The 113,740-nt window shown below is 38.8% G+C and overlaps 4 protein-coding genes and 1 long non-coding RNA gene across 7 annotated transcripts in view; 4 read left to right on the top strand and 1 right to left on the bottom strand.

The window, feature by feature from the left end:
• The first annotated feature begins 3,018 nt into the window (after nt 1–3,018).
• On the top strand, nt 3,019–13,601 carry LOC138305948 (BLOC-1-related complex subunit 5-like). Of its 2 annotated transcripts, XM_069246258.1 has the most exons (4): nt 3,019–3,168; nt 11,132–11,256; nt 11,823–12,166; nt 12,473–13,601. In XM_069246258.1, exons 2-4 carry the CDS (start codon nt 11,139–11,141, stop codon nt 12,716–12,718), a joined length of 708 nt encoding a protein of 235 aa, XP_069102359.1. In that variant the 5' UTR covers nt 3,019–3,168; nt 11,132–11,138; the 3' UTR covers nt 12,719–13,601. The 2 variants fall into 2 exon arrangements, with proteins under 2 accessions (XP_069102359.1, XP_069102365.1); XM_069246264.1 differs by lacking the exon at nt 11,132–11,256 and having other exon boundaries at nt 3,041–3,168.
• An 11,216-nt stretch (nt 13,602–24,817) lies between these two features.
• Nucleotides 24,818–46,168, top strand: LOC138305970 (uncharacterized). 2 transcript variants are annotated; one of them, XM_069246281.1, is made up of 10 exons: nt 24,818–24,974; nt 31,733–32,531; nt 38,525–38,694; nt 38,898–39,066; nt 41,107–41,312; nt 41,685–41,790; nt 43,478–43,584; nt 43,951–44,110; nt 44,234–44,355; nt 45,423–46,168. In XM_069246281.1, exons 1-10 carry the CDS (start codon nt 24,882–24,884, stop codon nt 45,540–45,542), a joined length of 2,052 nt encoding a protein of 683 aa, XP_069102382.1. In that variant the 5' UTR covers nt 24,818–24,881; the 3' UTR covers nt 45,543–46,168. The 2 variants fall into 2 exon arrangements, with proteins under 2 accessions (XP_069102382.1, XP_069102388.1); XM_069246287.1 differs by lacking the exon at nt 44,234–44,355.
• On the top strand, nt 32,930–36,944 carry LOC138305964 (uncharacterized). Its single transcript, XR_011205745.1, has 4 exons — nt 32,930–34,695; nt 35,446–35,507; nt 35,791–35,877; nt 36,534–36,944. It is a non-coding gene; the product is annotated as an uncharacterized lncRNA (long non-coding RNA).
• A 21,339-nt stretch (nt 46,169–67,507) lies between the features above and the next one.
• Nucleotides 67,508–87,632, top strand: LOC138305986 (uncharacterized). The gene is made up of 6 exons (XM_069246299.1): nt 67,508–68,115; nt 69,470–69,586; nt 76,458–76,501; nt 82,269–82,782; nt 84,064–84,168; nt 84,447–87,632. The coding sequence occupies exons 1-6, from the start codon at nt 67,741–67,743 to the stop codon at nt 84,546–84,548; spliced, it is 1,257 nt and encodes a 418-aa protein (XP_069102400.1). The 5' UTR covers nt 67,508–67,740; the 3' UTR covers nt 84,549–87,632.
• An 8,456-nt stretch (nt 87,633–96,088) lies between these two features.
• LOC138308978 (synaptotagmin-9-like) overlaps nt 96,089–113,740 on the bottom strand; it is a 21,927-nt gene continuing 4,275 nt past the window's right edge. The window contains exons 3-5 of the mRNA XM_069250094.1: nt 107,204–107,324; nt 104,315–104,486; nt 96,089–102,861 (exon numbers count right to left, since the gene is read on the bottom strand). Coding sequence (XP_069106195.1) covers nt 102,630–102,861; nt 104,315–104,486; nt 107,204–107,324 — 525 coding nt within the window. The 3' untranslated portion in view covers nt 96,089–102,629. The remainder of the gene's footprint in view (nt 102,862–104,314; nt 104,487–107,203; nt 107,325–113,740) is intronic.

A 113,740-nucleotide genomic window follows, 5' to 3' on the forward strand; every position in this document is an offset into this window, starting at 1 on the left:
TAAATAAAATTATTGCGCGGGAACGAAATATCATTGCGTGGGAACGAAATATTATTGCGTGGGAACGAAATATTATTGCGTTCGAACGAAATAGTATATCGTTCGAACGCAATAATATTTCGTTCCCACGCAATAATATTTCGTTCCCACGCAATAATTTTATTTATTTCATGCCCGCTCCCAGCCACCGTAGTAACGTTCCCACGCAATAATTTTATTTATTTCATGTCCGCTCCCAGCCACCGTACTCCGCGCATTATCTCACTGTTGCTTCGCGTATTGTCTTGTGATGTGTAATTAAATTCCAAGCTGTAATGCTAGAACATTATCTCATATTATATGTATGTAATTCTACAATATGAATTACAATGCACCATACATTACATCAAATGTGCATTACAACAGGAACGCGCGGAGCGATTTTGTGAACGACAATGCGACATGGCAGATATAGGCCACCATATATATTTTCTATTTCATTAGAAGCTTCAACAAAAGAGATTAATGTAGTATGATGCAATTTCTTATATTTTTTCTTTTGGAATAAAACAGCATACACGTGTATCATGCACGATGAAGAAAAATGAGAATGGAGGGGTTGTTCATTTTCCAAAAGGCGAAACAACGACATGACATTATCCAGTCACGGTATCCTATTGATTTTAAACTCTAGTGATTTATGAATTTCTTAAAGTTCTTGGCCCGAAATTGAAAATGAAAAATACGAATATATTCGAAAGCTATTTTTTTATTGGCAATATCGTTTTTTTTCCAAATACACATTCTATTATTAACTCTACCATTACCATATGAAAAACAATCACTCATTTATTATGAAACAGAGACAACCACGCACATGTGTCGACCTTTTAATCGCTTTTGATTTGTCTAATGTAAACGTACAAGTAGAAATATTTTTCTTACTCGTGCTAACGGTAATTTTTGCGTAATAAATGTTTACCATAACATAATATTAACCAAATTAGAATACCATGCTATCTATTTGATCAACTTGAATTCAGTCTTTGATTATGTTTGACGCAAAAATCAAAATGTTACTAAAGCTTTGAAGAAATGTTCGTCATGATGTAATACGCCGGTTATGCTTGTTTTGCCAGATCGCCCGGTCGTCGCCCGGTCACGTGACCGGCGTACGCCGGTAGCCGCTTTTCAGAACGAATCGAGCAGGGGTTATATCTCGTTTACGGCTGGACAAATTTCTTCTTTTTTTTTTTTTTTTTTTTTAGATATGTTATGTAGAATGAAAAATGGAAAAAATAACTAATGTAACACTTGTCTTCCGGTTGTGAATAATGGTTAAAGTTCAAAAGTGCAATTTTTCGAAAAAAGTAATTAAAAATCTTCTCAAGTTCTAGAAGGCCCAGAGATCTAATATTAGGACTGTATAGCATGCTGATATAAATGGCTACTAAGTTTATTATTTAGTTTCTTGTGAAGTTCTAGAAGGCATAGAGGCTTAATGTCATGCCTGTAGCATGCTCACATCAATGCCTGTTAATATGATTGACCTTGACCTATATTTAAGGTCATAGGGACCAAGAATTCTAAAATATTTGACCTACTTCGTGTCAAGTTTCTGAAAGGCCTACAGACAAGAAAGAAATTCGATATGCTACATGTTTAGAAAAGTTTTAATGAAGGTTAGACGTTGGCATGAGCCTAATCCAATTCCAGTCTATTTAATAATTGTTTTAAGATTAATATTTTTTTTTTCCAATTTACATGAAATTTGGAACAAAACTTTTAAAAGGAAATTTTGGCTAGCAAAGATGTTCGGCAGTTCTATTCTACATGCCTCATAAAAGATAAATCTATTAATAGCTCTATATTTAGCAAAAGGTGTGTTATTCGTTTGATAACTAAGGTATATAGCAGTATTTTATAACTGTACTTAGTCTGTATATTGTTGAGGTCACACTTGAAAACAGGAAGAGCCTGTATATTGTGGAGGTCACACTTGAAAACGGGCGGAGTCTGTATATTGTGAGGGTGACATTTCAAAAAAGGGGTAGTCTGTATATTGTGGAGGTCACATTTAAAAACGGGTGGAGTCTGTATATTGTGAAGGACACACTTGAAAACGGGAGGAGTCTGTATATTGTGAGGGTCACATTTGAAAACGGGAGGAGCCTATATATTACTAGGGTCACATTTGAAAACGGGAGGAGTCTGTATATGTTGGAGGTCACATTTGAACACGGGTGGAGTCTGTGTATTGTGGAGGTCACACTTGAAAACGGGAGGATTCTGTATATTGTGAGGGTCACATTTGAAAACGGGAGGAGCCTATATATTACTAGGGTCACATTTGAAAACGGGAGGAGTCTGTATATTACTTGGGTCACATTTGAAAACGGGAGTAGTCTATAATGTGGGGGTCACAATTGAAAACGGGGGTAGTCTGTGAAAACGGGGGTAGTCTGTATATTGTTGAGGTCACACTTGAAAACGGGTGGAGTCTGTATATTGTGAGGGTCACATTTCAAAAAGGGGGTAGTCTGTATATTGTGGAGGTCACATTTGAAAACGGGTGGAGTCTGTATATTGTAGAGGACACACTTGAAAATGAGAGGGTCACATATCTTAATATTTCTTCTAGGTAGTTTAATCAATGATCCTAAAATTTGTATCATAAACGGCACTCCGATGTGGTATCGTTATCACATTCTATTATACTGCACGAGTGTAGGCCTATACGCCTAGTATTAAAGTTTTATATGTTATTCCTTATATTGTTTTTAGGAAATATAAGTGTTACATCATTTAAACACCATGTGTTTTTACATATATTGACTAGAATGTCAACATTTCCCTTTTGACGTTGTGGTAATACCCAATTTCGTCTGCTAGAGCTTTGCCAGTCCATGTATTAAACTATGCCATTATTTTTGCCTCGCGCATGCGCAATACGTCACAGGTCACACTTGAAAAAATGCCACAGCGGCACGAAATTGATTGGGGCGAAATGTCGTGATGATGTCAGAAAGTGGGCCGAAATATCGCAGTGGAAACCTAACTGGGACGAAACGTCGTTACGAACTGCTTAATCGATGTAAATAAAACTAACGGCTCAAGAAGTAGGCGTTCATTATTTGATACGTGTGTAATCTAAGGATTCCAAATGCAGTGGACGTGATTCATGCAAAGGTAAATATCATTGAGAAAGGAGGAAAATATACAGTAAAGGGTAGGCTACTGGAGTAGCTTGTGTACTGTACCCTCAGCCATCAGTTGGAGGGCCAGTGACAGAGTATTGGTGCTGCTGTCACACCTTCAACCGTTACCTGGAGTGTGAAGGCTAATGGTAAGATACGTAGAATGTTGGACATTTCTGTTACTCATGGGTTGGACTAAATGGTGTGTAGAATATTCTGCTACCCAATAACAATGGCTTGGAGGCAGAGGGCTAGTGGTAGAATGTTCTATTATATAATAACAGAGGTACATCTGTAGAGGATCAGTGGTAGATAGAGGTTCCTCAACAAGTGACTGTTGGTTATCATGTTTATCAAACTCGAATTGGTTAATTTTCAAATTTTGAAAAGACACGAGCTTTAACAGTTAGATGCTAGCTCTTTAATTTGAAAATTTACGACCGAGAGTTTAGATAAACATGATAAATGTAACAGGAGAGGAGAAAATGTAGCGGCCAGACCGGGATTCGAACCCGGGACCCTCAGAATACTAGCCGAGTGCTCTACCGACTGAGCTACCTGGTCACCGATGATCGACCCAGTCCAATCCCGCTGCACTCCTCCTTCCTTTTTCAAAGTCTTTGCCCTGGAAGACATACGATACCCTTCCAAACACCACCACCGTGGGTTATTTAGTTGGGCGCCAATTCTGTAACAGGAGAGGAGAAAATGTAGCGGCCAGACCGGGATTCGAACCCGGGACCCTCAGAATACTAGCCGAGTGCTCTACCGACTGAGCTACGTAGCGGCCAGACCGGGATTCGAACCCGGGACCCTCAGAATACTAGCCGAGTGCTCTACCGACTGAGCTACCTGGTCACCGATGATCGACCCAGTCCAATCCCGCTACATAAACAACAGTCACGCGTTGGGGAACTTATTTGTCCCATAACTTTTACTTTATATTTAAACCGTGGTGACCATTTTCTCGTCTTCATTCAGGGAAACTTATCCCCATACAATGTATATAGTGATAACTTCCTGCAAGGACGTATATGAGAAGGATAAGTCACACTGGGTTTTGGGGGAAGTCCAAGGCAGGCGCTTTTGTGCTTGTGCACTGACCGTGACATTGGGCGACGACTGATTTTCCTTCGATATCCGTCGTTGCAGCCTTTGATGTAGCTTGCGGATGCGAGGGTTACCATCTTACTTTCTGAAGCGGAGCCGTCATTTCATGAGCTGTCGATTTTTTTTAACGAAAATTTAAGACATATCCTGTAAATATTCCGTCTTTAAAGCAAGTAATATACGTCATGAAATTTAATAAACTTTACAATGGTGTTTCGTTTGACTCGATAAGACAAGTATTTGTTGAGAAAAACGGTTTTTATTCCCGGTTCATAGGCGTCTCGGTGGTGTTTAGTAATGTAAAGAGACAGTCACGAATCCGTCTCGCTTATAAATCCTTGCTTCCCGCCATAAAATATAGTGCATAAATAGAGAGCCAATATTCTATTGTTTAATACTTTGAATAAGCAACTACCTGTTAAACAGTAAATACTATGATATTTAAAAGAAAATGCGCTGTGAAAATTAGCCTGAAATTGAGAGCCAATCGGAATCAAGAGATCTTGGAGTTGACCAATCAGAGGTGCCGTAGGTGTTTACAGTACACTGGAGTGTGTAAACATAAACGATAACCAACTGCTATGGAATTTATCACATTGGTTTTCCATTGTGAAACATGCATAGTTATGGGTAAAATGTTTTACATCTCTACTACACAATAACCATGGCCTGGAGGTAGAGGACCAGTGGTAGAATGTTTTACACCTCTACTACACAATAACCATGGCCTGGAGGCAGTGGCCTAGTGGTAGAATGTTTTACACCTCTACTACACAATAACCATGGCCTGGAGGTAGAGGACCAGTGGTAGAATGTTTTACACCTCTACTACCAAATAACCATGGCCTGGAGGTAAAGGACCAGTGGTAGAATGTTTTACACCTCTACTACACAATAACCATGGCCTGTAGGTAGAGGACCAGTGGTAGAATGTTTTACACCTCTACTACACAATAACCATGGCCTGGAGGTAGAGGACCAGTGGTAGAATGTTTTACACCTCTACTACACAATAACCATGGCCTGGAGGTAGAGGACCAGTGGTAGAATGTTTTACACCTCTACTACACAATAACCATGGCCTGGAGGTAGAGGACCAGTGGTAGAATGTTTTACACCTCTACTACACAATAACCATGGTCTGGAGGTAGAGGGCCAGTGGTAGAATGTTTTACACCTCTACTACACAATAACCATGGCCTGGAGGTAGAGGACCAGTGGTAGAATGTTTTACACCTCTACTACACAATAACCATGGCCTGGAGGTAGAGGACCAGTGGTAGAATGTTTTACACCTCTACTACACAATAACCATGGCCTGGAGGTAGAGGACCAGTGGTAGAATGTTTTACACCTCTACTACACAATAACCATGGCCTGGAGGTAGAGGACCAGTGGTAGAATGTTTTACACCTCTACTACACAATAACCATGGCCTGGAGGTAGAGGACCAGTGGTAGAATGTTTTACACCTCTACTACACAATAACCATGGCCTGGAGGTAGAGGCAGTGGTAGAATGTTTTACACCTCTACTACACAATAACCATGGCCTGGAGGTAGAGGACCAGTGGTAGAATGTTTTACACCTCTACTACACAATAACCATAGCCTGGAGGTAGAGGACCAGTGGTAGAATGTTTTACACCTCTACTACACAATAACCATGGCCTGGAGGTAGAGGACCAGTGGTAGAATGTTTTACATCTCTCCTACACAATAACCATGGCCTGGAGGTAGAGGGCTAGTGGTAGAATGTTTTACACCTCTACTACACAATAACTATGGCCTGGAGGTAGAGGGCTAATGGTAGAATGTTTTACACCTCTACTACACAATAACCATGGCCTGGAGGTAGAGGACCAGTGGTAGAATGTTTTACACCTCTACTACCCAATAACTATGGCCTGGAGGTAGAGGACCAGTGGTAGAATGTTTCACACCTCTACTACACAATAACCATGGCCTGGAAGTAGAGGGCTAGTGGTTGAGTGTTTTACACCTCTACTACACAATAACCATGGCCTGGAGGTAGAGGACCAGTGGTAGAATGTTTTACACCTCTACTACACAATAACCATGGCCTGGAGGTAGAGGACCAGTGGTAGAATGTTTTACACCTCTACTACCCAATAACCATGGCCTGGAGGTAGAGGACCAGTGGTAGAATGTTTCACACCTCTACTACACAATAACCATGGCCTGGAGGTAGAGGGCTAGTGGTAGAATGTTTTACACCTCTACTACACAATAACCATGGCCTGGAGGTAGAGGACCAGTGTTAGAATGTTTTACACCTCTACTACCAAATAACCATGGCCTGGGGGCAGAGGACCAGTGGTAGAATGTTTCACACATCTACTACACAATAACCATGGCCTGGAGGTAGAGGACCGTGGTAGAATGTTTTACACCTCTACTACACAATAACCATGGCCTGGAGGTAGAGGACCAGTGATAGAATGTTTTACACCTCTACTACAAAATAACCATGGCCTGGAGGCAGTGGGCTAGTGGTAGAATGTTTTACACCTCTACTACACAATAACCATGGCCTGGAGGTAGAGGACCAGTGGTAGAATGTTTTACACCTCTACTACACAATAACCATGGCCTGGAGGCAGTGGGCTAGTGGTAGAATGTTTAACTGCCCAATGTTTTACACCTCTACTACACAATAACCACATGGCCAGTGGTAGAATGTTTTACACTCTACTACAAATAGACCATGGGACCAGTGGTAGGTAGAATGTTTACACCTTACTACACAATAACCATGCCTGGAGTAGAGGACCAGTGGTAGAATGTTTTACCCTCTACTACACAATAACTATGGCCTGGAGGGGCTGTGGTAGAATGGCCAATACTATCCATGGGAGTGGCTGTAGAATGTTTTTACTAACAATTACTACGTGTAGAATTTAACTATCAATAACCTGGAGTTAGAGGACCAGTGGTAGAATGTTTAAACTACTCAATAACTATCACAATAATGTTGGCCTGGTAGATGTATACTCAATAACTATGGGATGTTGGGCCTGTGGTAGAATGTTTATTACTCAATAACTATCACATGGGATGTTGGGCCTGTGGTAGAATGTTTACTACTCAATAACTATCACATGGGATGTTGGGCCTGTGGTAGAATGTTTAAACTACTCAATAACTATCACATGGGATGTTGGGCCTGTGGTAGAATGTTTAATTACTCAATAACTATCACATGGGATGTTTGGCCTGTGGTAGAATGTTTAACTACTCAATAACTATCACATGGGATGTTGGGCCTGTGGTAGAATGTTTAACTACTCAATAACTATCACATGGGATGTTGGGCCTGTGGTAGAATGTTTAAACTACTCAATAACTATCACATGGGATGTTGGGCCTGTGGTAGAATGTTTAATTACTCAATAACTATCACATGGGATGTTGGGCCTGTGGTAGAATGTTTAACTACTCAATAACTATCACATGGGATGTTGGGCCTGTGGTAGAATGTTTAATACTACTCAATAACTATCACATGGGATGTTAGATGGCCTGTGGTAGAATGTTTAACTACTCAATAACTATCACATGGGATGTGGCCTGTGGTAGAATGTTTAACTACTCAATAACTATCACATGGGATGTTGGGCCTGTGGTAGAATGTTTAATACTCAATAACTATCACATGGGATGTTGGGCCTGTGGTAGAATGTTTAACTACTCAATAACTATCACATGGGATGTTGGGCCTGTGGTAGAATGTTTTAAAACTCAATAACTATCACATGGGATGTTGGGCCTGTGGTAGAATGTTTAATTACTCAATAACTATCACATGGGATGTTGGGCCTGTGGTAGAATGTTTAACTACTCAATAACTATCACATGGATGGTGGGGCCTGTGGTAGAATGTTTAACTACTCAATAACTATCACATGGGATGTTGGGCCTGTGGTAGAATGTTTAAACTACTCAATAACTATCACATGGGATGTTGGGCCTGTGGTAGAATGTTTAATTACTCAATAACTATCACATGGGATGTTGGGCCTGTGGTAGAATGTTTAACTACTCAATAACTATCACATGGGATGTTGGGCCTGTGGTAGAATGTTTAAACTACTCAATAACTATCACATGGGATGTTGGGCCTGTGGTAGAATGTTTAATTACTCAATAACTATCACATGGGATGTTGGGCCTGTGGTAGAATGTTTAACTACTCAATAACTATCACATGGGATGTTGGGCCTGTGGTAGAATGTTTAATTACTCAATAACTATCACATGGGGTGTTTGGCCTGTGGTAGAATGTTTAACTACTCAATAACTATCACATGGGATGTTGGGCCTGTGGTAGAATGTTTAACTACTCAATAACTATCACATGGGATGTTGGGCCTGTGGTAGAATGTTTAACTACTCAATAACTATCACATGGGATGTTGGGCCTGTGGTAGAATGTTTAAACTACTCAATAACTATCACATGTGATGTTAGACCTGTGGTAGAATGTTTAATTACTCAATAACTATCACATGGGGTGTTTGGCCTGTGGTAGAATGTTTAACTACTCAATAACTATCACATGGGATGTTGGGCCTGTGGTAGAATGTTTAACTACTCAATATCTATCACATGGGATGTTGGGCCTGTGGTAGAATGTTTAACTACTCAATAACTATCACATGGGATGTTAGGCCTGTGGTAGAATGTTTAACTACTCAATATCTATCACATGGGATGTTGGGCCTGTGGTAGAATGTTTAACTACTCAATAACTATCACATGGGATGTTGGGCCTGTGGTAGAATGTTTAACTACTCAATAACTATCACATGGGATGTTGGGCCTGTGGTAGAATGTTTAATTACTCAATAACTATCACATGGGTGTTTGGCCTGTGGTAGAATGTTTAATACTCAATAACTATCACATGGGATGTTGGGCCTGTGGTAGAATGTTTAACTACTCAATAACTATCACATGGGATGTTGGGCCTGTGGTAGAATGTTTAACTACTCAATAACTATCACATGGGGTGTTTGGCCTGTGGTAGAATGTTTAACTACTCAATAACTATCACATGGGATGTTGGGCCTGTGGTAGAATGTTTAACTACTCAATATCTATCACATGGGATGTTAGCCTGTGGTAGAATGTTTAACTACTCAATATCTATCACATGGGATGTTGGGCCTGTGGTAGAATGTTTAACTACTCAATATCTATCACATGGGGTGTTTGGCCTGTGGTAGAATGTTTAACTACTCAATATCTATCACATGGGATGTTGGGCCCGTGGTAGAATGTTTAACTACTCAATAACTATCACATGGGATGTTGGGCCTGTGGTAGAATGTTTAATTACTCAATAACTATCACATGGGATGTTGGGCCTGTGGTAGAATGTTTAACTACTCAATAACTATCACATGGGATGTTGGGCCTGTGGTAGAATGTTTAAACTACTCAATAACTATCACATGGGATGTTGGGCCTGTGGTAGAATGTTTAATTACTCAATAACTATCACATGGGATGTTGGGCCTGTGGTAGAATGTTTAATTACTCAATAACTATCACATGGGATGTTGGGCCTGTGGTAGAATGTTTAAACTACTCAATAACTATCACATGTGATGTTAGACCTGTGGTAGAATGTTTAAACTACTCAATAACTATCACATGTGATGTTAGACCTGTGGTAGAATGTTTAAACTACTCAATATCTATCACATGGGATGTTGGGCCCGTGGTAGAATGTTTAACTACTCAATAACTATCACATGGGATGTTGGGCCTGTGGTAGAATGTTTAATTACTCAATAACTATCACATGGGGTGTTTGGCCTGTGGTAGAATGTTTAATTACTCAATAACTATCACATGGGATGTTGGGCCTGTGGTAGAATGTTTAAACTACTCAATAACTATCACATGGGATGTTGGGCCTGTGGTAGAATGTTTAATTACTCAATAACTATCACATGGGGTGTTTGGCCTGTGGTAGAATGTTTAATTACTCAATAACTATCACATGGGGTGTTTGGCCTGTGGTAGAATGTTTAATTACTCAATATCTATCACATGGGATGTTAGGCCTGTGGTAGAATGTTTACTACTCAATATCTATCACATGGGGTGTTGGGCCTGTGGTAGAATGTTTACTACTCAATATCTATCACATGGGGTGTTGGGCCTGTGGTAGAATGTTTACTACTCAATATCTATCACATGGGATGTTGGGCCTGTGGTAGAATGTTTACTACTCAATATCTATCACATGGGGTGTTGGGCCTGTGGTAGAATGTTTAACTACTCAATAACTAGCATATTGGGTGGAGGACTATTGTGGTAGATAAAAAAACCTCTACTGTAACAACTTATTTGTGGCTGTATAAATGTATAATTATTGAAATGCCTGAAACTTCAAAAATATTTCATTTCTACCCAGAGTCCCAAAGTAGAGGCAGAGGGCTGGCATATATAGTTTTAAAAGAATGTCTGTATCCTCAGCTTAACCATTCTACCACTGATTTGTCACAGTGCAAGTGGTAGAATGTTGGACACCTTGTTTCAGCTCATTGGGTAACTAACTAGTAGTAATTCAATGCCTCAAGTTGGAAATCCAATTTCCAGCAGTAATATTATATGTGTCAAACATCATGGTGAGGACTTGATTTGGGAAGAAAAATCAACTTTGTATGCTTACTATATTACATTTCTTGATTCCAAACAAAAACAAATTTTATATCACAATACAACTCAACCTGCTTTGGTGGCTATTGTTACAGTATAATATTCTTGTACACATATATCATTTCAAACATGTCTCGTTTCTTTTTGTTCCAGATCCTAAATGGGTTCTGAGCAGAGTTCACAGCCTCCTGCTGGAGCCCCTGGTAGTAGCATCAAGTCCCAGAGAGATGAGGATATCCCATATACCTCATTCTCCATCAGTAAACCTATAGATGGAGGCGAGTTGTCTTGTATCATCAGTCGCTGGTTCTTGTTGATATATCATGATGTACTGAGTCTGTATAGTTGTTAAATTTCACGGATTTCCTGATTTATTGTTTGGAACTTTAAATAACTTCTCAAGAACTGAAAGGCCCAGGGAACTCATGTTAGGCCTGCAGCATGTTTGGATGAATGGCTATCAAGTTTGTTCACATGAATGACCTTGACCTTCATTCAAGGTCAAAGGGATCAAATAGGCTAAAATATGTAAATGACTTATTGTAAATAACCAAGAGGCCTAGAGAATGGATATTGGACTTGTAGCATGGTCTAATTCATCAATTGCTTTTTTCTTAATTTATCAGAACCTGAACTTCTGCTATTAAAAGAGTTCTTTTGTATTGCCTTAATTGTTTGCCACTACTTTATACTTTGAGGTGTTGCATTGTGCCAATAGTCAAATGACCGTTAAGGCCCATGGGTCTCTTGTTGTGATTTATAGCCTTTGAAATTATCATTCACATATCTCTTTAGTTCTGATGCTCCATTACTGACACACATACAATAATTTTTGTGTTTATAGAGCCGATGCGACACTCCCCTCGTAATGTGGGTGGTCGGCCACGTTCATCAACAAAGGAGGGCAAGGATGACACACCTAAACACAAGATTGTAGTGGTAGCTGATGGCAATGTTTCCCCTAAAGACAAGGACCCAGAGTTAACCAAGCTTGAAGCTATCCCTGTCTTCTACCCTATCATGCGAGGCTCACTTAACATTCCCACAAGTTCCCGCGATCCTGATATTCTCGACAAACTGGATCATCAACAAATACTGCTGTTGTGTATTCGATACCAAGAACACCTTCGACAGTTATCAGAAGCTGTTGCCTTTGATCAAAATGCCCTTTGTGTTCGCATAAAGGAGGTGAGTTGGATAATGTACTGTATGGGTACCTATACTTCTCTTTACTCAAAGTTGACACGACTCTTGTACAATGTCTACTTACACAAGTACTCAAAGTTGATTTAGTTGAATACCGTTTATTATAAAAGGTTTGGTTGGGACCAAATGAATTAAACAGAATCTTCAGGTTATACAAGTTTGAAATAAGAGGTTCAACTGTAGATTAATGTTTGTGAATACTGCTCTCCATTTCGTAACACAATTAATAATTTAATCCAATTAATGATAACAGTTGGGAGATGTGTAAATTGTTGATTTCTATTGTAGATTGACTGTGCTATTAACATGCTTGTGAAGTTGATGTCTGATAGACAGAAGAAATACCACAAATATGCGGAACAGTTTACAAGAGCATCAGAGACCCTGACTGTTCTAAACAGGGTCAAGGACTCGATGGACAATATCATACCTAAGATGGACCGACTGAACCAACTTTTACCGGAAAGTGACCAGCTAGAACCGTTCAGTATATATATGAACACCCCTCAAACATCCACAGCTCCCAGCAAATAGACGGTTGTTAACAATGCCATATTAGCTGAACACTTTGGACTAATTTAAACGTGTTTGTGAATGTGTGGTACAGGTATGTATGGGATGATTACCTTGGCCGAGTTCTGGGAACACTGACATATTTAGTTATTATTATTTGATACAGTTTTTTTTGTATTTGTCAATTTTAACATGCCAGCTAGCTATTTCAGTGCACAACCCAACAACACTTGATGCAATCAGAAAAAGTCTGATAGGAGTCTTACACCTTAAAGCAACTGTCACACAGGACCACTTTATTATCATTATGATATTATTTAAGGTTATAGAAACACTGATGGTACAGTACACTCTACGGCTAGTACACATGACTTATATCAATGGAATAACATATCAACTACTTTAGCTATATATTAATATTTCATAAAAATTACGAAACCTGTGCAAAATTCAGAGTGGGACAGAGGAACTTCACATTAACTATCATTTGTCCTCATGTTTTTGTTAAGAGTTTTTTTTAGTATCTTTCACGGTGTTGTTGTGTACCATATTATAACGTAATTTTACTATGACATCATGATTTACTTACAAATAAAAACAATTCAAATCCCCTGAACACAGCAAGAGCCCTAACAGCACTTGGGAGAAGCTAAACTGTTTGTTTTTTAATATTTGTTTATTAATACATGTATTGACCTACTTTCGGGTGAATCAACCTACTTTCATATGTTGACCTGTTTTAAACTTTGTCAACCTGCATGTACTTTCTGTTTCATTAATCCACTTGTAAGGGTATTGATCTATTTCCAGATATATTGACCTACTTTGTTTCTTTGACCTTGTTTCTGATGCATTTGCCTATATCATTTTCAAGAAACATTATGGATTCGGAGAGCCATGTAACCTTTCATTTGCTAGTATTGATTCGGAGAGCCATGTAACCTTTCATTTGCTAGTATTGATATGCAGGTTTCTTTACATGTAAAACTGACAATTTACTTGTCCTTAATTTCAATTTGGATACTTTTCACACTCACACATTACAAGTCGTTAAAGATACAATGTCTATACATAATGTATACAATATCTACAATTGTCAACATCAATTTTGTTTGATGAGTATTGTAGTATGAAAGTGATTTTGATTTCTAGACATGTGTAGAAACAATTATTGTATTCATTTTTCAGTCATTGTACAAGTTAAATGTGGTTGACATTTTAATGTTGATAATAAAAGTCATTTGCTTTATTTCATTTCTTGTCTAAGTGTAAATTTAACTTATTAATTCATCAAACACTTCATATGTATAAATACTCAAGCCACAAAAAACAATGGAGTACAGTTCCTCAATAAGTAGGTCCCCTTGGTAACACACCATTGTCACTAAGAACAATGGCATTCAGTTCTTCAATAAGTAGGTCCCCTAGGTAACACACCATTGTCACAAAGAATAATGGAGTTCAGTTCCTCAATATGTAGGCCTCCTTGGTAACACACCATTGTCACAAAGAACAATGGAGTTCAGTTCCTCAATAAGTAGGTCACCTTGCTAACACACCATTGTCACAAAGAACAATGGAGTTCAGTTCCTCAATAAGTAGGTCTCCTTGGTACCACACCATTGTCACAAAGAAAAAATGAAGTTCAGTTCCTCAATAAGAAGGTCACCTTGGTAACACACCATTGTCACAAAGAACAATGGAGTTCAGTTCCTCAAAAAGTAGGTCCCCTTGGTAACACAACATTGTCACAAAGAACAATGGAGTTCAGTTCCTCAATAAGTAGGTCTCCTTGGTAACATACCATTGTCACAAAGAACAATGGAGTTCAGTTCCTCAATAAGTAGGTCACCTTGCTAACACACCGTTGTCACAAAGAACAATGGAGTTCAGTTCCTCAATAAGATGGTCCCCTCGGTAACACACCATTGTCCCAAAGAACAATGGAGTTCAGTTCCTCAAAAAGTAGGTCCCCTTGGTAACACAACATTGTCACAAAGAACAATGGAGTTCAGATCCTCAATAAGTAGGTCTCCTTGGTAACACACCGTTGTCACAAAGAACAATGGAGTTCAGTTCCTAATTATGTAGGTAAACTTGGTAACACACCGTTGTCACAAAGAACAATGGAGTTCAGTTCCTCAATAAGTAGGTCTTCTTGGTAACACACCATTGTCACAAAGAACAACGGAGTTCAGTTCCTTAATAAGAAGGTCCCCTTGGTAACACAGCATTGTCACAAAGAACAATGGAGTTCAGTTCCTCAATAAGTAGGTCTCCTTGGTACCACACCATTGTCACAAAGAAAAAATGAAGTTCAGTTCCTCAATAAGAAGGTCACCTTGGTAACACACCATTGTCACAAAGAACAATGGAGTTCAGTTCCTCAAAAAGTAGGTCCCCTTGGTAACACAACATTGTCACAAAGAACAATGGAGTTCAGTTCCTCAATAAGTAGGTCTCCTTGGTAACATACCATTGTCACAAAGAACAATGGAGTTCAGTTCCTCAATAAGTAGGTCACCTTGCTAACACACCGTTGTCACAAAGAACAATGGAGTCCAGTTCCTCAATAAGAAGGTCCCCTTGGTAACACACCATTGTCCCAAAGAACAATGGAGTTCAGTTCCTCAAAAAGTAGGTCCCCTTGGTAGCACAACATTGTCACAAAGAACAATGGAGTTCAGTTCCTCAATAAGTAGGTCTCCTTGGTAACACACCGTTGTCACAAAGAACAACGGAGTTCAGTTCCTTGATAAGTAGGTCTCCTTGGTAACACACCATCGTCACAAAGAATAATAGAGTTCAGTTCCTCAATAAGTAGGTCTTCTTGGTAACACACCATTGTCACAAAGAACAATGGAGTTCAGTTCCTCAATAAGTAGGTCTCCTTGGTAACACACCATTGTCACAAAGAACAATGGAGTTCAGTTCCTAATTATGTAGGTAAACTTGGTAACACACCATTGTCACAAAGAATATTGGAGTTCAGTTCCTCAATAAGTAGGTCTTCTTGGTAACACACCATTGTCACAAAGAACAATTCAGTTCCTCAATAAGTAGGTCTCCTAGGTAACACACCATTGTCACAAAGAATAATGGAGTTCAGTTCCTCAATAAGCAGGTCTCCTTGGTAACACACCATTGTCACAAAGAACAACGGAGTTCAGTTCCTAATTATGTAGGTCAACTTGGTAACACACCATTGTCACAAAGAACAATGGAGTTCAGTTCCTCGATAAGTAGGTCTCCTTGCTAACACACCGTTATCACAAAGAACAATGGAGTCCAGTTCCTTAATAAGAAGGTCCCCTTGGTAACACAGCATTGTCACAAAGAACAATGGAGTTCAGTTCCTCAATTAGTCAATTAGTAGGTCTCCTCGGTAACACACCATTGTCACAAAGACAATGGAGTTCAGTTCCTCAATAAGTAGGTCTCCTCGGTAACACACCGTTGTCACAAAGAACCGTAGGCCTATAACCTCCAATAAGCTTCTTTACTCCTGCATTTAATTAGTAGGTCCAAATTGATATAAATTGTATCTAATTATCAGGTGTGTACGGTAACATTCTCAGCATTGAATTTATCGAAAATTCTATTTCTGATATTGGAAATCACTCTTAATTGCTGATATCAGAAATTCTAATTCCTGATATCAAAAATAAAGATTCCCATAACTGAATTAGAATTTCCGATATCGGAATTAAGAATACCCAATATCGAAAATTCATAAATTTAATTCCAATATTGGAAATTTTAATTCCGATATCAGAATTAATAGAATAAAAAGTTTTTATTCCGAATTTCCAATATCGGAAATTTTTTTTCCTGACACATGTATGTAGAATTCTATTTCCCGATATCAGAAAATCTATTGCTGATAACGGAAATTGAATTTTCCATGTCGGCAATTCTATTTCTGATATTGGAAATTACTCTTAGTTTCTGATATCGGAAATTCTTATTCTGATATCGGAAATAGAATTTCCGTTATCGGAATTATAATTTCTGATAACGGAATTAGGATTTCCAACATCGGAATTAGAATTTTCGATATTGGAATTAGATTTCTCGATATCGGAGGTCTCCATGAAAGCTGGGTCCACGTCCCGAGACTGGGTGCACTGGTCTCTTGCGGATGCACACCACTTTTGGGGGTGTGATGTGCGTCCGCGTGATATCAGTGTAGCTGAAGGCTTTCACAGTAGCTCCAATTTGAGCCAACCTGTTTGCCGTGGGTGCATCTCGTATCCGGGAGAAGAAGGTCCTGGTGGTTGAATAGGTTTTGCTCTTTTTTCTTCCTTTTTTACTGCTACACACTACTTTGGCTTCAGACTCCGGTTAGACGAGAGGTAATATGGGCCCTGTATTATCAATCGGCTGGTCATGCCGAGCCCTTGGTGCGCAGATTTCCAAGAAGGCGGTGGCTTAGGGTCAATCGTGAGTTTAATTTGGATTGTCTTGTTTCTGATCGATCTTGCTAGTGTACTTACACCGGACTAATATTTATTATTAATCTCGTGAGCGAGCTGTCGCAAACTTGATTTTAATTATGTTCGTTAAAAATATTCTTCCGAGTATACTACCTGTGTATCCCTGACACTTTGACATTGGATATCCATGTCATCATGAGTGTCCCCCTGTTGGGCTCCGAGGTGGGTGGGGGCACAGCTAGCGAATTGTAATAAACTCTAAAAGATGGCTTCCAAAAACAAACAAAATGAACTACAACCAAAATCTCCCCGAAAGGAATCAACCACAAATCAACAAACAAAAAAGCGGTACAAAAAACACATTCCCACAGTTTCTGGTCATGTCCTCTACACAGAGCGGCAGGTTAATCACCCTTAATATTGCGAAAGGGCATCAAAGGCATTGCCGGCGATGTCAAATCTGTTAAGCCTTTGGGATCGGGTGATCTCCTAATAGAGGTTTTCCGCAAGCAACAAGCGGAGAACCTCCTTGGAACCACCAGTTTTGCTGGCCTCACTGTGTGTGTAAAACCACACTCATCATTGAATTGCAGCAAGGGGGTAATCAGGTGCCCAGCCTTGCGCAATGACAATGAGGCCGACATACTGTCATATTTCCAAGAGGAGTGCATTCTGGTCACGTACGTAAAAAGAATCATGACCAGAAAAAGTGAGAACTTGGTCCTAACACATACTTTTATATTGACGTTCGCAACATCAACGTTACAGCAGAGCGTAACTGTTGGTTACCAGCGTTATGCTGTTACCGTCTACATACCAAATCCATTGAGGTGCCGTAACTGCCAGAGGTACGGCCATCACGAGAGCAATTGTACACGGAAAATGGTATGTCAGTACTGTAGCTGTGAAGGTCACGACGAAAAAGACGAATGTGACATTGTCAACCGTCACTGCATCGATTGCGGGGGTGACCATGCTGTGTCTGCTCGCACCTGTCTTGCCTGGACTCGGGAGAGGGAGATATTACGGGTCAAATACACCCGAGGTGTCTCTTTCCCCGAAGCTAGGAGGAAAGTCGAGTGTTCAGACCTGAATGTGGCAACCTATGCTCAGATCACCCGCGCAAAGACGCCTGTTGACAGTGTCGCCGTCAAACATGCGTCGGTCCAGGCCTTGGTTGACAAGCCTAACTGGGACAATGATGTCCCATATATGGCTGATGCTAAGGCCTACAAAGTAATCATGGGGGGCCCGAACAGGTTCAAGTCGGGTCCATTTAAGCCACAACACAAACCACAACAAAACCACCTGCTGGGCCACCTGGAGCTAAAACGCCAATCCCACCGGCGTCTCCAGGACTTACACAACACCAAATTCAAACACCGAACATAAGAAAAAAGTTACCGCCGCTCGTCATAGACGTGCTTTATCTTCACCGTCTATTGACGTTAAAAAACTCCCTGATAAAGCCAAGCGATCAGCTAATACACCACCGCAGGAGCAACGCCAGACCAAAACCACCAAGGTAAAGCTGGCGAGGCTCCCTGCACTAAACAAACCCAGTAAGGGATCAGATGACCCTATCCTTGGATGAAATATCTATGATGTTCTATCGGACGATAGCGAGTTTGGTGACAACACATTTATCGCCACCAAACAACCTACTTCAAGTAGTCCTGTCGGTCCGACAAACTATCCTCAGGGAGCAACATAGAGACAAACACTATAATACAATGGAACATACGCGGATTTAAAGCGAACATAGAAGAATTAAAACATCTTATACAAACAAAAAACCCATCCATATTCTGCCTTCAAGAAATAATGCTGAAAGACACCATCAATCTCAGACAATTTACACTATACACAAAAACTCCAACAACAGGTGGCCGCGCATCAGGTGGTGTGGCTGTGCATAAAAACGTCCTTCACAGACACATTCAGCTAAATACCACCTTACAAGCTATTGCTATAAGCGCAACTCTTCACCGTAAAATAACAGTCTGTTCTATATATTTACCTCCAAATACTCCATTTAGTTGTGATGAACTGAGTAACATCGTATCACAACTACCAGTGTCATATATTATCATGGGTGACTTTAACGGTCATAATTGCATCTGGGGCTCCCCAGGCACTTGGGTGACTTTAACGGTCATAATTGCATCTGGGGCTCCCCAGGCACTGACGATAGAGGTAGACGTATCGAAGAGTTTATTAATAAAAACAGCTTATGTCTTTATAACACCAATGCCCCAACATATTTACACCCTAGCTCGCTTACCCACATTGATATATCGTTGTGTCATCCATCAATTCTTTTGGATTATGATTGGATGGTCAACGATGATCTTTGTGGGAGCGATCACTTTCCAATTATACTAAAAAACATAGGGTCACCAAAACTTGAGGAGCCTATTCCTCGTTGGAATCTACATAAGGCGGACTGGGTTCAATTTAAAACCTTGTGCGCAGAGGAGCTTATCGAGGATAAATTTTTGAACCTTGATGACCCCATTAAAATTTTCACAGAAGCGCTCACTTCTATCGCTACAAAAACCATACCAAAATCCGTGCCAAAACCTACAAAGTTTCTTCTCTCAAATAATTCATTTATCAATAGATCTGGTAGAAATTCAGCTCTGAGACGGTACTTGGCTTCGCCAACCGTCTCAAACTATAACAATTTTAAAATTTGGAGAGCAAAAGCTCGAAGGTCTATCAAATCCGACAAGAAAAGTACTTGGAAAGAGTACGTCTCAAAAATTAATTCCAATACATCTTCGAAGAAAGTTTGGGAAATGATTGGTAAAATCAGTGGGAAAAGAAAAGCAACACCATCATCACACCTCATTAACAAAAATAAAATATTCTCTTCAAAATCCGAAATAGCTGATGCCTTTGCCAAAAATTTTGCTAACAATTCATCCGTCAAAAATCATTCAAAAAATTTTCAAAAATTTAAAAAAGAAAAGGAAAAGAGACGTCTTAATTTTAAATCCTCCAATAGTGAAAGTTACAATAGGCCTTTCGAGATACCAGAATTGCTCGAGTCCCTTGAGAAATCAAGGGACTCGGCAGCTGGACCAGACGAAATTCCATATATGTTTTTAAAACAATTACCAGACTCTTCACTAAAATGTCTTTTAACTATATTTAACCAAGTTTACTCTTCTGGCAAAATTCCCGGGTCTTGGAAGGAATCTACTATTACACCCCTTCCGAAGCCCGGGAAAGATGCTACTGATGCCAATAACTATCGTCCTATTTCATTGACGAGTTGTATTTGTATAACTCTAGAACGTATGATAAATACTAGATTAGTTTGGTTCCTGGAATCAAACAATATTTTAAGTCCTTTGCAAAGCGGCTTTAGAAACCGCAGGGGAACGGTAGACCACTTAGTTAGACTAGAAACATTTATACGAGAAGCATTTGCCAAGAAAGAACATCTTGTGGCCGTATTATTTGACCTTGAAAAGGCATACGACACAACTTGGCAATATGGAATCATGAACGATCTCCATGATATCGGTATACGTGGTAATTTGCCAAAGTTTATTTCAAATTTTATATCTGACAGGCATTTCAAAGTTCGAACGGGTTCAACTTATTCAGAAACACAAAAACAGGAGATGGGTGTCCCTCAGGGTGGTATCCTGTCTGTCACACTTTTTGGCTTAAAAATTAACAGCATAACCAAATGTCTTGGTCAATCTACAGAAGGGTCTCTATTTGTGGATGATTTCTTGATCTGCTACAGATCAAGGAATATGCACACTATAGAACGACAACTACAACAATGTTTAGGCAAATTACAAAATTGGGCTGACGAAAATGGCTTTAGATTTTCAAGATCAAAAACTGTCTGCATGCATTTCTGTCAAAAACGAAAACCACACAACGATCCAGACCTCACACTCAATGGAATTAAAATTCCAGTAGTTGAACAAACTAAATTTCTTGGATTAATATTTGATTCGAAACTGTCCTTTGTTCCACACATAAAACATCTGAAGGATAAGTGCTCGAAGGCGCTGAACATTCTACGTGTTGTGCCCCATTCTGATTGGGGTGCAGACCGTTAAATGCTTCTGCGAATCTACCGGGCACTTATTAGATCAAAACTTGACTACGGCTCGATTGTCTATGGATCGGCTCGCAGCTCCTATCTACATATGCTTGACCCTATCCAGAATCAGGGACTGCGTCTGGCACTTGGAGCTTTTCGAATAACACCTGTGAAGAGTCTCCATGTGGAAGCTAATGAGCCATCTCTAGACGATCGACGAAAGAAATTATCCTTACAGTATTATGTAGGTTTTTTTTTTGTGGTTTGTTGTTCGGTTGTTGTTGGTCTATATAACTGTAGTTGGTTCTGAAATAATAGTCAAGCCATCAATAAGGTTCAGAGGTTTATTGGTAATCTAGTTTCATAATTCAAAACATACAATCAAAATTGATAAAAATACAAGTAATTTTCTAAATAATAAACTAATTACAATATTGAATAAACAATTCGTTTGTTTTGGGGAAATACTAATGAGATGGGGGAAATAATTATTTTACGGTAGAGTACATAATATACGCTTTGCGTGAAAGGAGCCGACGGGAAAATTAACAATATTAAAATCTTAATTATAAGTAATTCAATAAATTGACCAACTACAGATTTTAGCAAAACAAGATAATTTCTTAATATGAAATAATCAAAGCAATAGCAATGAGCATGTAATGACATTACTTCCGAAGATGACAACATCACCGATGCTCTTAATTATGATAAAATACAGAAAGATTTATGAGTAAATATGCTAATTCTAAAGACAATAACCTAGTTATGGCTTACAATTCCATGACTACAACATGTAATAATTTCATATTTACAACAAGTATTAAAAGCAAACAGGTCACGGCTGTTGTCTCAAAATAATCATGTCTGTTCAAGAAGATTTATTATTTAAATCCTAATGATCTATATTCCTACAATAATTAACATATGCCGATATTATTATAATTAAAATGATCATATTTACAAAGATACACCATTATAATTAACCTGCAAAGTTAACGTTACACAGTGCAATGTAAAGAGACGTAACTCAATAGGTTTAAATACAATATGGCGGTCTCCGCTTTGCGGGACCTTATCAAAGATGGTTAATTTCAATTATATTATCGACTTCCATAATTAAGATAGATTTCTAACATATAAGTAACTTAGGACGATAATAAAATTAATTAACATCAATTCCAATTATTTACTTTTGAGTTTGAAATACATTTTACAATCATAATACCTGATTAATCGCATTGTGTTATTAAGTACAAAAATAATAATTAAATCAATGAATAATTGACAATTTGAAGATATACAGTTAATAAGTAATCATAATAGTAAAAATAGGTTACAAACAAATGTATACAATAACATAGAATTTCTTACCTGAAATAATAGTCAAGCCATCAATAAGGTTCAGAGGTTTATTGGTAATGACCAGTTAACCCTCTCGACTTATATAGGCACTAGATGGCTTCAGGTGTTAAGCATAGGTAAACCGGCTTTTTCAGCTAAACTTTTGACAGCCGACACAAATACAATGGTGACCGCCGTACGGTGCCAAAGGGTAAAAAACATATTCTATGACAATAAGATAGCTTCCGCTATCACTTAAGTAATCTACACATTACGTGTGATTTCCTTTGATTAACAATTTCAAGATGACCGAAACATCCGGAAGTTAATCTCCCTTTTGAATTCATACGTGTCGGTCAGAACAATTTATTGACTTCAAATATATTGATGGCTAATTGATAAGCCGACACATTTTTCTCATATCAATATCTAAATGAAATGTGTTACAAACACAGGTAATATATATATACACAATATACCTTAGCTATAAAATTATACTTTTGAAAGTTCAATGTATTTACAAATAATCTTTAGTTTCATAAGGGTAAAATATTCCTTATGATAGTATGCTGCTCAACTGAAATCCAATCCCAAAAACCCCGCATCCGATCTTGTATTTAAAGTGAATAGTCGCGCAAGGATGACTAAAGTCGGTAAAAATGGTGTGAATGTATCCAGTATAATTTCTTATGAAATAGAAAAATAAAATCTCTCGTCAAAATCTGTCTGCGTACGAAGAAATTAATTTAAAGTATAGGAATCCTAAAACATCCTCCCGGCCGACTATGTCCGTGGTTACATTTCCACGCAGCCTCGCTTTCAATGCTTTCAATTTTTCTTTATTTCAATGGTCAGAACTGGGAAACGTAAGCAGAACTTGACCGTCGTATTAATATGTGAGAACTTTTGGAAGGCCAATGAACTCATTTCGACTGGTTTTCTTTGCCCGACTATTCACTTTAATCCACAACACCAGGACATATTCAGACAAAATCAAAAGCTCATACCAACATTTGGCATCAGAATTTCAAAGTTTTTGCAGGAACTAAATATAAATTTCGACACCATTGCCGAGTACACCATATCGGATGTACCAACCATGGCTCATTCAAACACCTGGTATCAATTTATCTTTGCATGAGAAGGCAAAGTCCAGTGCATTACCCGAAGAACATAAATCCTCCTTTCGGGAGTGCATCAGGACTTTCCCTGATCATGTTAAGATCTACACTGACGGCTCAAAAGATGGTGATAAAGTTGCGACAGGATGCTGTACATCTAATCACTGTTCCTCTATCCGACTTCCAGATGTTGCCTCCATTATATCTGCGGTACTTGTGCTATCGGTCTGGCTCTTGACCACATCGAAGAACACCGCATTGAAAAGGCAATCATCTGTTCAGACTCTCTTTCGGTTCTTCAGGCTTTGAAATCAAGAAACCCTAGAAATACTCTAATTCAAAATCTTTTCATCCGAACATTTCGAATATCTTCTAAAACTCAAATTACTTATCTCGCCCCGAACTCGGCACACATTTTTTTACACATTCCTATCTATTGAGAGGGGAGGATCCTCCCACATGCAATGCATGTGATTCTCCTCTCACAGTGGAGCATATTTTAATGCACTGTATTGATTTTAAGCACATACGAGATAAGTACTATGATGTCTCCGACATGTACACTTCGTTCAATGTCGTGAGACATAATCGTATTTTTAATTATCTCAAAGAAATCGGTATTTTAGATAAAATATAAACGTTTTCTCATCATATCATCGTATCAACTAAACATTTCATCGTTTCATCAACATTGTGCATGAGTTATCTTGTGTGTTTTAGCCAAAACTATTTCATCCCATGCAAACCTTTTTTTTTAATCAAATAAACGTTTACAATCTGTGTTTTAATCCTTACTTGCCTTTTCTTACCCTGATCTTTTATCCTGATATTAATGCCTGACTTGTAGTTTGGCCCTAAATGACCTTAGTTGTCGATGGGCCGTAAAACTCAAACAAACAAACAAAACTCGATGAATTAATAGAATAAAAAGTAACTTAGCTTGCCATATGGAAATGTGATCCAAGTGAATAAATTACCATTCATTAAAAAAATAGATCAATTAAAATTTTGTTAGTTTTTGTATTTTACTAACGTGTTATAGGCCTATCCTTTTTATGTTTCTATTGCACGATGGTGAATCGTATTTAACGAGATAGTGGCTTAAAACAGGATTATTCTTAACTTTACCCCTTCCCCAATGTGTATCATCTATATCAGTGTAACGTTTGGTAAGTTACGCGAGCAAATCAAGCGCTTTCCTGACACGAAGAATGGCACTGAGACTGCAGAGTGTAATATGTAATCCTCGAGTCATAAGGCAGTTTTTGGTGTTTCATAGGACAAGTGGTTGTAGTTATATACAGGTAACGGATGTTTTTTTGTTAATACTTTATCTATTGTATTGATTTCTTGAATGATCATGTTCTGGTATACTTATTTCCATTCACGATTTTGGCCCGACAGACGACTTAGGACTTGGTTTTACATAAGTCGGTAACTCTGACACCCACGTGCACGTGTTGTGTTACATTGATTTGCGACAGTGTGTTGTTTGTTAGATAACCATGTCACTTTCTAACTGTTACATATTTTTGACATAAACTTAAGTCTAAGATATGGAAACCATTACGTTTATAACAGAATTACATCAAGTTTTTGACATTACTTATATACAATGTACATGTAGTTACATTTACATAAGGATTCGGAGATAACTTCAGTTTTAACTAAAGATATGGTTTCAGGGGTACACCTTACCTGAACCAGCTGTAATTACTAGAAATTGAGATAACGCAGACTACAGTCAAGACTAACACTTTTCTCCAAAATGATAAACAAACAAGGCATAGAAGGACGGGGAACTGTCGCAAAATAGGCCATGGCTGTAATCCAATCGCATTTCTAGTAATCACCATGTGATGTACTAAAAACTGTATAAATATTTTTGAATTGTTCACACAATAAACGTGTACCAGGTGACAGTGCTAGCAAAATACTGAAGTGCAAAGCTTTAAAATATTTTTACTTTTTATTTTAATTAATTTTAAATAAACTGACATTTTTAGCTCACCTGGCCCGTCCGTCAACATTTCCTTTAAATCGCTACTTGTCCTAGAGTTCTGGATGGATTGTAACCAAATTTGGCCACAAACATCCTTGGGGGAAGGGGAACAGAACTTGTATAAATTTTGGCTCTGACCCCCCCGGGGCAGGAGCGGTGGGGCCCAAGAGGGGAAATAGTGGTAAATCCTATAAATCGCTACTTGTCCTAGAGTTTTGCATGGATTGTAACCAAATTTGGCCACAAGCATCCTTGGGGGAAGGGGAACAGAACTTTTATAAATTTTGGCTCTGATCCCCTGGGGGCAGGAGGGGTGGGGCCCATATAGGGGAAATAGTGGTAAATCCTATAAATCGCTACTGATCCTAGAGTTCTGCATGGATTGTAACCAAATTTGGCCACAAGCATCCTTTGGGGAAGGGGAACAGAACTTGTATAAATTTTGGCTCTGACCCCCGGGGGGCAGTAGGGGTGGGGCTCAATAGGGAAAATAGTGGTAAATCCTATAAATCGCTACTTGTCCTAGAGTTCTGCATGGATTGTAACCAAATTTGGCCACAAGCATCCTTGGGGGAAGGGGAACAGAACTTGTATAAATTTTGGCTCTGACTCCCCGGGGCCAGGAGGGGCGGGGTCCAATAGGGGAAATAGAGGTAAATCCTATAAATCGCTACTTGTCCTAGAGTTCTGCATGAATTGTAATCAAATTTGGCCACAAACTTCCTTGGGGGAAGGGGAACAGAACTTGTATAAATTTTGGCTCTGACCCCCCGGGAATGGAGGGGCGGGGCTCAATAGGGTAATAGAGGTAAATCCTATACATCGCTACTTGTCCTAGAGTTCTGCATGAATTGTAACCAAATTTGGCCAGAAACATCCTTGAGGTTAACAGAATTCGTATAAATTCTGGTTTTGACCCCCCTGGAGCAGAAAGAGTGGGGCCCAATAGGGGAATTAGAGGTAAATATTCAAATTCCCTCAGAAAAGAAACAATGAACTTATATTCAAAACATTACTTGGCATTACAAACCAGGTGAGCGATACAGGCCCTCTGGGCCTCTTGTTATTAGCTCACCTGGCCCGAAGGGCCGGTGAGCTTATGACATGGCGCGGCGTCCGTCGTCCGTCCGTCCGTCCGTCAACATTTCCTATAAATCGCTACTTGTCCTAGAGTTCTGCATGGATTGTAACCAAATTTGGCCACAAACATCCTTGGGGGAGGGGGAACAGAACTTGTATAAATTTTGGCTCTGACCCCTGGGGGCAGGAGGGGCGGGGCCAAATAGGGGAAATAGAGGTAAATCCTTTAAATCGCTACTTGTCCTAGAGTTTGGCATGGGTTGTAACCAAAATGAACCACAAACATCCTTGGGGGAAGGGGAACAGAACTTGTATAAATTTTGGCTCTGATCCCCCAGGGGCAGGAGGGACGGGCCCAATAGGGGAAATAGAGGTAAATCCTTTAAATCTCTACTAGTCATAGAGTTTTGAATGTAAAGTAACCAAATTTGGCCACAAACATCCTTGGGGGAAGGGGAACAGAACTTGTATAAATTTTGGCTCTGATCCCCCAGGGGCAGGAGGGGCGGGGCCCAATAGGGGAAATAGAGGTAAATCCTTTAAATGGCTACTAGTCATAGAGTTCTGCATAGATTGGAACCAAATTTGGCCACAAACATCCTTGGGGGAAGGGGAACAGAACTTGTATAAATTTTGGCTCTGGCCCCCCAGGGGGCTGGAGGGGTGGGGCCCAATAGGGGAAATAGAGGTAAATCCTTTAAATCGCTACTAGTCATAGAGTTCCGCATGGAATGTAACCAAATTTGGCCAGAAATATCCTTGGGAGAATAAGAACTGAGTTTGTATAAATTTTGGCTCTGGCCCCCGGGGGCAGGAGGGGCGGGGCCAAATAGGGAAAATATAGGTAAATCCTTTAAATCGCTACTTGTCCTAGAGTTCTGCATGGATTGTAACCAAATTTGGCCACAATTATCCTTGGGGAAAGGGGAACAGAACTTGTATAAATTTTAGCTCTGATCCCCCGGGGCCCAATAGGGGAAATAGAGGTAAATCCTATAATCGCTACTTGTCATAGAGTTCTGAATGGAATGTAACCAAATTTGACCACAAACATCCTTGGGGGAAGGGAACAGAACTTGTATAAATTTTGGCTCTGGCCCCCGGGGGCAGGAGGGGCGGGGCCAAATAGGGAAAATAAAGGTAAATCCTTTAAATAGTTACTAGTCATAGAGTTCTGAATGAAATGTAACCAAATTTGGCCACAAACATCCTTGGGGGAAGGGGAACAGAACTTGTATAAATTTTGGCTCTGACCCCCCGGGGGCAGGAGGGCGGGGCCCAATAGGGGAAATAGAGGTAAATCCTTTAAATCGCTACTAGTCATAGAGTTCAGCATGGATTGGAACCAAATTTGGCCACAAACATCCTTGGGGGAAGGGGAACAGAACTTGTATAAATTTTGGCTCTGGCCCCCCGGGGGCTGGAGGGGTGGGGCCCCAATAAGGGAAAATAGAGGTAAATCCTTTAAATAGCTACTAGTCATAGAGTTCTGAATAGAAATGTAACCAAATTTGGCCAGAAATATCCTTGGGGGAAGGGAACTGAACTTGTATAAATTTTGGCTCTGATCCCGGGGCAGGAGAGGGGCGGGGCCCAATAGGGGAAATAGAGGTAAATCTTTAAATGGCTACTAGTCATAGAGTTCTGCATAGATTGTAACCAAATTTGGCCACAAACATCCTTGGGGGAAGGGGAACAGAACTTGTATAAATTTTGGCTCTGGCCCCCCAGGGGGCTGGAGGGGTGGGGCCCAATAGGGGAAATAGAGGTAAATCCTTTAAATCGCTACTAGTCATAGAGTTCCGCATGGAATGTAACCAAATTTGGCCAGAAATATCCTTGGGAGAATAAGAACTGAGTTTGTATAAATTTTGGCTCTGGTCCCGGGGGACAATAGGGGCGGGGCCCAATAGGGAAATTATAGGTAAATTCTATAAATCGCTACTTGTCCTAGAGTTCTGCATGGATTGTAACCAAATTTGGCCACAATTATCCTTGGGGGAAGGGGAACAGAACTTGTATAAATTCTAGCTCTGATCCCGGGGCCCAATAGGGGAAATAGAGGTAAATCCTTAAAATCGCTACTAGTCATAGAGTTTTGAATGGAATGTAACCAAATTTGACCACAAACATCCTTGGGGGAAGGGGAACAGAACTTGTATAAATTTTGGCTCTGGCCCCCGGGGGCAGGAGGGGCGGGGCCAAATAGGGAAAATAAAGGTAAATCCTTTAAATAGCTACTAGTCATAGAGTTCTGAATGAAATGTAACCAAATTTGGCCACAAACATCCTTGGGGGAAGGGGAACAGAACTTGTATAAATTTTGGCTCTGATCCCCCAGGGGCAGGAGGGGCGGGGCCCAATAGGGGAAATAGAGGTAAATCTTTAAATGGCTACTAGTCATAGAGTTCTGCATAGATTGGAACCAAATTTGGCCACAAACATCCTTGGGGGAAGGGGAACAGAACTTGTATAAATTTTGGCTCTGGCCCCCCAGGGGGCTGGAGGGGTGGGGCCCAATAGGGGAAATAGAGGTAAATCCTTTAAATCGCTACTAGTCATAGAGTTCCGCATGGAATGTAACCAAATTTGGCCAGAAATATCCTTGGGAGAATAAGAACTGAGTTTGTATAAATTTTGGCTCTGGTCCCGGGGGACAATAGGGGCGGGGCCCAATAGGGAAATTATAGGTAAATTCTATAAATCGCTACTTGTCCTAGAGTTCTGCATGGATTGTAACCAAATTTGGCCACAATTATCCTTGGGGGAAGGGGAACAGAACTTGTATAAATTCTAGCTCTGATCCCCCGGGGCCCAATAGGGGAAATAGAGGTAAATCCTTAAAATCGCTACTAGTCATAGAGTTTTGAATGGAATGTAACCAAATTTGACCACAAACATCCTTGGGGGAAGGGGAACAGAACTTGTATAAATTTTGGCTCTGGCCCCCGGGGGCAGGAGGGGCGGGGCCAAATAGGGAAAATAAAGGTAAATCCTTTAAATAGCTACTAGTCATAGAGTTCTGAATGAAATGTAACCAAATTTGGCCACAAACATCCTTGGGGGAAGGGGAACAGAACTTGTATAAATTTTGGCTCTGATCCCCCAGGGGCAGGAGGGGCGGGGCCCAATAGGGGAAATAGAGGTAAATCCTTTAAATGGCTACTAGTCATAGAGTTCTGCATAGATTGGAACCAAATTTGGCCACAAACATCCTTGGGGGAAGGGGAACAGAACTTGTATAAATTTTGGCTCTGGCCCCCCAGGGGGCTGGAGGGGTGGGGCCCAATAGGGGAAATAGAGGTAAATCCTTTAAATCGCTACTAGTCATAGAGTTCCGCATGGAATGTAACCAAATTTGGCCAGAAATATCCTTGGGAGAATAAGAACTGAGTTTGTATAAATTTTGGCTCTGGTCCCGGGGGACAATAGGGGCGGGGCCCAATAGGGAAATTATAGGTAAATTCTATAAATCGCTACTTGTCCTAGAGTTCTGCATGGATTGTAACCAAATTTGGCCACAATTATCCTTGGGGGAAGGGGAACAGAACTTGTATAAATTCTAGCTCTGATCCCCCGGGGCCCAATAGGGGAAATAGAGGTAAATCCTTAAAATCGCTACTAGTCATAGAGTTTTGAATGGAATGTAACCAAATTTGACCACAAACATCCTTGGGGGAAGGGGAACAGAACTTGTATAAATTTTGGCTCTGGCCCCCGGGGGCAGGAGGGGCGGGGCCAAATAGGGAAAATAAAGGTAAATCCTTTAAATAGCTACTAGTCATAGAGTTCTGAATGAAATGTAACCAAATTTGGCCACAAACATCCTTGGGGGAAGGGGAACAGAACTTGTATAAATTTTGGCTCTGACCCCCCGGGGGCAGGAGGGGCGGGGCCCAATAGGGGAAATAGAGGTAAATCCTATAAATCGCTACTAGTCATAGAGTTCAGCATGGATTGGAACCAAATTTGGCCACAAACATCCTTGGGGGAAGGGGAACAGAACTTGTATAAATTTTGGCTCTGGCCCCCCGGGGGCTGGAGGGGTGGGGCCCAATAATGGAAATAGAGGTAAATCCTTTAAATCGCTACTAGTCATAGAGTTCTGCATAGAATGTAACCAAATTTGGCCAGAAATATCCTTGGGAGAATAAGAACTGAGTTTGTATAAATTTTGGCTCTGGTCCCGGGGGGCAGGAGGGGCGGGGCCCAATAGGGGAAATGGAGGTAAATTCTTTAAATCGCTACTAGTCATAGAGTTCTGTATGGATTGTAACCAAATTTTGCCACAAACATCCTTGGTGGAAGGGGAACAGAACTTGTATAAATTTTGGCTCTGACCCCCTGGGGGCAGGAGGGGTGGGGCCCAATAGGGGATTTAGAGGTTAATATTAAAATTCCTTCAGAAACGAAACAATGAACCTGTATTCAGAACATTACTTGGCATTACAAACCAGGTGAGCGATACAGGCCCTCTGGGCCTCTTGTTGGCTATAGAATAGTGTAGGTTTTATTTCTATGAAGTGTACAGAGTGGTATGGTTGCCTTCTAGCTGCGCTAGTGGTAATTTTCCTTTAGCTCAGTCGATAGAGCTGCATACCTATTACATATGGTGCAGTAGACCACTTCAAGTGAAAGCTACAAGAGATTGAGAGGCTTCGTTGGAGATAGGACCTTGGTCTACCTGACTACAGGAACTATATATATTAAAGTATATTCGCCGGGTATGCAACCAAATATATGACGTCATAATGAATGTCATGTGACATTGTCACATACTAAATCTATAATGGCCCTTTCCGTCGGGAACAGTTCTCCTATAGTGTTGTCTTGCAAGGTGTAGTCCCCTCGTCTTCGAGAACTGTTCCCGATGGAAAGGGCCATAATAGAATAATAAAATTTATAGCTTCTTGTTAAACCTCTTGTAAATGGTTAACAGTTAAACATACTAATGCAAACAATGTCTTCTTTTTGTTGAAGGAAGCACTTTGCCCATTTTCTGGGCACATACCTTGTCAGGTTAGATGTTACAGAGCAACAATGGAGGAGCCATCTTTTATGTTAGCGGCCGACAGTGATGTTGATGAATTAGATTTACAAAAAGTTGTGGATAAGATACGTCGCAAAATGAAACGTCGATTCCAACAAAAACGCAGAGATTCGAGTGAGTGCAGTGAAGTGTCAAATGTTGATAATGTTCAGGTTGATTATGTATTATCTAATTTTGTGATAAACTGTGAAAATGGAACAGATATGGAAACAAATATTAGTGACAGTCCCGCAGAGTCCTCACAAGCTTCCGGTAATGAAAGTACAAAAAAGGAAAAAAAGAAACGGAAATTGTCACACAGACTGGAAAGAATTCTAAATCATCACACTAAAAACAAAAAGTTGAAAATGCTTAATGATGAAAAAACTACAGAGATGAAACCAAAAACAGATACAAAATGTACCTCTTTATCAGAGGTAGAATGTCAAAATATTGATGAAAAAGTTACTGAAGAACATACGGAAAATGTCACAAGGGATTGTACAGAAGCAGCGGGAAATGTTACAGTGGAAACAGGAGGAAATGTTACGGAAGAAACGGGAAATGCTACAGTGGAAACAGGAGGAAATACAACAGAAGAAATGGTAGGAAATGTTACAGAAGAAAGTGGAGGAAATGTTGCGGAGGAAGATACCAGGAGTAAACAGCTTTTACCACCTCCAGAGCTGTACTTAGCTCTAGACTGCGAATTTGTAGGAGTTGGCTTTAGGGGATCCTACAGTAGATTAGGTAAAGGTTAACAACTCCTAGTAGCTCAATCTGTACCTCATAATTATATTACTACCAATTTTTAGCTCTTATACAGTGAGAACCTGGGATTTATAGCTATAATTTTGTTATTTATATGGAGCTTGGTTATGATCGAATGTACAATATATGTTATATGTTGTTATATAATTGTTGAACACTGATTATGAATTAAGAATGCAATGTTGGTTATTGAATATAAGATACTCAGATTATTGTTTATCACTTTTTGATGACTCTATGGTAATATAAATACATTTTCCAGAACTCCAACAAGTGAGGCGTATATGGTTATACATTGGACACTGTAATGTAATTCAGTTTGGTTTTTATGTCCTATTAAAAGACAGGGTCAATTAAGGATGCTCTCCCATGAAAAGTATACTTTTATGCTACTTTTATGCTACTTTTTTTGAGCTTTTTACAAAAAGCCCAAAAAAAGTATACTTTTTTTGTACTTTTATGGACTTAGAATTTTTTGAGTGTGTTTTTTTTGTACTTTTTCTGGACTTTGACATTTTCGAGTGTGTTTTTTTTGTACTTTTCTGGACTTAGAATTTTTCGAGTGTGTTTTTTTTGTACTTTTTCTGGACTTAGAAATTTTTGAGTGTGTTTTTTTTGTACTTTTTCTGGACTTTGACATTTTCGAGTGTGTTTTTTTTGTACTTTTTCTGGACTTAGAAATTTTCGAGTGTGTTTTTTTTGTACTTTTTCTGGACTTAGAATTTTCTCTGTGATTGAGAAAATACCAGTGTACTTTTTTTGTACTTTTTTGGAACTTAGAATTTTTCTCTGTGATTGAGAAAATACCAGTGTACTTTTTTTGTACTTTTTTGGAACTTAGAATTTTTCTCATGGATTGTGAAAATACAATAACGTATTACAGTTATTTTTTGTCACACTGTCTTTCTTTGGAACTAAAAATGTATGTGAATTAAAAAAAAAAAAACACTAAAAAGGATAAAATTACCATGCAGATACGGTGCATTGGTTTTATGACTTAATTAATCAATTATATTATCAATTTTATGATAAAATATGGACTTCATTTTGATCAATATAGCTAAATAATAAATAATATCGCCCTAAACAGTTTAGTTCATGTTGTGGAGCATGTTAATTGCATGAATACATTATATTTTGATCAATTCACTATTTATTTTTTAATCATGAATATTTCTGCTGTTAAAGAATTCTTTAATCATTGCAAGTACGTTGAAATATACTACATATTTATATTTTTCTCTAATATAAACAAATCAATCTTAACACTATCTATTCTGACATAAATCAAGGCACGATCCTAGATAGACCAACATGTGTACATTTTGCCTTTGAACTTTGATACGTGTACATGATTTTAGCCACAAGGGCACTGGCAATCTATTTACACATTGTGCAGCCGCCTGCTATTCAAACTAATATGGCTTGCAAATCAGTTCACAGAAAGCCAGATTAAAAAGGTCCAAACTGTAATCAACAAAATACCAATGGCACGGTCATGAGGTCCTTATAAACTCGTGAAGTGAGATCGGTTGATAGCTGTGATATTCCACCACAAAGAATATGTTGTTTAGATATATTTATGCAATGATAAATTGACATTTTACAGATAAAATCCTCCTCAGACTGATCCCAAACGAAGTCCTCTGTAATCTTTAAAAATCTCGATCTATTCACGACATGCCGGAAATTGTTCTTGATACAATAGACAAAGTTGTCGTACATGTGCTGTCTATCTTATTATTTATATTACGTGGAACACAATCCAATTAAAACAACATGATACTTGATAACTATTTACTATATCGAGTATTAACAACAAAACTTGTCGGAAGGGAGAGTTCTTTGTTTAGAGAGTGTGGCCACGACATTCCTTCTGACACATATGTGTTAGTCACGTGATTATTTCAGCGCGGGAAACACCGGCATGTGTGTTTAAAACAGCTGATCGGCAGCCATGTTTGTTTACGTAATGTCTGAATGCTGAATGTAAACAAACACACACAGACTGCTGGGCTTACAACCGATGTTGACCATGCTTATATTCTGATACACTGGAGAACATAGACTTCACGGGGACAGCAGAATAGTTCTTCAGTACATCAATGGTTACAGTATATGGCTGTGTTTAAATTACCGATTGGTAGGTATCACCGGTATCACATGGCAAACTCGGAAATGCAAGTTCACCGTAATTTCTCTGAAAATGTTTGTATGATAAAATCATTCTGTCCAGCTATGGGATATGCAAGATGTAAATCACGCCAGCTGTTTATGATGGCCAAGCGGGTGGGTATTTATAAATTGGTTGGAGCTCGAGGCCATCCCGATCGTAAATTAGAATTGTTTGAAATTAACGATTAAGTATGCATTAATTTTAATGAATATTTTTCAGTCAATGCATATACATAATGACTTATTTGAAATTTAATTTCATCTTCTGGATCTAGGAAATAATTTTATAAATTTCTTGCATTATTTTCATATATTTCGGCTCGTATATTAATTAATTTTTCAAAAGATTCATGTTTTACATACGTATACACCTGATAATAAGTTTGTATTTTAATCTTTGAAATTTTGAGAGATAGAATATATAGATCTACCACGACCGATTATCTTAATTATTTACCATAGTTATTTGTGTACTGTATATATAATTGTGTCAATTTCCAAAAGAAAAAACGTAAATGATTTATTTTTGATGCTGCATACTTAAAGCTGGGAAAATGTAGAGAAAGAATAATTATATCAAATTAATTTTTATTTTGTAATCTTTGTATATCATTTGAATTAATTTTCCATGCAATCTGAGTGATATATATCCAATCATTCAATAGTATATATCCTAATATTAACCATATGTCATCATGCAGAATACATTTATTTCCAGGTTTGGCTGATCATGAATATTACCGAGCTGCATGTGCACCAATTATGAAGATACTTTAACAGGTACATTGAAATAAATGTGTATTAAGTGTGATTCTCAATTTATGTATGTGATTGATGACCAAAAAAGAGTAAGTTACGTTTTATCAAATGGTATTTACGATTTTTGTCTGGAAATTATTCTATGCCATTTTAAGTTTAGAAATTTGCATTTTTAAAATTTTTAATTTTCCTTGGATTTAAATACATTTTTTTTTTAAATCTAGTGTAATTGTCATAATAAGGTTGTTTTTTCCTCCTTGAAGAAATGAAGAGTTTTCTAAAGTTATTTTCATTCCTTTTGAAGATGAAGATCTTGAAGCCTGAAAATACAACAAATGAAATTGGTGTCCCAAGAATGGAAACTGCAGTCATCATGCCGACCTCACTGCAGGTAAAAATGTGTTAGTCTGATACAAATTCTACTTGTTATGAAGAATTTTTGGTAAATTTGGTCAGTATATATTTTAGGCCTTCCATTTTATAACCCCTATTTATATTCCTGTGTTACAAGTTAAAAACTTGCGTTGGGCAGTTGCAAGGTACAAATTGTGTAGGTCCATGTTTTCTTTTGATTCACAATTATTGTAACAGGAGGGGAGAAAATGTAGCGACCAGACCGGCATTTGAACCCAGGACCTCGGACCACTAGCCGAATGCTCTCTCTTCTGCTGAGCTACCTTGTCACCGATGAAATTGACCCAATTTCCAATCCCGCTGCATAATACTCTTGACTTTCTGTCACCTCCTTAACCTGGGAATAAATTGTGAATTAAAAAACCTATACCTTTCCTGAACTGCCTCGCTACATGTACATCCTCTTTGACCATATTTGAGATATACATTTTAAGATTAAAGTTGCAATGGTTGAATTTACAGTCCTTTGAATATGAAATGTTTTTCAGGATTGTTAATTAGAAACCTCAATTGAAAAAAACAAACAAATTGTGACGAATATCCGACTTCTAACGATAAATAAAAGATATACATTAGACATTCTACACACATGTAAAACTACATGTATTAATGTCTTCTTTTTTATCATTTCAGACTCTTAAGTGAAGTAGATGGTATTGACAAAGAGACAGATGCTGTTCACAAAAAGACACAAAATGTTAATTATTTCAAATTTGATTTTTACAAAGAAGAAAGGAACCAAATTAAGAAACTGAAGACTCATGAATTTTGACCAAACTTATCAATTATAGCATGTTATTTTGTCTCATATAAAACACATATCAGTTGTCAATATATGTACTATTAAGTAATGACTGTGCTGTTATTGCAAAAATGTATTTGAAATTGAGCATTTAGGGGATTTTATGTCGCATGTTTTCCTATACATGTAAGTTCAAACACTGATCATACCTTTTGAACTTTATCTAGTTTTGTACATGAAATGGACTTTCATAGCACTGAAGGGATATCTTTCTATCAAAATAAAGGTTTTTCCATACTTTATCTGTACTAAGATTGTAGTTTTTATTACTAGCATTGTACTTTTTTTTTGTTCTAAAATTGCACTCTTTTGTACCAGAATGATACTTTTTCTATACTAAAATTGTACTTTTTCTGTACTTTTTTGTACTAAATGTATACTTTTTGTGTGCTAAAATGATACTTTTTCTGTACTTTTTTTGTACTTTTTAATCTACTTAAAAAAGTACAAAAAAAGCACAAAAATATACAGCTTTTAGTTTATAACAAGCATGTGTACTTTTTTTGTACTTTTTCTGTACTTTTTTAGTACTCTAGATGTCTACCCGAAAAAGCTGAAAAAAAAGTACAAAAAAGGCACAATTAAAGTAGATTTTAGTATACAACATGCCTGTGTACTTTTTTGTACTTTTTCTGTACTTTTTTAGTACTTTTTCTGTACTTTTTAGTGCTGTAGATGTCTACCCGAAAAAGCTGAAAAAAAGTACAAAAAAAGCACAATAAAAGTAGATTATAGTTTACAACATGCCTGTGTACTTTTTTCGTACTTTTTCTGTACTTTTTCTGTACTTTTTTAGTACTTTTTCTGTACTTTTTAGTGCTGTAGATGTCTACCCGAAAAAGCTGAAAAAAAGTACAAAAAAAGCACAATAAAAGTAGATTTTAGTTTACAACATGCCTGTGTACTTTTTTCGTACTTTTTCTGTACTTTTTTAGTACTTTAGATGTCTACGTGAAAAAGCACAAAAAAAGTACAAAAAAGGCACAATTAAAGTACATTTTAGTATACAACATGCCTGTGTACTTTTTTTGTACTTTTTCTGTACTTTTTTAGTACTTTTTCTGTACTTTTTAGTGCTGTAGATGTCTACCCGAAAAAGCTGAAAAAAAGTACAAAAAAAGCACAATAAAAGTAGATTTTAGTTTACAACATGCCTGTGTACTTTTTTCGTACTTTTTCTGTACTTTTTTAGTACTTTTTTTAGTCTACCCGAAAAAAACACAAAAAAAGTACAAAAAAAGCACATTATAAAGTAGATTTTAGTTTTACAACATGCCTGTGTACTTTTTTCGTACTTTTCTGTACTTTTTTAGTACTTTTTTTAGTAACTGTAGATGTACTACCCAAAAAAAACACAAAAAAAGTTCAAAAAAAGCACAATAAAAGTAGATTTTAGTATACAACATGCCTGTGTACTTTTTTTGTACTTTTTCTGTACTTTTTTTGTACTTTTTTAGTACTCTAGATGTCTATCCGATAAAGCACAAAAAAAGTACGAAAAAAGTACACATGGTTGGTAGACTGTACTTTTTTCCTACTTTTGTATTTTTTTCCTACTTTTTTTCTACTTTATTTGTACTTTTTTAGTACTTTTTTTGACTCAATTTGGAACCGGGTTGTAACTACGGTTCCAAATTGAGTCACTAAAAGTATACTTTTTTTGTGTTTTTTTTGTGCTTTTTTTTCCTACTTTTTTTGTACTTTTTTTCGGTATGGGACAGGGTCAATTAAGGATGCTCTCCCATGTGTGCAATATGTGTTGCAGTCTGTACTGTAACTGAGATATGCCATTGATAATATTAATCCATTGTTTGTATTTCAGGACGTTGTAGTATTGTGGATTTTCATGGCAATGTGGTTTACGATATGTACAGTTGTCCCGAAGAAACCATAACGGACTACCGTACACGTTACAGTGGCATTACTGCTGGTCACATGACCAATGGTGTCCCTTTTGAAGTTGTACAGAAAGCGGTGAAAGATTTCCTGAAGGTAAAATATATATGACTCAGCATCAAGAGGTCTGAGAACTGTGTTTTCATTAAGATCAGTTGTGACCGTCACAAGGATATCCAGATTTATTTAATCCCATGATATTGGGACACATACCCTAATGTTTTGCAGACATGTGAACAACATTATTTGAAAACGACAAGTAAATGATTTTTATTGATCAAGATTATCTGTTTCAACAGGACAGAATTCTGGTTGGTCATGGCATCCACAATGATTTGAGTGTGTTAAAAATAGACCACCCAATGGAGATGATCAGAGATACACTGAAACTTCCATGTTTGAGGAAGAAGGCACTGGAGTCAGGATGTGAAAGGATGGGATTGAAGTTTCTCACCTGGTACCTTCTCAGTAAGCACCTGTCAAAACACTTAATAGTATTTATAATTTGAAGAGAATATACATGTTTTGTACTGAGCTCATACTGAACTTGTACCAATTAAGTTAAATAATAGGGAGCAGTAGAGCCCTATAGTAATCATTACTCAAACATTGAAATAGAATTGCTTTGAATTTGCTATAGAGAGGTGGATAGTCTCATACCTACTGTTGTTTGTTGTGTTGTAGTGAGGCGGATACAGTCTCGTACCCACTGTTTTTTGTTGTGTTGTAGAGAGGCGGATACAGTCTCGTACCCACTGTTGTTTGTTGTGTTGTAGAGAGGCGGATACAGTCTCGTACCCACTGTTGTTTGTTGTGTTGTAGAGAGGCGGATACAGTCTCGTACCCACTGTTCTTTGTTGTGTTGTAGAGAGGCAGATACAGTCTCGTACTCACTGTTGTTTGTTGTGTTGTAGAAAGGCGAATAAAGTCTCGTACCCACTGTTCTTTGTTGTGTTGTAGAGAAGTGGATACAGTCTCGTACCTTCTGTCCTTTGTTGTGTTGTAGAGAGGCAGATACAGTCTTGTGCCCACTGTTGTTTGTTGTGTTGTAGTGCGGCAGATACAGTCTCGTACCCACTGTTGTTTGTTGCGTTGTAGAGAGGCGAATAAAGTCTCGTACCCACTGTTCTTTGTTGTGTTGTAGAGCAGCCGATACAGTCTCGTACCCATATTGTTTGTTGTGTTGCGTAGAGCCGCATATGTTGCAGTCTTGACAGGCCAGTCTGTACCACTGTGTTTGTTGCGTTGTAGAGAGGGGTATACAGTCTCATACCTAGTGTTGTTTGTTGTGTTGTAGAGAGGTGGATACAGTCTCGTACCCACTGTTGTTTGTTGTGTTGTAAAGAGGCAAATAAAGTCTCATACCACACTTTTGTTTGTTGTGTTGTAGAGAGGCGGATATAGTCTCATACCCACTGTTGTTTGTTGCGTTGTAGAGAGGCGGATACAGTCTCGTACCCACTGTTGTTTGTAGGCAGCGATACAGTTGTAGAGTGTTTGAAGATACAATCTCGTACCTGTGCCACTGTTCTTTGTTGCGTTGCAGACAGGCTTATAAGTCTTGTACCCACTGTAGTTTGTTCTGTTGTAGAGCAGCGGATACAGTCTTGTGCCAATTGTTGTTTGTTGTGTTGTAGAGAGGTGGATACAGTCACATACCTTCTGTTCTTTGTTGTGTTGTTGAGAGGCGGATACAGTCTCGTACCCACTGTTCTTTGTTGTGTTGTAGAGAGGCAGATACAGTCTTGTGCCCACTGTTGTTTGTTGTGTTGTACAGCGGCGGATAAAGTCTCGTACCCACAATTGTTTGTTGTGTTGTAGAGAGGCGAAACAGTCTCGTACCCACTGTTGTTTGTTGTGTTGTAGAGAGGCAGATACAGTCTCGTAACCACTGTTCTTTGTTGTGTTGTAGAGAAGTGGATACAGTCTCGTACTCACTGTTCTTTGATGTATTGTAGAGAGGCGTATAAGTCTCATACCCACTGTTGTTTGTTGTGTTGTAGAGAGGCGGATACAGTCTTGTACCCACTGTTGTTTGTTGTGTTGTAGAGAGGCGGATACAGTCTCGTACCCACTGTTGTTTGTTGTGTTGTAGAGAGGCGGATACAGTCTCGTACCCACTGTTGTTTGTTGTGTTGTAGAGAGGCAGATACAGTCTCGTACCCACTGTTGTTTGTTGTGTTGTAGAGAGGCGGATACAGTCTCGTACCCACTGTTGTTTGTTGTGTTGTAGAGAGGCGGATACAGTCTCGTACCCACTGTTCTTTGTTGTGTTGTAGAGAGGCGGATAAGTCTCGTACCCACTGTTGTTTGTTGTGTTGTAGAGAGGCGGATACAGTCTTGTACCCACTGTTGTTTGTTGTGTTGTAGAGAGGCGGATAAAGTCTCATACCCACTGTTGTTTGTTGCGTTGTAGAGAGGCGGATACAGTCTCGTACCCACTGTTGTTTGTTGTGTTGTAGAGAGGCGGATACAGTCTCGTACCCACTGTTGTTTGTTGTGTTGTAGAGAGGCGGATACAGTCTCGTACCCACTGTTCTGTTGAGGATGCCAGAGCCACTATGGACCTGTTTAAACTAGTCAGAGAGGAATGGGAGGAGTCCCTTATACACCCGAGGTCAGGCATTAACACTACAACACAACAGCCAAAGCTGGAAACAAACAAGAAAGAAGAAGAATTATCGGAATATCTAGATGATAAATTTTGGCCCAAAGTATGTTATCGGGTGAATTACTGACCATTTGTCAAAATTTTAACAGAAAATTTTATCCCATCTCTGTAATAATTAGTAGTTAAATATGTGGTGCAATATCTCGTGGAGAAGATAATGGTGTATAGTAATTGTTTGTTTCCTTGACACTGAACTTTATACTTTAGTCTAATGTTAAAATGTGTACGACAGTGTATCACATACAAACTTTGACATTCATTTTACTTATTGGTCTACATCGATTGAAGCCCTGCCCAATATCCTAGACTGCTACCGTTAAGGTGCTAATTTGCCGTATAGTCTTACTTAATATATGTGGTCAGTTCATGTTGTAAAAATTACCATATTTATGTTTGTCAATGCTTCCTGTTTCAGGACCACAAGGCAGAACCACTAGATAAAAAGGAAGGCAACAAGACAGTGGATGGCAAAGTCTGTTCATCCTCAGACAATTCTGGAGTTTTCATTCCACATGGGTCAAGTATGCTAAATTTCAGATTACAGTCAAACCTGTCTATGAAGACCACTGAAGGGGAGACAGAAAAATGGTCACTATAGACAGGTTGCATTTATAGACAGGTTGGGGCTTTCGTGCCAACCAACGAGCCAGTAAATAAAACAGAATTATATTAATACAAAAAAGACCTGCTACTGGATGTTTATATATTTATTGCCATGCATTATTTAAGAAATAATTGTGTCAATATATTTCCGTGATTTGTGTTCCGTTTTATTTTAATGCAATCGGAAATTTCGATCATAACAAAATCAACTCGTTTTGATACATAACAGATTTTTTCAGCTATGAACATAATCATTACCTAATTACTGACTTCACATGGCCTGGAATTATCTGTTAACGATCATTTTCAGACAATGTATGCGTGTAATATTTTTTTTTTTACAACACATTCTCTCTGGCAAGTCGTATGTAATGTTGCCTTGTAACCAGTTTTGACGGATTAATCTCGGAAAATGAAAGATCAATTTGGAGGCGTTTTCTAACAATATACAGCTTCAAAAAACACAATGCAGGTACAGTCAAACCTGCTCTAACGACCGCCTGTCTATAACGACAGGTTTTTAGACTCCCCGTGCGTTTTTACTATATAATGGCACTGTGCATAACGACCACCTGTCTAATGTGGCTAACAACCGGTCGTTTTAGCCCCGTCAAGGTTGTCTAACGACCGGTCGCTGAGATCTACTTTTCAAGTACTGAGTACAGTGTGTGTGTAGTTGCGTGCCTTTAACCTACTTCCGGTAATTAACTCCCTTTGCAAGCAAATGGCAGCCATTACTGAAGCCCAAGCTATGAAGTGTTTATACAGTACTGTTTGGTTTATAACCTAGCGGTCGTAACATTTGAGGTACAAATATGGTTGCCAACTTAAGGAATGAAGTTTTAACGACCGTTTATGCCTATCAAAGACTGAAATTATGTTTGGTCGCGAAAGCCATGTGCACGAAAAGATCACTCATAAAGCATGATTTTGAAGCCACAACTCGGATGATACGGTAGGCAAAATAAAACATGCCTATTTATTCAATGTGTTCCATTATTCATTGTCGATATTTAGCATTGTTTTATTACTAAGAAATGGCCTGTACTTAAGCTATTTCAAATTAGGCCTATAAATTTGTGTTCGACTTCTTTACAATTAGAGTCAGTCGGATTATCGCCCGATGTAACCCGGGCATTCTCAATGTGTTTATAAATAAAATACGGTCCCTTTACTTGGTAGAAATGTTACTGAAAGTTAATATGTGTACAGTCAAACCTGTCTATAATGACCACTGAAGGGGAGACAGAAAAACGGTCACTATATACAGGTTGCCTTTATAGACAGGTTATGGCCTTTCGTGCCAACTAAAAAGCCATATTGTGAGAAAACGCCTCCAAATCGATCTTTCATTTTCTGAGATAAATCTGTCAAAACTGGTTACAAGGCAACATTACATACGACTTGCCAGCGAGAATGTGTTGTAAAAAAAATATTACACGCATACATTGTCTGAAAATGATCGTTAACAGATAATTCCAGGCCATGTGAAGTCAGTAATTAGGTAATGATTATGTTCATAGCTGAAAAAATCTGCTATGTATCAAAACGAGTTGATTGAATCCTTTGTCGTTATGTTTATTCTTCTCTTTACGTTGTTCACAGAGTCAAAGGATCCGATATTAATGTTAAACAATTTTGCTCAGAGGATGCAATGGAGTATGCCAGAATATAAGTGTAATGCCCAGCCATCAGGAGAGTTTGTTTGTAAGGTCAGCAGGATGATGAAATGTTTCTGGAAATGTTGTAGGAAATGAACACATTTGTAATGTCCTTTTGATCTATGTTTAAAAAAGGAGCCAACATAAAATTGTAATTTAAAACTATTGTTACTACATGAAATTTGTGACATACTGTCAATAATGTTGTATGTTATAACATAACCTGTTAGTAATTGTTACCACACAGTCAAAAATATACAACAATACCAAAATATTTGTTGAATTTTGATGATAGACAAAAAATGCATCTATAACCGAAAATTAGATTTGTATCAATTGAATACCAGCTTTTAGTGACAGTTCAATGCTCTCCTCAGGTAATCATGACCTTGACCTCACTATGACATTTTCTTACAGGTGACAGTTAGTGGTGAGGAATTTCATTCTAGACCTTGTTCTCGTAAAAGTCAGGCCAAAAAGCAAGCAGCAGACTTGTTCTTTTCCCATCATAGGTCAACTAGCAACGACTTCAGGAACAGAATGGAACAATTTAACAACAATACCAAGGAGAGAACAAGTGAGTAGTTTTGTAATACATATTTAACCACCAGGTCTCTATACAAACCTGTGTGTGACATCCCAGTACTTCTAGTATCATAAACTGGAGCAAGCTAACATGGTGTTGTTTCTTTATTTCCAGTAATTGATGAAGTTGAACAGTTTCCTCAACAATTTCTCCATAATTTCTGTATGAAAAAGAAGTGGGGGAAGCCAGTGTATGAGGTCACTGAAGAGAAATCCAATAAACAATTTGTATGCAAGGTAATGGAATTTATTGGCCTATGTACATGTATGTAAGGTAATGGAATTTATTGGCCTGTATACATGTATGTAAGGTAATGGAATTTATTGGCCTATGTACATGTATGTAAGGTACCTTGGTAATGGAATTTATTGGCCTGTATACATGTATGTAAGGTAATGGAATTTATTGGCCTATGTACATGTATGTAAGGTAATGGAATTTATTGGCCTGTATACATGTATGTAAGGTTATGGAATTTATTGGCCTGTCTACATGTATGTAAGGTTATGGAATTTATTGTCCTGTCTACATGTATGTAAGGTAATGGAATTTATTGGCCTATGTACATGTATGTAAGGTGATGGAATTTATTGGCCTGTCTACATGTATGTAAGGTGATGGAATTTATTGTCCTGTCTACATGTATGTAAGGTGATGGAATTTATTGTCCTGTCTACATGTATGTAAGGTAATGGAATTTATTGTCCTGTCTACATGTATGTGAGATAATGGAATTTATTGTCCTGTCTACATGTATGTAAGGTAATGGAATTTATTGTCCTGTCTACATGTATGTAAGGCAATGGAATTTATTGTCCTGTCTACATGTATGTAAGGTAATGAAATTTATTGTCCTGTCTACATGTATGTAAGGTAATGGAATTTATTGTCCTGTCTACATGTATGTAAGGTAATGGAATTTATTGTCCTGTCTACATGTATGTAAGATAATGGAATTTATTGGCCTGTCTACATGTATGCAAGGTAATGGAATTTATTAGCCTGTCTACATGTATGTAAGGTAATGGAACTTATTGGCCTATGTACATGTATGTAAGGTAATGGAACTTATTGGCCTGTCTGCAATAATGGAATCATACACGGGTCTCTTCTTTGGTATGTTACCTCATGATAAAAATGTTTGATTGGCCAGCAAATGGCTTACTCAGATCTGAATTCAAAGTTGCCTCTGAGAGGTTTAACGGAGGAAATCCCACTACTTTTCTTACAGAATTTAACAGTAAAGGTGGGGTGGGGATCTTATGTATGAATATAAATCTGTCAATATTTGTTTTTTATGCAGGTAACGGTGAACCTTCAGGAGTTCAAAGGAGCAGCCGAGTCCTCCATTAGAATGGCCAAGACAAATGCAGCTAGTGTTTGTTTATCAGAGCTAAAACGGATCGGCTATATCATCCAATAACAAGAAATCTAGAACATATTTCTCAACTTTGTGATTTTAAAGCATTTAAAAAAATGTGTATTGGGGATAGCAACGAATGACGAAATAAATATATTGCATATGAAATTGTTGTAATTGTGCAAATGAAGACGTCCTTCCGAAGACTCTGATACAGTAAACCATTCACACTACCAATAACTGGTGGAAAGGTGTTTGTAATTGTTTGTCAGTGTTTAATATGTGGGCTGTATGACCAATCAACTTGAAATATTTTCCAAAGATGCTGTGTAATATTAAAATGATAACAATCAAAAGTGATATGTTGGATGCATTGTTATAATGTAGTGTTAATTTAATGCATGCTAGTTGGAATATCATGTTATTACTAGTATGTATTAGTAAAAACACATTTTTTTCCAAGAAAGTGACTCTCCAATTAAGAAGCACACAGAGTAGGTTTAAACTTCATACTGTCTTTCCATAAAGCAATATATTCACTTTAGACTAGGTAATCAGTTGTATGCCTCCTGGTCTGTGTTACAACTTACTGTGATATTGATACCTGTGTTATAACAACAGTTGTTATGTTGGTTAATGCCTTATAAGCCAGTACAAAAGAGTGACAATAAAGGAAATTGTTATTGTTATGATATTGTATTGTTTGTTCTTTATGTTCCTTTATTTAGTACAATCAGACCATGATACACTGTGTAATGCGAGGGGTCTATGGTAAAGGTAGAGGTGGAAGGATGGGGAGGGGGTGTTCTCTGGTTTCTAGTACAATGAGACAGGGCTATAGAGTCTAATGAATAATGTTTGAGGAGGGACCCATTGACACAGATCAGAACCCACCATCCTTTGGTTAACGTATGTGGATGAAACAATGACCAAACTCCATGAACACCAGGTACCACATCAATGACATCTTGGTACATCATCTAAACCAGCTATATTTACATCAGGATGGGAGGAAGGTGGTGACATCAGGACGGAAGGAAGGTGATGACATCAAGACGGGAAGAAGGTGGTGACATCAGGACAGGAAGAAGGTGGTGACATCAGGATGGGAGGAAGGTGGTGACATCAGGACAGGAGGAAGATGGTGACATCAGGACGGGAGGAAGGTGGTGACATCAGGACGGGAGGAAGGTGGTGACATCAGGACGGGAGGAAGGTGGTGACATCAGGACGGGAGGAAGGTGGTGACATCAGGACGGGAGGAAGGTGGTGACATCAGGACGGGAGGAAGGTGGTGACATCAGGACGGGAGGAAGGTGGTGACATCAGGACGGGAGGAAGGTGGTGACATCAGGACGGGAGGAAGATGGTGACATCAGGACGGGAAGAAGGTGGTGACATAGACGGGAGGAAGGTGGTGACAGGACGGGAGGAAGGTGGTGACATCAGGAGGGGAGGAAGGTGGTGACATCAGGACGAGAGGAAGATGGTGACATCAGGACGGGAGGAAGGTGGTGAAATCCTGTTCCTCAACACCCACACTCTAAGTCAACAAGATGGTTCCACAAAGGAAACTGGTACCTCAGTTTCCACTTCAACCACCGTCAATGGTGACCATAGCACAAGACATATAACACTTAGCACTTCACACCGATGGATACCCAGTAACCATAGTACAGACATATAACACTTACCACTTCACACCAATGGATACCCAGTGACCATAGTACAGACATATAACACTTACCACTTCACACCAATGGATACCCAGTAACCATAGTACAGACATATAACACTTACCACTTCACACCAATGGATACCCAGTGACCATAGTACAGACATATAACACTTACCACTTCACACCAATGGATACCCAGTGACCATAGTACAGACATATAACACTTACCACTTCACACCAATGGATACCCAGTGACCATAGTACAGACATATAACACTTACCACTTCACACCAATGGATACCCAGTGACCATAGTACAGACATATAACACTTACCACTTCACACCAATGGATACCCAGTGACCATAGTACAGACATATAACACTTACCACTTCACACCAATGGATACCCAGTGACCATAGTACAGACATATAACACTTACCACTTCACACCAATGGATACCCAGTGACCATAGTACAGACATATAACACTTACCACTTCACACCAATGGATACCCAGTGACCATAGTACAGACATATAACACTTAGCACTTCACACCAATGGATACCCAGTGACCATAGTACAGACATATAACACTTACCACTTCACACCAATGGATACCCAGTGACCATAGTACAGACATATAACACTTACCACTTCACACCAATGGATACCCAGTGACCATAGTACAGACATATAACACTTACCACTTCACACCAATGGATACCCAGTGACCATAGTACAGACATATAACACTTACCACTTCACACCAATGGATACCCAGTGACCATAGTACAGACATATAACACTTACCACTTCACACCAATGGATACCCAGTAACCATAGTACAGACATATAACACTTACCACTTCACACCAATGGATACCCAGTGACCATAGTACAGACATATAACACTTTTACCACTTCACACCAATGGATACCCAGTGACCATAGTACAGACATATAACACTTACCACTTCACACCAATGGATACCCAGTGACCATAGTACAGACATATAACACTTACCACTTCACACCAATGGATACCCAGTGACCATAGTACAGACATATAACACTTACCATTTCACACCAATGGATACCCAGTGACCATAGTACAGACATATAACACTTAGCACTTCACACCAATGGATACCCAGTGACCATAGTACAGACATATAACACTTACCACTTCACACCAATGGATACCCAGTGACCATAGTACAGACATATAACACTTACCACTTCACACCAATGGATACCCAGTGACCATAGTACAGACATATAACACTTACCACTTCACACCAATGGATACCCAGTGACCATAGTACAGACATATAACACTTACCACTTCACACCAATGGATACCCAGTGACCATAGTACAGACATATAACACTTACCACTTCACACCAATGGATACCCAGTGACCATAGTACAGACATATAACACTTACCACTTCACACCAATGGATACCCAGTGACCATAGTACAGACATATAACACTTACCACTTCACACCAATGGATACCCAGTGACCATAGTACAGACATATAACACTTACCACTTCACACCAATGGATACCCAGTGACCATAGTACAGACATATAACACTTACCACTTCACACCAATGGATACCCAGTGACCATAGTACAGACATATAACACTTACCACTTCACACCAATGGATACCCAGTGACCATAGTACAGACATATAACACTTACCACTTCACACCAATGGATACCCAGTGACCATAGTACAGACATATAACACTTACCACTTCACACCAATGGATACCCAGTGACCATAGTACAGACATATAACACTTACCACTTCACACCAATGGATACCCAGTGACCATAGTACAGACATATAACACTTACCACTTTCACACCAATGGATACCCAGTGACCATAGTACAGACATATAACACTTACCACTTCACACCAATGGATACCCAGTGACCATAGTACAGACATATAACACTTACCACTTCACACCAATGGATACCCAGTGACCATAGTACAGACATATAACACTTACCACTTCACACCAATGGATACCCAGTGACCATAGTACAGACATATAACACTTACCACTTCACACCAATGGATACCCAGTGACCATAGTACAGACATATAACACTTACCACTTCACACCAATGGATACCCAGTGACCATAGTACAGACATATAACACTTACCACTTCACACCAATGGATACCCAGTGACCATAGTACAGACATATAACACTTACCACTTCACACCAATGGATACCCAGTGACCATAGTACAGACATATAACACTTACCACTTCACACCAATGGATACCCAGTGACCATAGTACAGACATATAACACTTACCACTTCACACCAATGGATACCCAGTGACCATAGTACAGACATATAACACTTACCACTTCACACCAATGGATACCCAGTGACCATAGTACAGACATATAACACTTACCACTTCACACCAATGGATACCCAGTGACCATAGTACAGACATATAACACTTACCACTTCACACCAATGGATACCCAGTGACCATAGTACAGACATATAACACTTACCACTTCACACCAATGGATACCCAGTGACCATAGTACAGACATATAACACTTACCACTTCACACCAATGGATACCCAGTGACCATAGTACAGACATATAACACTTACCACTTCACACCAATGGATACCCAGTGACCATAGTACAGACATATAACACTTACCACTTCACACCACACCAATGGATACCCAGTGACCATAGTACAGACATATAACACTTACACTTCACACCAATGGATACCCAGTGACCATAGTACAGACATATAACACTTACCACTTCACACCAATGGATACCCAGTGACCATAGTACAGACATATAACACTTACCACTTCACACCAATGGATACCCAGTGACCATAGTACAGACATATAACACTTACCACTTCACACCAATGGATACCCAGTGACCATAGTACAGACATATAACACTTACCACTTCACACCAATGGATACCCAGTGACCATAGTACAGACATATAACACTTACCACTTCACACCAATGGATACCCAGTGACCATAGTACAGACATATAACACTTACCACTTCACACCAATGGATACCCAGTGACCATAGTACAGACATATACTTACCACTTCACACAATTACCACTTCACACATATAACACTTACACTTCACACCAATGGATACCCAGTGACCATAGTACAGACATATAACACTTACCACTTCACACCAATGGATACCCAGTGACCATAGTACAGACATATAACACTTACCACTTCACACCAATGGATACCCAGTGACCATAGTACAGACATATAACACTTACCACTTCACACCAATGGATACCCAGTGACCATAGTACAGACACTTCACACCATGGATACCAGTACCATAGTACAGACTAAACACTTACACTTCACACCAATGGATACCCGTACCATAGTACAGACATATAACACTTACACTTCACACCAATGGATACCCAGTGACCATAGTACAGACATATAACACTTACCACTTCACACCAATGGATACCCAGTGACCATAGTACAGACATATAACACTTACCACTTCACACCAATGGATACCCAGTGACCATAGTACAGACATATAACACTTACACACTTCACACCAATGGATACCCAGTGACCATAGTACAGACATATAACACTTACCACTTCACACCAATGGATACCCAGTGACCATAGTACAGACATATAACACTTACCACTTCACACCAATGGATACCCAGTGACCATAGTACAGACATATAACACTTACCACTTCACACCAATGGATACCCAGTGACCATAGTACAGACATATAACACTTAGCACTTCACACCAATGGATACCCAGTGACCATAGTACAGACATATAACACTTACCACTTCACACCAATGGATACCCAGTGACCATAGTACAGACATATAACACTTACCACTTTCACACCAATGGATACCCAGTAACCATAGTACAGACATATAACACTTACCACTTCACACCAATGGATACCCAGTGACCATAGTACAGAAATATAACACTTAGCACTTCACACCAATGGATACCCAGTGACCATAGTACAGACATATAACACTTACCACTTCACACCAATGGATACCCAGTGACCATAGTACAGACATATAACACTTACCACTTCACACCAATGGATACCCAGTGACCATAGTACAGACATATAACACTTACCACTTCACACCAATGGATACCCAGTGACCATAGTACAGACATATAACACTTACCACTTCACACCAATGGATACCCAGTGACCATAGTACAGACATATAACACTTACCACTTCACACCAATGGATACCCAGTGACCATAGTACAGACATATAACACTTACCACTTCACACCAATGGATACCCAGTGACCATAGTACAGACATATAACACTTACCACTTCACACCAATGGATACCTAGTGACCATAGTACAGACATATAACACTTACCATTCACACCAATGGATACCCAGTGACCATAGTACAGATATATAACACTTAGCACTTCACAACAATGGATACCAAGTGACCTAAGTACAGACATATAACACTTACCACTTCACACCAATGGATACCCAGTGACCATAGTACAGACATATAACACTTACCACTTCACACCAATGGATACCCAGTGACCATAGTACAGACATATAACACTTACCACTTCACACCAATGGATACCCAGTGACCATAGTACAGACATATAAACACTTACCACTTCACACCAATGGATACCCAGTGACCATAGTACAGACATATAACACTTACCACTTCACACCAATGGATACCCAGTGACCATAGTACAGACATATAACACTTACCACTTCACACCAATGGATACCCAGTGACCATAGTACAGACATATAACACTTACCACTTCACACCAATGGATACCCAGTGACCATAGTACAGACATATAACACTTACCACTTCACACCAATGGATACCCAGTGACCATAGTACAGACATATAACACTTACCACTTCACACCAATGGATACCCAGTGACCATAGTACAGACATATAACACTTACCACTTCACACCAATGGATACCCAGTGACCATAGTACAGACATATAACACTTACCACTTCACACCAATGGATACCCAGTGACCCATAGTACAGACATATAACACTTACCACTTCACACCAATGGATACCCAGTGACCATAGTACAGACATATAACACTTACCACTTCACACCAATGGATACCCAGTGACCATAGTACAGACATATAACACTTACCACTTCACACCAATGGATACCCAGTGACCATAGTACAGACATATAACACTTACCACTTCACACCAATGGATACCCAGTGACCATAGTACAGACATATAACACTTACCACTTCACACCAATGGATACCCAGTGACCATAGTACAGACATATAACACTTACCACTTCACACCAATGGATACCCAGTGACCATAGTACAGACATATAACACTTACCACTTCACACCAATGGATACCCAGTGACCATAGTACAGACATATAACACTTAGCACTTCACACCAATGGATACCCAGTGACCATAGTACAGACATATAACACTTACCACTTCACACCAATGGATACCCAGTGACCATAGTACAGACATATAACACTTACCACTTCACACCAATGGATACCCAGTGACCATAGTACAGACATATAACACTTACCACTTCACACCAATGGATACCCAGTGACCATAGTACAGACATATAACACTTACCACTTCACACCAATGGATACCCAGTGACCATAGTACAGACATATAACACTTACCACTTCACACCAATGGATACCCAGTGACCATAGTACAGACATATAACACTTACCACTTCACACCAATGGATACCCAGTGACCATAGTACAGACATATAACACTTACCACTTCACACCAATGGATACCCAGTGACCATAGTACAGACATATAACACTTACCACTTCACACCAATGGATACCCAGTGACCATAGTACAGACATATAACACTTACCATTCACACCAATGGATACCCAGTGACCATAGTACAGACATATAACACTTACCACTTCACACCAATGGATACCCCAGTGACCATAGTACAGACATATAACACTTACCACTTCACACCAATGGATACCCAGTGACCATAGTACAGACATATAACACTTACCACTTCACACCAATGGATACCCAGTGACCATAGTACAGACATATAACACTTACCACTTCACACCAATGGATACCCAGTGACCATAGTACAGACATATAACACTTACCACTTCACACCAATGGATACCCAGTGACCATAGTACAGACATATAACACTTACCACTTCACACCAATGGATACCCAGTGACCATAGTACAGACATATAACACTTACCACTTCACACCAATGGATACCCAGTGACCATAGTACAGACATATAACACTTACCACTTCACACCAATGGATACCCAGTGACCATAGTACAGACATATAACACTTACCACTTCACACCAATGGATACCCAGTGACCATAGTACAGACATATAACACTTACCACTTCACACCAATGGATACCCAGTGACCATAGTACAGACATATAACACTTACCACTTCACACCAATGGATACCCAGTGACCATAGTACAGACATATAACACTTACCACTTCACACCAATGGATACCCAGTGACCATAGTACAGACATATAACACTTACCACTTCACACCAATGGATACCCAGTGACCATAGTACAGACATATAACACTTACCACTTCACACCAATGGATACCCAGTGACCATAGTACAGACATATAACACTTACCACTTCACACCAATGGATACCCAGTGACCATAGTACAGACATATAACACTTACCACTTCACACCAATGGATACCCAGTGACCATAGTACAGACATATAACACTTACCACTTCACACCAATGGATACCCAGTGACCATAGTACAGACATATAACACTTACCACTTCACACCAATGGATACCCAGTGACCATAGTACAGACATATAACACTTACCACTTCACACCAATGGATACCCAGTGACCATAGTACAGACATATAACACTTACCACTTCACACCAATGGATACCCAGTGACCATAGTACAGACATATAACACTTACCACTTCACACCAATGGATACCCAGTGACCATAGTACAGACATATAACACTTACCACTTCACACCAATGGATACCCAGTGACCATAGTACAGACATATAACACTTACCACTTCACACCAATGGATACCCAGTGACCATAGTACAGACATATAACACTTAGCACTTCACACCAATGGATACCCAGTGACCATAGTACAGACATATAACACTTACCACTTCACACCAATGGATACCCAGTGACCATAGTACAGACATATAACACTTACCACTTCACACCAATGGATACCCAGTGACCATAGTACAGACATATAACACTTACCACTTCACACCAATGGATACCCAGTGACCATAGTACAGACATATAACACTTACCACTTCACACCAATGGATACCCAGTGACCATAGTACAGACATATAACACTTACCACTTCACACCAATGGATACCCAGTGACCATAGTACAGACATATAACACTTACCACTTCACACCAATGGATACCCAGTGACCATAGTACAGACATATAACACTTACCACTTCACACCAATGGATACCCAGTGACCATAGTACAGACATATAACACTTACCACTTCACACCAATGGATACCCAGTGACCATAGTACAGACATATAACACTTACCACTTCACACCAATGGATACCCAGTGACCATAGTACAGACATATAACACTTACCACTTCACACCAATGGATACCCAGTGACCATAGTACAGACATATAACACTTACCACTTCACACCAATGGATACCCAGTGACCATAGTACAGACATATAACACTTACCACTTCACACCAATGGATACCCAGTGACCATAGTACAGACATATAACACTTACCACTTCACACCAATGGATACCCAGTGACCATAGTACAGACATATAACACTTACCACTTCACACCAATGGATACCCAGTGACCATAGTACAGACATATAACACTTAGCACTTCACACCAATGGATACCCAGTGACCATAGTACAGACATATAACACTTACCACTTCACACCAATGGATACCCAGTGACCATAGTACAGACATATAACACTTAGCACTTCACACCAATGGATACCCAGTGACCATAGTACAGACATATAACACTTACCACTTCACACCAATGGATACCCAGTGACCATAGTACAGACATATAACACTTACCACTTCACACCAATGGATACCCAGTGACCATAGTACAGACATATAACACTTACCACTTCACACCAATGGATACCCAGTGACCATAGTACAGACATATAACACTTAGTACTTCACACCATGGATACCCAGTGACCATAGTACAGACATATAACACTTACCACTTCACACCAATGGATACCCAGTGACCATAGTACAGACATATAACACTTACCACTTCACACCAATGGATACCCAGTAACCATAGTACAGACATATAACACTTACCACTTCACACCAATGGATACCCAGTGACCATAGTACAGACATATAACACTTACCACTTCACACCAATGGATACCCAGTGACCATAGTACAGACATATAACACTTACCACTTCACACCAATGGATACCCAGTGACCATAGTACAGACATATAACACTTACCACTTCACACCAATGGATACCCAGTGACCAAAGTACAGACATATAACACTTACCACTTCACACCAATGGATACCCAGTGACCATAGTACAGACATATAACACTTACCACTTCACACCAATGGATACCCAGTGACCATAGTACAGACATATAACACTTACCACTTCACACCAATGGATACCCAGTGACCATAGTACAGACATATAACACTTACCACTTCACACCAATGGATACCCAGTGACCAAAGTACAGACATATAACACTTACCACTTCACACCAATGGATACCCAGTGACCATAGTACAGACATATAACACTTACCACTTCACACCAATGGATACCCAGTGACCATAGTACAGACATATAACACTTACATTCACACCATGGATACCCAGTGACCATAGTACAGACATATAACACTTACACTTCACACCAATGGATACCCAGTGACCATAGTACAGACATATAACACTTACCACTTCACACCAATGGATACCCAGTGACCATAGTACAGACATATAACACTTACCACTTCACACCAATGGATACCCAGTGACCATAGTACAGACATATAACACTTACCACTTCACACCAATGGATACCCAGTGACCATAGTACAGACATATAACACTTACCACTTCACACCAATGGATACCCAGTGACCATAGTACAGACATATAACACTTACCACTTCACACCAATGGATACCCAGTGACCATAGTACAGACATATAACACTTACCACTTCACACCAATGGATACCCAGTGACCATAGTACAGACATATAACACTTACCACTTCACACCAATGGATACCCAGTGACCATAGTACAGACATATAACACTTACCACTTCACACCAATGGATACCCAGTGACCATAGTACAGACATATAACACTTACCACTTCACACCAATGGATACCCAGTGACCATAGTACAGACATATAACACTTACCACTTCACACCAATGGATACCCAGTGACCATAGTACAGACATATAACACTTACCATTCACACCAATGGATACCCAGTAACCATAGTACAGACATATAACACTTACCACTTCACACCAATGGATACCCAGTGACCATAGTACAGACATATAACACTTACCACTTCACACCAATGGATACCCAGTGACCATAGTACAGACATATAACACTTACCACTTCACACCAATGGATACCCAGTGACCATAGTACAGACATATAACACTTACCACTTCACACCAATGGATACCCAGTGACCATAGTACAGACATATAACACTTACCACTTCACACCAATGGATACCCAGTGACCATAGTACAGACATATAACACTTACCACTTCACACCAATGGATACCCAGTAACCATAGTACAGACATATAACACTTACCACTTCACACCAATGGATACCCAGTGACCATAGTACAGACATATAACACTTACCATTTCACACCAATGGATACCCAGTGACCATAGTACAGACATATAACACTTAGCACTTCACACCAATGGATACCCAGTGACCATAGTACAGACATATAACACTTAGCACTTCACACCAATGGATACCCAGTGAACCATAGTACAGACATATAACACTTACCACTTCACACCAATGGATACCCAGTGACCATAGTACAGACATATAACACTTACCACTTCACACCAATGGATACCCAGTGACCATAGTACAGACATATAACACTTACCACTTCACACCAATGGATACCCAGTGACCATAGTACAGACATATAACACTTACCACTTCACACCAATGGATACCCAGTGACCATAGTACAGACATATAACACTTACCACTTCACACCAATGGATACCCAGTGACCATAGTACAGACATATAACACTTACCACTTCACACCAATGGATACCCAGTGACCATAGTACAGACATATAACACTTACCACTTCACACCAATGGATACCCAGTGACCATAGTACAGACATATAACACTTACCACTTCACACCAATGGATACCCAGTGACCATAGTACAGACATATAACACTTACCACTTCACACCAATGGATACCCATGACCATATACACCAATGGATACCCAGTGACCATAGTACAGACATATAACACTTACCACTTCACACCAATGGATACCCAGTGACCATAGTACAGACATATAACACTTACCACTTCACACCAATGGATACCCAGTGACCATAGTACAGACATATATAATTCACTTACCACTTCACATATAACACTCACACCAATGGATACCCAGTGACCATAGTACAGACATATAACACTTACCACTTCACACCAATGGATACCCAGTGACCATAGTACAGACATATAACACTTACCACTTCACACCAATGGATACCCAGTGACCATAGTACAGACATATAACACTTACCACTTCACACCAATGGATACCCAGTGACCATAGTACAGACATATAACACTTACCACTTCACACCAATGGATACCCAGTGACCATAGTACAGACATATAACACTTACACTTCACACCATGGATACCCAGTGACCATAGTACAGACATATAACACTTACCACTTCACACCAATGGATACCCAGTGACCATAGTACAGACATATAACACTTACCACTTCACACCAATGGATACCCAGTGACCATAGTACAGACATATAACACTTACACTTCACACCAATGGATACCCAGTGACCATAGTACAGACATATAACACTTACCACTTCACACCAATGGATACCCAGTGACCATAGTACAGACATATAACACTTACCACTTCACACCAATGGATACCCAGTGACCATAGTACAGACATATAACACTTACCACTTCACACCAATGGATACCCAGTGACCATAGTACAGACATATAACACTTACCACTTCACACCAATGGATACCCAGTGACCATAGTACAGACATATAACACTTACCACTTCACACCAATGGATACCCAGTGACCATAGTACAGACATATAACACTTACCACTTCACACCAATGGATACCCAGTGACCATAGTACAGACATATAACACTTACCACTTCACACCAATGGATACCCAGTGACCATAGTACAGACATATAACACTTACCACTTCACACCAATGGATACCCAGTGACCATAGTACAGACATATAACACTTACCACTTCACACCAATGGATACCCAGTGACCATAGTACAGACATATAACACTTACCACTTCACACCAATGGATACCCAGTGACCATAGTACAGACATATAACACTTACCACTTCACACCAATGGATACCCAGTGACCATAGTACAGACATATAACACTTACCACTTCACACCAATGGATACCCAGTGACCATAGTACAGACATATAACACTTACCACTTCACACCAATGGATACCCAGTGACCATAGTACAGACATATAACACTTACCACTTCACACCAATGGATACCCAGTGACCATAGTACAGACATATAACACTTACCACTTCACACCAATGGATACCCAGTGACCATAGTACAGACATATAACACTTAGCACTTCACACCAATGGATACCCAGTGACCATAGTACAGACATATAACACTTACCACTTCACACCAATGGATACCCAGTGACCATAGTACAGACATATAACACTTACCACTTCACACCAATGGATACCCAGTGACCATAGTACAGACATATAACACTTACCACTTCACACCAATGGATACCCAGTGACCATAGTACAGACATATAACACTTACCACTTCACACCAATGGATACCCAGTGACCATAGTACAGACATATAACACTTACCACTTCACACCAATGGATACCCAGTGACCATAGTACAGACATATAACACTTACCACTTCACACCAATGGATACCCAGTGACCATAGTACAGACATATAACACTTACCACTTCACACCAATGGATACCCAGTGACCATAGTACAGACATATAACACTTACCACTTCACACCAATGGATACCCAGTGACCATAGTACAGACATATAACACTTACCACTTCACACCAATGGATACCCAGTGACCATAGTACAGACATATAACACTTACCACTTCACACCAATGGATACCCAGTGACCATAGTACAGACATATAACACTTACCACTTCACACCAATGGATACCCAGTGACCATAGTACAGACATATAACACTTACCACTTCACACCAATGGATACCCAGTGACCATAGTACAGACATATAACACTTACCACTTCACACCAATGGATACCCAGTGACCATAGTACAGACATATAACACTTACCACTTCACACCAATGGATACCCATGACCATAGTACAGTACAGACATATATAACACTTACCACTTCACACCAATGGATACCCAGTGACCATAGTACAGACATATAACACTTACCACTTCACACCAATGGATACCCAGTGACCATAGTACAGACATATAACACTTACCACTTCACACCAATGGATACCCAGTGACCATAGTACAGACATATAACACTTACCACTTCACACCAATGGATACCCAGTGACCATAGTACAGACATATAACACTTACCACTTCACACCAATGGATACCCAGTGACCATAGTACAGACATATAACACTTAGCACTTCACACCAATGGATACCCAGTGACCATAGTACAGACATATAACACTTACCACTTCACACCAATGGATACCCAGTGACCAAAGTACAGACATATAACACTTACCACTTCACACCAATGGATACCCAGTGACCATAGTACAGACATATAACACTTAGCACTTCACACCAATGGATACCCAGTGACCATAGTACAGACATATAACACTTAGCACTTCACACCAATGGATACCCAGTGACCATAGTACAGACATATAACACTTAGCACTTCACACCAATGGATACCCAGTGACCATAGTACAGACATATAACACTTAGCACTTCACACCAATGGATACCCAGTGACCAAAGTACAGACATATAACACTTACCATTTCACACCAATGGATACCCAGTAACCATAGTACAGACATATAACACTTACCATTTCACACCAATGGATACCCAGTGACCATAGTACAGACATATAACACTTAGCACTTCACACCAATGGATACCCAGTAACCATAGTACAGACATATAACACTTAGCACTTCACACACCAATGGATACCCAGTGACCATAGTACAGACATATAACTCTTAGTACATCACACCATGGATACCCAGTGACCATAGTACAGACATATAACACTTAGCACTTCACACAATGGATGGATACCCAGTGACCATAGTACAGACATATAACACTTAGCACTTCACACCAATGGATACCCAGTAACCATAGTACAGACATATAACACTTAGTACAACACACCATGGATACCCAGTGACCAAAGTACAGACTTATAACACTTAGCACTTCACACCAATGGATACCAGTGACCATAGTACAGACTTATAACACTTAGCACTTCACACCAATAGATACCCAGTAACCATAGTACAGACATATAACACTTAGCACTTCACACCAATGGATACCAGTGACCATAGTACAGACTTATAACACTTAGCACTTCACACCAATAGATACCTAGTGACCATAGTACAGACATATAACACTTACCACTTCACACAAATGGATACTAATACCCAGTGCAGGTTCTTCCCTGCTCCATTTTGAAGGAAAAAGAGAAGAGATCTCACATACAGAAAGACAGCAGAACAAAAATTTACCTTAGTCTCTCATAAAGAAATGATACACCAGTATTCAGAATATCTATAACAAACCATTGAACTGCATCAGACGACAGGTTTTCCATTCTGAATTACAGTATTACACATGTGGACTGTTTATAAGAATTGAATACCTCATCAAACAGCAAACACATTTCAAAGACAACAAAAGCTGTTGGAGAACAGCAAAGCTTGACTATTCAGAAGAAGTTGATATTTCAAGTATTTACTATTTAAACATGGAAATATGACAAATTAACAGACTCAAAAAAAACCCTAAAGGGCCCCAAATTGGTTGTATTATCACGTTCAGCATCCATACACATTAGGACAATAAAATCATAAACATTTATGATGACTTATGCTGACAAAATAGAAACTTGCTCAAAAACTTTAACATGGAAATATGACAAATTAACAGACTCAAAAAAAATCTAAAGGGCCCCAAATTGGTTGTTTTATCACGTTCAGCATCCATACACATTAGGACAATAAAATCATAAAAATTTATGATGACTTATGCTTAAACAATTGACAAAATAGAAACTTGCTCAAAAACTTTAACATGGAAATATGACAAATTAACAGACTCAAAAAAAATCTAAAGGGCCCCAAATTGGTTGTATTATCACGTTCAGCATCCATACACATTAGGACAATAAAATCATAAAAATTTATGATGACTTATGCTTAAACAATTGACAAAATAGAAACTTGCTCAAAAACTTTAACATGGAAATATGACAAATTAACAGACTCAAAAAAAATCTAAAGGGCCCCAAATTGGTTGTTTTATCACGTTCAGCATCCATGCACATTAGGACAATAAAATCATAAAAAAATTATGATGACTTATGCTTAAACAATTGACAAAATAGAAACTTGCTCAAAAACTTTAACATGGAAATATGACAAATTAACAGACTCAAAAAAAAATCTAAAGGGCCCAAATTGGTTGTATTATCACGTTCAGCATCCATACACATTAGGACAATAAAATCATAAATATTTATGATGACTTAGCTAAACAATTGACAAAATAGAAACTTTCTCAAAAACTTTAACATGGAAATATGACAAATTAACAGACTCAAAAAAAACCTAAAGGGCCCCAAATTGGTTGTATTATCACGTTTCAGCATCCATACACATTAGGAAAATAAAATCATAAACATTTATGATGACTTAAGCTTAAACAATTGACAAAATAGAAACTTGCTCAAAAACTTTAACATGGAAATATGAAAAATTAACAGACTCAAAAACGCCCTAAGGGCCCCAAATTGGTTGTATTATCACGTTCAGCATCCATGCACATTAGGACAAAAAAATCATAAAAAAATTATGATGACTTATGCTTAAACAATTGACAAAATAGAAACTTGCTCAAAAACTTTAACATGGAAATATGACAAATTAACAGACTCAAAAAAAAATCTAAAGGGCCCCAAATTGGTTGTATTATCACGTTCAGCATCCATACACATTAGGACAATAAAATCATAAAAATTTATGATGACTTATGCTTAAACAATTGACAAAATAGAAACTTGCTCAAAAACTTTAACATGGAAATATGACAAATTAACAGACTCAAAAACGCCCTAAAGGGCCCCAAATTGGTTGTATTATCACGTTCAGCATCCATACACATTAGGAAAATAAAATCATAAACATTTATGATGACTTAAGCTTAAACAATTGACAAAATAGAAACTTGCTCAAAAACTTTAACATGGAAATATGAAAAATTAACAGACTCAAAAACGCCCTAAAGGGCCCCAAATTGGTTGTATTATCACGTTCAGCATCCATGCACATTAGGACAAAAAAATCATAAAAAAATTATGATGACTTATGCTTAAACAATTGACAAAATAGAAACTTGCTCAAAAACTTTAACATGGAAATATGACAAATTAACAGACTCAAAAACCCCTAAAGGGCCCCAAATTGGTTGTATTATCACGTTCAGCATCCACACACATTAGGAAAATAAAATCATAAACATTTATGATGACTTAAGCTTAAACAATTGACAAAATAGAAACTTGCTCAAAAACTTTAACATGGAAATATGACGAATTAAAAGACTCAAAACCGCCCTAAAGGGCCCCAAATTGGTTGTATTATCACGTTCAGCATCCATACACAGTAGGAAAATAAAATCATAAACATTTATGATGACTTAAGCTTAAACAATTGACAAAATAGAAACTTGCTCAAAAACTTTAACATGGAAATATGACAAATTAACAGACTCAAAAACGCCCTAAAGGGCCCCAAATTGGTTGTATTATCACGTTTCAGCATCCATACACATTAGGAAAATAAAATTATCAACATTTATAATGACTTAAGCTTAAACAATTGACAAAATAGAAACTTGCTCAAAAACTTTAACATGGAAATATGAAAAATTAACAGACTCAAAAACGCCCTAAAGGGCCCTCAATTGGTTGTATTATCACGTTCAGCATCCATACACATTAGGAAAATAAAATCATAAACATTTATGATGACTTAAGCTTAAACAATTGACAAAATAGAAACTTGCTCAAAAACTTTAACATGGAAATATGACAAATTAACAGACTCAAAAACGCCCTAAAGGGCCCCAAATTGGTTGTATTATCACGTTCAGCATCCATACACATTAGGAAAATAAAATCATAAACATTTATGATGACTTAAGCTTAAACAATTGACGAAATAGAAACTTGCTCAAAAACTTTAACGTGAAATGGGACGCCAACGCTGACGCCGACGCCGACGCCGACGCCGGGGTGACAACATTAGCTCCCCCTATTCTTCGAATAGGCGAGCTAAAAACTGAAAAATCATCATGCAGTAGATCACTAGACAAAATATTAAATAAACAACATTTAGCTAGATCCAACTCCACCATTCAACAGTGTAGTCACACAAAATGGATGACATTGACCTTTATTCAAAGGTCATTGGGATTAAACATACAACAAGAGGCCCATGGGCATAACATCCATCTGACTATTGGTACAATACAACACATTGAAGTATAGAGAAGTGTAAAACAAATCTTTGAATACAATACAAGAGACCAAATGTTTTTAGACTAACATTTAAGATATTACATTGTAGTAGCGATTTAAAGTAATTACCTCTGTTTCTCCATATTGATCCCCGTCCCTCCTGTTCCCTCTCCCCGAAGGATATCGATGTTTCTAGCCAAAGGACTAGATATGGTAATGGCTCTTTTTGGCCCCTAAATCTACCAAATTTTAAATGAAGTATTTAGAAATGAAGTTGCTGCGTTTGAAATATTGAATATGCCCCTGATAAAGACTTAATGATATTTTTGTTGACAGAAAGTTTGTTTTTGCTATATAACCATGGAAACTTTGCATAAATTATGCAAATTTGAAAATTTAGTCACTTTTTGCCTATTTTTGATAGTTTTTCTTTTAAAAGCAATAGAGCATAACCTAGAACAAACTTAATATTTTCAGGGAATCAGCAGACACGAAGAATACATCATTTTGAGAAATATAAAGTTTGTTCTAGATTGCGCTCTATGTTACTACATGAAAAACTGCATAAAAAAGGCCAATTTTGATGAAAATTTCACATTTTGCATAATTCATGTATAATAAAAATGATTGCCATGGCAACTAGAACTGCTATATTACCTAATAGCACTATCAAATATGTCAGGTATGTGTTGGGTGTTGCGCATGCGTTAAGGTTGAACTGCACTCATAGCCGGCCGTCGGGAGGACTTTTAGGATTCCCATAGATATTATTATTTTCTTCGCATGTACAGCGATTTTGACGGAAAGTTTTATTTTTCTAATTCATAAGAAATTATACCGGATATATTAATACCATTTTTACCGATTTTACAGTCACTTGCCCGACTATTCGCTTTAATATTTGAAATGCAAGATTAACATCTTAAAATAACAGACTTTGAAAAATAGCCGATTTGGGGGAAAAAAGACTCTTACCATACCTAGATTCCATGCAGACTGGACTCCGTGACTTGAAGCGATTTACAGCCTGTAAATGATTTACCTCTATTTCCCCTATTTTGCCAAAACTTATACTCTATTCCCCTTCCCCCAAGGATGTTTAGAACTCGATGCCTAGTAGCGATTTAAATGAAATGTTAAGGGACGGACGGAAGATGGACGCCGCGCCATGACATGACATACATGGAACACTGATTGTAAGCTCGCCGGCCCTTCAGGCTAGGTGAGCTAATAACAGAGTATGACATATGGCATATATATATGATCCAAACCAACCGTACTTTTCCTGAAATATATGCTAAATTTACAAACAGTCGAATTTTATAAAGTTGTTTTAAAAAACATTTTCTAGCTCTTGTACATATGTACATCAAAACGCGCCAGAATTAGCGGGTATCAACCAACGATTGACGTTTATGGAGATACAAAATATATATCAGGTATATCAAAACTGTTTATAGGAATGTGAATGCATTGCCAGAATTAGCTGGTATCAACTAACGATTGTTTATATGAATGTGAATACATTGTAAGTTGTGTATTGTAATCCTTGAAGATTACAAGAATAAACTAGAAACAAACATACAATACAGCCGGATTGAAATATAAGTTACATAAATAAAAGTTAAATATACAGATATTCTTATTCCGTTTCCGTTTGACTTTTAAAGTAATCAGATTGCATAAAGCATACGATCATTTTAGCCTTCTAGAGATATCAACGTACACTGTACATATCTACTTTGCGATCGTTTTAAATTCATTGTAGCGCTTTTCGGCTGTCATTGAATCGGTAATTCATGCGCAGTGCTAAATTTTGTAAAATGATATTTATGAAAATCAGTAACCAACATTTTATAGGATTCAAATTAATATTTTGTTTGCCTGATCAAAATAAAACGATGGAAACTACTTCCTCCTAAGGATATGGCATGTACTGTAAGTAAATAACATGTACTGTGATATCAATTCTATGTAATAACGTCTTGTACTATGAAATACAAGCACGCACATATAGAATGGGAATTTTTGTGAGAGACACGGATAAAAGTTATATATTGTGTACATAAGTTTATAAAACGTAATTCTTTAAATACACAAGAACATGTTTTACATAGTACTTGTAGAATACGAATGTTGTTGGTTTTTAATATAGATCGCTAAACTCAAACGTCTAGATCCAATTTAGATATAAAATGTAACTAATTGTCAGACCCCTGTACGCACGTGCTGGAATTATTAAAATACATCTGTTTCCCGTCAGTGCCGAATACTTTGTGGTATGTAATGTCAATTGTCGGTTGCAGGATAACAAAATATGTGTTTTTGATAATATTACACGAACCCCAAGGTCAAAGCTGGCATGTGCTCCAAAACATCAAACAAAGCGCGAAAAACTTCAAAAGCATCAAAATACAAAATGAAAATATCCTACATGAACGTGTACTTCTAATTGGCATAATTAATTCATTGATACATTGTACCGTACTTATAAATCTACATATATTTTTTGCGATAATGTACTACATGTACAATGTACTACATTGAACAATACCAATTGATAATAAGTTGTAGCACTAGTACTACTGTAAAATCCGACTTCGCTTTAGGTAATTTATTTGAATCTATTATTTACATTACTATTATTATCAAATACCAGAGGTACGTGTCTACATTCCTCGTCTGGGCCCAGAATTAAAGCTTGACGGTTATCGAAATGTATGATACCGCCCACGCACGGAGTGTGTGTGTGACTGTGTGACGATCGATAATTTATATTAGCAGCACATGGGTCCTAAAATGAATGATTCAGACTTACGTACACCACACGAAATAATGGCAGTCAGTAACGTTATAAAAAATAAATTTTGTAGCAGTATATTTATTTCTAGACACGGAAATAAATTGGCAAATATGACGTAATGCAGCAGTGTCGTGTTCTATTCAGGTGCGAAATGAAAACGAGGCACTGTACACAGCGCTACTGTAGAGAGTAAACGGAAGCAGTATGAGGTGCCGTTATATACCTGGCAGCTCAAGGGCTTGTACTTGAGAAGACGGAAACATATACGAACGGGCAAGTATCACGATGGATGATCCTCGTTGGCCACAAATTACAAAATTGTAGACTTGACATTTTCACCTGAAGCCAATTGTCCTTTCATTTATTGATAACAACATGGCGTCAAGTTCAGTGAGCCAAGAGAGTTTGGATACGGAGGATTTCGCCATCAGTGCTCGTAAGAGCAAGATACGTACCTTACGTGCCCGGGGATTGATGAACCCTCTCCCCCGGAGTACAGACCGGGAAAGGGAGGAGGATCCGTGTGATCGTGACAGGTTTGATGAGGACACTGACACCCCGGGCTGGGGGGTCATTCCCGAACACGAGTCACCCTCGCGCTGTACCCCCGCCAGCCGGACCAAGGACAAACGGATGCGCCCAAATCACCTACACAAGGGAAAACTACCAAAAGACAAACGGAAGCTAAGGGAGAAAAGGCGCAGTACAGGTGTAGGACTTGGGGGTCTGGCTCATCTCGCATCGACAGAGGTAATCAGCTGATCGTATGTACTGTTAATGACGTAGTGGATGCTATGATGTAGTAGGTTATGATATCACCCATGTCATAATGACGTAATACGATGGTGATGATGTAATGAGTTGATGGTGATGTAGCCATGTGATATAATGAAGTGATGTAATGGTGATGTAGTCAGGTGATGTAATGAAGTCATGGTGATGTAGGCAGGTGATGAAATGAAGTCATGGTGATGTATATATGTGATGTAATGAAGTCATGGTGATTAAGTCAGGTGATGTCATGAAGTTGTGGTGATGTGATGGTGATATAGTCTTGACAAGTGATGTAATGAAGTCATGGTGATGAAGGCAGGTGATATAATGGAGTCATGGTGATGTAGTCAGGTGATGTGATGAATGTCATGGAGATGTAATCAGGTAATGTAATGAGGTCATGGTGATGTAGTCAGGTAATGTTACGAGGTCATGGTGATGTAGCCAGGTGATGTAATGAGGTCATGGTGATGTAGTCAGGTGATGTAATGAGGTCATGGTGATGTAGTCAGGTGGTGTAATGAAGTCATGGTGATGTAGTAAGGTGATGTGATGAAGTCATGGTGATGTAGTCAGGTAATGTAATGAATGTCATGGAGATGTAATAAGGTGATGTAATGAAGTCATGGTGATGTAGTCAGGTGATGTTATGAAGTCATAGTGATGTAGTCAGGTGATGTGATGAAGTCATGGTGATGTAGTCAGGTGATGTAATGAAGTCATGGTGATGTAGTCAGGTGATAAATGAAGTCATGGTGATGTAATGGTGATATAGTCTTGACAGGTGATGTAATGAAGTCATAGTAATGTAGTCTGGTGATGTTATGAAGTCATGGTGATGTAATAAAGTCATTGTGATGGGATGGTGATGTAATGAGGTCATAGTGATGTAATCAAGTCATGGTGATGTAGTCAGGTGATGTAATGAAGTCATGGTGATGTAGTCAGGTGATGTAATGAAGTCATGGTGATAAAGTAAGGTGATATAATGAATGTCATGGTGATGTAGCTATATAGTCAGGTGATGTAATGAAGTCATGATGATGTAGTCAGGTGATATAATGAAGTAACGTGTGATGTAATGATTGTCATGGTGATGTAGCTATATAGTCATGTGATGGAATGAAGTCATGGTGATGTAGTCAGGTGATGTAATGAAGTCAATGTGATGTAGTCAGGTGATGTAATGAAGTCATGGTAATGTAGTTATTCTATTATGATGAATGTCATAGGGATGTAATGATGATGTAATAAAGTGATGGTAATGAATTCAGAGTACAGGACTACCTAAAAGAAATGGTTTTTTTTTTCTTATTCTCTTTATTTACAGAGTACAGGAGATTCCCTGGATGAGGATGACGAAGACCCTAAAGGCTCTACAGAGACCAAGAGAAACACATCGTACAATGAGATCATAGATGAGGACAACCCCCAGACTCCTTCTGATGTAAGTATACAACCTCAGACTCCTTCTGATGTAAGTATACAACCTCAGACTCCTTCTGATGTAAGTATACAACCTCAGACTCCTTCTGATGTAAGTATACAACCTCAGACTCCTTCTGATGTAAGTATATAACCCCAGACTCCTTCTGATGTAAGTATACAACCTCAGACTCCTTCTGATGTAAGTATATAACCTCAGACTCCTTCTGATGAAAGTATACAACCTCAGACTCCTTCTGATGTAAGTATATAACCCCAGACTCCTTCTGATGTAAGTATACAACCTCAGACTCCTTCTGATGTAAGTATACAAACCCAGACTCCTTCTGATGTAAGTATACAAACCTAGACTCCTTCTGATATAAGTTTGCAAACCCAGCCACCTTCTGATGTAAGTATACAAACCCAGACTCCTTCTGATGTAAGTTTACACCCCCAGCCACCTTCTGATGTAAGTATACAAACCCAGACTCCTTCTGATGTGAGTTTACACCACCAGCCACCTTCTGATGTAAGTATAACAACCCCAGACTCCTTCTGATGTAGGTATACAACCTCACACTCCTTCTTATGTAAAGATGTTACCCCAGACTCCTTCTAATATAAGTATACAACATCAGACTCCTTCTGATGTAAGTATTTAACCTCAGACTCCATCTGATGTTAGTATATAACCTCAGACACTTTCTGATGTAAGTATACAACCCCAGACTCCTTCTGATGTAAGTATACAACCCCAGCCACCTTCTGATGTAAGTATACAACCTCAGACTCCTTCTGATGTAAGTATATAACCTCAGACTCCTTCTGATGTAAGTATACAACCCCAGCCACCTTCTGATGTAAGTATACAACCCCAGCCACCTTCTGATGTAAGTATACAACCCCAGCCACCTTCTGATGTAAGTATACAACCTCAGACTCCTTCTGATGTAAGTATACAACTCCAGACTCCTTCTGATGTAAGTATATAACCTCAGACTCCTTCTGATGTAAGTATATAACTCCAGACGCCTTCTGATGTAAGTATATAACCCCAGACTCCTTCTGATGTAAGTATATAACCTCAGTCTCCTTCTGATGTAAGTATACAACCCCAGACTCCTTCTGATGTAAGTATACAACCTCAGACTCCTTCTGATGTAAGTATACAACCCCAGACTCCTTCTGATGTAAGTATATAACCTCAGACTCCTTCTGATGTAAGTATACAACCTCAGACTCCTTCTGATGTAAGTATACAAACCCAGACTCCTTCTGATGTAAGTATACAAACCTAGACTCCTTCTGATATAAGTTTGCAAACCCAGCCACCTTCTGATGTAAGTATACAAACCCAGACTCCTTCTGATGTAAGTTTACACCCCCAGCCACCTTCTGATGTAAGTATACAAACCCAGACTCCTTCTGATGTGAGTTTACACCACCAGCCACCTTCTGATGTAAGTATACAACCCCAGACTCCTTCTGATGTAAGTATACAACCCACAGACTCCTTATGATGTAAGTATACAACCTCACACTCCTTCTTATGTAAAGATGTTACCCCAGACTCCTTCTGATATAAGTATACAACATCAGACTCCTTCTGATGTAAGTATTTAACCTCAGACTCCATCTGATGTTAGTATATAACCTCAGACACTTTCTGATGTAAGTATACAACCCCAGACTCCTTCTGATGTAAGTATACAACCCCAGCCACCTTCTGATGTAAGTATACAGCCTCAGACTCCTTCTGATGTAAGTATATAACCTCAGACTCCTTCGGATGTAAGTTTAAAACCCCAGCCACCTTCTGATGTAAGTATACAACCCCAGCCACCTTCTGATGTAAGTATACAACCCCAGCCACCTTCTGATGTAAGTATACAACCTCAGACTCCTTCTGATGTAAGTATATAACCCCAGACTCCTTCTGATGTAAGTATATAACCTCAGACTCCTTCAGATGTAAGTATATAACTCCAGACGCCTTCTGATGTAAGTATATAACCCCAGACTCCTTCTGATGTAAGTATATAACCTCAGTCTCCTTCTGATGTAAGTATACAACCCCAGACTCCTTCTGATGTAAGTATACAACCTCAGACTCCTTCTGATGTAAGTATATAACTCCAGACTCCTTCTGATGTAAGTATATAACCTCAGACTCCTTCTGATGTAAGTATAAAAACCCAGACTCCTTCTGATGTAAGTATACAACCCCAGCCACCTTCTGATGTAAGTATACAACCTCAGACTCCTTCGGATGTAAGTTTACAACCCCAGCCACCTTCTGATGTAAGTATACAACCCCAGCCACCTTCTGATATAAGTATACAACCCCAGACTCCTTCTGATGTAAGTATACAACCCCAGCCACCTTCTGATGTAAGTATACAACCCCAGACTCCTTCTGATGTAAGTATACAACCCCAGACTCCTTCTGATGTAAGTATACAACCCCAGACTCCTTCTGATGTAAGTATACAACCCCAGCCACCTTCTGATGTAAGTATATAACCTCAGACTCCTCCTGATGTAAGTATACAAACCTAGACTCCTTCTGATGTACGTTTACAACCCCAGCCACCTTCTGATGTAGGTATATAACCCCAAACTCCTTCTGATGTAAGTATACAACCCACAAACTCCTTGTGATGTAAGTATATAATCCCAGACTCCTTCTGATGTAAATTTACAACCCCAGCCACCTTCTGATATAAGTATACAACCCCCAGACTCCTTCTGATGTAAGCATACAACCCTGGACACCTTCTGATGTAAGTATATAACCCCAGACTCTTTCTGTTTTAAGTATATAACCCCAGACTCCTTCTGATGTAAGTATATAACCTCAGCCACCTTCTGATGTAAGTATACAACCCACAAACTCCTTGTGATGTAAGTATATAATCCCAGACTCCTTCTGATGTAAATTTACAACCCCCAGCCACCTTCTGATATAAGTATACAACCCCCCACAGACTCCTTCTGATGTAAGCATACAACACTGGACTTCTTCTGATGTAAGTATATAACCCCAGACTCCTTCTGATGTAAGTATATAACCTCAGAATCCTTCTGATGTAGGTTTATAACCCCAGACTCCTGATGATGTAAGTATATAACCCCAGACACCTTCTGATGTAAAGTATACAACCCACAAACTCCTTGTGATGTAAGTATATAATCCCAGACTCCTTCTGATGTAAATTTACAACCCCCAGCCACCTTCTGATATAAGTATACAACCCCCCACAGACTCCTTCTGATGTAAGCATACAACACTGGACTTCTTCTGATGTAAGTATATAACCCCAGACTCCTTCTGATGTAAGTATATAACCTCAGAATCCTTCTGATGTAGGTTTATAACCCCAGACTCCTGATGATGTAAGTATATAACCCCAGACACCTTCTGATTTAAGCATACAACCTCAGACTCCTTCTGATATAAGTATACAACCCCAGCCACCTTCTGATGTAAGTATATAACTTCAGATGCTTTTTGATGCAAGTATATAACCCCAGACTCCTTCTGATGTAAATATACAACCCCAGACTCCTTCTGATGTAAGTATACAACCCACAAACTCCTTGTGATGTAGGTATATAATCCCAGACTCCTTCTGATGTAAGTATATAACTCCAGACTCCTTCTGATGTAAGTATATAACCCCAGACTCCTTTTGATGTAAGAATATAACCCCAGACTCCTTCTGATGTAAGTATACAACCCCCAGACTCCTTCTGATGTAAGTATATAACATCCAGACTCCTTCTGATGTAAGTATACAACATCCAGACTCCTTCTGATGTAAGTATAAACCTCAGACTCCTTCAGATGTAAGTATACAACCCACAGACTCCTTCTGATGTAAGAATACAACCCCAGACTCCTTCTGATGTAAGGATATATACCTCAGTCACCTTCTGATGTAAGTATACAACCCCAGACTCCTTCTGATGTAAGTATATATACCTCAGACTCCTTCTGATGTAAGTATACAACCTCAGACTCCTTCTGATGTAAGTATACAACCCCAGACTCCTTCTGATGTAAGTATACAACCCCAGACTCCTTCTGATGTAAGGATATATACCTCAGCCACCTTCTGATGAAAGTATATAACCTCAGTCTCCTTCTGATGTAAGTATACAACCCACAGACTCCTTCTGATGTAAGTATACAACCCCAGACTCCTTCTGATGTAAGTATATAACCTCAGACTCCTTCTGATGTAAGTATACAACCCCAGACTCCTTCTAATGTAAGTATACAACCCCAGACTCCTTCTGATGTAAGGATATATACCTCAGCCACCTTCTGATTTAAGTATACAACATCAGACTCCTTCTGATGTAAGTATACAACCTCAGACTTCTTCTGATGTAAGTATATAGCCCCTGACACCTTCTGATGTAAGTATACAACCCCAGACTCCTTTTGATGTACGAATATAACCCCAGACTCCTTCTGATGTAAGTATACAACCTCGGACTTCTTCTAATGTAAGTATACAACCCCAGACTCCTTCTGATGTAAGTATACAACCCCAGACTCCTTCTGATGTAAGTATACAACCTCGGACTTCTTCTAATGTAAGTATATTGCCCCTGACACCTTCTGATGTATGTATATAACCCCAGACTTCTTCTGTTGTAAGTATACAACCCCCAGACTCCTTCTGATGTAAGTATATAACCCCAGACTCCTTCTGATGTAAGTATACAACCCCAGACTCCTTCTGATTTAAGCATACAACATCAGACTCCTTCTGATATAAGTATACAACCCCAGCCACCTTCTGATGTAAGTATACAACCCCCAGACTCCTTCTGATATAAGTATACAACCCAGCCACCTTCTGATGTAAGTATACAACATCCAGACTCCTTCTGATGTAAGTATAAACCTCAGACTCCTTCGGATGTAAGATATATAATGTCAGACTCCTTCTGATGTAAGTATATAACCTCAGACTCCTTCTGATGTAAGGATATATACCTCAGTCACCTTCTGATGAAAGTATACAACCTCAGACTCCTTCTGATGTAAGTATACAACCCCAGACTCCTTCTGATGTAAGTATACAAACCTAGACTCCTTCTGATGTAAGTATACAACCCCAGACTCCTTCTGATGTAAGTATACAACATCCAGACTCCTTCTGATGTAAGTATACAACCTCAGACTCCTTCTGATGTAAGTATATAACCTCAGACTCCTTCTGATGTAAGTATACAACCCACAGACTCCTTCTGATGTAAGTATACAACCCCAGACTCCTTCTGATGTAAGTATACAACCCCAGACTCCTTCTGATGTAAGTATACAACCTCAGACTCCTTCTGATGTAAGTATACAACCCCAGACTCCTTCTGATGTAAGTATACAACCCCAGACTCCTTCTGATGTAAGTATACAACCCCAGACACCTTCTGATTTAAGTATACAACCTCAGACTCCTTCTGTTGTAAGTATACAACCCCCAGACTCCTTCTGATGTAAGTATACAACCCCAGACTCCTTCTGATGTAAGTATATAACCCCAGACTCCTTCTGATGTAAGTATACAACCCCAGACTCCTTCTGATATAAATATGTTACCCCAGACTCCTTCTGATATAAGTATACAACATCAGACTCCTTCTGATATAAGTATATAACTTCAGACTCCTTCTGATGTTAGTATATAACCTCAGACACCTTCTGATGTAAGTATATAACCCACAGACTCCTTCTGATGTAAGTATACAACCCCAGACTCCTTCTGATATAAGTATACAACCCCAGCCACCTTCTGATGTAAGTATACAACCTCAGCCACCTTCTGATGTAAGTATACAACCCCAGACTCCTTCTGATGTAAGTATACAACCTCAGACTCCTTCTGATGTAAGTATACAACCCCAGCCACCTTCTGATGTAAGTATACAACCTCAGACACCTTCTGATGTAAGTATATAACCTCAGACTCCTTCTGATATAAGTATACAACCCCAGCCACCTTCTGATGTAAGTATACAACCCCAGCCACCTTCTGATGTAAGTATACAACCCCAGACTCCTTCTGATGTAAGTATACAACCCCAGCCACCTATTGATGTAAGTATACAACCCCAGCCACCTTCTGATGTAAGTATACAACCCCAGCCACCTTCTGATGTAAGTATACAACCCCAGACTCCTTCTGATGTAAGTATACAACCCCAGACTCCTTCTGATGTAAGTATACAACCCCAGCCACCTTCTGATGTAAGTATATAACCTCAGCCTCCTTCTGATGTAAGTATACAACCCCAGACTCCTTCTGATGTAAGCATACAACCTCACACTCCTTCTAATGTAAGTATATAACCTCAGACTATGATGAATATATCAGTTGGTCTGTGTAGTGATAGTAGCTTAGCACTCAAGGGGTACAACTCTGACTTTAGTTTGACATACCAGGTAGATGTGTCAGAGGCAATGTTAAAATGTTTACAGTATAAAGAAATTGATGACAAGTTTGTTTAAAAATATATATTTTGAACAAAAAACAGTTAATGCACTCTTGATCATGACTTGAATGCTTATGATTTTACTTTATTTCTTCTGATTTTTTTTTCTGGATGTAAGCGCTCAAAATTGGGTTGCATAATTCAAATATTATTATGGTAATTAGTAAATGTTCATACCATTTTTAGGGGTAATTAACAGATTTTGATGGGTATTTTAACCGTGTCTTAATTGGAACACAGTCAACTAAGTTAGATAGTTTTACCTGATAATTTGAAATTTCCTTTCTAATGAAAATAAATATATTGATATTTATACTAGTACTGCCCTTAATATCAGACCTTTTATGATACAATGTAATTTCTCTTTTTATTTTTGTGTCCAGGATCACCGCATTCCAAAGGGTTTCATATCTAGACGGACTAAAAGGTGAGAGAATATGATGTAAACAAACAACATCAACCAAAATATATTACATATAAATCAACAGTATATCGTGTACCTTCAGGAATTACATATAAATCAACAGTATATATCGTGTACCTTCAGGAATTACTTATAAATCAACAGTATATCGTGTACCTTCAGGAATTACATATAAATCAACAGTATATCGTGTACCTTCAGGAATTACATATAAATCAACAGTATATCGTGTACCTTCAGGAATTACATATAAATCAACAGTATATCGTGTACCTTCAGGAATTAATATAAATCAAGTTATTTCATACCTTCATGGATAACTTTACATATAAATCAAGTTATTTCATACCTTCATGGATAACTTTACATATAAATCAAGTTATTTCATACCTTCATGGATAACTTTACATATAAATCAAGTTATTTCATACCTTCATGGATAACTTTACAATTAACTTTACATATAAATCAAGTTATTTCATACCTTCATGGATAACTTTACATATAAATCAAGTTATTTCATACCTTCATGGATAACTTTACATATAAATCAAGTTATTTCATACCTTCATGGATAACTTTACATATAAATCAAGTTATTTCATACCCTCATGGATAACTTTACATATAAATCAAGTTATTTCATACCTTCATGGATAACTTTACATATAAATCAAGTTATTTTATACCCTCATGGATAACTTTACATATAAATCAAGTTATTTCATACCTTCATGGATAACTTTACATATAAATCAAGTTATTTCATACCCTCATGGATAACTTTACATATAAATCAAGTTATTTCATACCTTCATGGATAACTTTACATATAAATCAAGTTATTTCATACCTTCATGGATAACTTTACAATAAACTTTACATATAAATCAAGTTATTTCATACCCTCATGGATAACTTTACATATAAATCAAGTTATTTCATACCTTCATGGATAACTTTACAATTAACTTCACATATAAATCAAGTTATTTCATACCTTCATGGATAACTTTACATATAAATCAAGTTATTTCATACCTTCATGGATAACTTTACATATAAATCAAGTTATTTCATACCTTCATGGATAACTTTACAATTAACTTCACATATAAATCAAGTTATTTCATACCTTCATGGATAACTTTACATATACAGTAAAACCCCGTTATATTGCCACCCGTTTTACCGCCAAACCCGCTTATCACCATGAATTTATTCAGAACGGATTTCCCTCCATACAAATGCACCCCTTATACTGCAACACCCGCCTACCGCCATACGCCATCACATTCGCAGAACAAATGATTAAAATAACACTATAATGCCCTCGTTAATATCGCCAAATTCTGTTAATACGGACACATGTTTTCGTAAGGTACTCGACTGCGGACTGACAGGTAATCAGCTGCACACACTATGGCCTTGTGTACGACCGTGTGTACGACCGTGTGTACAGAGTGAAATCAATTAACAATATGGGTACACCTTTGTTATTGTTTTACAGGTAGGTATCGCAAGTTGTGGTGAATAAAACTCACTTCTGTACATGTGTTTTACGTACTATTAACGTAAGGAACCCACAAGTCTGTTGATATCGCCATTCGTTTATATTGGACCATAAAATGCAACTAGCAATTTCAAGAGCGATAGCAATATTACGTAAGTGCATAACAACCCGCTGTTTATTATTAAGACCAAATTGTCGCCTGAGTGCCGTTTATGCAGACATGTGCGTGGAAATGTGGTCAGGACCGCACTGCGTTTGTTGAGAACTTCTTTCTTTATTTCCGGGCAGGATTTCCCGTGATAAAAATATCATGTAACCGAGAAAATCCCAGCTAGCAGACAATTATGGCACGATACTTGGTAACACAAACGAGCTCGGTTTTCGTATTTTACACACATAAGCTGACATATTTATTGAAAGACTACTTTCGAAATTACTTTGATTTTGGAACTATTCATATTACAAAATACGAAGTGGCCGTACAGTACACAGACTGACTAGAATGTCTGTTTTAGTACGGCTACAGGGGACTGCCTATATCTATAGGCATAATTAAGATTTCAACGACAAATCTTATATACCGCCCAACTCATATATCGCCAAAAGCTAGGAAAACAGAAGGTGTCAATATAACGGGGTTTTACTGTAAATCAAAAGGTGAATAGAAAGAAAAATTTCAGAAAGAGAAATTCACAAGAACCAACGCCCAGCTATTAGTTCATGTGTGTTGTGATTCATCTTCTGGTTGTCAGGAGGATCCTTATGAATACAGAGCCCTCTTAAAAACATAGTAGGATCATCGAAAAAATAAGAGATACAACTCCTGAGCCAGGTACTAAATGGTATATTCTAGGTTCATCTTGTGCTGCTGGCAACTCTTATTTTTTCGATGATATAAATCAAAAGTTATCTCATGTACCTTCAGAAATTACATGTAAATTAAAAGTTATTTCATACTTTCATTACATATAAATTAAAAGTTATTTCATACTTTCATTACATATAAATGAAAAGTTATTTCATACTTTCATTACATATAAATCAAAAATTATTTCATACTTTCATTACATATAAATAAAAAATTATGTCATACTTTCATTACATATAAATCAAAAGTTATTTCATACCTTCAGGAATTACATATAAATCAAAAGTTATATCATGTACTTTCAGAAATTACAAATGTATCAAAAGTTATTTCAAACCTTCAGGAATAACTTTACTTATAAATCAAGTTATTTCATATCGTAAGGAATAACTTTACATATAAATCAAGTTATTTCATATCGTAAGGAATTACATATAAATCAAAAATTAATTCCTACCTTCAGGAATAGTTACATTATATACATGATAAATCAAAGTTATTTCCTACCTTCAGGAATAGTTACATTATATACATGTACATGACAAATTAAAGGTATTTCCTACCTTCAGGAATAGTTACATTACATGCGTAATAAATCAAAGTTACTTCATACTTTCAGGAGTAATTACAATCATATCTTCATGAATAACAGGTTGGACATGATTCTCTATTTTCTATACATATACAAACTCAATGGTGTTAGTACGGTATGTGTATCAGATTTCAGATCCAGTTGTAAATAGGAGGCTGAGTTGTTCAGGTGTATGACATTTTCTAAATAGCCTTTCAGCTGCCAGGTTCTGAACATAAGTCTCTTTGTCTTTCTGCACTCCAGTTTTTCTCGAACCCAAATTAGATACGTTCATAAATGAATCTTCAAACTATTTTTGATAGAAGGAAAACAATTTGAAACCAAGTTGATACAATACACACCTGATGTAGTTATATATGATGCCTGTGTTAATGCCCTAGTAATGTCACTCAATAAAAGTTTTTGTGATTTAATTATAATAAAGATGAAGATGATGATGATGACAGCGCCGGCTCCAGGTAATGGTGTAGGGTCCACAGACTTGTTCCTTGTAGAGTTGTCTGCCCTTGGTGTCACCAGTTTTAACATCTCAGTACCATTCTGGTTTGTGTCTTTTACTTACCTTCAGGGTTAGAGACTTATTTTCCTTACATACAGGGTTAGAGACTTATTTTATTACTGAAGGGTTAGAAACTTATACTTATTTACAGGGTAAGAGACTTATTTTACTTACCTACAGGGTTAGAGACTTATTTTACTTACCTTCAGGGTTAGAAACTTATTTAACCTACCTACAGAGTTAGAGACTTATTTTACTTCATACAGGGTTAGAGACTTATTTTACTTACTGAAGGGTTAGAAACTTATTATACTTATTTACAGGGTAAGAGACTTATTTTACTTACCAACAGGGTTAGAGACTTATTTTACCTGCCTACAGGGTTAGAGACTTATTTTACTTACCTATAGGGTAAGGGAGACTTATTTTACTTTCCTACCGGCTTAGAGACTTATTTTACTTACCTACAGGGTAAGAGACTTATTTTACTTACCTACAGGGTAAGAGACTTATTTTACTCACTGAAGGGTTAGAGACTTATTTTACTTACCTATAGGGTAAGGGAGACTTATTATTTTACTCACCTACAGGGTTCGAGACTTATTTTACTCACCTACAGGGTTAGAGACTTATTTTACTTACCTACAGGGTTAGAGACTTATTTTACTTACCTACAGGGTAAGGGAGACTTATTTTACTTACCTACAGGGTAAGGGAGACTTATTTTACTCACCTACAGTGTTAGAGACTTATTTTACTCACTTACAAGGTTAGAGACTTATTTTGGTTGGTGTATAGGGTTGCAGGGCTAGAACTTATAACATTTAGCTGAGTTAGAAAACTTTAACATTTCGCTGAAACATTTCAAACTTTCTTTTCTATATTTCAGCCCTCAGCATCTGGCTTTTCATTTACAAATGGTAACTTTAGCAGTTGTCTGTCATCAAGAATTTCTACACCAGAATAACAAAGAGCATTAACATAACAAGACAAAATTTAACATGATGTTAAGTTAAAAAATCTGCAGGATTATACATGTATATTTACAGTGTAAGATAGATAACACTTAATTCAGTAGTAATAATAAAAAAAACTCAACATATGGTTTGAGCAGAGTTAGTGAACTTTATATATGATAAAATGACAAACCTATTTTTCAAGGTAAAAGGTATATCCTACAGCCTTACTATGGTTTTAAAACTATATCTAGCAGGGTCAGAAGTTTACATCTGGCAAGTTTACATTACTTCTTCTTCTGTTCAAATTTCGAAACTGTATCGACAGAGTGCAATTGACACTGTAAGATGGATGATATTTCTGATTTATCAAAAACTTATCATCGAACTGCAGAAGATATGTTTACTAACATTTTAGTAGGTTAGAATCTTTACTTACCATGGTTTTAGTTTTTCACATCCAGTAAGATTTCAAAGAAAATATTACAGAGTTATTGTATTTCTATTAAGTTTTAATTACCCATAGAACCATTCCATTCAAGGATAATGTTTTACTTGGTGAAATCATTTCAGGGTCCAGTTTCATGAACATTCCTTAAATTTAAGGAATTCCTTAACTTCAAATTTCCAAAAGGAAAGCATTTCAAAAGGTCGGAAAATATCTTAGGATAACGCGCCCTCCTTAAAATTTATGATGCTTTCTTCAGGAGAATATTAAGTTAAGGAATTCTTTAATAAGAAATGTTCGTGATACTGGTCCCAGATTTGTAATCAAGATACCATATAATAGGATACTGTGTCTTTTTGTATTTCTATTGTTATCTTTGTAGTAAGTTAATGTATTTGTGTTCTGTACGTGTGCCTTATGATAAAAGGTGGCTTGTCTTGAAATTTGAATTTGACAATATTGTTTGTTCACACTGTTAGAATTCCATTTTAAGTAATTTGTTCCTGGTGCTCTCTGGAATATAGCCATTCATATTACTTTTTCACATATATGGATTTTTTAAGTTATTTTTCTCAATGTGACTTCACATGGTTGTTGACAAGGACCTGCTGCATATATCAACTGACAACCTTATATAATCTCATAAATTCTTATACATTATATAATTATTGTTCAATATTAAGCATGCATTATATTGTGTTCAGATAAGATAGATCTGATTAAAGTTTTAGACTAAACTTAATCTCATGATAGCTGTGATAATATGATATATGATCGATGATGACGACCATCTATCTTAGATTATATCTGATGGGTGTTAGCAGAGCAACTATCATGTTCGACCAGCTAACTATTGATCGTTTCTTACAAAGTCAAATGAAACTTGTGTTTCAGTCCATCTGACCTTGAAGCTGATCTTGAAGATAACCAGGATTATGACAGTACAGTTAGTCAGTCAGAGACCAATTTGACTTTAATCGGAAAATCAGACTCTACAGAATCAAATTATGAACATAGCCCAAAACTGACACACGGACGTAACGTGTTTGTGCCAACAAACAATATGTCTCCGAGACCTTTCAAACCATACTCTCCGAACATCAGTGATGCGGATTCCAGACTTCCTTCATCCTCACTGAGTAGTGTTCCAGGTCGCCAGGCACGACATGGATCATCTGCTGCCGCACGTTGGCGTGAAATGGACCGTAACAACAGCTTGGACAACAAGAACTTACCTGTGATTAAACCTTTGACCTCTGTATTAAATTGTTACCATGAACGCAAATCTGACAGTGACAATAATAGTTCTGTGCGCAGTGGTTACAGTCACCATGACAACGGGTCAGGGGTCAACAGCAAACGCTTCTCTCCACAGTCCAAGGAGGATGAGAAACTACAACTGGAACAGGTAGGTAGATAGCACTGGTTAGTGGATTATGGGTAATCAGGGTGGCATTATATAAATATTGACCTGTTTTCAGGTGGATACTGTGAGATATCACCAAGGAATTGATATAACCTGTTTGGAGGCTGAAGGTATATCCTATCAAAGAGGGCTGTATTTATTAATCTCCAACTGAGAAACCGGCCTATAGTTTTAAATTCTGTTTGTTCTTTTTTTCGTCAGTTCATCCATCCTTTCTTTAAGGCATGATCCTGTGGGCCCTAAATCCTATGCTATAAGGTATTGCAACTTCAAACATGTACTTGGCACACATACACTGGAACAATAAGGCATGATACTGTGGGCTCTATATCCTATGCTATAAGGTATTGCAACTTCAAACATGTACCGTAAAAACTTGTATAATTTGCGCACCAGTGTAATTTGCGCAGGTACTTTTTAGGGCTGAAAATGCTGAAAAAAATCTACTATCAGTATATTTTGCGCATCAAAAATTTTGGGAAAAAACGATGTCCAGGGAGTCCCAAAATCGATGTATGAAGGTGACAATTTCAATGCAAAATATTCCCCTAAAATGCTTGACAACTTGCACAAAGAAGTGTTGTATTAAGAAAAAATAACATATTAAAACCGCATCGTGTTTGTTTTCTTTTATTGGCCACCTTAACCTGAAACTAAAATATCTTGCAGATGCAGTCCCTCAGAATGGACAGATTTTTCCCCCGTAAAATTTTTAAAACTCCTCTATCAATATAATTTGCGCACCCCCAACTTCAAATTTTATTTTTGCACAGAAAAAGTGTGCAAATTACACAAGTTTTTACGGTACTTGGCACACATACACTGGAACAATAAGGCATGATACTGTGGGCTCTAAATCCTATGCTATAAGGTATTGCAACTTCAAACATGTACTTGGCACACATACACTGGAACAAAACCTCCTATATCATATTAAGTTACTGAAATTTCATTCTTGTATGGTTCCATTTAGATGAGGCAATACAGTGCACACCAGAATCGGGTCACTGTGACCTACATTTTACCATTGAAGTAATATAATGTACAGCCTGTTTCGGTGCAGTTTCCACATTTGACATGAGTCTATATACAATTTTTAGGATACAACCTTATGACACATACGGTGGGGGACTCCAGTGAATTGTTTTTGTAGGAAATACTGCAGTATGATAAGTGTACTGCAATACAATGTTTGCCCAGCCAAGCCTTACTTAAATATCTCAAGAGATGTTACATACAATATATATAATGTTATATTTACAGTTACTGGCAAAAGAAAAAGAAGAAAACAAAAAATTGAAAGCATTGCTAGAATCTAAAGATAAGAAAATTGCTGAGCTGGAAAAGGAAGTATCTTCTTTAAATAAGGTAAATATATGATTCAAGTGCAGTTTCTTTCTTTTCGTTTGAGAATGTGATTTTGTATCTAGGGGCGAGAGAGAGTTAAAGATGTGTGTGTGTGTGTGTGTGTGTGTGTGTGTGTGTGTGTGTGTGTGTGTGTGTGTGTGTGTGTGTGTGTGTGTGTGTGGAAGGGGGCATGATCAACATCTATAGACGATAATGAGAGAACATGTTACAAAGTGTTGTAAAATGTTTGTACTCACCTGCAATTATACTGTTAAGTGTTGACTTTTGTTTTGTTTTAGGATCTTGAAGACTTTGATGATGAGAACCAGAAACTTGTTTTAGAAAACAACTCTCTGATCCGGGCTGTGTCTAACCTAAGTATCACAAGTACAGCAGTGTAGTAGAGCTAACTTGTACTGCACTCACGGGCCAAGAGATGCCTTCGTATTAAACTTCACCGAAAAACATATAGTCATCACTGACCAAAGATGTTTAGTAATGTTAGATTTCCATACAGTGTTGCCATTATGGATGTTGAGCCCCAATCTAAGCTCACCTGTGGAGACGGATTTATATCTCTATGTTATGGTTGCCATCTCCCGGATGTTCCCTGCTACATCTATAAAGAGGCCTGGTCCTTAGTTCTAAAAATAAAAAATCACTGATTTCAGTCAAAATTTAGTCACTTCGTGATAAACGCAATGTAAGATAATTAAAGAAAAATTCACTTACTACAGTAAGTTCTTTCTTTACTGTAAAATTTGGATCAAATATGGCGTCTATGGCATCCAGGACATAATATCAAATGTATGCCTTGATGACCTGCTGAGGTAAAGCTTTGTAATTACGTCATCATTATCTACAACTTCTGCTTTAACACTTTCAACCCAGTCTTCTCAATTTTATTTTTATGTCAAATTTAATGAAATAAGAAGAAAATGAATTATCATTCCAAAATGCAATAATTTTGATAATTGCACTGTTCAATACCTGAATTTTGTTAATAGTACGTTGTTTAATCAGTGAGTATGGTGGTAATGAATAGTACTGGGTAAAACCTGTATAAGTCTGTTGAAGAGTTATATGCCCTTGAATTATATTAAATGTTTTAAAACAACTTGACCAAGATAATCAAGAGTGTGTCATGCTGGAATGAAAGGCTATCAAATGTGTTCAAATGAATAAACTATCTGCTTTCATTCAAATCATCTAGGTAGCATGCTAAAGTTTTAAATAACAGGCTTACTTTTTCAATAATCAAGAAATTCTAGTGGATGATGTTTGTTGAACAAGTTTGTCTCACATATACTGAGTACGAGGAAGGAGCTCTGATAGTATTAGTTTTTGTTTTCTTTTTGTTCAGATTACAGATCTGAAATATAGATTCTTTTATCATTGTTGATTCTGGTATAACTTCATTACCTCATTTTGTAATTGTTATAACGTTCATCATGAGGAGAGGTAACTTCATGTGATTAAAAAGTGTGTGAAACAGATTACAGCCTACATGATTATATATAGTAATATATAAAGGGAATCATAAATAATGATTGCAGCCTACAGAATTACATAGTAATATATAAAGGGAATCATAAATAAAACACACACAAATTACTGCATTTTGTAGCTTATTTTCATCATATTTGAAACTTGTGAAAAGAAAAAACAAATTGGACATGTTTGAGACAAAGATGTTTTGTAGGTGTGATGTTGTTAAAATGCTGTATCAGTAAGTAGGATGAAGGATGTAAAGATTGACTTTTGAAGTTTTGTATGTATAGCCATTTTATCAAGGATTTAAGTGTCCAATATAACTAGGAATGAAGTAAAATCATCATTAGCACCTCCACACACTGGTTACTGTAGGATTGACAGGCTGTGAAACTTAATTAGGGATGCTCGACTACATGGACTGAAAAGGTTGTAATTTGTTAAATTAATTTGCCAGAATCTGGTAACCTCCATTAGCCAGTAGACTAAGATAAAAATGTTATAATGATAAAAACAGTTCAGTTGTGGTAGATATATGTATGTCATTCTTGTTGATGTGTAATTATGAATGAGCCAATGGTGATTGAACTTGATGACTGTGATTGAACTCGTTAACTGAATTGAACTAGTTGACAGTGAATTTGTTGACAAGTGATTGAATCATCCTATCACAATGCAGAGTTACTTCCCTTTAGTCCTATCTCTTTTTTTTTTTTCTTTTGAATATTTTTTATTGCATCAATCACATATAAAAGTTACAATTTTCTAAATGCTCTCCATGAAAATATGTTTCACAGATACAATATATGTTAATAAAGTTATAATAATATTTCATTCTAAAATAAGCTTGATACTTTCCCATTTCTGTCGGTTCTTGTTTGCTGCGTTTGGAGTAATCATATAGGTCGAATACTGATCAATGGCTCTGTAATTTCTAATGAATGTCTTACATATTTTAGTCCTATCTCAATGGGTGGAATATAGCAATGATTGATCGACTTTGTGATAATTATTTATTGGAGTTGTCTCTATTAGCCAGTTCTTATCTGTAGGCCATTGAATGCAAGTATTAAATTATAACCATGTTAATTTGAAGAAATTTAGTTGTGTTGAATACCTGCAGGTAACTAGGAAATTCCTATATATATAGCAATGTTTTATTTTGTTTGGTACCGTTGAATTGTATTGGTGTATGTTTTGTTATTAAGAAAAAACTAGTGCACTATTAACATATGCATTAGCAAACAGTTTTGAACTAATGATATGCTCAATTTTCAAATATAAGATTTCTAAATATTAAAATAGTTATTTTGTGGCACCATGAACATCTGAAGGACACTGAGCAACCGTAACCATGACAACACTGATGTGTTTCCTTTTTTGTATCTATCATTTTAAGTGCTTTCCATGTTTTGGTAAAATAGTGCAAGGGTTTGCGGCTCAGCATCATGGGTAAAACTGTTAATAGTGTAGTGTTCACAATGAGGCTCAGACATTTTAACGTGGGTGTAGAAACAGCTATATATGATAACTTATCACCATGGGGATCACTGATACAGAAATGTCACACTTCTACGCTTCATTAGTTCCACAGGGCAGATAGGTGGTGATGGATAGATGAGACATGATATAATCATGTGTTATATGAGTAGATTCAGTCGCGCTTTTAAACATTCTGTCCACATGTTTCATGTTTTGAAGATGTAGAGATATGTTGCTTTTAGAAGAGAGATCTGTGTGTTATATCTGTTTTAGACAGACATTGATGAGATGAGGACTAATATTCCTTTATGTTTGTTCTTGTATTGTCTTTGCACCTTTATATTGTATTAGATACAGTCACCATGGTTACATATATTGTTTGGGATTCAGAGCAAGTATTAGGTGTACATTGTACAAGAGTGTGAAATGTACGTATGACATGGTCACATTTGTAAATTGTATTGTTATGATTATGATGAAGAATGAATAAAGAACTAAATGTGGTGAAGAGATTTATGTGTGTGAATTACTAGTCATGTTTGTCTTTATCTATGGTAAGGACAGGTGAAAAGATGTTTTGATATACGAAACATCACCGAGTCTCCACCATCAGATGGCGCAGTTGCCATGCCTAGTTGCCATATGTAGGTTCCTTTAGGGCCCTAGTTGTGCATATTGCATTTTGGGACCAATCAGTCAACAAGATGGCTGCCTGGCAGCCATCTTGGATTTTGATAGTTAAAGTTTGTTACTGCTATTTCTCGGAAAGTACTGAAGGGATCTCTCAAATTTCATATGTAGTAATATTTATTAAAAGTTTGAAAAGAAGAGAAACGATCCCTTTTCATTTTCATTTTCCCTGGTCATTCTTTGGTGGGTGCCAAGATCTCTCTCCATGATCTTCTGGGATATCTTGTTCTAAAAGCAATCAACTTTTCTCCTCCTAGGCCTGATAGGTCCTTAAAAGACCCAGACTGTTACTATCAATAGGATATATGTATAATACTGAATATAGGCCAGTCTTCAAAGTGAGCCATGATGATTTTTTTGAAGAGTCGAAAAGAATTAATATTGGACACTGGGTAAAACTAAACTTTTAGTTGGTGATTAGATAGACCTAAGTCCATATTACGCTTGGTTCTGCTCAGAGTATTAGAGTTATCTCCCCTTGCCTTAGGTTTGACTTTGGCATCATTCATGATAAATCTGATAAACAAAGACATCACAGAATTTATACATTATAGAATTAGTTCAACTACAGTGTTTCCAGAAACTTGCTCTTAAAGGGACAAGTAGTTTAAGAAATATATTGGTAAAAACCATTTCTAATGAAGGTATTTGGTATATCACTGGAACCTGCCTGCAAGTTTCTCGTGGTCAATGTGTGTATCGTGCAAAGTAAGCTCTGCTCTATACCACATATCATACTATTAATTATGTACAGAATTTGCAGTCCCCACTGCTCGTACCAGGAAACGATTACATGACGGTACGTTAAACCAACTCAACCCAGTCCTTATGCCTCACCTACCATTTATACAGAATTAGTTCCCCTAGCTTCTTTAGGGAGCTTTGGACAATACAATCCACTAGGCAGTTTTTGACTGATGACAAATTAAAGGAAGTGTTGATGGACACCAAATGGACTACAGTAATTTCCTGTGTATTGCCCGTGGGCTCATATAATTTTTTATCCCAGATGGTGCCTAATGCGGGCTATTTGTGGAAACTAATACCAAATTTGAAAAGTATGCAGGCTATGTGTTAATTGTAAACTACTTCAAATACACATGGAATAGCTAGTAACCCTCTTACTATGCTTACATCAACATATAATCTGCGGGCAATCTGTCGGTGCGTGTTATCTGGAATTTAATTTACGAAATCAATAGAAAATGCTCGATTTTGCTTCCCGCGGGCTATACCCCGGTGTGCAAAAAATGCAGGAAATTACAGTACATGACATGCTGCAACTCATCAGCTGTCTGGGTCAGGTGAGCCATGGACATAAAGAAAAATAACAAGCTGTCTGGGTCAGGTGAGCTAAAGAAAAATAACAATATCAGCTGTCTGGGTCAGGTGAGCCATGGACATAAAGAAAAATAACATTTGTCTGGGTCAGATGAGCCATGGACATAAAGAAAAATAACAATATCAGCTGTCTAGGTCAGGTGAGCCATGGACATAAAGAAAAATAACAATATCAGCTGTCTCAGAGATCAGCTGGGTCAGGTGAGCCATGGACATAAAGAAAAATAACAATATCAGCTGTCTGGGTCAGGTGAGCCATGGACATAAAGAAAAATAACATTTGTCTGGGTCAGATGAGCCATGGACATAAAGAAAAATAACAATATCAGCTGTCTAGGTCAGGTGAGCCATGGACATAAAGAAAAATAACAATATCAGCTGTCTGGGTCAGGTGAGCCATGGACATAAAGAAAAATAACAATATCAGCTGTCTCGGTCAGGTGAGCCATGGACATAAAGAAAAATAACAATATCAGCTGTCTAGGTCAGGTGAGCCATGGACATAAAGAAAAATAACAATATCAGCTGTCTGGGTCAGGTGAGCCATGGACATAAAGAAAAATAACAATATCAGCTGTCTGGGTCAGGTGAGCCATGGACATAAAGAAAAATAACAATATCAGCTGTCTGGGTCAGGTGAGCCATGGACATAAAGAAAAATAACAATATCAGCTGTCTGGGTCAGGTGAGCCATGGACATAAAGAAAAATAACAATATCAGCTGTCTGGGTCAGGTGAGCCATGGACATAAAGAAAAATAACAATATCAGCTGTCTGGGTCAGGTGAGCCATGGACATAAAGAAAAATAACAATGTAATTTTCTTGTTTAATGTTTTATTAATGAAATGAGATCAACAAATCATGATAACAAATAAAACACAACAAAGAACAACTGGCAGTACAGAGCAATCTTATAACTCGGTACTCGTAACAGACCAATCTTATAACTCAGTACTCGTAACAGACCAATCTTATAACTCAGTACTCGTAACAGACCAATCTTATAACTCAGTACTCGTAACAGACCAATCTTATAACTCAGTACTCGTAACAGACCAATCTTATAACTCAGTACTCGTAACAGACCAATCTTTATAACTCGGTACTCGTAACCGACCAATCTTATAACTCAGTACTCGTAACAGACCAATCTTATAACTCAGTACTCGTAACAGACTAATCTTATAACTCAGTACTCGTAACAGACCAATCTTATAACTCAGTACTCGTAACAGACCAATCTTATAACTCAGTACTCGTAACAGACCAATCTTATAACTCAGTACTCGTAACAGACCAATCTTATAACTCAGTACTCGTAACAGACCAATCTTATAACTTGGTACTCGTAACAGACCAATCTTATAACTCAGTACTCGTAACAGACCAATCTTATAACTCAGTACTCGTAACAGACCAATCTTATAACTCAGTACTCGTAACAGACCAATCTTATAACTCAGTACTCGTAACAGACCAATCTTATAACTCAGTACTCGTAACCGACCAATCTTATAACTCAGTACTCGTAACAGACTAATCTTATAACTTGGTACTCGTAACAGACCAATCTTTATAACTCAGTACTCGTAACAGACCAATCTTATAACTCAGTACTCGTAACAGACCAATCTTATAACTCAGTACTCGTAACAGACCAATCTTATAACTCAGTACTCGTAACAGACCAATCTTATAACTCAGTACTCGTAACAGACCAATCTTATAACTCAGTACTCGTAACAGACCAATCTTATAACTCAGTACTCGTAACAGACCAATCTTATAACTTGGTACTCGTAACAGACCAATCTTATAACTCAGTACTCGTAACAGACCAATCTTATAACTCAGTACTCGTAACAGACCAATCTTATATAACTCGGTACTCGTAACAGACCAATCTTATAACTCGGTACTCGTAACCGACCAATCTTATAACTCAGTACTCGTAACAGACCAATCTTATAACTCAGTACTCGTAACAGACCAATCTTATAACTCAGTACTCGTAACAGACCAATCTTATAACTCAGTACTCGTAACAGACCAATCTTATAACTCGGTACTCGTAACAGACCAATCTTATAACTCAGTACTCGTAACAGACCAATCTTATAACTCAGTACTCGTAACAGACCAATCTTATAACTCGGTACTCGTAACAGACCAATCTTATAACTCAGTACTCGTAACAGACCAATCTTATAACTCAGTACTCGTAACAGACCAATCTTATAACTCAGTACTCGTAACAGACCAATCTTATAACTCAGTACTCGTAACAGACCAATCTTATAACTCAGTACTCGTAACAGACTAATCTTATAACTTGGTACTCGTAACAGACCAATCTTATAACTCGGTACTCGTAACAGACCAATCTTATAACTCGGTACTCGTAACAGACCAATCTTATAACTCGGTACTCGTAACAGACCAATCTTATAACTAAATACTCGTAACAGACCAATCTTATAACTCGGTACTCGTAACCGACCAATCTTATAACTCAGTACTCGTAACAGACTAATCTTATAACTCAGTACTCGTAACAGACCAATCTTATAACTCAGTACTCGTAACAGACCAATCTTATATAACTCGGTACTCGTAACAGACCAATCTTATAACTCGGTACTCGTAACCGACCAATCTTATAACTCAGTACTCGTAACAGACCAATCTTATAACTCAGTACTCGTAACAGACCAATCTTATAACTCGGTACTCGTAACAGACCAATCTTATAACTCGGTACTCGTAACAGACCAATCTTATAACTCAGTACTCGTAACAGACCAATCTTATAACTCAGTACTCGTAACAGACCAATCTTATAACTCAGTACTCGTAACAGACCAATCTTATAACTCAGTACTCGTAACAGACTAATCTTATAACTCAGTACTCGTAACAGACCAATCTTATAACTCAGTACTCGTAACGATCCTCAATATTCTTAATACTTGTAATGATTAACTCATGACATTCTAACGATACTCATTTAACTCATTTCTCCTAGTCATCCTCGATCAACTGATGGTTAAAATCCAATTCTGTGGAATACAGTGGACCAACTGATTTTCACAGCCACTCTATTGGGAGACTACCTGGTCAATCGCTCACTTAATTATAAATAATTGACACCTAAAAATCATTTATGTTAATTTGTATACTCTATTTGATTACAGCCATTGTGAAACAGCATATGTTAAATAACAATTAGTAGCATGGACTGAAGTGTGTAAGGCTTCATATACAAAATGTAATGTCAAATGAACACACCTTTACCACTGTGTAGGCAGATTGGGTGACCTTGGCTGATTTCACTTCAAGATGCTACACCGCTGACAAGTGGTATTTTTTCTCTATCAAAAATAGGAGCAGACAAATTGATATTTTTCTTCAGTGATAAAAGTTACTTACTTTACACCATTACTACCAATGAAAAGTTTGATTTTCCAATTTTCTTTCAAATTAAAGATATCAAAAATAATTAACTGCATCCCGATAAATATCCTATATGGAATGAAGTACTGATAGCACATGCACGAAAAGCAAATGAAATGATTTTTGATCCTTTTTTGTGTTACCGGTCAGCGGTGTAGTTAGACATATATATATATATATATACATGGTTAAACACCAATTATTGTTCAAATGAGTATCATTTATGCTCTGTCAGCGATGGAGCTTCTTTAAGTTTTATAATTGCAAAAAGAATGAATTCTTGGATATCCATATTAGCATTGACAGTTCATGTTTAACATCATACATCATCATCATTCATGTTAAATTGTGTACATATACTGCTGTACTTGAGTAACCTCCCCTTATCAATAATTTCATGTCCAGCAGCAGCTGGTTTAGGAAGAATTTCCTTTGATATGTTGTGATATATAACCTGTCAATTATAAATTATTATATCATGGTCTGAACTGCCAGTTGTAAAGGGTTTTGACATGTGAGTTCACAAAGCAGGCATTGTCAAATAGAAGATTTCAGTATCACAGAGAACATTGACGATATCATAAAGGAACACGCGGGTATATAAAATATATCTTTATATTATTTATATATGGTGATATTTCTCCTGGTTTTACTAACATCAAATAAGAATCAATAATGAAGTATACAATTGTATTAAAATCTAATGCTAATTATACTTAAACATGTAAACAAACACTTTCCCAATCTTCTCTCTCTCTGTTTTTTTTTATAGCCAAGTCACTAAACTACGCGCCATGTAATCTTTCATGGCCAAGTCACCAAACAACGGGCGCTGTCATCTTTCACGGCCAAGTCACCAAACAACGAGCCCTGTCATCTTTCACGGCCAAGTCACCAAACAACGAGCCCTGTCATCTTTCATGGCCAAGTCACCAAACAACGAGCCCTGTAATCTTTCATGGCCAAGTCACCAAACAACGAGCCCTGTCATCTTTCATGGCCAAGTCACCAAGCAACGGGCCCTGTCATCTTTCATGGCCAAGTCACCAAACAACGGGCCCTGTCATCTTTCATGGCCAAGTCACCAAACAACGGGCCCTGTCATCTTTCATGGCCAAGTCACCAAACAACGGGCCCTGTCATCTTTCATGGCCTAGTCACCAAACAACGGGCCCCTGTCATCTTTCATGGCCTAGTCACCAAACAACGGGCGCTGTCATCTTTCATGGCCTAGTCACCAAACAACGAGCCCTGTCATCTTTCATGGCAAAATCACCAAACAATGGGCCCTTTCATCTTTCATGGCCAAGTCACCAAACAACGAGCCCTGTAATCTTTCATGGCCAAGTCACCAAACAACGAGCCCTGTCATCTTTCATGGCCAAGTCACCAAGCAACGGGCGCTGTCATCTTTCATGGCCAAGTCACCAAGCAACGGGCCCTGTCATCTTTCATGGCCAAGTCACCAAACAACGAGCCCTGTAATCTTTCATGGCCAAGTCACCAAACAACAAGCCCTGTCATCTTTCATGGCCAAGTCACCAAGCAACGGGCGCTGTCATCTTTCATGGCCAAGTCACCAAGCAACGGGCCCTGTCATCTTTCATGGCCAAGTCACCAAACAACGAGCCCTGTCATCTTTCATGGCCAAGTCACCAAACAACGGGCCCTGTCATCTTTCATGGCCAAGTCACCAAACAACGGGCCCTGTCATCTTTCATGGCCAAATCACCAAACAACGGGCCCTGTCATCTTTCATGGCCAAGTCACCAAACAACGAGCCCTGTCATCTTTCATGGCCAAGTAACCAAACAACGGGCCCTGTCATCTTTCATGGCCTAGTCACCAAACAACGGGCCCTGTCATCTTTCATGGCCTAGTCACCAAACAACGGGCGCTGTCATCTTTCATGGCCTAGTCACCAAACAACGAGCCCTGTCATCTTTCATGGCCAAATCACCAAACAATGGGCCCTTTCATCTTTCATGGCCAAGTCACCAAACAACGAACCCTGTCATCTTTCATGGCCAAGTCACCAAACAACGAGCCCTGTCATCTTTCATGGCCAAGTCACCAAACAACGGGCCCTGTCATCTTTCATGGCCAAGTCACCAAACAACGAGCCCTGTCATCTTTCATGGCCAAGTCACCAAACAACGAGCCCTGTCATCTTTCATGGCCAAGTCACCAAACAACGAGCCCTGTCATCTTTCATGACCAAGTCACCAAACAACGAGCCCTGTCATCTTTCATGACCAAGTCACCAAACAACGGGCACTGTCATCTTTCATGGCCAAGTAACCAAACAACGAGCCCTGTCATCTTTCATGGCCAAGTCACCAAACAACGAGCCCTGTCATCTTTCATGGCCAAGTCACCAAACAACGAGCCCTGTCATCTTTCATGGCCAAGTCACCAAACAACGAGCCCTGTCATCTTTCATGGCCAAGTCACCAAACAACGGGCCCTGTCATCTTTCATGGCCAAGACACCAAACAACGGGCCCTGTAATCTTTCATGACCAAATCACCAAACAACGGGCGCTGTCATCTTTCATGGCCAAGTCACCAAACAACGAGCCCTGTAATCTTTCATGACCAAATCACCAAACAACGGGCCCTGTCATCTTTCATGGCCAAGTCACCAAACAACGAGCCCTGTCATCTTTCATGGCCAAGTCACCAAACAACGGGCGCTGTCATCTTTCATGGCCAAGTCACCAAGCAACGGGCCCTGTCATCTTTCATGGCCAAGTCACCAAACAACGGGCCCTGTCATCTTTCATGGCCAAGTCACCAAACAACGGGCCCTGTCATCTTTCATGGCCAAGTCACCAAACAACGAGCCCTGTCATCTTTCATGGCCAAGTCACCAAACAACGAGCCCTGTCATCTTTCATGGCCAAGCCACCAAACAACGAGCCCTGTCATCTTTCATGGCCAAATAACCAAACAACGAGCCCTGTCATCTTTCATGGCCAAGTCACCAAACAACGAGCCCTGTCATCTTTCATGGCCAAGTCACCAAACAACGAGCCCTGTCATCTTTCATGGCCAAGTCACCAAACAACGAGCCCTGTCATCTTTCATGGCCAAGTCACCAAACAACGAGCCCTCTCATCTTTCATGGCCAAGTCACCAAACAACGAGCCCTGTCATCTTTCATGGCCAAGTCACCAAACAACGGGCACTGTCATCTTTCATGGCCAAGTCACCAAACAACGGGCGCTGTCATCTTTCATGGCCAAGTCAGCAAACAACGAGCCCTGTCATCTTTCATGGCCAAGTCACCAAACAACGAGCCCTGTAATCTTTCATGGCCAAATCACCAAACAACGGGCCCTGTCATCTTTCATGGCCAAGTCACCAAACAACGAGCCCTGTCATCTTTCATGGCCAAGTCACCAAACAACGGGCGCTGTCATCTTTCATGGCCAAGTCACCAAACAACGGGCCCTGTCATCTTTCATGGCCAAGTCACCAAACAACGAGCCCTGTCATCTTTCATGGCCAAGTCACCAAACAACGGGCGCTGTCATCTTTCATGGCCAAGTCATCAAACAACGGGCGCTGTCATCTTTCATGGCCAAGTCACCAAGCGACGGGCCCTGTCATCTTTCATGGCCAAGTCACCAAACAACGAGCCCTGTCATCTTTCATGGCCAAGTCACCAAACAACGAGCCCTGTCATCTTTCATGGCCTAGTCACCAAACAACGAGCCCTGTCATCTTTCATGGCCAAGTCACCAAACAACGGGCCCTGTCATCTTTCATGGCCAAGTCACCAAACAACGGGCCCTGTCATCTTTCATGGCCAAGTCACCAAACAACGGGCCCTGTCATCTTTCATGGCCAAGTCACCAAACAACGGGCGCTGTCATCTTTCATGGCCAAGTCACCAAGCAACGGGCCCTGTCATCTTTCATGGCCAAGTCACCAAACAACGAGCCCTGTCATCTTTCATGGGCAAGTAACCAAACAACGGGCCCTGTCATCTTTCATGGCCAAGTCACTAAGCAACGAGCCCTGTCATCTTTCATGGCCAAGTCACCAAACAACGGGCCCTGTCATCTTTCATGGCCAAGTAACCAAACAACGAGCCCTGTCATCTTTCATGGCCAAGTAACCAAACAACGAGCCCTGTCATCTTTCACGGCCAAGTCACCAAACAACGAGCGCTGTCATCTTTCATGGCCAAGTCACCAAGCAACGGGCCCTGTCATCTTTCATGGCCAAGTCACCAAACAACGAGCCCTGTCATCTTTCATGGCCAAGTCACCAAACAACGGGCCCTGTCATCTTTCATGGCCAAGTCACCAAACAACGAGCCCTGTCATCTTTCATGGCCAAGTCACCAAACAACGAGCCCTGTCAGCTTTGATGGCCAAGTCACCAAACAGCAGGCCCTATCATCTTTCACGGCCAAGTCACCAAACAACGAGCCCTGTCATCTTTCATGGCCAAGTCACCAAACAACGGGCGCTGTCATCTTTCATGGCCAAGTCATCAAACTTGGGGTCTGTCATCTCTTGTGACAAAGTCATTAAACTATGGGCCATGTCATTTCTTGTGACCAAGTCATCAAACTAGGGGCCTTGTCGTCTCTTGTGACCAAGTCATCAAACTAGGGGCCTTGTCGTCTCTTGTGACCAAGTCATCAAACTAGGGGCCATGTCATCTCTTGTGACCAAGACATCAAACTAGGGGCCTGTCATTTTTTGTGACCAAGTCACCAAACTAGAGGCCTTGTCATTTCTTGTGACCAAGTCTTCAAACTAAGGGCCTGTCATCTTTTGTGACCAAGTCATCAAACTATGGGCTTGTTATCTCTTGTGACCAAGTCACCAAACTACCAGTCTGTCATTTCTTGTGACCAAGTCATCAAACTACCAGCCTGTCATTTCTTGTGACCAAGTCATCAAACTACCGGCCTGTCATTTCTTGTGACCAAGTCATCAAACTTGGGGTCTGTCATCTCTTGTGACCAAGTCACCAAACTACTGGCCTGTCATTTCTTGTGACCAAGTCATCAAACTACCAGCCTGTCATTTCTTGTGACCAAGTCATCAAACTACCGGCCTGTCATTTCTTGTGACCAAGTCATCAAACTAGGGGTCTGTCATCTCTTGTGACCAAGTCACCAAACTACTGGCCTGTCATTTCTTGTGACCAAGTCATCAAACTAGGGGCCTGTCATCTCTTGTGACCAAGTCACCAAACTACCGGCCTGTCATCTCTTGTGACCAAGTCACCAAACTACTGGCCTGTCATTTCTTGTGACCAAGACATCAAACTAGGGGCCTGTCATCTCTTGTGACCAAGTCATCAAACTAGGGGCCTGTCATCTCTTGTGACCAAGTCATCAAACTAGGGGTCTGTCATCTCAAACTACTGGCCTGTCATCTCTTGTTACCAAGTCACCAAAATAAGGGCCCTGTCATCTCTTGTTACCAAGACATCAAACTACCGGCCTGTCATCTCTTGTGACCAAGTCACCAAACTACTGGCCTGTCATTTCTTGTGACCAAGTCATCAAACTAGGGGCCTATCATCTCTTTTGACCATGTCATCAAACTACAATATGCTTTATCATCTCTAAGAGATGGTCATGCCATTCACAGGTTCAAATGAACCATTGTAACTTTTTAACAAGTGACCTTGCAGACAAGAGGTCAGGCCTCAGAATAATATATCAGAGAATCACCAATAATGTTACAGTTATTAGGATGCATAATGTAAAATACACTGATATCACCCACTAATATATATGTGTGTATTTACAACAGTGACAAATAACAGAAAACAATGAGAGAAATTTTGCCCATCAATGGATTAATGTGTCCATATTTGGACACTTAATGATATGTTGCTAATATAAGCTGTATTAATTTCTCTCATAGAAACATAATAGATCTTCAGAGAGAAATATGTAGGAATACAATAACAAATACCTTTCTAACAAAAAATATTACATCTTCTTTTTAGAGAAAATCATGATCATTCAGAATTATAAAATTAAGTAGTTTATATCTAGTATAGATAGACATGGTATATGATGATGTGGTTTTTATCTAGTAACAGACAGACATGGAATACTAAGTATTTAAATGTCTTTCAGTTGGCATTCATAGCCAATATGAATGCCAACTGGACAGAGGCAAAATCCATAAAGTATTGTTAGATTTGCCTCTGTCCAGCTGGCATTTATATTGGCTATGAAGACAAACTGAAAGATGTTCAATGCTTATATTTACATTTGATAACAATTTTATGATGAAATTTTGCAGAAAGATATTTTGCATCTATAATGAATGAAGAATTCATTATCGCCAAAGATGGATCAGCCATTTGAACAGCCATCTACTATGATTACTGGCACAACAATTGTGACGTCACAATGATAATGATGTCATAATATGTGGATGGCAGTTAATAGAATGATGAATGCCAACTGTACTTGGTAAGTTATATAGTAGGGCTGTAGTGAAAATGTTAATATAGTGATGTATTGAGCTACAAACAGACGTGGTGTACAGGTTGGTTTTTACTGTAACAGAAAAACACTGTATATATAATTATGTCTATATTTGTTTAAACATGTCTATCTCTATCATCCATCTATATCTACCACCTGTCTATACCTACCTCCATTCTATAACTACCACCTGTCTATATCTACCACCTGCTTATACCTACTACGTATCTAAAACTACCACATGTCTATACCTACCACATGTCTATACCTACCTGTCTATAACTAACACATGTCTATATCTACAAACTGTCTATAACTACCAACTGTCTATATCTACTTCCTGTCTAATTCTTACCACCTGTATTTACCTACCACTTGTCTATTTCTACCACATGTCAATAACTACCACATGTCTATAACTACCACCTGTCTATAACTTACATCTATACCTATCTACCACCTGTCTATAACTCCCACATGTCTATAATTATCATCTATATATACCTAACAACTGTGTATACCTACCACTTGTCTATAACTAACACCTGTCTATACCTACCACATGTCTATTTCTACCACCTGTCTATACCTACCACATGTCTATACCTACCACCTGTCTATAACTACAACTTGTCTATAACTACCACCTGTCTATAACTACCATCTGTCTATTACTTACATATATACATAACCTACCACCTGTCTAAAACTACCACCTGTCAATAACTACCAAATGTCTATAACTACCACCTGTCTATAACTACAACATGTCTATAACTACCACCTGTCTAAACCTAACACCTATACCTACCTACCACCTGTCTATAACTACAACATGTCTATAACTACCAGCTGTCTAAACGTAACACCTATACCTACCTATCACCGGTCTATAACTAGCACATGTCTATAACTACCACCTGTCTATAACTACAACATGTCTATAACTACCACCTGTCTATAACTAACACATGTCTATAACTACCACCTGTCTATACCTACCACCTGTCTATACCTACCACCTGTCTATACCTACCACCTGTCTATACCTACCACCTGTCTAAACCTAACACCTATACCTACCACCGGTCTATAACTACCACCTGTCTATACCTACCACCTGTCTATACCTACCACCTGTCTAAACCTAACACCTATACCTACCACCTGTCTAAACCTAACACCTATACCTACCACCGGTCTATAACTACCACATGTCTATACCTACCACCTGTCTATAACTACCACCTGTCTATACCTACCACCTGTCTATACCTACCACCTGTCTATACCTACCACCTGTCTATACCTACCACCTGTCTATACCTACCACCTGTCTATAACTACCACCTGTCTATACCTACCACCTGTCTATACCTACCACCTGTCTAAACCTAACACCTATACCTACCACCTGTCTAAACCTAACACCTATACCTACCACCTGTCTATAACTACCACCTGTCTATAACTACCACCTGTCTATAACTAACACATGTCTATAACTACCACCTGTCTATAACTACCACCGGTCTATAACTAACACCTGTCTATAACTACCACCGGTCTATAACTAACACATGTCTATAACTAACACATGTCTATAACTACCACCGGTCTATAACTAACACATGTCTATAACTACCACATGTCAATATCTACCACCTGTCTATAACTAGCACATGTCAATATCTACCACCTGTCTATAACTAGCACATGTCTATATATCTACCACCTGTCTATAACTAGCACATGTCTATTCTACCACCTGTCTATATGTACCACATGTCTATATCTACCACCTGTCTATACCTACCACCTGTCTTTATCTACCACCTGTCTATAACTACCACCTGTCTATTCTACCACCTGTCTATACCTACCACATGTCCATATCTACCACCTGTCTATAACTACCACCTGTCTATTTCTACCACCTGTCTATACCTACCACGTGTCTATATCTACCACCCGTCTTTACCTACCGCCTGTCTATACCTACCACGTGTCTATACCTACCACCTGTCTATACCTACCACCTGTTTATACCTACCACCTGTCTTTACCTACCGCCTGTCTTTACCTACCACGTGTCTATTTCTACCACATGTCTATTTCTACCACATGTCTATATCTACCACCTGTCTATTTCTACCACATGTCTATTTCTACCACCTGTTTATACCTACCACATGTCTATATCTACCACATGTCTATTTCTACCACCTGTCTATACCTACCACCTGTTTATACCTACCACCTGTCTATACCTACCACCTGTCTATAACTACCACCTGTATATATACCTACCACCTGTCTATAACTACCAACTGTCTATATCTACCACCTGTATATATACCTACCACAAGTCTATACCAAACACCTGTCTATACCTACCACCTGTTTATAACTGCCACCTGTCTATACCTACCACCTGTCTATAACTACCACATGTCTATATTTATATTCACTTGTCACTTCTACTATATAAAGTTATCATGCCAAAGTAAAGTCCGTAGGGGTATAACTGACACCCAGAATGTGACCATTATGATGTCCCTTTTGCTAATGTTAATATAGTAACGTTAGCTGATCACTGTCAAAATGGCTTGTCCATGTTGTTAGTATGTTGTCATTGACAAACAATTTTCTAGGTCTATCTTAAAATAATTTTAATACAGAGACCTCAAAATAATTAAATAATAATATCTATGGTCTATAAGATGATGGTTTAATGCTTAGATAGCTACCACCAGTCCATATTTAACTACTATCCCCTTTCTCTATCTTTGTCAAAAATATAGACTGAACTGCTCACTAGTTTATCATAATGTGATTAAATAAGTTAACTGTATATATATATAATTAGTTATTTTCATAAATTGTGAACTGCAGTAGAAGTTCATTACAAACATCTTTAATGATAAAGAAGCTAGTAAACTCAAATTGACACTCAATGAAAATTTATGAATTTCAGTGTAAAGGTCTACAAATAGTGTCTCCTACATGAAAATAAATTCTACTGTAACACACACCACCTACAAGTCAGGCTCATTCTACTAATGATGCCACTAATATATACATGTACACAAGGGAACAATAGCAACAGAACATCAAAATACTGATGGTAAATGTACATTGACAGCTTGATTTTGTTCCTTTGGTACAACTTATATTCAACCTTGGGTATACAATACACCACAAATGTTTGGACTTACATGTATACGGTATATCAGTTGTTTGGTGTTATACAATATTCCTATTCAATAAGTGACACATCATGTTTACTTATCAAAGGTACAGCCCAGTCTGTCACTCAATGTAAAATGGGATTTGGTGTTTATTTATAATCTGCCAGTTGTTAGCCACAAATATTCCAATAACCTCCAACTGTTTATGCTTTCTGTCTTGACATTACCTCAATTGTTAGCCAATTAAAGACAGCCAAACTCATGCACAGCCAATCAGAGCTGTTCCTGTAATTATTGACAGAGATCAGGTGACCTCTGCACAGCCAATGAGAACCTTTGCCATGGCGGCTCATGACCTTTCAGTAGGTACTTCCTTCGCTGGAATCCACCGTGGACTGGCGGGAATGTCGACAGCCAAACTTACACTTGCCATTGGGCGTGTCAGTACAGCAGGGTACATGCTCCTGGAGAGCATACCACTGGGCGACAGGTTTCCGTGGTGACTCGAGCATCTCAAACCAATGGTCGCGTCCTACACCGTTATACTTAGGTCCCAGAGCACAACAGCCCATCACCTCATTACTGCCGATTCTGTCAACACAGGAAACACATAGAACATTTGTACAGATGTAAGGTAACTAGGTGGAGATGACAAGTGGAAAACAGAGGACAGAGTTGTAGTCAAAATCTTCAAGAAGTGATAGAAACATTTCCAACATTAGAGATGATAATTTTTTGACCTTTTAAAAACTCAAGGTCATATGAATGAGGCCATTCAAATTTTGTATATTGCACAAATAATCAGCTCTCCATTAAAGTATGCCTAGCCAAATCATTCAACTTTAATAACTTCAGGATTTGTCAAGTAAATACTGTAGCTAAAAATGACAGGTAAGAAAAAAATATTACAGCACTAGATCATACAAACTAGGAATGTAATGAGCTATTTCCAAATATATTTGTCGCTTATTACCTTCAGATAAGCAGTTAACCTTCAAAATAGGTCAATTTCAATCATAAAAAAGATTCTGAAAATAAATAATGTGTTCTTATGTGACATAAGATTTTATCTAACCTAACGAACTCATATTTTGGGTTTTCATATCATCTAATACATGTATGTACATGTAACAGGAAGTAACTGTTATCAAATATAAATGTCTGCCATTTTACAAGTTTATGTTTCCAATCATCTTGAAAATAAGACAAGGTCATTCTCTATAAGGAAGCAATATGCTTGTACAAGTCTATATCCATAGAGTGGACGTTTCTTACGGTAGAATAATATAATTATCCTGTATATTGCTGCTGATTTTCATATTTTATCAGAATTCTAATAAATAAAATTAAGATTGAGGAGAAAGACTTGATAATACATCTAGAATATTTATTGGCCCTGATAGATTTTTAATGAGTTAATTTCCATGTTTATTGATCCTTTCCTTCCTGACTGAAGTCATACCAGGGTAATGTCAGCGCTGTTGAGGAAATTTTATAGCTAGTAGACTGTGAAGACATTCATCATTTTATCACAAACACAAGTATTAAACCACAGAAGAGCCTTGTATGACATTCTGTGCTGCTACTACAGATATATACATAAAATTCAGAAATCCCCGACTATTACAGTGATGTATGGGTAGAGTGTTGACTGACAATTAGATAAGGATTAATAACCTAGCTCTTTCCTCAGACTTTATTTAGAATTAAACCACTGACCTTCATTTTGTAATCACTCTAAAGTTACACCAAAACTAAATTTTGCAATGAATAGACAAAAAGGTATAATTCAGTCATTTTTGTCCAAGATTCTCCAGACCTCTTTAATCCACTGTTTGGCCAACCTTCATACCCAAGAAGAGTCAAGAAAAGTTTATACTTCCTTTCGATCTCTATTAAAGTAATGTCAAAATTAAGTTTGATCAGAATCCATTTAATCTTTCCAGATCAGAAGCAATTGGAACAAAATATTGTGGATGATTGGAGGTTATAGTGCCAAACTTGACTGATCCATGAGAGCAGACAAGCTGATGATAGACCATACCTATCATAGTCAATCATCTTGATAACCAAGTAGACGTCGTCAACATTCTCCTGTGGTACATCAAACACCATCGCCTCATTGTAAACAGGATTCAGTGTGTTTCTCTTTACAGAAGTCTTTCTTTTCTTTATTCTCTTCCCCTGACACATCAGGGATACCTTCACATAAGGATCTGTAAAATTAAAGGTAACATCAGCGACATCATCACTTAAGTATCTGTAAAATCAAGTGTAACATCAGGGACACCTTCACATAAGTATCTGTAAAATTGAGTGTAACATCAGGGACACCTTCACAAAAGGATATGCAAAATCAAGTGTAACATCAGGGGCACCTTCACATAAGGATCTGTAAAATCAAGTGTAACATCAGGGACACCTTCATATAAGGATATGTAAAATCAAGGGTTACATCAGGGACACCCTCACATAAGGATATGTAAAATCAAGGGTTACATCAGGGACACCCTCACATAAGGATATGTAAAATCAAGGGTTACATCAGGGACACCTTCACATAAGGATATGTAAAATCAAGGGTTACATCAGGGACACCTTCACATAAGGATATGTAAAATCAAGGGTTACATCAGGGACACCTTCACATAAGGATGTGTAAAATCGAGTGTAACATCAGGGATACCTTCACATAAGGATCTATTAAATTAAAGGTAACATCAGCGACATCATCACTTAAGGATATGTAAAATCAAGTGTAACATCAGGGACACTTTCACATAAGGATCTGTAAAATTGAGTGTAACATCAGGGACACCTTCACATAAGGATCTGTAAAATTGAGTGTAACATCAGGGATACCTTTACATAAGGATCTGTTAAATTAAAGGTAACATCAGCGACATCATCACTTAAGGATATGTAAAATCAAGTGTAACATCAGGGACACTTTCACATAAGGATCTGTAAAATCGAGTGTAACATCAGGGACACCTTCACATAAGGATCTGTTAAATCGAGTGTAACATCAGGGACACCTTCACATAAGGATATGTAAAATCAAGGGTTACATCAGGGACACCTTCACATAAGGATGTGTAAAATTGAGTGTAACATCAGGGACACCTTCACATAAGGAGCTGTAAAATTGAGTGTAACATCAGGGACACCTTCACATAAGGATCTGTAAAATCGAGTGTAACATCAGGGACACCTTCACATAAGAATGTGTAAAATCGAGTGTAACATCAGGGACACCTTCACATAAGGATCTGTAAAATTGAGTGTAACATCAGGGACACCTTCACATAAGGATCTGTAAAATTGAGTGTAACATCAGGGATACCTTTACATAAGGATCTGTTAAATTAAAGGTAACATCAGCGACATCATCACTTAAGGATATGTAAAATCAAGTGTAACATCAGGGACACTTTCACATAAGGATCTGTAAAATCAAGTGTAACATCAGGGACACCTTCACAGAAGGATCTGTTAAATCGAGTGTAACATCAGGGACACCTTCACATAAGGATCTGTAAAATCGAGTGTAACATCAGGGACACCTTCACATAAGGATCTGTAAAATCGAGTGTAACATCAGGGACACCTTCACATAAGGATCTGTAAAATCAAGTGTAACATCAGGGATACCTTCACATAAGGATCTGTAAAATCAAGGTTCTTTTGATAAGAGTGAATTAAAAGTTAATTTTGCAATGCAACTGTGAAAGGTAGCATCAAGAAACTCTTTCAATATGTGTGTGTGAAAACATTAAGAAGACCTTTCCATATTTTGTATGTATGTGTAAGAAAACTAGGGTAACATAATTGAAATCTCCACATATAAATACAATGTGCAGTATAACCCCTTTTATCTGAAACTAAAAGATTTGTTTTAGATTTTTCCACTGTGATAGGTTGGGGAGATACACAAATAATAATATTCATTCATAATGTCATGTTAAATGTTGAAATATTTTGTTGATAATTGTACTATACCGGATTTGTTTGGAGATGGCTAATATAGGCTTTGCCTATTCCCAAATCTATTTGCGTATTATTTGCAATAAAATTTGTTGAAATGAAATATAACCCCTCTAACTTGAATATCTTGAATATCTTGAATACCCCCATTCATGTAACAAAACCCTGAATAGCTCAAACAGCTTTTCGTTAAATACCTTATTTCTCGAACAGAAATATAAATTCCTTGGCTTCAAATTCATAGTATTACCCATTTATTCGTGGAACAGGTGTTTGCCTTTTAATTTCTTATTCTATAAAATTTTGATGTGAATTTTGAACCATATATAATCAAATATAAACTTTATATATTTTAGATCAATTGAGAAACAAGATATATAACTTATGTAAATCACTCTCGATGGTCCTGATGTAAGCGCATGAGGGGTTTTAGTGTGGGAGGAAACCGGAGTACCCGGAGCATTTTGATCCATATCTATGCAATATTATTTTCTCATGCATGGTTTGTCATAATTTAATATCATAATTTAGATTGTCGGTGACCAACTGCCTCTGATGACTTGAATACTCTATATTCCTCGACTATAAACCGGTTGCCCTGTGGTTGGAGTTAAAGAGGTTTTACTACATGTGATACATTGGTATTTCCAAATATGAATATGGTGACTTTGTATCCCATTGGGTTAACAAAGCATTGTTAAATCATTGCTTTATACAGTAAAACCTTCAGTAGCAACTACTTCTGTATAAAGAGCAATTGCAACCTCCAGCTTGATTAAGGTTCTTTACCTAAATGGCAAATTTCAACAGAATTGGCCTGCATTTAAAGACCGCTTGGCTATAAAGACCACTTTTTCGGTGTCCCATGGGTGGTCTTTATAGACAGTTTTGGTTGTACATCGCTACAGCAGAAGTAGACATTATAGACAAACAAAGACCAACTCACCAGAGGAGCCAGTGATGTCCATGGCCTTTAGATTACGAGCCTTCACTACCGTCAGGGTCAGTCGACCAGCCGTGGGCAGGTAACACAACGATAACATCAACTCTCCAAAGTCAAACTTCTCCTGTAAAATATAGACATGGAGAGTTTACATCAAAACGTTTATAAAACATAAAAAATGGAATAATAACTTTACAGTTCTCTGTTGTAAAATGTTTCAACTGTTTACAGTCAAACGTTCTGTTAAAGAATATTGATAGAAGGGAAGATAACTTATTAGTCTCCTTTAATGTATCAAACACTATAAGTATATATGAATAAATATACTGTCATTTTTTCTTATCAAAGCCGGTCTGGCAATATAGATCTGCAATCACCTTCTGACGTATTATGTTCAATACAGATGTAAAGTCAAACTTTTGTAATGCATAGAATTCAGCTAATATGGCAAGATGAGTTGTAGTCAAAAGAAAATTAACTGTTTTAAAAGAGGTAACAAGAATACAATACATTTTCCTCTGGTGGGGCTGGTCAGGGTACCAAGGAGGAATGAGAGAAAAATGGAGGGGCTGGTCAGGGTACCAAGGAGGAATCAGAGCAAAATGGAGGGACTGGTCAGAGTACCAAGGAGAAATCAGAGAAAATGGAGGGGCTGGTCAGAGTACCAAGGAGAAATCAGAGCAAAATGAAGGGGCTTGTCAGAAAGAGGTACCAAGGAAAGAGATGAAGAGTAAAATGGAGGAGGGGCTGGTCAGAGTACCAAGGAGGAATCAGAGAAAATGGAGGGGCTGGTCAGAGTACCAAGGAGGAAATCAGAGCAAAATGAGGGGCTGTCATGTCAGTAGAAAAGGGGCTGTCAGGTACCAAGGAAAAAGAGAGAAAAGAGATGGGGGCTGGTCAGGGTACCAAGGAGGAATAAGAGAAAATGGAGGGGCTGGTCAGGTACCAAGGAGGAATAGAGAAATGGAGGGGCTGGTCAGGTACCAAGGAGGAATAAGAGAAAATGGAGGGGCTGGTCAGTGTACCAAGGAGGAATAAGAGAGAAAATGGAGGGGCTGGTCAGGGTACCAAGGAGGAATAAGAGAAAAATGGAGGGGCTGGTCAGGGTACCAAGGAGGAATAAGAGAAAAGAGGGGCTGGTCAGGGTACCAAGGAGGAATAAGAGAAAATGGAGGGGCTGGTCAGGGTACCAAGGAGGAATAAGAGAAAATGGAGGGGCTGGTCAGGGTACCAAGGAGGAATAAGAGAAAATGGAGGGGCTGGTCAGGGTACCAAGGAGGAATAGAGAAAATGGAGGGGCTGGTCAGTGTACCAAGGAGGAATAAGAGAAAATGGAGGGGCTGGTCAGTGTACCAAGGAGGAATAAGAGAAAATGGAGGGGCTGGTCAGGGTACCAAGGAGGAATAGAGAAAATGGAGGGGCTGGTCAGGGTACCAAGGAGGAATAAGAGAAAATGGAGGGGCTGGTCAGTGTACCAAGGAGGAATAAGAGAAAATGGAGGGGCTGGTCAGGGTACCAAGGAGGAATCAGAGAAAATGGAGGGGCTGGTCAGTGTACCAAGGAGGAATAAGAGAAAATGGAGGGGCTGGTCAGGGTACCAAGGAGGAATAAGAGAAAATGGAGGGGCTGGTCAGGGTACCAAGGAGGAATAAGAGAAAATGGAGGGGCTGGTCAGGGTACCAAGGAGGAATCAAGAGAAAATGGTGGGGCTGGTCAGGGTACCAAGGAGAAATCAGAGAAAATGGAGGGGCTGGTCAGGGTACCAAGGAGGAATCAGAGAAAATGGAGGGGCTGGTCAGGGTACCAAGGAGGAATAGAGAAAATGGAGGGGCTGGTCGGTACCAGAGGTACCAAGGAATAAGAGAAAAATGGAGGGGCTGGCCAGTGTACCAAGGAAGAGAGGCAGGTACCAATAAGAGAAAAATGGAGGGGCTGGCCAGTGTACCAAGGAGGAATAAGAGAAAATGGAGGGGCTGGTCAGGCTACCAGGAGGAATAAGAGCAAAATGGAGGGGCTGGTCAGTGTACCGAGGAGGAATCAGAGAAAATGGAGGGGCTGGTCAGGGTACCAAGGAGGAATCAGAGAAAATGGAGGGGCTGGTCAGGGTACCAAGGAGGAATCAGAGAAAATGGAGGGGCTGGTCAGGGTACCAAGAGAGGAATCAGAGAAAATGGAGGGGCTGGTCAGGGTACCAAGGAGGAATCAGAGAAAATGGAGGGGCTGGTCAGGGTACCAAGGAGAAATCAGAGAAAATGGAGGGGCTGGTCAGTGTACCAAGGAGGAATAAGAGAAAATGAAGGGGCTGGTCAGTGTACCAAGGAAGAATAAGAAAAAATGAAGGGGCTAGTCAGGGTACCAAGGAGGAATAAGAAAAAATGAAGGGGCTGGTCAGTGTATCAAGGAGGAATCAGAGAAAAATGGAGGGGCTGGTCAGGATACCCAGGAGGAATCAGAGCAAAATGGAGGGGCTGGTCAGTGTATCAAGGAGGAATCAGAGCAAAATGGAGGGGCTGGTCAGGGTACCAAGGAGGAATCAGAGAAAAACGGAGGGGCTGGTCAGGGAACCAAGGTGGGATCAGAGAAAATGGAGGGGCTGGTCAGAGTACCAAGGAGGTATAAGAACAAGAGGCCCAGAGGGCCTGTATCGCTCACCTGGTTTGTAATGTCAAGTCATGTTCTGAATACAGGTTCATTGTTTCTTTTCTGAAGGAATTTGAATAATTTTCCTCTTATTTCCCTATTGGGCCCCGCCCCTCCTGCCCCCGGGGGGGTCAGAGCCAAAATTTATACAAGTTCTGTTCCCCTTCCCCGAAGGATATTTGTGGCCAAATTTGGTTACAATCCATGCAGAACTCTAGGACAAGTAGCGATTTATAGGATTTACCTCTATTTCCCCTATTGGGCCCCGCCCCTCCTGCCCCAAGGGTCAGAGCCAAAATTTATACAAGTTCTGTTCCCCTTCCCCCAAGGATGTTTGTGGCCAAATTTGGTTACAATCCATGCAGAACTCTAGGATAAGTAGCGATTTATCTCTATTTCCCCTATTGGGCCCTGCCCCTCCTACCCCCGGGGGGTCAGAGCCAAAATTTATACAAGTTCTGTTCCCCTTCCCCCAAGGATGTATGTGGCCAAATTTGGTTACAATCCATACAGAACTCTATGACTAGTAGCGATTTAAAGGAAATTTTGACGGACGGACGCCGGACGGACGGACGACGGACGCCGGACGCCACGCCATGACATAAGCTCACCGGCCCTTCGGGCCAGGTGAGCTAAAAAATGGAGTGGCTGGTTAGGGTTCCAAGGAGGAATCAGAGAAAATGGAGGGGCTGGTCAGTGTACCAAGGAGAGATAAGAAACAAGAGGCCCAGAGGGCCTGTATCGCTCACCTGGTTTGTAATGCCAAGTAATGTTCTGAATACAGGTTCATTGTTTCTTTTCTGAAGGAATTTTAATATTAACCTCTAAATCCCCTATTGGGCCCCACCCCTCCTGCGCCCAGGGGGTCAGAGCCAAAATTTATACAAGTTCTGTTCCCCTTCCCCCAAGGATGTTTGTGGCCAAATTTGGTTACAATCCATTCAGAACTCTATGACTAGTAGCGATTTAAAGGATTTACCTCTATTTCCCCTATTGGGCCCCGCCCCTCCTGCCCCCGGGGGGTCAGAGCCAAAATTTATACAAGTTCTGTTCCCCCTCCCCTTAGGATGTTTGTGGCAAAAATTGGTTACAATCCATGTAGAACTCTATGATTAGTAGCGATTTAAAGGATTTGCCTCTATTTCCCCTATTGGACCCCGCCCCTCCTGCCCCCAGGGGATCAGAGCCAAAATTTAAACAAGTTCTGTTCCCCTTCCAAAAAGGATGTTTGTGGCCAAATTTGGTTATATTCCATTCAGAACTCTATGACTAGTAGAGATTTAAAGGATTTACCTCTATTTCCCCTATTTGGCCCTGCCCCTGGGGGGTCAGAGCCAAAATTTATACAAGTTCTGTTCCCCCTCCCCCAAGGATGTTTGTGGCCAAATTTGGTTACAATCCATGCAGAACTCTATGACTAGAAGCGATTTAAAGGATTTACCTCTATTTCCCCTATTGGGCCCCGCCTCTCCTGCCCCCTGGGGACCAGAGCCAAAATTTATACAAGTTCTGTTCCCCTTCCCCCAAGGATGTTTGTGGCCAAATTTGGTTACATTCCATTCAGAACTCTATGACTAGTAGCGATTTAAAGGATTTACCTCTATTTCCTCTATTGGGCCCCGCCCCTCCTGCCCCCGGGGGGTCAGAGCCAAAATTTATACAAGTTCTGTTCCCCCTCCCCCATGGATGTTTGTGGCCAAATTTGGTTACAATCCATGCAGAACTCTAAGACTAGTAGCGATTTAAAGGAAGTGTTGACGGACAGACGGACAACGGACCAGGTGAGCTAAAAATGGAGGGGCTGGTCAGGGAACCAAGGAGGAATCAGAGAAAATGGAGGGGCTGGTCAGGGTACCAAGGAGGAATCAGAGAAAATGGAGGGGCTGGTCAGGGTACCAAGGAGGAATCAGAGAAAATGGAGGGGCTGGTCAGGGTACCAAGGAGGAATCAGAGAAAATGGAGGGGCTGGTCAGGGTACCAAGGAGGAATAAGAGAAAATGGAGGGGCTGGTCAGGGTACCAAGGAGGAATCAGAGAAAATGGAGGGGCTGGTCAGTGTACCAAGGAGGAATCAGAGAAAATGGAGGGGCTGGTCAGTGTACCAAGGAGGAATAAGAGAAAATGGAGGGGCTGGTCAGGGTACCAAGGAGGAATCAGAGAAAATTGAGGGGCTGGTCAGGGTACCAAGGAGGAATTAGAGCAAAATGGAGGGGCTGGTCAGTGTACCGAGGAGGGAATCAGAGAAAATGGAGGGGTTGGTCAGTGTACCAAGGAGGAATCAGAGAAAATGGAGGGGCTGGTCAGTGTACCAAGGAGGAATCAGAGAAAAATGGAGGGGCTGGTCAGGGTACCAAGGAGGAATCAGAGAAAATGGAGGGGCTGGTCAGAGTACCAAGGAGAAATCAGAGAAAATGGGGGGCTGGTCAGGGTACCAAGGAGGAATAGAGAAAATGGAGGGGCTGGTCAGGGTACCAAGGAGGAATCAGGAAATCGGAGGGGGCTGGTCAGGTACAAGGAGGAATAGAGAAAATGAGGTGGTCAGGTGAAAAATGGGGGCTGGTCAGGGTACCAAGGAGGAATCAGAGAAAATGGATTGGCTGTTCAGAGTATCAAGGAGGAATCAGAGAAAATGAAGGGGCTGGTCTGGGTACCAAGGAGGAATGAGATCTAACATCAATACGACAGCAGGTTCTGACTTCCTTTGAGCATGGCCTATCCTTTACTACAGGAAACATTGAATATTTAAATATTAATGCTTTTATTTTATCACATTTATGTATCAGAAATATCATGTGAGCTGGTTCCTACATATTACCATTAGAATGTACAGAGTGTGTAGGAATTAATAAAACATTAAGAACACCAAACATCTGACTGTATAGAACACTACCCAGTGTAGCTACAGGCCTCAATCATGTACGCTCATAAAAAATCATATACTGAATTGTCACTACATTGTTCATTGTAAAGGAAATCCTGGACGTGTATTATCAGGATACACAATAAATATTTAATTTGTCAGTCAATCATAATGATTGTATGAAACATGAGTATAAAATATAAAAGCATGAAATCCCAGGAGTCAAAACTTGTCTCAACTTTCCAACCATCCTTTTTTGTTCTCTATATATGGGTAGTTTAATTTTCATCTAAATTACAGATACATCTTGTAATCAACAACAGTTCTATCATTTCAAAAACAGACAAGTCTTCCTTTATAGTGATAAAATCACTTCTCTATCAAATACAAACATACCAAAATGAGGCATAGGTCTCAAAGGTGGAAATCTAAAACACTCAGAACTAATTAGAGATAATCTCTGGTGGAAATGAACAAGCTGCAGGTACAGTGAACAGTACTCAACAACCTGTAATCTGATTTAATGGAAATATCCTCGCATCTTTAAACTCATCTCTTAGTTTTCAATTCAATACTGAATTGTAATTCTCCTTATTGCCCTTGAAATCAATAAAATTTTGGCTGACAATTTAAAAGAATGGCTTTTGATTAAGTGTTTATTCCATTTGTTGATGAAATTCAACACATTATACGAGTTACAGACTAGGTATAGTGTTGTTTGAACGGTTTACTAAAGCTGTAGAGAGACTGGTGATGGAGAGGGTTGACTTGCGGGTATTGTACTGTTCCCTTGATGTCAGCTCAGATGTAAAATATACAGTCAGGGACAAGAGAGGGATGACTTGCCGGTATTGTACTGTTCCCTAGATGTCAGCTCAGACAGTCAGGGACAAGAAGTTGGAACATTCCAAACCATGATTCTGGTCATCATAGATATCTAGCATTGACCCAATACACAGCATGGCCAGGGTGACACAAAATTACAGACAATAGGAGGGAAGGGGAGGGGGGTGGGGTGGTCACAGTCACAGGTCACAGTCA

Source organism: Argopecten irradians, chromosome 1 (assembly GCF_041381155.1).
Source record: "Argopecten irradians isolate NY chromosome 1, Ai_NY, whole genome shotgun sequence".
Classification (NCBI taxonomy): domain Eukaryota; kingdom Metazoa; phylum Mollusca; class Bivalvia; order Pectinida; family Pectinidae; genus Argopecten; species Argopecten irradians.

Bases quoted from the DNA above. Each gene is read 5' to 3' on its own strand.
- LOC138305948 (XM_069246258.1), top strand. From the start codon at position 11,139: ATGGGTTCTGAGCAGAGTTCACAGCCTCCTGCTGGAGCCCCTGGTAGT. The intron at 11,257-11,822 runs GCGAGTTGTCTT...TTGTGTTTATAG, and splicing joins CAGTAAACCTATAGATGGAG to AGCCGATGCGACACTCCCCT. The intron at 12,167-12,472 runs GTGAGTTGGATA...TTTCTATTGTAG, and splicing joins TTTGTGTTCGCATAAAGGAG to ATTGACTGTGCTATTAACAT.
- LOC138305970 (XM_069246281.1), top strand. From the start codon at position 24,882: ATGGCACTGAGACTGCAGAGTGTAATATGTAATCCTCGAGTCATAAGG. The intron at 24,975-31,732 runs GTAACGGATGTT...TTTTTGTTGAAG, and splicing joins GTGGTTGTAGTTATATACAG to GAAGCACTTTGCCCATTTTC. The intron at 41,313-41,684 runs GTATGTTATCGG...TTCCTGTTTCAG, and splicing joins ATGATAAATTTTGGCCCAAA to GACCACAAGGCAGAACCACT.
- LOC138305986 (XM_069246299.1), top strand. From the start codon at position 67,741: ATGGCGTCAAGTTCAGTGAGCCAAGAGAGTTTGGATACGGAGGATTTC. The intron at 76,502-82,268 runs GTGAGAGAATAT...CTTGTGTTTCAG, and splicing joins ATATCTAGACGGACTAAAAG to TCCATCTGACCTTGAAGCTG. The intron at 82,783-84,063 runs GTAGGTAGATAG...TTATATTTACAG, and splicing joins AGAAACTACAACTGGAACAG to TTACTGGCAAAAGAAAAAGA.